A 126,611-nucleotide genomic window follows, 5' to 3' on the forward strand; every position below is an offset into this window, starting at 1 on the left:
TCATGGATTTAGGTTTTATCTTAGTTGGCCAGACATTTTGGACTGAAAGCTTGGTAGAAATGAACTTTATCTTTAAAATGAACAGCATTGCTTTTTCCATAGCTGTCGACTGTATACTCTTTGCCCTGGATCTCCAGGGGCTCTTGTGAGAGTCTTGGTTCCCAATCACCGAGTGTGACCGGCCAAGGACTGAGATCTACGGGTCAGAGTCACTATATCAGTTTTACCTTCTCCTCCAACTTGACTGATTGCCAGGCAGGGTGCAGACATTTTCAGGTATCCCCACTTGTTGATATCAGGACATAATTTTGTACTTTAATGCCTGTGGCATAATTCTCCTTATGCGCTCCAAGTCACTGGTCTAACTTTCTAGGAATCTCAGCATAGTATCAGTGGAGTTTGAAATTGCTAAATCAGTAACCTTCCATGTTTTGTCCTGGAGGGAAAAAAAACCCTATCTTTTTTCTATATATTAAAACAAACAAAAAACCCCCCCACAAAACTGCTTTGATTACAAATGCTACATAAACATTCTGTTTAACATTGTGACAGACAAAGCAGAATAAGTTGTTGCAGTTTGGGGAGTTCATATTTTGTATTCAGCTTGCAGCAGGAATAAGAAATGTGATGGCTGTGCTGACTATTTTGTTGAGGACTGTCACTAACAATGATAAAAATGACAAGATGACAAGACCACATGTGCACTTAAGGGAGGAAAAAAAATAAAAAGCGGGGATAATTCAATCTGTAGATTTAATTTTCATGCTCTTGGAGTCTCTAAGGGCTTTTATGACTGACAACTCTAATAGCAAAAACCTGGATCCGAGGGTCTTCCTCCACTGACCCAGTAAACCTTTGCCAAGTCCTGATGGTTGCCTGATGCACAGCCTGAGTGTCAGCTGAAGAAAGAGAAACACCTGGGATTCAAGAGCTGAAAAAAAGAAATTTAAAAAGGAAATACAAGCTGAAGTGGAAGAAGGTCATGGGCAAAGAGCAAAGACTGGGGTAACTAAAACTAATAGTATGGAGGAGCAGACATCATTGGAGATGAGACTGCTCCTGCCTCGTGGATCATATGGATTTCCAGCCGGGGTTTTGTCACTAGCGATACCATGCTATTGTGATTTTACTGTTTCAAGCCTGGATCTTCTCTAAATGTCCATCATGTAGCAATGCTCTGGGCCATGGGCAGTCCTCTACCTCTGAAAAGAGTACCATCTACACCTGGGTGCCAGCACCAGGCAAGAGGATGCACCAGGGAGCAGTGGCCTGCAAGGAGAAAGGCTCTGCTGCCAACTGGGAATGTCCCAGAGCTGATCTTGCAGAGCTGAGCTCCTATTTAATGTGATTTCCAGCAAATCTTTAATCGAGTTCATGATTATGGCTGACTAGCATTCTTATGTCGCTTTTATCTGGATCTCGCTTGTCTCACCCCATAAAAAGTGCTTTTTATGAAAATGTGGAGTAGCCTACTGCACAAGTGACACATCACCTCCTGAAATCTAATAGAGCTGTCATCCTCGTGTCACAGTTGTATCTGTTAAAGTGATCAGCTGAACATCTGTCCCTCTGTATTTTAGACATTACAATCCACTCTGCCAACTCCCTCCACCCAGCCAGGTTCCCAGAAATGCTGCATTTTAAATGCTTTTAGAGTGGGAGGAAAGAGGGAGTGTTTTTTCATTTTTCAGTCAGCTGCATCTGATAAAACAACAATTTGTAGTGCTGGGTAACCCCAAACATGTAAAAGCTGGTTTGCAAGCCATGCTGCAGTATTATAAAACGGACTGGAGCTCTTCAAAACCCATTTGATGGGAATGACATTGGGCCTGAATTTGGCAAGAAAACCACCTAATTTCAGTGCTGAAATCTGTAACAAACTGGAAGTAATTCTCCATTAGCATAGAGTTCATATAAATCAAGGCTTCTGCTTCCAAAACTGAATTACCCACAACAGCACAAGCTATTGTTGCTTTTAAGAGCAGACATCCAAAACCAAGCATGGTCAGTTCCAGGTGTTCAATGCTGTAATGGGGGCCAGGTTTTTTTGAGACATTTGGGTATGTTAAACAGCATATGGAACTCTTCTGAAAAATCTGGTCCTCTCTTGGCTGCTATGGAAGGGATTTATACTCTTCCAAAAAAAAAACCTGACCCTTTTTTTTTTCTGATTGTGAATATTTTTGGAAAGTCCATTTTCTGACAGGATCTTTGTATTTAGTTTGATGCTGCCCACAGGAAAGAAACAGAAAGAGCTCATGAGTCTGGACTAGCAGCAGAAAGCTGGAGAAAGCAGTGATGAAATGGAGGGAGCAGACTGCAGGGCATGGCCAGAGGAGCTTGCTTATCAAGTCCCTCTTCCCCCACGCACTTGGATAACACAACTTCATCACGTGCACCTCAGACACTTTCATCTCCTTCTAATGAATGAAGAGCTGAGCAGATTGCTATTAAAATCAATCAGATTTCATAGCATTAGCTGTAGGCTTGCAAACACAAAATAGCCAACTGCTTTTTTTTTTGCCCTTCTTTTGATGCTTTTTGCCTAAATGGCAGCAGGTGTTCTGTGCTGCCCTGCCAGCACCTCCATATGGGTCAGAAACCAAATCAGCTACCAAATACTGATGCAAAGTAATTAATTACTTCTGCAGTACTTCTCAACTCTCTCTTTGCAGGTATTGAATTTCTTTTCATTTATGGGCTGTACCTGTCTGTGGGGCAGTTCCCAGATTAGTGTCTCTGCCTTTCTGTTTTCAACTTGGTGTGGGTGAAAAGAGAAGAACATCCTTTACTACCTCGAATTCTAAATTTTACTAGTGTGTTGTGGCGTTGTGTGGGGTTTTTTGGGGGTTTTTTTGTTGTTTTTTTTTTTCCCCTGACACACCTTTTGCTCAGACATGGCTGGAGAGCCAAACCACGTGCAAAGTTGCTGTATGTTTAATACACTGCTATTGGGATTGACGTGGGATATGGAGTATTTGAAAGTTCATCTTGAGGGAAAAGTCACAGTGCAGGTAGTTTATTAGCTGTGATGGCTCTTGATATCTTGAGAAACTCACCCTGTTACACCTGCCAAGAAAGACTGTCTCCTGGAAAAGCTAAGGCAGTTTATCTCAATAAATACTTGGATACAGCATAAAGGACACTTGCTGGCTGTGTACCTGCAATCAAAATGGGTTAGGAATAAACTGTGTGTGTGTGTGTCTGCAGCCTGATTATGTGCTACTGATAAACTCATAATCAAAGAAGTAAAACTTTTGAACATCAAAGGAACTGTTATTCATGTGGATGTGTACAACATATCTGCTTAGAGGCAATGGTCTAGTAGTGTTTTGTAGCAGCAAATACAACCAGGGAAACAAACAGGGCTGGTTGGGATGGATGGGTGGATGGGGCTTTAGAACCCTCTTCTCTGGCCTTGGGCACTGACCCAGCGTTAGGAGTAAAATACATACTGTTGCAGCCAGGATACCTCCAGTTCCTCTTCCAAACTGAGTTTTCAGTCAACTGGAGAGACCTAGGAGGAATAGTGAAACCATCAGAAATATTTTGTTGTGGAAAGCCATCCTGAGTTCTAGAGTGGCAATTAAGCCCCCCCTGCCCCTCGCTCACTCCCCCCTGGTGGGATGGGGGGGAGAATCGGAAGGGTAAAAGTGAGAAAACTTATGAGTTGAGATAAGAACAGTTTAATAGGGAAGGCAAAAGCCGTGTGTGCAGGCAAAGCAAAACAAGGAATTCCTTCACTCCTTCCCATGGGCAGGCAGGTGTTCAGCCATCTCCAGGAAAGCAGGGCTCCAGCATGTGTAACGGTGACTTGGGAAGACAAACGCTATCACTCCAAATGTCCCCCCTTCCTTCTTCTTCCCCCAGCTTTATATGCTGAGCATGACACCATATGGTATGGAATAGCCCTTGGGCCAGTTGGGGTCAGCTGTCCCAGCCGTGTCCCCTCCCAGCTTCTTGTGCACCTGGCAGAGCATGGGAAGCTGGAAAGTCCTTGATTTAGTATAAGCACTACTTAGCAACAACTAAAACATCCCTGCGTTATCAACCCTGTTTTCAGCATAAATCCAAAACATAGCCCCATATTAGCTACTATAAAGAAAATTAACTCTATCCCAGCCAAAACCAGCACAGAAAGGAAAACTGTACTTTCTCCCCGCTTCTCATTTTCCATTGCAGACATGGCCAAGAACCAGGAAAAAAGGTCTTATTCAGCTAAGATGTCTCTCATCCTTACATTTTCAGTGTTATTCATGTTGCATGGTTTAGGCTTTGTCCTAGTCCTAATGTACTTTCTAGTGTAGCAATATAAATACACAATCAAGAGCTCTTGGTGCCCTCCTCTCCTCAGAGCACGTACTCTCAGCTTCTCACCAGGACCATAACCCTGTCTGTCTCCCAAGTTTTGGAGGACAAGGGGAATTTTTGTAGGCTCAGGGCACAGAGTTCAAGGAGTCTCTGAGACAAAAGTAGCTGTGTGCTAAGATCAATGTTGATGGGGTGTGGAGGAGTTTGATTAATATGCTGAAACTTAAGCTGTGTCTGCCAGAGGCTGGTAGCAAAATACCCCAAAAAATCACAACAAGATACACATTTGAGAAATGCTATAGATCGCCTTATGTTGGCTGGGGCACAGTAAGATAAACTTGCCACCTTGTACATCTGTACGGGCCAGACATTATGTTGCTGGTAGATATCAAAAAGCATGAGAAAAAAGATAAATTGGATAATACCTGGCGACAGGTATTTCCCCTGGAGCCACCCCAATAGCAACCACAGAAGAAGTTTTTCAGTCCAAAGCAGGTTGAATGCACTAACATGGGCTGTAACTAATCGTTCCCTCCCACATCTTCCATTCCAGGCAAAATCATCTGTGCCTGTAGCAATCATGGTGTAAAGGGTTTGTATAATGATCCCAGTCTCATCTGGGGTATAAAGTGCTCATGCTGTCTTTCTTCACCCCCCCTCCCACTTTCTCTTCCATATATTCCAGCAATGGATTTCCCAGAGCACTTCTGTCCTATTAATAAGACATGCTGTCACTCTTGCTCGTCTGCCAGAGAAACTGGGTAACACCTGAAAATCTGAAGGGGAAGAAAAGAATTATTTCTTGATAAATGATCAATTATTTCTAAAATAAGAAATTTAGAACAAATGAGTCAAAAATATATCTTGAAGACAAGGGAGGCTCACGCTAAGAGATGGTAAGGTATTGTATATTGCAAATTTCAGCTGCTCTAAGACTTTTCTGTGAAGGATCACGTTGTTTCGAGTCCTGGATCAATGTTGTTTGAGAAATGCCTCGTGAAGAAAAACCATCTCATGATTATAAGAATGTCCTGGTCTTGCTATTTCCTGGGCATGTTGGATTGTGCCTTGCTCTTGCCGAGGTCAAATAGTGTCATTCTGATAAAGTAGAGTGGGAAATGGGGCTGGTAGGCCACTTCCCCCCTATTAGTTTTCACACGCTCCACGTAACCAAAGACTGAAGCATAATCTGTTGGCACAAGGCTGACTGAACTAGGGTATACAGACAAAGCACTTTTTCAAATACTTGAGCACTTGACATTTCAGTTTCAACTACAGTTTAAATCTGAAGTAATTTGGAGGTTTATTTGGATTAGAATCTGAATAGTCATTTTTGATTAGCAGACTGCATAGATCAGAAATGATACTGCAAAGCTGAAGCCATGTAGATTGCCAAAGGTAACACACTATCTTTGCTTACTCAGGTTTTCAGCGCTGAACTTATTTGAAGTTGAGCTGAACCATGGAATATTTGTTTGTTTTGCAACTGTTGTCTACCCATCTGCTTTAGGTTTTGCTTGACTTCAAGAAGGGTTGGATTGTTTTGGCTTTTTGTTTTTTATTAAGGATTTTGGGTGCATTAATCCTCTAAAATATCAAAATGCCTTTAAGATTAATTACAGATATGGGTCAGCTGTTTGTTGCATTCTATGCATATGAAACAGGTGTTTGTGTTGGCAAGTCACCCAGAGGCAAGGGAAGGACTTGGTAGATGAGAAGTGGCACTGTGACTTTTTTTTTTCTTTTTTTTTTTTTTCTTTGACTTTATGGGGGAACTGAGCTTTACATGTTCTTCAGGAGTCAATTACTTCAAATGTTATGTTCTGCAAATGATCCTCACTGGAATGGTTTCGTAGAATCATGGAACGATTGAGGTTGGAAAGAAAAATTGCAGGTCATCTAGACCAATCCCTGCACAAAGCAGGACCAGCTGCCTTTGTCTTCATCATAGCCACCCATGAGGCAGCTGGAGAAAGCAATTAGATGCACCCATCCCCAGCTTTCTATTTTCCAGGCTGAACAAATGCCATTCTCAGTCTGTCCTGTGCTCCAGCCCTTGTCTGCCTTTGCTACAGTATGTTTGTGCCTTTCTTGACTGCAGTACTTCAGAGGTAGCCTTCCTGTGGGAATACAGGGTAATAATCACTTCCCCTGACCTGCTGGCTAAGTTCTTGCGAGTTCAGTGCAGTAGGTGGTTGACCTTCTTCGGTGCACTGCTGGCTCACACTCAATTCCTGTCCACCTAGTCCCCACCTCCTTCTCCGCAAAGCTGCTTTCTATTTAGTTAATCTGCAGCACGTGTGGGGATTATTGCTTCAGGTGCAGGAGTTTCATATTGGACTTTGTTGAATTTCATGAGGTTTCTGTCAGTTGACTTCACCTGCCAGTCAAGGTGTAGCTGAACAGAGCCCTGCCCTCTGGCATATCAGCCATTCCCATCAATTTAGTATCTTATGTGAACATGCTGAAGGTGCACTCCATCCCCTTGGCCAGGTTAATGTGGCTAAACACAGTGAGCCCCAGTGTCAAACTGACGATCAGCCACCAGTTGAGCATCGAGTCAGACCACTACTGTCTGAGCCTGGCAGCCCACCTGTTTGTTCCATACATCTCCATGTGTCCCCCAAAAGGCTGGCGTAGGTAGAGGATAGTGCAGACAAGGTCTGGGGAGATAAAATGGGAAGGTAGTGAATTCACAACTCGAGGACAGGCACCGTTTACTAATGACTTTCAACAGGAGGTGGTGTGCTCATGGTGTTTTCTCTTGGGGAAATCTCCTTCAGTAGCATATTTTAGTGTTCCTGAGACTTGGAACCCAGGTTTGTTTTCCTAAGATCCACTTGGCAAATGAATAATGCTTCCAGCAGCCAACAGTGCTGCAAATTTGATACAGCGGGGAGCCCTCTCATTAGGTAGAAGGGATTCAGACTACAGTGATTGAATCCAAGTGCTGGAGTCCCAGTCCAGTGCTGTGGAAGGCCACTCTTAAGAAGAGCTTGTTTGCCAAATGCTGATGGATGACTGTCTCTTCCTCAATAACTAAACTCTTGTTTAGCTTTATTTCAAATGTTTACTTTTCTGCTGGGATTTCAATAAAAGACCCTTGTCTTGCAGCAACAGCAGCAGCAAGTCATCCAGCACAGGAATGGGGTCTGTAAAACTGTCCTTGTTTTGTGCTTGTAAAGCTCTTTGAGAGTGCACTACCCATCCTGTGTTTTGCTTTTGGAAGGAAGTTAAACATACATTATTTAAGTTATTTGTATTATTGTTAGATCATCAGGACAAAGGGGCTGACTGGTAGCAAGCATAAAATAGTTGAAATATATGCCCCTATGATTCTTTTTCCAAAAAAAACCCAAAACAAAACAAAACCCCAAAACAGGAAAAGAAAAAAAAAAAGTGAAGATCAGTCATTAGGTTTTGAGCTGCTTTGGTTTCTGGGTTGTCTTTTTTTCTTCTGAGCTCCTATTAACCTATTGCACCTCAGGCTATCTCCAGTCCCCAGAAATAAAGCCACTTATTTGGTTTCTCTAATAGAACAATTGCTCTTGAAACAGAAATTCTGCAGATAGATCATTGGTATACCAGGTCCACTGAGGAGGAGTGCATCCAGCACAGTAGTGTGCAATTACTCCTCTTTCCTGGTGGCTTTTCCTTCTGCTACTGCACAGTGATCTTCTCCCCATCACTGAACTAATGCTACAGCAGCTCTGGACAGGAACAGAAACCCCTATTTTAAATCTCTATTTGCCTTTTTCCGTTTCAAGATTTAAATGGTGCTGAGTAGTGAAAAAAGCAAGCTTGGAGGCCAGGCAGGAGCAGCTCTCAAGCCCATGAGATCTGCAGATGCAGCCCCTGGTACCTGTTGGGTGCACTCAGCGTTCATCGTTTCTGCGACTTTTTGGCAGCTCCCACCGCATCCAGCCCAAGTGCAATACTGAAATCATCTCTTCTCCCTGACCTCCGAAGAGGGGGGAGCCACAGAGGCAAAACCTGCGGGTCCTTCTCCCCCACTGGTGTTGACTAAATCATGTGAGAGGGATTAAGGAGACCAGTGAAGCATTTTAACCCTGCTCTCACCACAAGAGCAGGCGTGTTCACTTAATAACCGGGCATGTGTATCAAAGAGGCTGGTGTACGAAAGGGCGAGTGAGGCAGAGTTTAACAAACAGCCCTTAATCCAGTTAGCTCTTGATGCTGATGATGGGGGCACAACTTGGAACTAAAGAGTTTGTGCTCCAGGATTTCCTTTACGGGACCGTAAAGGCGACGTGTTCCCTCCGGATGGCGAGCATTGAGGATCCTTTGCTGCTTTTAGGAGGGCAGCAGTGCTGCAGCAGATTTGTGTGGTGCTCCCACAGCCATTCCCACTCCTCCCTGGAGCTTTCTGAAACCCCTCTGCCTTTTGATAGCGGCCCAGCTCCCCAGTTCAGCGCCTCGTCTTTGTGCAGGCACCACGGAGTCCGCGCTGGAAGGGAGATAATACTTCCTGAAGTGCTCATTTAGCCCAGCGGGAGAGAGGCGGCCAGCAGCATCCACACGGGTTATTAAGCTGCACTGGAAAGAAAGAGCAAACTGCAGAGTTGTATTAGTTTATGTATTATCAGCATTTGTAAGGTACCTGTTGCCTTAGTAACGAGGAACAATGTATATAGCTTTGACCGGGCAAAATCACCCTCTGGTCAGGGAAATAAAAAATTCATGGCCTTTCCTCAGGAGCCACTCCTCCAGCGCTTAGGGAGGGGAGCTTAGGAGGCAGAAGAAACTGAGCTGGTTGTTATGATCTTACAATCCCGGTTTCTGTTCATTCACTGCTCCCGGGAACCCCGTGGAGCTGCTAACAAGCTGTGGGTATATTGAGAGCACGTAGGAATATGTTGGAGGCGGGGGGGACAGAGGGGTGTGCAAGCTCACGTAACCCAAAGCGTGCACAGTGCCTTTCAGTGCAATGGGCTTGGGGTTCTCCTGAGCTGTCCTTTAGGTGTCCCTCCTGCCCTCATCTCCAACGACCTGTGCCTGGCTGGGGAGCACGTTAGTGGTGCTTCTCCTGGCCCCGTCCACCCTGGGAACTGGACTGTTTCCATGTGAGAGGAGTGACAGGCTCTGCTATTTGTGTGGCAGTTGCATGTGTTGCACTGTCCGTACTTCTCTGGGCTTAGCGTTTTATCGTTAAATGGGAATAATAGTATTACCCTACCTGAAAAGCTACCATAGGTCTCACAGTAGCAATTACTCTTCTAATGTGGGCTAAATGAGTGAATGCATTAGATACCACTACTGCTTGTATCCCACGAAGGTCCAAGGACCATCGTGCTGGGCACCAGGAGCTCAGCACTGGCATGGTGGTCCCACTGGGGTACAGCATGGTTGCCCCATCTCTGGAGCAGGGGGTCTGGCCCAAGTATCCAGCCCTCTGGACTTTCAGATGCTTGACACTTGATATTTCCCTTATGGAAAAATAGTCTGCTCTGTAGAAATAGTATAACAAGATAAACATTGCACTCAGCATGACAACCAAGAAAAATACCGCAAGGTCAACTTAAAGGCTGAGATGGGTTCAGAAAACAATGCCGACTTTGTGTCAAAATCGGGGGAGACTCATCGCACAGGTCCCAGCAATAACGGGAGATAAAGCAGCACTTTCTGTCACACGTGAGTCAGCTAGCATGGGCTTGTTCCTTTTATTTATTCTATATGCTGGCTAATGACAATACAGTTATTGTTCTTACACCTGTTTGCAAAGGGAAACGAACTGATGACAGAATTTTAGTGTCTCTCCATGAAGCAAATGGGTCAGGTTTGGGTTTGGGGTTTTTTTTGCCATTTAGTGCGTACATCTGCTCTCACAAATCTGAGCTGCAACCCAAGATATATATAGGCAATTCAGAGCCTTGTTTTATCATCTTCTAAAGGACGATAAAGTAAGTCACGAAAATCTCCACCAGGGTGAAATAAGAGGTGAGATTCTGGTAGTGGTAAACCAGGCAGCCAGCTAAGGTGGATCCAATTATTTGTGGCATTGCAGGTTTTTGCTGCAGGAACATGTCACACATGGTAGCCAGCAGCACAAAACTTACTTCACTTTGGCTTGACACTTGTTTTCACAATTGCTATACAAACAATGAAAATGCATCGTCTATTACTGTCCCACCCTCCTATCACTCTCTTTTCATTGCATCAGAAGAGATTTATCTTCACCCTCTATCAGCCACCGCAGTGGTTGCTGCCACTATTACTTTGACTATCATTTTAATTGCCTATAGATGCTGCACTGATCTTCTTTCTGACACTGAAAGATTTAACAGTGGTGTTAAGCTCCAGAATCAATGTTAACAAGTCTTTATTTGGGACTATTTTATTTAATAGACTCTCATAGCTACTAGGTGTGATTTACAAAACTGACCTTCACTGACTCTCTGGAAAACCAGAGAATCAGCAAATACATTTCTTCAGCAAGTAATAGATCCTTCCTTATTGGGAATCACTCTGGCCCCTAAGTCATGGCCACAGCTTTACCTGCCCCAAAGTATTACTGCTCTAACTTTTAATCAGATGATTTATTGCCCTGTGAAGGGCAAAATAAAACCAAACTTCTTGTTCAATACACTTTAAGATGTGGCAGCAGAGATGGAAGTAGCCAATTACTTGCAGTGCAGAGCCTCTTCCCATGTCTAGCTGAGCTGACGGTATAGTTTCAAATGTCCCAAGTAATAGGACTCTGAACCAAACACTGTAAAATATATGGTATGGAACAGCTAAGCTTTGATGGAGACATGGCTGGCTAAACTAACAGGCATTCCTTGGCTTTAACAACCCTGCTACAATGTGCAATGATTTGTGTGGCTTTGAGTTCAATATGAAGGTTTCTGCTTTAAAAAGTAAAGAGAAAAAAAAAATTGCATTGGCATTCTGTTCCAACAGACAACGTGCCATTGGGACCGTGCTCCCCAGTGAAAATACCATGCAGACAATCTGTCTGCTTCTACCCATCACATTTCTTTCCATGCCAGTGGCTGGCAGGGCACTTCCATCCATACGCAAAATCCAGGCTGCCGACTGCAGTGGTATTTGCAAAGGTGAAATCATGCAGCTGTTACAGAAGCTTGCTTGCTCCCGATCAGAAAAGTCGATGAGCATTTTATGGATGATAGGTTTGGGCAGTTCTTCTGAAGTGACTCCGCTCTGCTTTCTTTTGCCCTGTGATTGGACTGCTGTAGATGCTGTATGGACTTCATAGTAAATGATATAATAAAGGGTTATCAAGTGATACAAGTGTGTTAAGTGCTATCCACAAATCAGTATAAAATATTCCAGGTTATTATAAGACCCTATTACAAGAAAATTGAAGGATTTTGCATCAGTTGATTAACCAGTTATGAAACTGTGCCTCTTATTAAACTCTCGTATGACATATTAAATGTACAGTTGTAAATGAAAGGCGACTAGGCCATTTATTGCAAAACAAATGGATTGATATGATAAAAAGGGGGTTGTGCTTTTGTGTGGGGATACTGCCAAGAGGAATAGGAAGAGCAGTCACAAAAATGAGAATTCCACAATGTGCTTTTACTCCAAAACTGAGTCCTGAATTTTCCCTGTTAGAAAAATCTATTGCGGGGACTTGAGTGAAGTATTATCTAACCATCTGAGACACAGCCCTATAATTCATGGGTCATTGACACGGTAGAGAAGATCAGTTCTGTCTATTGTAGCAGCGGAGGGGCTCTTAATCCATGGATTATTAACATGGAAAATTGAAGGGGCTGTTACAGGCTTGTGGTTTATTAGACTATTGTGGATTTAGGGAGCTTTAATTTGAAGATTATGGACACAATGGAGTGCAACAGATCCCTTGACAATGTCAGTGGCAAGGCTTTTGTACAGGAGAAAGCTTCTGCCTGAATTCTGGCCTTCCCCATCCAACATGATACTGCTTTGAGAAACACTTATTGGGGCTGTAATCACCTTTGAAACTCATTTGACCAAAGCAATGCAGAAACCCACTTCTCTGAAGATAAAGTTCCCTGAGCTCTCCAGTCTGGAAATTATTTTGTTCTAGGCAGGCTTTTCTTTCTAGTGCTTGATCTGCACCCACTGTTGCTGTTTTGCAAACATTTGATGCTCTACATCATTAGGCCCACAGGATGTTTTGCAGTACTAGTGAGCTGAATGTATGTCACATGTTAGGGAAGGACCAAGGAGTGAAACCTTGGACTTCCACTGCCAACTGCTTTAAGAAATATGCTCCTGCCCTGAGGACCACGTCAAAGGAACTGAGTGGGATTACCTCTGCTTCCCATCCACTGTGAAGGTCTGACAGAGATGTGAGGAGTTTGTGGGTATGGAAAGGCACGGTGAGGCTTGAACACAACTTTTGAGATAGTTCAAAAGACAGTTAGCCTGCTCTGTAAAGGCCACCAGGGAGAGTTTCTCCCCTGCCCAAGCATCTTGCACTTTGCATGTTCTCCTTTTATCATCTTCTGTTCCAGAAGCAGGGAAGGGAACCAGAAGCCGTTATAGGAAACACTGCAAGGAGGGTTAGGCTTAAAGTGTGGCGAGGGAGACTCAAAGCTGGCATTGGGGGAAGCTTTGTAACTGCAATGGTATTTGAGAATGGAAATAGTTTGCCTCTGGAGAGCATGAGCCTCTGTCACTGGTAGTGTCTGAGAGCAGGTAAAACGTCTTCTGGGAAGGTCTCAGCGGTAACATGCTCCACCACGGAGCAAAGGCATGAACTGGATGACCTTCCTGCTTGATTCTCTGATTTATGTTTACAATAAAAGATGAGGGAGCTGTGGACAGAACTAACATGAAGTGGCTGGTTGGATTAAGGATCTTGATGTGTCCTCTGAGCACATGCTCTGCTCGGGGTGTCTGTACTTGCATGAGTCAGATTTGTGGCTCTTACATGAATGTCTGCAGGTGTGGGTGGACTGAGGGGGAGCAGGGAGGAAAGCCGAAATGCCATCTGTCCCTGGCATTGTTTGGTTTATTGCGCTGTTGTGCAGAAAAGCACGATTTGGTTGTGGAAATCCTTGCCGCTGGAAGTTGAGGAAGCCAAAGCATGAATGGGATCAAAAGGAACTACACAAATCCATGGGAAATGGCTCATGAATGGCTTTTGAACAATGGCTCAGGCACAATCTTGGGACCAAGATTTCCAGAAACTGGGAGGATGGCAGGAGGAACAGGCCATGCTTGTCCTCCTGCCTAGATTCTTTCCCTAAGATAGGTACTGCCTACTGTTTCTACTCGATTTCATTTTAGGGCCAGACAAAACCTTAAAAGTTTTCCCAATAGAGAAAGGACTGAAGGAAGAATAAAACTATATGAAATAAACTATAGGGTGCATGAATTGGGGAAGGGGAAGAGAAAGGAGGTGGGGAGCTCTTCCCAGGTCAAGAGAGGAGCAGAGAGGTGAACTGAATACTCCCATTTCCATCCCATTGACGTTGGGCAAGGAGTCACAGGCACCATGTGATGGAGTTCACAGCATGAGGACAGGCTTAAGTCAGCAAAGTTCTGTTCCTCATATTTGTCTCTATTTTGCAAGAAGGGGTGCTGGAGCAGAAATCATGTGCAGGACTTCAGAGACTGGCTCGAGAGAGTTTCTAGGAGCAGCCTTTGACACTAGGACAGTCTCTATTCTCTGATGCTCCAATGTGTACCAAAGGCTTGGTTTCTATGCGAAATCCCAGCAGTCGTGCAGAGACTTAATTAAATTGTTGTAAAATTGGTTGAGGTATTTCACTAGCTTGAGCGATTATTTTAATTGAAAAAAATATATCTTTACTTCAAATAAACTCCCATTTCTCAACTATGCTTATGTTACACAGATAGCTTGGTTTATATTTAAATAGAAAATGTTTAATATTCAGCCTGGGAATAGTTGTTTAGCACAAATAACTATTTCTTCAATATTAATTTCCACTTCAAGTATTTACATTTGCTTGCTTTCCCTCCCTTGCCCTCTTCCATTCCCTCCCCTCACCAAAATTTACTTATATTTCCCAGGGAATAGATGTGGTTTAGAGTAACATGAAACAAATGATGGATTGAGTGTATTCTCAATGGCCTTTGAAAACTGTCCCAGTGTCCAAAGACTGCTCAGTTTTATTCCTCTAAGTGTTCTGTGCTTACTGCTGCAACATGTCATCTACACAGCCAGGAAGTTGTACAAGATATACAAGATTCAAGCCAACAGGATAAAATCCAAGTGATCTTTTACCCAGCTTTTGAAATTAATAGAATTTTGACTACTCAGTTAATATTCATTTCTGGAGTTCTGGGTCACAAACACAGATGGTCCATATGAAGTTTTCTGTGTAACTTCTAATTTGACACAGGAAACGTTTTATATCATTTTAAAATATTTTGAGCACAATGTTATTTAAGGAAGCACATATTATTGCAAGGGAATAAGAACTTTCTGAGAAGCTCTTGGTTTTAGAAGATAGCTAGGTTTAAACAGCTTTCAGAATTTGTGTAATACAATTATTGAGTTAATATTCCAGCCTAATCTCTGGATGTACCAGCAGTGAGATATTCAGAAACTGCAGGTTGTAAAATCTGCTCAGTCTGAAGATGTCTTACAAACTTAAAAAATTTTATGTTGGATTTGTGAAGACAGGATATGGCTGCTAATGCTTTTGCAAACTCAGGTCTGTAGTCAGGCATCAAGCTGTTCAACATGAAGCTCGGGATGTGGGCCAGGGCTCTGGCTAGTAACGGTGCTGAATCAATACCAGAAAGTAAACTTGTGTGTACAGACCTCTCCAAAGGGAGGGCTCGTATCACATAGTGCCTGATCCGCTGAGCACACGTGTCTTCTGCTCAAGCTAAAGATGCCTGATTTTTGGCAAGCACTGTACATGCAACTCCATGAAATGGGAGTGCACCTTCTAATGGTGATGCACTGGACACCTGCAAGGCATTCTGAAAACTTTGGTTGCTCTGAAGCCCTAAACTCTAAAGTAGTGGGAACCTGTCCTTTGACTTCAGCAGATGTCTCCCACAAGTATGCAACAAAATGTCTGTCTTAATATTAGCAGTAGTTTTTAGGTTACGAAATAGCCAAAGGTCAGAACTTCATTTTCTCTCAAGCATGGTGCTGAATGAACAATAGCTGAATAACTTTCATTTGGTATTTGCAGTCACTGATTACACTCCCTCAAGATATTCTCACAATCGCTTATTCTTACAGTTCTGCCTAATAACGCAGCTGGGGTTTGGTAAACAGCTAGAGAGAAAGGGGTGTGGGAGGTAAAAACACTGTAAAACTGAGGTAGGTGAGATGTTTTCCTGGTGAGTATATGAAGGAAGGAAAGACACCGAGTTCCTGGAGCTCTGGGCATCACCCTCCCTGTGAGAGGATTGTGAAATAATGCATATTTTGGTCATTTGGTTGCTAACGTCCAGAGCAGAATTATACCCTAGTTGTAAGCTTTTTTGCCAGCAGATGAAGCTTTCTTACTGCAGTCTAGAAAGTGGAATGATCCTGTTTGACACTCGCCTTCAGAGGAGATACCTGGGGCTGTTTGCTGGACAAGGTCTCCCCACTGTGTGTGGTGAACAGGGGCTGTGCTTGCCATTTCGGTGTAAAGCACTGACACTTGTCCCCGGGGGTGCAGGGGAATAACGCTGCCTGGAAAACCTCATCAAATTCCCCCTACTCGGGTTACTGCTCTTCTCTGTCTCATGGCTTTCCGTACAGCAAGGTCAGATGGAGAGCCATCAGGAGACTGCTGACACTAATTCAGAGCAAGCCAAACCATTTTGCCTCCTCAGTTTTGCCAAGACAACCATCTCTGCTGTGGAGAGCCAAGGTGGGAATTTCTTCTTTCTTCACTTGATCAAAGCAGTCAAATTACATCCTTTTGGAGCTTTACATATTAGCATCGCATAATGCTTCTTTTCACTTAACTACTCCAGCCATTAATTATCCATCCAAATGGAACCTGGCAGCGCTTTCTTTATTCAAGTTTTTTTGGATCAGTAGATATATCTGTTGTCAGTCCAGAAAATGTCAGCTTTCATCTGTCCTTTCCTTCACACGGAGCTTTTCCTTTTAAACCGAAATTTTTGTTTAAATATTTAAACATTTATTTATTTAAGTAGCAAACTGATGCATCCTCTGCTCATGTCAGATTTCACTAGACTGCATTTCTCTGGCTTTGCTTATTGCCTTATGGCTCAGCAGATAACATATTAATGGCCTGTAAGAAAACCCAGCAGGATGTATCCTGGGGAGAAAATGGACTATGTGTGGATTTCTTGATGGTCCTTCACTTGGAAATGTTACTCAGAAACATGTTGTGACTCTGATGGAACAAATACAGCTGCTTCTTTGCATGTACTACATCCACAAGGAATGATCTTCCATGGTCGCTTGTCTTGTATCAAAAGTTGCTGGCGTTTCCTACAGGAACCCTAAGCTCTGTGTTTATCAGTCCAATAAATGGCTGTCATTTAATGCTCCAACCAATCCTCCCAGTAACTACAATCAGCAGGGTTCCCATGCTGTGCATCAGTGATGGTTTGTGAACTTCCTTCAGTAACTTCCCATGAGTCATCAGTAGAGTTGACACAGCTGAAGTAGACAAGTCAAACTACCATTAAGTAGTTTTGTTGGGTTTTTTTTTAAGTCTGGTTTCCTAAAGAGATTTCCACCATCATGCTGTAAGTCAGACTACATCTGAATACGTTGCTAAGTTTCATCCAAATTTGACAGACAGCTAGATATGTCAGCAATAGCAAGATAAGCAATTGAGGAAAGGAAAGATTAAATTCATGCCCCCCAATCAGGACCAAAGTTGCCCTGTAATCTCAAGTAAATCTCCAGATCCCACAAACTACTCATAGGAAAAATATTTCTGCTATAGGAGATGTTCTGATTTGATTTTATGCGTTGCTACCCAGAGACTGGCCCAACCCTGAGCCAGGGAGCCAAAGGAAACAAGGCTTTGCAGCTTCTGTTGCTTACAGATTGGCTTCTTGTTAAACACTTTCCTAACTTCACTGTCGGAGATGCATGTCAGCTTTTGGGGTTTTGTTTTAAATATACAAAGGCGGTTTTTCCATTAAATATTGTGCAACTGTCCTGGGAGGTACATTTCCAGTACTTTCTTTACTAATAATTCTTGAGCACAGGAGGGAAATGGAACCTGAGGGCAGAGGGCACAGAAAGCCTTATTGTATTAGATAGGCTGGCAACCTGAGAACATCTGTGGTGTGGGACAGAGGCTTGTGTAAGATGAAAATGCAAACATGACATGGTGCGATGTCTCCATGATCCCAGAACTCTGCCTGGGACATTGACGTTTGGATCATAATGTTTCTCTGATAAATGCTGGTAAAACAGTGAGTTTCTATCAGACATCAGGCTTGTTGCATGGCAGGGAACAAACTGGGGCTGTTTTTCAGCTCTGTGGTTTTGGTAGACCCGCATGACCAACTGCACAGCCTATCGTTGCTCAGAAAAGGTGGTGGAGCTGAACCCCATTTTCAGGTCTGAAGCTTTCCTCCAAGTCTGCACGAGCATTTGTTGCTATGTGTAAAAGAAGGAAAGCAATGTATTGGAAGCAATGATGCCATATAGGCTCTAGGTAGCATTGCCTAACATGAGGACAACGGTTCTGATGATAAATATTTCATAGGTCATTCATGTCTGGTAAAGGTGAGAAGCAATACGTTCAACTTTTCATATTCCTTCCTCTATCTCCTTTTTTCAGCTGACTTGTTTGTTGGAGCACCTTACTCTCCTGATGCTTCCTGATGAGTGAGGAAATCACTATTTTTGCCATTTTCTAAATAGGAAGAGCTGAGGCAGGGAAAACTACATTTCTTGAAGCAAATTAGGAGAGAAAGAGGCAGGCCAAGCAATTCTCAAAATTCTCCCCAGATGTCCAGCTCCCCTTGGCACTAGGCATTAAAGAAATTCCTATAAGTTTTCTGTCTGCATCTTTGCAAACCTAAATCCCTCTGAATGTCTGCCACTAAATCATCTACCCACGGTTACAGAAGGAATCTGAAGTATCACAGGCAACTGATCCTTCTTCAGCAACAAAAATGGTGTTTAATTGCTGCCCTTTCCATCTCATGTGGTGCATTCTAGAGAGTTTGCCAGCTTGAACTGGGCGCCTTTCAGCTGCCAAATTCCTTGCTGAGGGAAACTCCCACGGTGCTTTGCATCAGGAATAAGTGTATATACATAAGTATATATAAGTGTGTGTGTATATATATAAATATATATATAGTGTGTGTATGCATGTGTGTGTGGACAAAATATATTTACATCATCAAGAAAATAAGAAATGATGGAGCTTCTGAGATTCCCAATTCTCTTCCAGAGGAGAATTATGCCTGTTGCTAGTGGCCCATGAAAACATTTGAAGTGCAAGTGCTACGTTGCACTATGCTCCTCCTAAAACTTAGAGGTGGCAAATGAACACTAGTAAATTCTGAGTAGCTTTTTTGTTTTTTTAAACTTGTTTAATTTTTCCAATAAACTCCCTCCCACCAAATGCTCAGCTGGGACTGATTACTTAAATTTATTTTGCTTAAAACAGGAACTGAGCCTTAAAACCATTATTAATAAACAGTTTATTTTTCACTGTGAGGCATCCAATGTAATTCATAAATTATTGTCCATTTAATTAAAGACACTCACCTTTCCAGCTGTTTCTCTAATCAGCCTAATCCAAAGCGAATAAATTCAATGAGTGCTTTGCCGGTAATGTCAGGGACTTTGGTGTAGGCACAAGCACTTTCAGAGCTCCTTCCCTCGTCACCCTGGGTGTTACCGGGTCCTGTTGGAGCTGATCTGCAGAGGCCCTGAGACTTGCTTGAACTTCTGAGGACTCTGCCTCTTCACCAGCAGATTGCCCAAGGTGGGGGCTACCATGCCTGGCCAACACAGTGGGCCCACCTCTCCTCTTTACTTTTTTCCTTATTCTCCTTGAATTCCAAAGCGGATCTGTGAGAAATTAAAGTAACTTAGCCACAGCTATCCTAGAAGAGCAAGTCTGCCATTGATGTAGCCAGCAACTTGCTCACTGACCCTTCAATCTAACCCATGTACAAGAACGTTTCCTATAAAATGGAGTGGGATGTTTCAGGCAGCTGGTTGGAGAGTGGAGCCTGCCTGTGACTATTACCCATAGCCAAAAAAAAAAAAATCTCATTCTCAGCCCTTTCTACAACTGGCTCCCTGTGAGCCTCCTGAGTTCAGGAGTAACCAAATGAGTTCATGGAAAATAATTCTACTGAGGGCTACGAAATACAAATACAAAGACACCACCCTGACTCCAGAAATCACCTGTGAAGTTTGTTAGAGAGGCTTCAGGACAAATGAGATGGGAAACAAGATAAAGGTAGCTGGAAATGGCTGGGTTGGTAAAATTCACCCCACTTTCAGTGACCTGCAAAAGAGGGGAAAGTGGGTTAACCTTTGTTTATAGAGATGTGCCAAAGATGTGCATTTTTCTTCTCTGCATCTCACCTTTAATTGACTTCTATTCCCAGTCCTCGTATGGTCCAGTGGCATCTGTGACATGATTCAGGCAGGGGTGAGAGCCTGTGATGTCTGCAGATAGGAGAAACCAAGACATGTCAATAATTACAGGTAGCTAGGCATTATTATGAAATAATGCAGAATACCACCAGCTGACTCTCTCTGTGATCTGCTCTAACTTTGTCAGGCACCAGAAAGCTGCCTTGATCGTGTGTTTATGTGTGCAGGGCAGACAGAAAAGGGATTAAATGCTCATTCTGCAATGTTTTTTTCAGGCATCTGAGCCATCTCTGCTGACCAAGTAGCTGCACTTTAGTGACTGTATCATCTGCATGGTGACATCAGCAGTGGTTTGCCATTAGATAACACTTCTCAGAAAGGGAAATTTAATCTATTGGATTACATTTCCAAGTAACTGGGGGAAAAAATACAAACAGGGAAGCTTTGCAAGGCCAGAGTATGTTTTTACTTATGACGTCCTTTAAAACAAAGGTTAACTATCTGGTCTGACAAGTCCTTGTAGGGCTAAGGTTCAAAATTGAAAGTAACAGCCCAGCAGAAGTGTGCTAATAGTAGACATGAGTGAGAGTTGTGTAACAAGCCGGGGGCTATGATAAATCTGAATTGTTACGAGAATCCATGAGGGCTTGGGTGTTGGCTATTTTGGGTTATTTTCTCACTTTCTGAATTTTGAATGTTACTTACTATTGCAGTCAGTCCAGTTGAGTGGTTTGTTTATTTATTCTTTATGAAGCCTACAAAGGAAAACCTTTTTAGGTTGGAGAGAGCTGGAAGAGAGAAAAGGATGGAGGCAGCCTGGGAGGCTGTCCCCAGCCCCTCCATCCTCGGAGGTAGATTTCCTCCCTGCCACTTGACCTGGTTTGGGATTTTTTTCCCTCGGCAGCCCTGTCCAGGGGCCATTCCCATGAGGCAGGATCACTTACAAAAGCCTGAAGGACTGTGTTGGGACCAGGGACTTGCTTTGCAGAACAGCCCCTTCATGTACTGCTGCAAAACTGGAGCTGGTGCCACTTGACTGAATTGGGTCCTGCATTTGTGGATTTAACTTCATTTTCTGCTACAGGCTTTCTGGTATGTAAGAAAGCAAATGCAAGCATGCCACTGTGTTCACTGAGGCAGTAAACTGGGGGGGTCGGGGGGGAGAAAATTCCCCTCCTTCTGCAGTTCATAGTGTTCTTCTAAACTATTTATAAATAGGTCTACTGTAGCCAGTGTTTGCATTTGGACGGCTTCACTGTTCTCATTTTCAAGGCTTCTCTCAGATCTGAAAGTAAAGGTCGGGTTGACTCCCCTCATTTGGAATAGAGAGGGGAAGAAAGTTAACCCTGTAGGCAGGTGGCTGTAACGCAATAATTCCCGGGAACACGAGTGAGTCCTCTCTCGTGTGCGGCATGGGCAGAACTCTGAGCCCGCTCTTCCTTTTGCTCCGTTTTTGTTTCCCTGCCCTCTTCATTAGCTGATGATAGTTCTTACTTCCTGCATCCTTCTAAAGAGATCCCCCTGCACGTCATCTGGATTCATGAAATGCAGAGATCTGGTAAGCAGCACAAATCACACACTTCTGGCCTGCACTTGCCAGAAGCCCTGGATAAGTTTTCAGCTGAGTTTATACTTCACCTCCCTCCACTCTACAGAGGAATAATATATGGCTCCATTTGCTCCAGAAAAACTTGCACCAAAAAAACAACCATCTATTTTGTGAAGGATTATATTTTGCTGATTGGGGTTGTTTGGAGATGACAGGCATCTGATCTCATCTTAAGCCTTAAATTGCAGTAAATCCTGTATTTATTTACTTTTTACTTCAACCAAATAGGACATTATCCCGCCTTTGAGTTAACGCTTTCAATGCTTGCCTTAGCTGAGTGCTGCATGCCAAAGGCATTAATATCTACTGTCACTGGACAAGGAACAGCACAGAGCCACCAATTTACGTACGCAACAGCTAAAACACTAAGTAGGATTATGTGGCTCATAAGACGCAGAGAATCAGAACCAGCCTGTTAAGCAGTCTTTAAGTTGTACTACGTATATGTAACAATCATTTTGCTTCTGCGTGGGGCAACTGGAGGACAGGTAAAACACCATGAAACAGCCTGAGATACTGTGTTGTGTGTATGGGCACAGTATGCAATGCCTCATCATCTTCCTGATGTTGGCATCCAAAGGCTGGGGCTAAGAAAGGTCTCAGTGGATATTTTCTTGAGGTCACAACCTATATCCGAATGAAGAAAACATGGCTTTGAGTAAGGGTGTGTAAAAATTCACTTCTGAAATGGAAAACACTTTTTTTCTTTTTTCTTTTCTTTTTTTTCTGTTAAATAATCAAGAGCACCTTACTCTCCTGTATCCACAAGACCTGACTAGCAGCCTTCTTCAGAATAGATAATCTTGGACTTAAATGGTACATTTACTTTGGGATGGGTTACCAATAAATAGAGGTTTCTAGGTGTTCTGAATGTGGGGAATGCGTGTGGTAGGTTGGTACATTATGAACTTAAACAAAGAAGACTTATAAGACCAAATATTATTTTATTGCCTATTTAAGACTTTGAGATGAAATGTTTGTACAAAAGAAGGTGCATTATCCCAAGACAGTGGTTTTATTTCTGCTATTACTAACACAGTGTTACAAAGACCCAAAAGGTCTCTGTAAACTCTCTGCTCCGACTCAGCTATGAATTAAGGCCAAGATGAACTTCCCCCAGATAAGTCCCAGTCACAGAGACAAGGCACTCTCCTTCAAAGAGGTGTCCCGGGCAATAAGGCTAGAGGTGGTCTGATCAATAACAGAGCTAGTTCATATGCATTTTTGCTGATGTATGGGTTTTTTCACCCAACAATAATGTGTGCACGTGTAATTTCTTCTAGCACAGAAGCACTAAAAAATGAATTGTCGCTGTTCTCCTTGGATGTGTTCAGCTGCTCCTTGTTCCGAACATCCCATGGGCTCTGAGGGATGGTTTCTGTGCAGGCAGTAGCTGTTACCCTGGCAAATAAGTGTTCACCCTCTGTTTAGAAATCTAATTTTCCTCCCTCATTTGTTGTGGGAAAAATTGCATGGCATTCTTGACACAGAATTCCTTTTCTAATTTTTCTGTGTTTTGCACTCTCGCCATCTCTGCAATTATCTTTGGCACAGCAATTATTATATTACCAGCTGTAATCCTTGCAATAGGTGATCCCAGTGAAACATTGCTAGCTGTCTTGTGAAATTCCAGCACTGGTGAGGACGGACGCCGCCAGAGCTTTTATTATGGACTTTTGCTAATTTGCTTGGGTATGCACATGAAGGCTTTGATGTGATTTACCTCACGTGCTATAGCCAAGTGAATTGCCAAAATTGTTTACCTCTGAACTGTGATCTTTTATCTAGAAAAGTGCAGTTTATGGCAGGTGTTTAGGGATGAGTTTCTGCACAGTGTCTTTTTCAATTGCTTGGCACCTCAGCTGAATGGTACAGGTTTTAGTTTTATACATCACCGAAAAAAGCAAACTTATAAAGCACTGTTCATGAGAACTACCTCTGTATTTCAACAACTGTTTCGATTATTACAAAATCATTTATTTTAATATATTGTCACTTCAAATTTAATTTTTTCTAGGCCTATTTCATTTATAGAGACTAGTCATATATATATATTTTTTTTTTTCATGGAGACCTTAAAAGTTGAATTTGCTTTTATATTTCTTCCATTTACATTGACTAAATGTCATACACTAAATAATTCCCATAGCCATTAACATATGATTTGCCCACTAGTAATTACTTTGTCATCCTAACTTCCTCAGGTTATTTTCAACTTTAAGCCACTGTTAATCCATGACCTTAGTGCTTTTGTCTCCAGGTCTGAATTATATAAGTATTACGGAACAAGGATTGAGATGAACTACTCTTGGCTTTATTGTACAATTACAGTCAGCTGATTGGCTTTTCTATTTCCACTAACTAGAATAATAGAGTAAATTTAATTCCTTTATGAAAGGATCATAAGAATTTTTTTTTTTTTTTTCAGTGTGGCAAAGCCAAATAAGAAATATTTCTAAGGGGAAAGTAAAAATGGAGGAAAATAGCAACTGTCTGCTTTTCTGGGTGTTCAGGATTGCTGCCAAGTGGACACAAAGACAACTGAAGCAGGAATGCACCCCGCACTCTGCAGTGGCCACTGCAATGGTAATTGAATAAAATCCACTGGGGTGGGGGGGAAGCACTTTGGTCATGGAGCTGAAGTGGAAAAGTAGGTGCCTTTAAAGGACCTTTTTGTAGAGTGTCTCCTCAAACTCTTTCTCCCTCCATGAGACTACCCAAAAAGCAGAACACCTGTTGAATGTCAGGTTTCTTTTTGGATGCAGGAGCGCAGCATCATATAGCACGGTCATGTCTCTAACAAGCTGGGCAGTTCACTATTGCTCCTGCTCCAAGCAAGCCAACTGATTCTCATTTGAAATGCTATCTCTAAGCTGCTTTTGTTCAATTCCTTACTTTCATAAAAGGTTATAATCAAAAGGCCAGACTTCTGGAAGAGTTTGGCTCCCTTATATGATACTGGTTTCCAAGTGGCATGTAAATAAGGGGGTCACGTTTTCCCAAGAGAGTGCACCACCGTCAGTGCTGTGAGAAATCTGCTTTGCAGCTCCATGACTGTGTTTAGGGGGAAACATTGCTGACAGGCTGAGTCAGTGGCCCAAATTCTCCTCCCTTTATCCATATAACCACATGAAAGCTTGTGCCTCCTATCCACAGAGCGTGCATGAATAATTTGCTTGGCATGGGACTGGAGCTAGCTAGTACAATAACTATGCTTTTGTAGGCTCCATATGTCCCTTGCCTTGGAGCTTTTCAAATGATACAAAACTCTGGTACTGTGACTAAAATGAAAAAAGCCTGGGCAATGACTTCAGAAGCAATTGGGAGTGACCTAAAGCTCATGAAAGGACTCTTGGCTTCAATGGATGTTGACCCAAGTCCATAAGAGACTTAAGAGTTACATCCAGACCCTATGGAGATCCTGAAATGACCCTGTAGGCTGCACAGGGATTGTTTTTTCCAATCAGCACAAGGGAGTCCTAATTTCCAAATGCCTCAGAAACACCAGATTCTTTAACTGTACTTCTTGAAATATGCTCAAGAAATACGTGTGCACACATGGCCTATCCCTCTCCTCCTCTATGCACTGAACATTTTTGGTGTAGGAGAGTTCAGTAACGGAAGCGTAAACCTTCTGTTTACATCTATAAACAAGATAAGGTACAAATTGCTGCAATACAAACTTCCTTGCTCTGGCCCTCCACTGACCTCAGCTATAAACGACAAGGAGCCTCCTTTCTCACAGTTGCAGGAGACTCCAGCCTGTAGGACAAAGTTTCAACCAGCAAATGTGCTTGCAAAATCTGTGTGAATTTTTCCAGCTGCTGTGCTATTCATACGCCACCCGGGGCCAGAGGGCTCGTGGCTGTGGCAGAAGGCCAGACACTGCTGTACCCACACTTGCAGGGTACTCCAGACACCTCCAGCTGCAGGGTGAGGCTGTTGCATTTGCACGCATTTCCTGAAATCAAGAAACGAGCTACATGCACTTTTGCCAAAGGGCTGGGATAGAGAAGTGCATGCTTGTACCGCATTTCAGACTAAGTGACAGCAGACGTCCATGTCATTGTATCACACGCTCATGTCTTCTCCTGCAAGCTCTTTGCTGGTCAAATAAATTGGTTGCAAAATATCTAAGATTCTGCCAAGTAAAAGCAAGTATAATTAGATTTAAAAGCTACTCATGCATTTGTTAGAATTTGTTAGAATTTGTTAGAATTTGTCAGAATTTGTTAATCTGGGATTTCCACAGCCTTGTCTGTTCTGGGTGCTTGGTGGAAGCCATCACGCTTGGGATCAATGTCAGACTGTAGGGCAGTGCAGGGTCGAGCTTTTCAACACCAACGCTGCATTTGCAAAAGGGCGAGAGCAATGATGATGTTTGTATCTCCCCAGGCAGGACTCGGGTCCCTCTCCTCCTGGAGGAGCTCAGCAGAGGGGCACAAGGACATCACCTCTGGCACAGGTCACCCAACGGCAGATCCCCGGAAGATGGAGTGGTGCTCAGGTGAGGCACTGCTGTAAACTTACCTCGTTCTTACCCTGCCACCATTGAATGGTCACCATTGGCATGCCCTGGAGATGGCATGAAATGGCCCTAACAGAGCAGCAGTTCTTATATATGTTTAAGCAATGCAGGAGGTCTTCTTTCATTCCTTGCACTGTGCAGGGGGTTGCAGGAGAGTGGCTCAGGGACAGCTGCAAGAGAGAAGGGCCACGGGGACAGTTCTTGGTCAGAGCTGTTACGAGGCTGCCAAAGCAGCAGAGAGGTGGTAACTCTGAATCCCTCCTGGTGCTCTCAGTAGAAGCATGTCAGACCTTGAAAACTGCTGACTCCTGGCCCAGAGGCCTTTTTTCTATTCATAGTGGTGTTCAAAAAAATGTCATGCAGTCAATTAGATACTGCTGCTCTAAACCAGGTGGTTTTATATATACATAACCAGGGCTATAAAATTACATTCTCACTGTTCAGAGGGGTAATTAATTCACGGAATCAAACAGGATAAGCATGCATTTGTTTCAATGAGCCCAGTACTACACATCTGTTCTGGGGGGCTACCCTTTTGGCTCTTGGGGTGCTGGGTTGACTCGTGGGTGCTGGGAGATGCCAGCATGGCTCACAAGCTATGATGGATCTAGGGCTCTCAGCCATGGGCCAGCATCTCCCTGTCCTGGTGTTGCATGAACACAAATATCCACCCTGTTGGTAGATGAAATGGCTCAGATTTGGACCATTCTCTGTTTTGAATATAGGCTTTGAGTTACTAAGAGCTGTGGGCAGGAGCTTGCTATGAAAACAGTATAGAGAAACAATGCTGCTGCTATGTACCAGTTTTCCCCTCTCCCTGGAACAAATGCCACTCTTAGCTGGCTGGCTAGTGTGGAGTAATGCATTAACTGAGTCTGATAAGGCAGGGGAACTCCAATACCAGCTCCATTTTCAGTCCTGTGTTTGTTCTGCAGTTAGCACAAAGGGGTCTTGGTCCCTCAGTAGGCCCTGTCATGTCAAAACAATGTCAGTTAAGTCAACAAATCCATTCATGTCACAGTCATTTCCAAGTCATGCTTCCTCCCTTTAAAAATTCTGGATGGAAATGTTAGGGATATTTAAGAATTAAGCTGATAAAACATGGGGAGAAAACATGGAAACAGCTGGCTCACAAACACGAGCCTGATTCCCATCACCAACATTCAGTAACTTTATTTATATTCTAGTGTATACAGAAAGTAGAGAGGCCTGAAAAATATGATATGTATATCCCAATACACATGCACCGTAGGACAGGAAATTACCTCCTTCGCAGAGCTGCAATACCTTCAGGCATACAAGATGTGCTGTCCACATGCACATCTCCTCGGGTCTGCCATGCACCTGCAGGTGATGAGGAGCTCCAGCGGGGTCATGGCTATCAGGAAGGCCCAAGTGGTCCCAATCCTCTAAATATGTCTAGGTAACACTTCTGGCTGGGAAAGAAATGTCATGCCCTCAAACTGGGTATATGGGAGCAATATTCCTGGTGTCATCAAATTCAGACGCTAATGTTGTAGGTAATAGTGCTATAAACCTTATTGCAAACTGATCACACTTTGTTTTAGAAGTAAGTTGGGTGTATGAAAGCAGCGTCTCTATTACTGGCAGGTTGCTAGCTAACTCTTTCAGCCATACTGCTCATTCCTACTGGCGTCCTTATGGATCCTATCCCAGCTCATCCCTCCTTGCAACCAAAAGACAAAGTAAGGCTTGGTTTAAAAGTCTTGGGAATTTTGAGGACTGATCTATGATTTTGTGTGCTTAGAGTTGACAAAATTAGCTGCTTACTTCATTGACTGAAAACAGATAAAAAGAAATACCTGCTTGCGCAATGAATCAGTGAAAGAAAGTGTTGCAGGATACCATTTGGGATGAAAACTGCTTAATGTTAGTCTCCACGAGTCAGTCGGCTACCCACAAAGTTAAAGGAAGGGATTCCTGCTGGCTGTCCTCTCTTCAGGAAAAAAATGAAGACAAAAAAAACCCCTGCTCCTCTTAACACTGCCTGCATTTAGAAACAGCCTACATTTTAAGTAATTAAAACTGATGATCCTGACAAACATTCGCCTCCAAAGAAATAGTCTATTGTAAACGTAAACTCTCAAGATCCTTCCAGGCATACCAGCACAACTCTCTCCTAAAAATTCTTCCCAAGCCATCTGGTGCCTTATCTTTGCAGCCAAGCCATACAATAACTTTAAAAGAGGATTGTTGCTAGCAGGCTTTAGTCTCAGGACTACAGATTCCCTTGGAAGTATCACAGCTAGCTCTGAACCTGTCAGCCAGGCAGCTCTGGCTGTTTGAATACTCCACTTCTTTCTGTCATGACCCAAAATGTCCAGCTGGGGTTCTTTGGGGAGATCCCTTCCTCATGTGGTTTGCAAAGGGAATGAAGGAGTTACAAGGAGATGCTGTGTGCTTCCAAACAGGGATTTACACTCCATTAATTATTTCTATGGCGGCCCAGCCTGAGTGGCATGACATGAATGCGGTTACGAAGGCTGCAGCCAATTCACATCATTTGGGTAGCTCTCCCTGCACCTGCAAGGGGAAGGTATGGATTCCAGGTTCGCTCCTACACAGCCTTTGCCATCAAAAAAAGGTATTTAGTGAGTGAGAAGGCAGGAAGGCGTGGAGCAGAGATGGCTGATGGAAACAGCTGGCAAGGAGGGGACAACTCTATTTCAGCTTTGCAGATCATCCAGAGTTTGCTCTCCCTTGGTTGCATCCCACTACTTCTGAGCCTGTTCCTTAACATCTCACCTAAACTCCATCATGTAAGAAACACTGAATTCCTACTGTTACGAGCCCTATTTTGGCTGCACAAGCAGAGCTTGACAGTGAAGTTAAGCAACAAAGCCAAGGCTGCGGGCACCTGACAGCAAAGCAATGATCCAGGCACAAACCAGAGCAAGGGATCCTGTGGTAGCTGTGCCCAACTGCTCAGGCGGGGCAATAGCCATCGTGAGAAGCAGGCAGGTTGTTGCAGACTGTATGGCTGAAAATAGAATTTGCTCACCACCAGGGCAAACATGACATAACTGGGGAGAAACTGAATCTCCTTTCTGGACTTTTGTCACACGTTTGTATGCTGACTCTCCACTGCCTAAGCATCCCTAGCCTGTTCCTTATCAATGCTGGTTTCAGAGAAAATGAGGAAACTGGGTGCAAGAGTGTAGGAACACGTGTAGGAGGAGAGCTCCTTCCTCAGCACACCCTGCACTCGGCAAGTTGGAGACTTGCTGGAAGTTGCATCTGCGCTATCACATTTAAGCAGTGTCTCTTATTCCTTTAGCATCCAGGGAGCAATCCCCCATCACTGCTCCGGTCTGGTGCACCTTCTAGCTGTAGTAATGATGTGATGCCAGCAGTGGTACTGAGTAGTGGAGCTACCATTAGATTATCTTCTTCCTCCCTGTGCCGGTCTGTGCTGGCAACCCTCAGCTACCTGGGCAGCATTTTAAAATGCTCGGGTTTTTGGTGATGCACCTTAGGGAGCACAGCCATTTTTCAAAGTTAGAGAGAAATGTTTTTTCAAGCTGTTGCATCTTGCTAATGAAATACTGGGCAGTATATATGCTTGTCAGGTGGATATTAATGAGCATGATGTGATGCTGTAAAATAGCTCCTGGAAATGACAGAGGCCCCGGTTCTGCACTTCTCCAAGTCAGTGGAAGTTTTGTTGATGAATTTTGACAGGAGCTGGATTAGGCCTAAAACATTCACATTTTTTAGCTATTGACAATTTTTTTGATGGTTTTATAACTGGTACAGACTTCCTACACTTTACAAATACAACAACATTGCAAAGACTTTCCCCGGGGAGATGTCTTTGCTTTTAGCTGGCTACCTTGTGACACCCCCAGGGAAATCAAACAGTTTAGGGAAAAAGAACTTGGTATCTCTAAAGCTGCTTAGCTTTTTTCCTACTTTAACAGATATTTATATTTTATTATCTCTGGAGACAATCTACTATTTGGGGAAAGAATGAAAACAACCCTCCTAAAATAGTTTTACGGTTTAATGATCCCTGCACTGAAATATTACATTGTACGCTTACGCTGCATGCAGGCTTGAGTCGGGGGTAGGACTGATCACAGGGTCAGAGCTCCACAACTCCGGGTCCTTTGCCAAATCAACCATCTCAGTCTCCATAAGGTGATGGCAATACCTTGCAGAGCTGTTACAATAATTAGTTTATATGAATAAAAGTACATGGCTCAAGGAGTAAAGTTTTTTGTACCTGCAGAACTTCCAACATTCCCAGGTTGCCTTTTGGTGTGGGATTACAGAACATCTGCTCTGTTTAGTCCTCCTAGTATTGCTGTTAACGTTTTGGCAAAGGCACCTGGAACACAGCATAGATGCACATGTACATAATATCACAAGTCAAAAGGAGTGTCTTCAGGTCCCATTTGATTTATAGCGTGTCAAACACAAAAGATAAACCGATATAATGTTTATCCTGATGGCTTAATTTGCACAAAAATGGGAAGATCCAGAATTAAGTGTTTCTCAGCTATTTTAGGACCTGTCCCAGATTGCTACCTGCAGTGAAAAGGGTAGGGGATAGAGTCCATCAATGCTTGTCAGGCCAAAGGAACTGCCAGGCTGCAGTGAGACCCAGAAGTTGGGCTACTCTGAGCATGCATTTTCCACAAGGCAGATAAGAGGTGTAAGCAAAAGGAGCAGTGTGCGAACAGTCTGTGGCAATGCTGGGAGCAGGGGAGGGGTGAGCTGGAGCCAGCAGCTTTAAGTGGAAAGCCTCAAGGGATCATTATGTCCATCCGTGCTGACCTGAAGCCGAAAATCCCACACATTTGCAGCGTCTACGTGGGCTTTGCTGTTCCTCCCACCCAGTCCCTAGTTCCTACTCATGTATCTGTTTTCCAGGGTCAAAGTTGTTTCTACGGCAAACTGAGAGCCAGTTTCCCTGCATGTGAGCGGAGCAGTATGAGAGACTTGTTTGCTTTTCCTCTTTCACCTTCTGTTCCCAAGTGGTGGTTCCCCACCCAGGCAAGGAGCGAGGATGATATCTGCAAGGACAGGGTTATACTTGCATTTCCACTGCACGCAGCTCGTGCCTCCGTGCAGAGGGATGGCTCCCACAGGACACAGCTCCTGCTGCTATGCACTGGGTGGGAAGACATTTGAGTTGCACAGTTTGACCCAGGACCAAGCTGAAGGACATTTGGATCTTATTTGCTTGGGTGATCTTGGATTAGTCACTTCAACATGCACGTCTCCGTATTCAGGGGACCGGGATGGGACCAAGAGTTGCATTCTGCTCTGCAGCATCCAGGCACATCATTTCGCATCTCTCTCTGCCACCGGCCCTAAAATGGGGACCAGATGCGGGCCCACAGAGGGCAAGCTGTGACAGCAGTGATAGAAGTGCTGTGCTGGTATTGCTGTGAATTGGAGGGACCACTTTCCAGCCCTCTGTGGGTTGGAGGAACAAACTCCAAAGCAACCGAGCAATTCAGACCTTGATGGCAGCAGCATGCTATGCAGGGCACAGCTCAGGGTAAGAACAGAGAGCCCCACGGAGGAAGCAGGAGCTTAAATGGCTACTGTAGATGAGTTAAACTGTATATTTAAACCCTTTTAACCAGGATCAAAAAGAGTTGGCTTGGCACAGATAAAAAGTTTGAAAATTAAGTATACACCAAGAACCTGCAAGTCTCAGCCCCTCCAAACAAATGGGAAAGGCTTAAAACAACTTAAAAATCTAGCCTTGACACAATTGCTGAAAACATTCCTTTAAAGAGAAGCCTTTATGTGAGCAGAACAGCTTCCCAAACTGAGAGAAAGGCAGCACAGAGCAGTATCCTTGTTACGAGCATAGGCAGATGAGCAAGAGGCTGAAATCCAGCCAGCAAGCAGTCATCTGTTTGAAGGGAAAGAAATCTTTCACTTTCTGACCAGACAGATTAGACACGAGGAGAAAATGTTTGCTGTCTTCGGTTATCTTGTGGCACTGAAGAACAACCATCAAAGGGAAACAGTCTGCCTTCTGGGATAATCGTTGGGCAAGCGAGTGGATGCAGCAGATAAAGGAAGATGACGCTTACCCGGAGAGGCCAAGCGGCAAAGAACAAAGATTAGTGACTGGGGATTGCCCTCACCTATGGGGAAAAGGAAATGGTAACGAGGGTGAAAAGCAGTGCAAAAACCTCAGGAAATTAGGGTTCCTTGAGTGTATTCTTGCAGCAGCATGCACTGCCTTAAATTTCCCGCTGAAGTTTTGCTGTTGTGATCAAGTTCTCATTTTGTAGTTTATAGAAGAGGCATTTGCAGCTCAACTTTTGCAGTATTTATGTAGGCAAAATTCCCAGTGTTTTAAGGGGATTTTTCCATGGGTAGGTATTGGCTCCTAGGGGTTACTTTTGACTGGGTGAGGACTTGGAGTCTGCACAATTACCATACCGTAAGTATTAATAGATCCTTCCTAATAGGAAAGTTATTTGAATTTAAGATTGTGGCTTAGTTTCTCTAAACTCCACATAATCTATTTACTTACGCTAGAGCTTTCCTTCTGCACTTCCTAATCTCCAGCTGTAAAGATTCAAAATGCTGCACAATATACAACTTTTCTGTATATCGATGGAAATGGCACTGTAAGTAGGCAATGCCATGCTCCTAGAATGTATTTAGTGCCATTGCAAAGCCAGGATTTGGTCCCGGAAGCACTTCAGTCCACGCTCAGCTCTGCCCCATAATTGAGACCTAATGAGTCCCTGCGTGGGTCAGCTCCCCTCCTCTGAAAGATGGAGGGGTTTTGTTTCTTGCCTGCCCTCATGTCTGTACGTGCCAAGGTTTCAGATCAGTGAGCGAGCCCGGGAGGATGCTCCTCTACAAGACGGCCTCACTCCATTCAGCTCAGTGCCAAAAAGATAAGGGTCCCAACCCACCTGAGTCACAGGTACGTGCTGCCACTTCTCACCCCATGCCAGCTCCTGAGCACCTTTGAACCCCAGCCCAGAGCCAAATGAACTGGTTACTTTGTAGAAAGCTAAGCAAAAAAGCAAAGCTTTGATAGGTTTTCCTGTGTCGGTGAGCTGAAGAGGAGCAAGGCAGCTCCCACCAGCACCAGACCCGGCACAAGGGGATGCTGAGGCTGGGAGCGGTGGGATGCGGGGCGCTTGTGAAACGGGGATGACGGCTGCCCTGGGGCACTCTGCAACCCAGATAAAACAGCAGCAGACCTGTTTCCCAACACCATCCTGATCGGAGGAGGAGAAGATGAGCGAAGGCTGCACCCCTCTCCCCCAGGACACTGGCAGGACTAGCTCCACGTAAGCCTCCTCCCCTCCCCTCTGACTCAGCTCTAATGCTATGCTCAGCTTTTCACTCTCTCCTTCCTCAGGCAACTCAGTTCACTTTTCTTCACTCCCCCTTTGCTGACCGGCAGCTTGATATCGCTCAACACACCCAACTGGCAGCGCCGGCTCGCCCCAGCACTCCTGGGATACGTGTCCGCACCCACCTGAGCACAGGATGCAGCCTCCCCCTCCCCTGCCACGACTTCTGGGGCCGTACCCCAAGCTCAAGCACCCTGTATCCCTCTCCCTGTGAAGTCCAAAAGGTTTGGGGCACATGTGGAAGTTGTGGGAAGGTGCTGGAGGACTGTCAGGGGTTCAGTAACGTACAGGGTGCTCCTGCTAGCCCTGTGGAGCAGCATCACAACTCAGGGAGCAGATATTACTCCTGCTACGAGTTAAGTCATTTATTTGATGATGAGACAGAGAAAGCCTGAAGAAAAGAATCGGAGCAAGAAAACACGCCTGGAGGGAAGCCTGGGCTGCTGTGCGATGATGTTACAAGATTCCTCTTTTTGTTCATCCAGCAGCCCAAGGACCTCGGTGGCTTTTCCGACTCAATCAGGACACAATTCAGTGTGGGACGGGTGGGGATGCCACGCTCTTTCATGCCAAGCCAGGAAAGGCCATGCAAGCCAGGGGTTTGCATGGAAGCCCCAGCAGGCTTTGCAGATTGAAGCTATTTTAGAATAGTTTGGTCTTTCTTCTCTTCTGAGGGTTTCTTTCTTAATGTGTGTGCATGAGCAAGCAATTAGCTGCTAAGATAGGAAGATGTTACTGTGCAGGCCCTTTGCAGTATTAAAAGCAAATTTGGTCCAGGGTTGCTCATAAACAGGTGAGTGCACGGAGATAGGACCACGTTTGGTTATTGGGAAGAGCTGCTCCTGGCAGTAGACGACACCTACCAGAACGGGCACGTCACTGCTCCTCCACGCCCACAATGGAAGCAGGGAGAGACCCCTGCTCCCTAGAACTGGGGGACATCAAGCAGCCGTGGCTGTGCTCATGCCAGCCCTAAGGCTTCTAAGCTTCTAAGGCTGAGAAGACCCAACACCATTGTCGGAGCTGACTGTATGCGAGGCACCTCAAGTCTGGAAGCAGCCCGGCTTTGCCAAGTCCCCAAAGCCAGTATGGGTGAGTTATCTTATTGTAAACATCCTGGACTTAAATTAAACATGGTTTATAAGCATGGGCACAATGCCATGCTGGGAGGTTACGTGCCATTACGCCTTGCCCTAAAGGTGTGCTGACTTGGGTCTCCACCAGCGTGGAGATTCCTGCCCTGTGCTCAGCTGAGGGCCTGCCCAGCAGCCATCGGCCGCAGGGTTAGACACGTGGCTTTGCAGGGGATGCTTTGCTTACTTTGACTTTTATATTCATTGTACAAAATTAGTAATTTACTGCTAATGGTTGAGGTTTGTAAGGTTTCACCAGTTAGTTTAGAAGAGCCAGGAGGTGCTATTCTGCCCAGAAGTGGATCCTGAATTGATTTTTTTTTTTTTAATCTTTCCCTTTCTGCAGAAAATACTAGTATTTCTGGTTTTTGTCCCAAAGTTGAGTGCAGAAAGTACAGAACTTTGAAATTTTCCATGGAAGTGCAAATCTGAACTTCCAACCATCTATTTTCTTTTGCCTTGTCTACAGGCTTTAAATTTCATTGCATCTTTCCCCATTTTGAAAAAAAAAACAAAACCAACATTTTGGTTTTGGTTTGAGGAAGGGTAGAAGACAATGACTGATTACATTTAGCTTTAAAGGATGTCTTAAATTTTTATAGAAAACTTCCAAATTGCAAACCAAAATAAACTCAGATAAGGAAATAATCTTTCTTTTCCCTCAGGGTGCCTGAAAACTTCACAACACAAAAATAACCCTCAACAAAAGTTGCTTTAAGCGCCTCGTATCTGAGAAATGCAGATGAAAACAACTGCTATAAAAAGTGTCACACGGGGGATTCTTCGATTGTTGGTAGGCTTCTTCGAGCTGTCTTTAAAAAAAAGGAAGGAAAAAACATCAATTATGCAAGAAAGCTCGGCTCTCCTCCCGGTGAGTGCCAAAGTGGCTCTTCCCCCCGGGACCTGGCAGCCCGGGCAGCAGCCGGTGCCGCTCTGCCCGGCCACTTTGCGTTTGTAGCACCGCTTTGCCAAGGAGCCGGCGGGGAGCGGCTCGGCCGCCCGGGCCGGGGCTGCGGGGCCGCGGCTCGGGGCCCCCCGCCCGCCCCGTCCAGCCGCAGCGAGGGCTTTTCTTGGCGAAAACCTGCGATTCCGGCGTTCCTCGGGAATGAAAGAAAGTGACATGTTGGGGGGGGTGAAGAGGAGGAAGGGCTGTCCCTGCTCCTGCAGGGCGGGATCTGTTCTCCTGCTTCATCTATGGAGCCCGCCCCCTTAAATTGGCTCCCGGGAGCGCCCCGTCCACCAGCCCGACGGGGGGAGAGGCGGAAAGCGAGGGAGAGCAGGCAGGCGGGCGGGCGGCCGGCTCCCCCGTCCCGGCCCGTCGGTCCCGGCCCGTCCGCCCCCGCGCACCATGCGCGGCCCCCGGCGCCCCGCGCCCCGCCGGCCCGCCCGCCCCTAACGCCGCCCGGCTCCTGCGCCTTCCCCCCGGCAGCGCACCGGGGGGCGGGGAGGGGGGAGAAAGGGGGCGGAAAAAAAGGAAAAAAAGAAGGGGAAAGGGAGGAAAAAGAAGGAGGAAAAGAAGAGCCCGGGGACCGCGGGGAAGGCTGCTCTCCTCTGAGGACAGCGCGCAGCACCATGCAGCTGGCGCCGCTGGCGCTGGCACTCACCACGCTCTTCATCGACGGCTTGAGGACAGGAGCGAGGAGGCAGAAGCTGCACCCCAGGCAAGGTAAGGGGGTGCTCGGGGAGGGCTGGGGGAGCCGGGGGATGCCGGGCTGCCGCACCCCGGGGGTGGGGGCTCGGCCTCCCCCCCCCGCTCAGGGGCATGCGCTTCCCTTCCCTTGCAGCCAAGCTGCTGGAGAAGCTCAGCGAGTACGAGATCGTGACTCCTACCCGGGTGAATGAGTTTGGCGAGCCCTTCCCCACCGATGTCCACTTCAGGCGGCGGCGGCGGAGCACCAGCGCTGCCCCCGACGCCTGGACGGCCGCCGCCGCCGCCGCCTCCCCCAAGGCGCACTACAGGCTCTCCGCCTTCGGGCAGCAGTTCCTCTTCAACCTGACGGCCAGCTCGGCCTTCATCGCCCCGCTCTTCACCGTCAGCCTCCTGGGAGAGCCCGCCGCCGAGCAGCGGCGCCTCTACGCCGAGGCGGCCGACGCCGACGTGAAGCACTGCTTCTACCGGGGGCACGTCAACGCCCGCCCGCGGCACACCGCCGTCATCAGCCTCTGCTCCGGGATGGTGAGACCCGCGTCCACGCTCCCGGCTCCGGCCCCGGCCCCGCCGGGCGCCCAGCGGCGGCGCGCCGGGGCGGAAGCGCGGAGGAGGAGGAGGAGGAGGAGCGGGGCGAGGGAGGGTGGGCAGAGGGCCGGGGACGGCCCCTTCCCCCCGCCCCCCGGCTGCGGGATGGGGCTGGCGGCTCCGGCTCGCCCCGGTCGGGGGTTTCTCCCCCCCTCCCCGCTGTTTTTATTCCGTCGGGTTCCGGCAGCGGGGAGGACCCCTCCTGCTCCGGGGGTTTTGGGGGGAAAAACTGCCACCCAGCGGCACCCCGGGGGGGAGGTCAGCGGGCGCAGACCCCGGGCACGGACACCCTCCTGCCCGCGGGGTGCCGGGGGGGGTGGCTGCGAAGGGATGACTGGGGGCTCCCAGCAGCGCTGGCCCCGGAGCCGTCCTGCAGCCCGGGGCAGGGGCACGGCCCGAGGAGAGATGAAGGCAGGCGTCCTGGCTGCCCTTCCTGCCATCCTGCTGCCCTTCTGTGCAGGGGGATATTGGCAAAGGGACGAGCAGAAGCTCCCAGCAGGGCTGACCCTTCCGTCTGCGCCGGTGCCTTCCTGCACCCCGGGGTGTCTGTCCCAGGTGCTCCCCTGGGAGATCTCTGCTGGCCTCCCTCTGGTCCAGGAGCTCTTCTGGGTGAGCGTGTTCACCTAGGCTAGTGCACGTGTGTGTGGCCAGGCAGGCCTCCCTCCCACTTACTGGTCTTGCTTCGCAGTCTAGGATGGCTGCAGGATGTTTTTTGTCTTGGATATCTTTTATTTACCTGCTAAATCCCTACGTTCATAGTCACGTGCAACTAGGAATGTTGGTGTTTTCTCATAAGCGGGGATTTCACTGGCTGGACACCTCCCTCTGGTCCTTACACATGGGCTTAAAGGTTGTCGCAGGGAGAGCTGCTGTATGAAAACCATCACAACGTGATGGGGTTGCACTGAGGCCTTCAGCACGCTGCAGCACCATCTCCCCTCAGGCAGGGGTGGCTTGGTAACTGTCACTGGCTCAGGGATGGGGTCTGGCAGACGCCCCCCTCTCGTACTCCCTGCCTACAGATTAGGAATTTGCTTTCTGTGCGTTCCAGCGGGGTGGCTGCAGGGAGCAGTGCAGCCCGCTGTGGGTGCAAGCGGTGTGACGGGAGCTGGAGCTCCAGCCCATGCCTTCGCAGGGGTCACTGCAGAACCGGGCACTCGCACACCTCCCTCGTTAGCCACTCATTTTGTTGGGTAGTCCTGCTCCGTGGTTTGTCATCGCCCGAAGCTGACCGCCTGTTCCTCTCTGGTCCCTCTCAGCTAGGCACATTCAAGTCTGACGATGGGGACTATTTTGTAGAGCCGCTGCTATCGCTCGAAGAACAGGAGTATGAAGAAGAGCACAATAAACCACATCTAGTCTACCGACACCGGACACCTCCAACCAACTCTTCAGGGGAAAAGCAGACTTGCGATACTCCAGGTACTCATTTTGTTACTGCCCTTGATGACTTGGCACTTACGAAAGGGAACTGATTTGTAGTAATTAGTAGGTTTGTGTGGGGCAGAAGGGATGTGGAGTTGAGGGACTCCTCTAGAAATGGTACCGCGTGCACTAGGTCGGGGCTCATGGTGGTACTGCTGTCCTCGGAGAGACATGGTGCGCCTGTGCTTTCTAGTAATTGGTTATAAGGAAGTTGTGGTCAGGAAAAAAGTTATGGTTTCCATTTCATCCCTGTTGTAAGGCTGGCAAGAGATCCTTTGGGCTGTCTTGCCTTAAATATCCCACGAACCTTTAAACTTGCTTTCTGTTCTCTCCTACGTGTAACTCCTAACCATCCTAATCTGATTTGCTCTCTGTCTGAAATTCTGTTTCTGTCCTTTAAATGACATCCTTCTCTCTTGGTCTTGCTGTGCTCCTGGTCTTCCCTCCCCAGATCTGGTTGTGAGTTGCAATGTCTTATTTCTTTCTAGTGGAAATGAGAAGGTCCTAACACCAACCCTGACAGTTATTCCCTTATTAATCACTTTTCCATGGTTCATTTTCAAAGGCTTTTTTTCTCTCGTGGCCCTTCCTCCACCAGCACCATCTCCCTGACCTCCTCGCTCCCTCTTTCTAGTCTTTGCACATATGAAAGAGCACAAGCCTTTTTATCTCCCCTTCACGTGCCTTGGTGAGCAATAGCCTTGCTCCTACTGTCCCTATTATCTGCAGTGGCCTCCTGCTGCTCTCTGCTTCGTTGACTTCCCGATTTTCACAACTAATCCTCTCCTTTGGCAGCAAAAGTTCTCTCTGAAGAAGTTTATTCCTTCGGTCTCCTGTTTCACCTGCTGTTTTGCCCTCCTCCTTTGGCCTGCAGCTAGATCTACAGGAGCTTTAAAGCCTAAATAGAGTAGACCTTGATTGGCTTCCCTTGCGCGGGCTGCGAGCCGCTCATGTGCTGCAAAGCAGGTGGAGTTGCTCAGGGAGTAAAGGTACCACTGGAGGAGAAGCGTGGTGCCAAGCTTAGGCTGCATTTAGCACGCGTGACTCATTTGGCACCCATGACTGTGGATCACGGCCGTGCTGTTGAGCTGTTGGTCTGCTCAGCCTGCACTGATCGCGTGCTAAGTCAGAAGATGCTCTGGTGCTCTGTGACCAGCCAGAGCTGATGCACTAGCAACATGCGTTTCTTCTAGAAGACATGTGGATACGTGTCCACATGCAAACGTACATGCTGGGGGACAATGGTACCTCTCACAAGGCTGTCGTTGTTTGTTCTTCCAAGGGTTGCTGCTGGACTATGCCATTCTGGTTTCTCTCTTCCAGCTGTTTCTGCTCCCTTCTTTGAGATCAGATGCAGGAGACTCAGAACAGTTGGAAAGAAACACGGAATCTGGCACATTGCATCAGTAGCCCTTGGAGGAACGGAGCAGCAGATCACAGGACTCATTGAATCAAAGGTAGCTGGGAGGGCTCTGACATTCACTTGTGGACTTTACTCTGTGCAGTTATAACAGTCTGCTGTATTTCATCCCACTTATGTGTATCATAGCTTCTGTTTAGGGTATCATTCTTCTGGATTGTGATTCACAAGAATAATACTCCATCCATGATATTACCTGCGTGGTGTATCTCTCTTTCTCCTCTTTTCCAATATGCTTTGCCGTTTGCTTGTCTTTGTTTCTTTGCTCTTCTCAGTTGCTCCGTGTAGCAGAGGGAGGAGGGATCTCGCCTCTTAAGTACAAGCTTGAGGGTTCCAGATAGGCATGACAGTCTTACTTGTCCTCCTGTCCTCTTCCCCTCCATCTTTCCCTTTTACCTTTGTCCACATTTTTGACAGGGAATGATGCTTTGCTCATATATATGGTGAACAAGTCTTGGTCACTTCATTTAAGGAGCAAGTGCAGGGCAGCTTGGGCAATGCTGAACCTTGGCGTCCCCCCTGAGGTTACGTCTGGTGGAGAGAAGGTGTCTCGTGTCTTTGGAGCAGAGGGGAAAACGCAAAATCTAGCAGCGCTTGCTGTTTTGGATGGGGTGCATCTGTCACTCCTACTAGAGAAGAATGGTTTTGTGAGAGTTTGAGAGTTTGTTATAGCTGTAGGGTGTTGTGCGAATCCAGCCTTTTGTCAGAAGGACATGTGAAAAGGTGCGTTTGCATTGCAGGCTTCTGGCAGGGATTGAAATTTCCTCAAAGAGGAAATTAATGCGAGGGAAATCTTAAGTACCCACCCTGCAGTGAGCATGGGAGCCCACGTTGCCGGGCAGTGGTGCTATTAAGAATGGCTTTCTGATAGTCTTCTTCCTGGAAACAATTAATAAGCAACATACTGGTGTGCCCTTGCCATGATGATGTGATTATAGACTTCTTGCAATGTCCAGAAAAAGTTTCCCTTGTGAGCTGACTGACAGATTGAGTAAAAGCTTTCATTTCCAGCAGTCTCCCTGGTGTTACCTTTAGTTTTCAGAATCCTCAGGTCAGCTTAGAAAAACAGGTATTTGATTTTGTTAAGTTTTAATTAGCAGTTTCTGATAACAGTTTTAGATCCTCTGACACATGAGAATACTCTGCAGATGTTCTGAAAAAAAGATCTTTCTCCTCTGAACGCTGATGGATATCGAATGCAAACTGTGCTCTGCATATGAACTTTCATAGAACAACACCGGGGTCTCCTGGCACTGCACTTCGGCCGTCTGGCGTATAGCTCAACCGCCGCAATAAAAACTTTTGACAAAGTTTTCCTTGGGGTAACGGGTTAATGTAGTTTCAGTCATAGGAAATGGTGCAATTTCTCCTCCTTCCCTTCTTTTAGTTAGTACCGTGAATCAATTTGTCATCTGGTCGAGGATCTGGCAGAATAATTAGTTGTGTTTTACTGAATAGCCCTGACGGGATGAAGACTTGGCCAGGCCGACAGCGTGATGTCACTAGGTGCAGCGCCACTACCACCCATCGCTTCACGATAGTAAGCTCTTCCGATCCAAATGATTAAATGTCCGCTTTTTTGAGGTGGAGGAGGAAGAGAAAAGAAATTCTGATCCTAAAAAAGGAAAAAAAGGAAGTGGCTCATTGCAAAGCTGGAGAGTAGAGCTTTCCTGCGCCCTGTGGAGGAACAATCTGACTCCGATGATAAAAGGCGCGTAGCTGCATCCTGCGGCACCGTGGGGAGCTGCGCCCGCCGTGCCGGCCGGCTCTGGGAGGCCGGCAGCAGCTCTCTGACCCCCCCGTCGAGTCTGACCTCCCATCAGGAGCAGACCAGCGAGCCCTACCCGCTGGTTTCCATGTGAAACCCTGAAGGTTTGGTCTTGCAGAGAGATGTCCAGCTCCAGATGCCAACAGGACACTGCCTCTGGTCGTCACCTAAATAAACTACTTCAGGCCACCTCTTGCTCTGTGTCTTGTGTCCCTTTCTGCTGCCTCTCCTTTCTCTCATGTTTCCCACGTTTTTGTCGTTGATACATTTATCCATATATTTTGGTTGTTGGCTTCTCTGGAGCTCTTCTCTTCCAGTTTTTTTGGGTTTTGTAATAGCTTTAGCCTTTTACTGAATTTTACCCAATCATTCTGCCAGTTGGCCACCCCTTGTTCTGAGACAGACATGGCCTCCACCTGCCTGGTGGCACCGAGCCACAATTGCCCTCTGGCCATGAGTATAAATGCAAGAGTTGGGCTTTCTTGTCTCCCCACTTCTGCTGCGTGCTCAGCTATTTCATTGCTCCAAACTCTGCAAATTCCTTGCAGCTTTTACTGTGACGCTGCTGCAGGACTCCTGAATGAACTCTTTTGGGCAGCTCCTTCTTCGTTCCTACTGTGTTCACTTTTCAGCCTTCCTGATCTGTGCTTTCTGTTTCCTTCCCAGCATCGTTAGTTAAATACCTCCCTGTTTTTGCCTCATTTTTCAAAATTCTTTCATATTCAAGACCCATCTGTGTCTGAGATGAATAAGTTAAGGACTGAATATATAGCGAGCACTAGCTGTTCCCATGACTTATTGCTGGTCAGCTGTGTGCCTGCCCTGAGGCTGGTGTTAGACGTGGGCTCTGGGGCTGCGTATGAGGATCTTGCACAAAGTCCTGGCTCCTTAATGAGAGTGCTTAAAGCGGGAATATCCACCACGGGCAAAACTCCTCATGCAGAAGCAGCAATAACACTCTGATGGTGCCAAACTAGTAGGAAGATGATTAGAGCTTTTTCTGTTTCTGGAGGAGAGCCAAAGGGCCTTAGCCAGCAAAGAGGCCTTCCAGCAATTTGCGCTGCAGTGGTGAGATTTTGGAAGCGAGCTCAGATGAGTGCAGGACAGAGCAGATCTTACCTGTGCAGAGCTGGCTGTGCCCCCACCCGCTGCCGGCAGAGGTGGGAAAGCCCGGTGACTCGGCTGCCAAGGTTGCTTTCTGAAAACCACCAAGTGTTACCAGCACAGATGACCGCTGGGCACAGCCAGGAGGCTTAGCACATCCCAGTACCTGCCAGAAACGGGTGCAAAAGGGTCTCAAATTTGCAACTGAGTATTTAGTTGCAAGGTGTTAAAGCAGTTTGACTACTCGGGAGGCAGCACATGTGCGGCCGGGCACAGCAGCTCCAAAAAGGCAAGGCCCATGTACTCATGGTACTCATGGTACCCAAGGCCCATGTACTCAGGTGAGGAGGAGAAAAGAAGCTCTGTGTGTGTAAGTTGTGTTGAGAATATTGCTATGAAAAGCACAAGACAAATCGGCAGCATGAACCAAGTCTTGCCGCCGAGCTAGCGTGACACCGGCATAATCAGTAATATGTCACTGATTTTTTTCAATTGCATTAATGAGTAATTTGTAATAGATTACCCGTTCACATTAACTTTAACAACCCTTCCCACTGAACGTGACACTGGGGAGCCACCAGAGCAGAGGATCGCTGCCCTGTGTCTTGAGCAAGCAAATGCCTGGTGCTGCCTGCCCAATGATTGCAATCCTGTTCCTGCGTGATAATTGGCACCAGCCCGCTCAGCCCTTACCGATGGTTGTCATCTCTCTCCCAGTGCCGCCCAGCTGCACGGGAAGTCATTGGTGAACCCGTGGCACAAGCAGGAGATGGTCCTGCCACCGCGTTCCCACGTGCTTAGGAAGGGGTGGCCGGGTTGAGGTTGCCGGGGTGTGGATTTGTTAATGTGTTATCAGTGTCATGACCGGGGAGGTGACTTGGGGGGAAGGTGTTGAGGGTCTAGCACCATGGTTAAAGCCTGACTTTGTCCCTTTCTGTGTAATGTGGCCTCTTGTTGGTGGAAGGTGGGTGATGAGTTCTTGCTGCTGCCTGAGCTGTGGTTTGAGGTGTATACCCAGTGTTAGAATTGGCAATGGTGGGGAACGGGGCCAAACAGGCCAGAGATGGACAATATCGTACTTGTTCTGCAGACCATTTATATGTGTTACATTCTTATTTTATAGCGGTTTTGAGGCAGAAACTTTGAATGCCTTTTCCACAGGACTCGATGTTTGATCTTGCGAGTGGTCCATGGTGAAATCCCAGATCCTTTGCAGTCAAGCTGTTGCTTTAGAACCCTTTTGTATTTTTGCTATTTCTTTTGGACTGTTTGTCTTGCTTCCAACTGCAACCTTATTTTGGTTTTCAAGTCCTTCATCCAGCAGTATTTCACATTATAGGTGTCTGGTTTCCGGGCAGGTCTTCAGGCAAATTCTGTAGTGCTGGGTCTCAAGTAGCTGTGGGATTGCAGAAGATCTGCAGGGAGGTTTTCCTAAGCCTTTGCTTCCAGGTTGAGCAATCCTTGAGCTCTTTCAAAAGTCTAAGCTGTCAGCTTTGCTTTTGGCCTCAAGGTAAAACATTGACTTCATTCTTTCCCGCAGAAAAGTTTCTCATTTTAAGGAAGTGAATTGTCATTTATAGTCAGATAGTAATTATTTCAGGTTTCCTTCCCTCCCAAAAACAGCAAACGAGAGAGTTACGTCACAAGTCCCATATGCTAATGTAATTAATTCTATTTCTGGCTTCCTATTGAGGTAATAGCACAGTAACGGCCAACTAGTACTTGGTCAAACGGGCCTGGGATGTCAAACACAAGCTTTTCCCATACTGAGTTGGGAAAGGGATCAGGCTGTAATGTTTATGCTGTCTTGCTGTGGTGTTGGCAAGTGAAATAAGATATTAGACTGACTAAAGTTAAAAAAAAAATGATCGCAGACAATGATACAGATCGCATAATTGTGGTTTTGTGTGAAAATTTCTCAATGTGAGTTATAAGCAAAGTGCATGCATTTTGTTGTTGTTACTCTTAGTATTGAAAATGTATCAAGCATCCATCTGGCAAGAAAGTTTAATTCTCTAATGGTGGAAGATCAATATTGTGTCTAAACAAATTATTATTGATTGGTTATTGTTTTGCAACTTAGGGTAAATGAACAAAGTTAAATTGTTCTCTGAAATCCAAATGGATGTACTTGCAGTTTTGCAACTACTTTTACGTTGCATGGACATCTGCTGAAGAAGGGCAGGCGGGAGAAGCAGGGAGGTATCACTTTGGTACTTTCCATCTGTACACCATGGCATATGCTACTGAAAATAAAGAGGCTGACTATTCTGTGACTTCTCTTCCCCCGTGCCTGTATTGTCATTACCAGCATCCCTGTGGCCAATTGCTGGGTAAAGTTTCTTTATTTCTAATGGGATATTTTTTATCATCTTTTACTAAGCGTGAGTACAAAGATGTGGTGATCTCAGTGTTGTCCTTGCTGATGTGGTACCTCATAGGTATCACTAGATATGAGTGCAGATTATGTGTTGGTGCACTTGCAACTGTTATGCATCGAAAGTTGCATTAAGAGCAAGCAAACAAGCACAGGAGTTTGGGTGCTCAGGTGGCTTGCAAGGCAGAAGTCAGGTCCAGCAAGTGGCAACCTCTAGAGCTCTGCAGGCAAATAGGTTCAGTTGGCCCAGGCAGCACAGCAGGCAGCAGCCCTGGCTGGTTTCCTGATGTGCTGAAATGCCACTGGTGTGTGTCAGTGTGCCGGTGGTATATTCGTGCTGGTTTGACCCACAGCCTGGCTCAGACGTGTGTCTACTCATAGGTGAAACACTGGGATGTACTTTAGCAAACTGCCCAGCCCCTTGCAGTGTCAGGATGGTTTTCAAGGGTATTTTGCCATAGTTTTTTTTAGTCATTCTACAGGGCTAGCTTATTTTTCTTCCTGAACCAGTGGATTATGGTATCAGTGATTTTTCAGCACTGTAACTTTGTCAGCCATGCCTTAAACCAATTTTGTATCAATTCAATGGTGCTTTTGTGCCTTGCAGTTGTGAGATGCAGTTATTTAGTTATTTTGTCTGTAAGATGATTTTGAATCATTTTCCGCCACACACTCAGCTCATGTGTTACTATCTGCTTTCTTAAAGAGGCAATTTATTGTTTTGTTTATTAATCTAGTTTCTGTCTAGTGTGCAAAATTGATAGCTTTCACATACAACTTTTTACCTTAGGCAGAAAAAAATTATTTAAAGCTGGAATGCATTCTCACATACATCATCGGGAAAGAAAACATCTAGAGTATGTGTGGTCTTTGGTGTTTGCATGGTATAAAACCAGAGAGTATTTTCTTACTAAGGGAAGTTGATTGGTGCTAACTGCAAGTCCGTGGTTCTCAAGGACTCTGGTTCAAGCAGCAGGAAGAAAGGCAGGATCACCCCAAAAGACATAGGTGGATTCAGCCTCACCTTGAGCTTTGGCACCTCCAAGGATGGAGTCTCCATAGCCAAAGCCACCACCCTGCTTGCTCTGGTGCACAGGCCGCAGTGGGTGAATGGCGGTGGGACTGCTGATTTTGGTATCCGCGATGCTTTATGCCGGTCTAAACTGCTTGTGACTCTATAGCGTTGCTTGCTGGCCTTAGAGTATTTTCACATATTACAAACACAGATCCCAGGCTCTGTGCTTCAGCTGACTTCAGCAGCAGGTGCTCCTGGACATGGACCTTTCTGAGGATCTGAACATTGCTCCAGTCGGACATCTAGGAAGCTACTTAGTAAAGTGTATGTGCAAAATTCAAAGTGGAGGAAGGCAAGAAAATTAACGAGCAGGTGTGCCTGGGTCATGAGAGCTTACGATCCATTCATGCAAATGTTTCTCTTAGTAGCAAAGAAAACTTTTTTGTAGAAGCCTAGTATTTTGATTCTCCTGGAACAGTTTGGGAGGGAACTCTTTTGAGCCCAGATTGCTTCCTAATTCAAAGGGAAGTATGAACAACATGTGGAAAATTAAGTTTCTCTCCTTCATATTGCTCTAATAGTGGCACCTGTGAAAGGTCTGATATTTTACTGCATATTCAATAGTTCCAATCATGAAAGTTTGATCTACGTAGTTTTGTCCAGCTCTTGCCAATGCAGGTTGAAACTCCAGTTGATCTCTCTGTTAAGTGGGCTCAGATTGATTTGCATTTGAACACTTTCCAGTTTGGAGATTAGATAAATCAAGCAAACTTTCATTTTTACCCTCAGTGCAGAATACCTTTCTCTTTGGATCCTGACTGGCCTGGATCCTTCATTTCCCTTCTGATGTAGGTCATTGATCTCGCCTTTATCAATAAAGACAATTTCCCCTTTCTAGCTATAGCAGCAGCTCCATTTGCCCAGTCAAGGAGCTATCCAGAGAGAAGGCAGGATTGGTCCTGCTCACAGGACTGCTCGTCTCAGTGCGGAGCAGAGCAAGGCAGTCGCTGCTCCCCCATGACGTTACCGTCCCTGGCTGTTGTCCGAGCAGGGTGAGAAGCTGCTGGCAGCGGAGGAGCGTTCAGCCCTGGCTATGCTGGCCACAACAGCACACCCATGGTAACAGAGGTGAGAATTTGCCCTCATGCAAATTCATCTGAGATGCATCTGTGGATATATTGAAAGATAGATAGAGATATAAAACATATTGATATAGAATTAAAACAGACCCAGGGCTAGAAAAATCCTTTGGTCCAGCTTAGGACCTGTTTTGGTCCTAAAGAGGAGCCAGTTTCCATCCCATTTCCTGGCAAGAAGAGACTAAAATGTGGCTTGATTTCAGCCAGCCTGACCTCCGCATGAAGAAAATCCATTTTGCCTCTTGCCTCTCTTTTCTGAGTGACGGCAGCTGCTTCAGTGGCTGCTGTTGTACCAGCTGCAGGCAGCAAATTCAGGCCAGGCAGCTGGAGCCGGAGCTTGTGCTGAACCCTTTGGGCAGGGTTTGCTGCCGTGGCTGCTGCTCGAGTCGAGGGAGGCAGGTCACACACTGACCGCCTGCCTGGAGGGAGCTCAGCTGAATTTTGGTCTGCTTTATGGAGGTGTGCAATAAATAATTAACTTCCAAACGATAGTTTTATCATCTGCGCAGCTGGATCAGAGCAGGTCTAGGAGTGTTATGGGCCAACCGCTGAGCAGCAAACTTTGTGTTAAAAATCCTAGGTCACACATTCAGAAAAGGTATGATAGTAAGTTGGTTTGAAAGGACCATGCTCCTTTTCTAGCAGGAAGAGGTTGTTAATGTTGTTAGCTCGAGAAATAGATTCCCCCCCCCCGCTCTCTCTCTTTTACGTTTGTTTTTTTTATTTTCCCCCTGCTATGTGCAGCTCTCATGAACTTGGAGCTGAACTGGAACTGCTTGCATTGTCACATGTCTTATTTAATTGTGCAAATTACTTTCTATTCCAAGGACAAGTTAATGTAGAAATGGAAAGGATTAGAACTGTTGGGATAAGCGATCGCTCTTTCTTTTAATTTTTGGTTTTAGCATAACAATAGCTACTATTTCAAAAGCAGTCCCTGGTCTGCTCTGTCACCCTTTCATACAAGCAAAGTACTCGCGTAGGGCCTGAGCCTCCCCTGCCCTCTCCCTTGGGATAGATCCAAAGTCCATTAATCAGCAGAAATCATCCATAAATCAGCTCAGTGGGCTCTGCGCTAAGGCTTCTTGCGCAAGCAAAAATAAATGGCATGGGTGGGAAGATGCCATCAGGAAGGAATATCCCTGTCACAAGGTTGGGTCTCCTTTCTAAGTCCCACATAACAAAGAAGAAACCAAGTGGAAAAAAAATGAACGTACACCTCCAGGTCTGTCAAGAGACAGTGCAAACGCCATAGGCTGTCTTAGTAAAGCAAGCAGTAAAATGGACGTTATTCCAGCAGCCTTTTAGCGACCTCTTAAATGAATATTAAGTGTTGAATCAGTGCATAGGTTTGCCTAGTACTTGAATTATTGATCTGTACTTTGTGTGGTTTTAAAGTATTTGTCTACTCATTGGGGTTTTGTTTTTTCTGCAAATTAAAGAAAACGTGCTGTTACTTAAACACATCCAATCACTGCCATGTGTAGGTAGATGTTTTTCAGGTCATTTGCAGAGATTGAGAGCTTGCCAAGCAAACCATTTTCCTTCCTGATTTCTGTTAATATATTAACACAATAGAAAAAAAAGCAAAACCAGGTGGAAAAATATCACACCCTTTTTTGGTGTTGTGTGTGGCAGTAGGAAGCTGTCGCTGTAGAATTGCAGTTTTCTTGTGTAACGTGAGAGATTTTCACTTCTGCTTGATTAAATGGCAGTATGCTGCACCATTCAATAAGAGCATTTTTGTTGTGGCCACCGTAACGGAGCGAGTTATCGACAGCATCAGGCACATGGAGTACTGGCAGTGCCTGTATGCAGCTCCCGTTAGCGCTAGTGGGGGTTTTATGGATGGGTTGAGAGCAGTGCACTGCCATTAGTGTTTAATTTTTTACAGTTGAATGTGCACCATCTCTGAGTGTAGTTATATGCAGGAAAGATGGGTGGAGATAACAGTTCACTACTGTCAAAGTCCAGCTGTGGCTTTACATGCCGTGTATCCCCACTCGCTTGTGCTTGGTTTTACAGTAACTAGGCTGGCAAACACACTATACGTGACTTGTCCAAATAGCGTGCTGTAAGCATTGGAGTGACTTCATACCTGGAAAAAAATATGTTGGTTTTTGAAGGGATGATGTGGCTGACTTGATTTGTGTGCCGGATGGGGGAAGTACACTGATACTGTACCGACACTTGGCACTGTTAGGTTAACGATTGGACTCAAAGATCTTAAGGGTCTTTTCCAACCTAAATGAATCTGTGGTTCTGTGACACCATGCCAGGTCTTTGCAGTAGAAAGAAAGGTAGTTTTTCCTCTGTGTTTTTCCTCTTTTTCCTGTGGCTGTGTTGGGCTCTGGTTCTCCCATGTGGTGGGCCAGGTGGGGGCTCTCAGAACCAGACCTGGCATTTCGTGTGGACCTCTCTGGTTTTTGGGTGGTATTTTTTTTTGAGTGTGTGACAACACTAGCTGCAGGATATCAGTGCAAGCCTGGCGAATGTCAATTAATTTCTTTAAACGTCTCCTGTATAACAGGTGTATCTCCAAAGAATCCTTTGCATTTCCCTCTTCTTTTGCTATCTAACTTCCCTCTGCGAGGCTGGCTGGAGGAGAAGACGCCTGAGCCCCGTGGTCCCATCTGGGGCTCTGCGGAGCCACGGCGGCAGATGGTGCAGAGTCTGCCTTCACACCGCAGCCTTGCCTTCAGCCTCGCTCTAGCCCTTTTGAGCATCTCCCCATCCTTAATGCATTTTTCCTTGAGCGCCTGCTTCTTTTGGAAGTTAGTTATTTAAAAGGGAAATTTAAGTGACTGGCTGAGGGCACAGAGAGGAGGGCAACAGGCTGAAGGGCTGAGGTTAGCACTTTCTCCTCGGTCTGGTCGTCTTCTCACCTTTAAGTTATTTGTATGCATAGTTGGCTTCCTGCACTGATTGGCACTGAATGAGTCGGGATAATGTCACGGTTGCCCACAAAACCGTGCCAGCATGAGAGCACAACCTTGCCAACACAAGGGCATTGATTAGTGCAGAGGAACTAGGGCAATCCAATTATAACCACAAATGCCATTGGCTTTCTCGAATTCTTACTCAAATAACTGCGGACTCTCTGCTGTATTAAGGTGGTCTGGACTATATCGAGAAAGGGGAATTTGTAGGACTTAGTGCAGAGTGAAACAGGATTTAATGCTTAAATACTCTATTGCCTATTTACACATGGGGCAAAAGGGTAGTATTTTTCAGATAGGTAGAGCTGGCTGACCCCCTTTGCCTGCCTTGATATTAGAGAATGTATTTTATATTTCTTTTTTTTGGAAATTATTACAAAATATCCTAAGAGGAAACTACACAGGAAAAATAGCTAAGAAGTTTCCTATCATTTCAATCTTGTTTGAGCATTGAATATTCCTTTGTTCCCTAATATTATGCTTCCTCTAACCTACTCAGTGAGTCAGATAAGGAAATGTGATATTTTTCACCACCACCACGAAATTAAACTAAAGCTACAAAGAGCGTGAGGGTTGTAGCCTGGAGTCTTAGATGAGTAGTTCAGATCTGGCTTTATATTAAATGCAGAAGCGAACAGTCTCTCATGGATGAATCGCATTCAATTAGCTACTTCCTATGATGAACTGATTAAAAATTAAGTGGCATCAAATAAGACTGATTTTGCTCTTACATTTAAATAATGCTATAATTACATACTGATCAGATGGTAAATCTTAATTGTACACGTTCCATATGTTTTATTTGCCTGTTCTCCCTCTTCACTTTGTCGTCTTTGTGTCAGCATGGAGTATATTTTCAGGCTGCTTTTATGTTTGGCCTAATTGAATATCAAAAGCAGTATATGTGAAACTTCCTGAATTCTATTCTTTAGCCAGTGGCAGCTGTGCTATTAGATGACCTTTACCATTCCCGTAGCACAGAATAATAAAGGGAGGGGGGGAATTGAAGCCCAGCCATGTTATTGTTAGAGACAGAAATAAATCATATATAATTGCTTCGCTATGAAGGCCAAGTCCTGCTGTCCTTCATGCCTGAGTTAGAAATACAGGATTTGGACCTTTGTTTCCTGTGGTTTCCTGGCCACCTTGGACGTGCCCAGAATCCTCACGCTGCCGCTGTGGTGGCTAATTACCATCGCCGGGCTCGCGTCACATTAAACTGAACTGCAGCCCAGGCTCCGTCCGTCCTGCGTGGGCAAGGAGATGGCTCTGCTGCAGGAAAGCCTTTACGTGAATGTCCGCCTCTAAATGCCATTGGCTTCCCGAAGATTACTTTAAAAATTAAGAAAAGCCTTAGATGTCAGATTACATGGTGGGCTTCCACAGAGTGCTTCTGTTTTGGTTAGCTGTTTGGAACAAGCCTGGTAACTCTTCGTTGAAGTAAGTAGGTATTTTGACATAACATGCATGTGGTATTAACTTTATTCACTCCAGAATCTACTTTATGTTTATGTTTTTGTCTGCTTTTTAATCATAGATCATGAACACAGTCACAAAAAGAACAAGCGAAAACACTGGAGAAGCCAGTGGGCAGAAAGCAGCATATTATCTGACATGGAGATGTTGAAACACAGCTTGGAAGTGAATTCGTTTTCTGCGGATAGCAACAAGACTGTGAACATCAGTGAAAAGAAGAGCCACAGACGAACAAAGCGGTTTCTCTCCTACCCTCGGTTTGTGGAAGTGATGGTGGTGGCTGACAGCAGGATGGTTGCCTACCATGGAGCTAATCTACAGCACTATGTCTTAACATTAATGTCAATAGTGAGTATTCAACTAGGGGGAGTAGATTCACCCACGGGTCATTTTATAGTGGTCACGGAGCACCCTTTCTGCTGCGTTCATACGCAATACCATCAGTTTGCCTCAGCCAGGCATGGAGATAATGCTGGGATTACAGTAAACTTGGTAAAACTTGGCTGGGGAACACTGGTTGGAGTCTTCTTCCATCCCAGACCCATCACGTTTCCGAACTCTTCCCACACCTCTCCCTTCCACCTTTCTGAACCCTAGGCAGCACAAGAAATATCACTATCCCTTTAGTCCACATACTGTACTCTTCTTTTTATTTAAGCCCATGTGAAATAGCAGCTGAATTAAAAAGGTACTTTGGGGATGGTGCCTTCCAAGGGACCGATGCTAGTAGGTTATGCAGTTGCGTGACTGTTGCAAGGAGAAGGAGCCTGTGGTCACCTTGATCCTTAGCATAGTGCTAGAGTTGGCTTTCCAGGCTGAGTACAAGCATTTTAGTAGCTGCTGGTACAAGGATGCAGTAGTGCAGTCCCCAAACAGGCAGCTCTGTAGATGCAGAGTCACTGGAAGTGACTATCCAGCATAGTTGTGTCACTGAAGGGATTTTCATCCTATTTGAGGGTAGAAGTGCAGTAAATATGTGGTCTAAAACTGTCCATGTCAAAATGAGGCACTTGAGAGAGTAAGTTGCTTTTGACAGTCTTGGTTGGTGGGCATCGTATCTTGGAGCAGAATGATCCTGTAATTTGGTGAAATGTGTGCTAAAGCAAAAGGAAAAGTTGGGTTTGTGCGATACCAGCAGGTTTGTTTCATTCTAAATTTGTGCTTCTGGCAGGAGGTCTTTCCAAGTAGCATTGAAGCACTGAGTGGGGCAGAAGAGCAGCTCAGGAGAAAAACAGTCGCAAAATGGAAAGCATGCATGTGTTGTCTTAATTGTTTGTTTCCTTGAATGTTAGCAATAATTACAAATTTTCTTTTTCAAACAGGTGGCTTCTATCTACAAAGACCCAAGCATTGGAAATTTAATTAATATTGTTATTGTGAAATTGGTCGTGATACATAATGAACAGGTAATACAAGTGATTTTCTTCACCTTCTGTTTGACAGTGGCATTTGTAGTGAGCATTGTGATGAATAATTAAAATACCTGCTTTCTGTGTGTTGCTTATTAGGATGGTCCCGCAATATCTTACAATGCCCAGACAACATTAAAAAACTTTTGCCAATGGCAGCAATCCCAGAACCACCCTGAAGGAAGTCACCTTCAACATGATACAGCCGTGCTTGTTACCAGGTATGGTGAATATTCTCATGAAAACCGTAGCCAGTCGTGTCAGAGGCTGTGGGCATGTAATATATCCAGCTATGGGAAATATTCAGGTTTTGATGTGGGTGTAATGACATTTGCGATTGTGGGAGCAGTGTAACTGTGAGCAGAATTGGGATAATGTGTCCACCATAGCAGTAGATGACCTTGAGGGGTTCAGGACTGTCCAAGGTCTGCCCATGGGTTCAACATAAGATGAAAAACTCTGGCTATGGTAGGGAGTTGGTTCAGACTCTGACTGGACGGGGTGGCAAACCAGCATGAGAAGGTCCGTTGGAGGAGCAAGAATTGCTTTTGGATGTTGTTATTATTGTGCTTGTGCCTTAACTCACTGCTGCATTCAAAATTAATGTGTCAGGTCTGTTCTGCTTTCAGACAGGATATTTGTAGAGCACACGACAAATGTGATACTCTGGGTAAGGAAAAACCTTTTCTTTGTCTTTTAATAACTTTTTTTTGTAGTGACAATGTTAGTTGCCCGTGCTGAACCATGGGCGACATTTATTTCTCTATTGTAAACCTCCTTTTTCTCTCCTAGGTCTGGCAGAGCTGGGCACAGTCTGCGACCCATACAGGAGCTGTTCAATTAGTGAAGATAACGGACTGAGCACTGCTTTCACAATAGCACATGAACTTGGCCATGTGTATGTTTTATGTAAATACATTTACATATAAATAACACAAGATTTATGCTAGCTGGCGCTTGCCAGCCAGGCTAGGACTTGCTACCTACTGAGCCTAATTATTTGAGAGGAGATAAATATACTTGGGGTAGAAGATGCACCACCGAGGAAGGTTAAGCTGTGGTGTGACTCTGGGAGGTGGTGGTGTGCTCCGGAGCCTATCTGAGAGCAGCAAAACCAGCAGACCCACATTTTGGGGAGGATGAGTGACAGGGTACCCCAAGCAGCACCTAAGCAAGGGAGGAGAGCTAACAAAATGTCCATTATTATGGCATCTTCTCACATCTACATGTGGATGTCAGCAGGATCTGCCCCAGCAGCCACGACGTCCTGGCCAAACCACTGGGACTAGCCAGGATTTTTGGCCGGAGCTGGGCGGTGCTGTGGGTGCCTCAGGGAGGACCAGGACAAGGGGCATGGGCACGTCTCACCTGGCCTTCGGGACTGAAGTCTTCTCCGAGAGCAGGTCCTCAGCCTGCCACAGTTCGTCCCACCACCATGCATGGGGCTGCTGAAGGCAGCGCAGCGGCTGTGTGCGAAGGGAGGAATTTACCCAGGGCGTCTGGCAGGTGATCGGGTTGTATAAGTGAGCCTGACCCACCCCCTGAACTATTTAACGAGGGAAAATCTCATGCTGCTGGACATCCCCAGAAGAGATGCTGTCATTCAAGATGCACCTCCTCCAGTGGAAATTTCTTTTAACTGATTCTGACTTTTTTTGAGAGTGGTAGTGAGAAAAATCATCTTAGATTACATAGTCCTTTACCCGCCAGCTACAACTCTTAGGCAGCTGGTTCAGTCCCAAACCACCTCACACCTGGTTTGCAGTGGAGGTCTGTAGGTGTGGGATGGATGAATACTCGGGAACAGATCTCTCATTGTTTTAAACTCCCTTTTTCTTCATGGAGAGCTGGCTGAGATGGTCTATTTTTAACCATAGTAATATTTGTTTAAATGAGACTTCCTGACAGAAAGTCCCCAAAGGTTTGGTGTTCCCCACACCTAACCTGTGGCTAATTCCTTCGCTAATGCTGCCCCAGAGCTGCCGGAGGGGTTAGCGGTGCTCCCGAGCAGGAAATGCCTCTTTGCTCTTTTACGGGGAGCAGAGTGAAAAGGTGGTTCATTGGAGGTAATCTTAATGGGATATAAACTCCCCAGCCTTCGAACGCAGGATCACACCGGGTCATTTCCCCTTCTCCACTTCAAACAGCAAAGCGCTTTAAGCCGTTCTGTCTCCGTTAGCGTATTTGCCACATTCTTCAATATGTCATGTGCTGCAAACTTCGCGTGGGTTTCTGCTGATATTGATGCTTGATGGCATTTTGTAAACCTACCACATAAAGCATAGGAGCCAAGTCTATCCCCGGTGCAACCCCATTAGGCAGCAGCATGAGCGATCAGCGTGGCCCAAGGTATTCAACTACGTTAGAAAACATTTTGCAGCCAACATAGGGTGCTGCCTATGACATGAGGGACTTCAGGCAGCGGTGGTTGGTGGGCTCAAGTCATTCGTCTGCTTCAGAAATGTATTCCCCCAGACCAACTCTTGGCTCTTTGGCTCAATTCCAGAGAACTTGCCATTTTTATGACGGTAGGGCCAAACTCCAGCCTGCCTGCAGGATCGCGACCATCAGCTGAAAAGGAAACTGCAGCTGAAATTGCATCTTACTCCAGACTCCCTCAAGGGCTTGTCTGGCTAAACGTATGCAGTCATGGTGTGGAGAGCTTACTGGGGTCCTGCGTAGCTTTTTGCAGACAAGTGCTAGGAACCCAATTTGAGCAATGCTTGTTGGCACTTATGAATATGTGCGTATCCATACTTTTATTCTGTAATATCTGTCAGCATATCTCAGAAAAATTCTTGGGTTTGCTTACATTTAGTTCTCACTGTTGCTCTTGCTATACTAAATACTTGACATTTGCCACTTAACTGACTGTACTGTTCGCTGCTGTTTTTCTCTTAGATTTAACATGCCACACGATGACAATCATAAGTGCAAAGAAGATGGAGGTAAAAATCAACAGCATGTCATGGCACCAACACTGAACTTCTACACCAACCCCTGGATGTGGTCAAAATGCAGTAGGAAATACATCACTGAATTTCTGGAGTAAGGCCTTGCATATGCATGTGTTAGGCTGTTTTGACATGTGCATGCATCCCATTGGGTTCATCAGTTGATCTGAAATCCTAGTGTGCAGTGTTTGGAGGAAATCAGAGGGATTTGTGTGTGTGCACATCCTTTACATAGAGCAGGAATGCACCCCTGGCATCCAGTCCCCACCAGTTCAGCCTCGTGATAAGCTGGCACAGACCAGCCTGTCTATAGGGAAGAATAAGTCTTCCCCCATGGATATTGCTTTTAAGGAATATGCGTTCTCCTCAAACCTGAAGAGTGAGTTTTCCAGGCCCTGTGGCCCAGATACGGAGCTGTGTTTTAGGAGGCAGATTGAATCTGCCTTTCTGCTCCACAGGTCAAGATAAAGCCCTGGCACTAGTCCATGGTGGGAACACTGCCCCAGGAGCCCACGGGTCAGTTTGATGCACCGTGATCACCCATTTTACCGTGATGCCTTCCCATGTGTTGTGATGGGGAGCAGAACGAGAGCCACGATGGTGTCATGGCAAATCCAGGAGCTTGGTCCCTCGGGCAGTTCTTCTGCTAATCAGTGATTTTCTTTCTAAATATATACTAGAGCATGCTCAGCAACTAAATGCAGGTCGTGCATGCCCAGAAATGCTTTTGACAGGGTAGCTGACTGCACTGTGGTGGACGGTGGTTAGCGCAGCATGGGGGTGGTGGTGAATGGGTCATGCAGCCTCCTACCCTCCTGTGCTTCAGTCTGCAGTAGCTGTTGTATTGCTTGTTAAATATGGTAAAAGCGGTGTGCATCTGCCCTAAGGCTGACTCAGGTAAACACCAATGGGTTCTAGTCTCATTGCTTCCTGTTTAACACCATTTTTCTGCTTTGTGTTGTAGCACTGGTTATGGGGAGTGTTTGCTTGATGAACCTTCATCAAGAACTTACACGTTGCCTCAGCAGCTCCCAGGGCTGATTTATGATGTCAACAAACAATGTGAGTTAATTTTTGGACCCGGATCTCAAGTGTGCCCGTATATGGTAAGTGAAATTCCACGCCTTGGTTTTCCTGGTGTTGCCAGGGCAAAGTAAGGCCTCCTAAGGTTGAAAGAATGGGATGCTCACAAGCCATCAAATTATTGTCAAGCTTGTGAGTTAATGATAAAACTTAGGGGGATAATTTCATAAAGAATCATCTATCTGGTAAGGCATGTAGCACATATTTGTTTAATATTTTGATCTTTTCAATAACTTAAGCAGATGCAGTGTCGGCGACTTTGGTGTATTAACATTGATGGTGCGCACAAGGGATGTCGTACCCAACACACACCGTGGGCTGATGGGACAGAATGTGAGCCTGGAAAGGTCTGTAATACCTGCTGGTTCGTGCCTCATAGCTATGTTTCCCAGGGCTCAGGCTAAGCATATCAGTCAAAATCATCCTATCCCAATGGCCAGTTGTATGGGGCACAGCTTCTGACTGCAAGGGTGGAAGCCCAAAGCAGCTCTGCATGTTTTAAGCCTGCTATGCGTGGGTCAACTCTACGCCAGATAATGTGATTAAAATTGACTGTTTGGCATAACGTTGTTTAAAGCAGGTATTCCTTCTGGAGTGCTTATCTTTTTAAATCAATGCCCTTGAGTGAACTCTTGAGCAAAACTTTTGCAAAGCTTCCTGAGGCTTTTATTAGAAATTTCCTATGTGATGTGAGCAATTAGTAATTTTGTGTAACATAAACTTGCCAACTGGCTTCTCATCTTGACAACTTCAGAGTAAAATATAGAACTGGTTGACATTTTCTGCATGGAACAGTTTTGGCAGTAATTCATAGAAACTTTCAATTTCCATGCGCAATGCTAGTTTCCAGCTAGCATTGTGGTTTCTAGAATAAGTATTTAGTTTTTAGTTGTCCAGATCTGGAGAAAAATAGTTGAGAAGATTTTTCTTTTTATTTTATTGAGATACTGAAGCTTTTGAAGAAAAATGCCAACTAGTTTTCAGAATTTTTGTCTGAACAGAAATATTCTCCATCTAGGTCTAGCAAAAAAAGTGTGATGTTATTCTACAAGGTATAGCTTAAAAATTTGCTTTCTGGCTATTAATGATCAACAGTTAAAGTTTTCTTTAGAAAGAGTCAACATTTTAATTCATAGTCTTTCAAATGTATTTTAATAAAAATATCTGGATGCTATTTTAGATATAAGTTTCCATAAAGGCTTAGTAATTAATCTTTTGTTGCATGTGTCTGAAAAGTCAATTGTTCAACAACACTTGACTGATTTCCTTCAAGACAATGGGCATAATGTATCAATTTACCTTCCTTTCTTAGGGAAAAGCGCAGTCAACACGTTTGCTTTTATTGTTGAGAATGTGCATTAGAGATGTGGTTGGAAATCCTATTCCTGTGCTACTCTTTGGAGCCAGTGGTGCTCCAATATTTAACGTTTTTATGTAAAATCCCCCCTTTTTTGAGACTCAGGATAAAGCTTAGGCATCTGTGGAGTCCCTTTGACTTGAGACCTTGTGTTTTCAACTTCTCCATTTGTGAGCTTGGGGTCTGCTCACTGCTGGAAGCTCAAAAATAACTATTTTCTTGAAATTCCAAAAATCTGGGCTTCAATTTTGTTCCGACAAACCTGCCGTTACCCTTGGATATGGCCAGAGTGATGTGCAAACAACTGCAGTTGAGCAGATTAGCACCTCCTCAGAGTTACCATGTCATCCAAGAGGCAGTGTCCAGCTGCATGGCTCTTAATAAAGACCGTGTAAGCAAAAACATTTCAGTCCACAAATTTAGACAATTTGACAAGTTTAGACAAATTAGACAAGTGTGACCTGAACTTCTCAGCTGAGAGCAGATGGGCTTTTAAGAAAAGCTAATGCAGTCCACTCATGTTCAGGCATTTGAATGTATTCTCACAAAAAGGCTTTACAGAGTAATTCTTGTATCTGTGTGTTGGTTTAATTCAAGCTTAAGGTTTGGATCATCATAAGCTCTCTTCTCCTCAGTGTTTACTTGGGCTTGTGAAGTGCTGAGGTGCGAGTCTGGAGTGCTTTTCATTGGAATAAATCACTATTTTGGTACTCTGCTGTGGCCAGGAGCCCCATCAAACTGCTGCTCGCTGACTAATGCCTTGTCTCAAGTCTGCATGTTTAAAGCCTGTAATATATGGATTGGCAGATGGAGAAAACACTATGCCATTTTTAATGGAGATATCTTTGGAAATGAGGGAGCTAAGAAAAATCTAGTTAAAACTACTGGGATGTAGATTTAACCAGGCTCTAAATTTATTCTTAAATCAAGGACACTAAAACAACATGGGAGTATTAGCTTATGCATATTTTGCATGTGAGGACACTGAATTTGATATCGCTAAATCAAGTAATAAGCCCAGCCCAGAGTTTGGCCTTTGCTGGGTGAGCACCAGTTGTGATGGTTTACAGTGTTTCACAGCACCAGTGCATTGTTGGGTGGAAATAAATCACTGAAAGAAAATAAAGAGGGTCGTAAACTTGGGCCTCTATCTCTTGTGGTTTTCAGGGTTGTTTAAAGAATGGTAAAAGAAGAGTAGACGAATAGTAATCATTTCTGTCTCCTGCCGTATGGCAGCAGGTAGCGTATATGTTATGCATGCATGAAGCTTCACAGCACTTGTCTGCCCCCTGCTAATCTATTCAGCCAAAGTCAGCCCAGGGATGGGAGCTGGATTTGGTGAATTATCTGGGACTCCAGCGGCAAGACAAAGGCAAGGAAAGTCTGTTGTAGTGTCTCCCGTCCCTGCCATTGCTCTCCTGCTCAAGTGTGTGTCTAAGTTATTTTGAACTTGCTCCAGACAAAAACTCTTTTATTCTCTTCATTCTCTGATCTGTAAGCTCATAGGAAAGAGAACCCTGGCAGGCTGTTTAGTTTTTCTGTTGTAACTCAACACAGAAATTATTTTTAAAATACAAAAGGCATGAAGGTTGCACAGCCAGACTATTCACAGTGTGGTTCCAAGAAACACCATTGCGTTTCCATAAGATACTCTTGCTGTTTATTTAAAACAGCTGCTCTTTTTTTCCCCCCTTTGATTTACCATCAACTCCAAACCCCCAATTTTTAATAAAATCAAGGGATGTAGGTGATTTCCTGGTTAATTCTCAACCATCGGATGGGAGACATATAGGTCATGTCACGGTCTGTTAGCTGTGTACATTCACTAGTTAGCTATTCAGTCGTCTTCTCTGGGTCAGTGGTGCCAAGCATGACTCTGGTTATATATTTAGCTGTGAGCATCAACATTGCTGCGAGAAGTTCTCCACCGGGACAGCACTGTTGGATTGGTGTCATGTATTTTTGTACGTTAATGATAGCTGTCGGACCTCTTTGCCCCTGTACAGGACTGGCATAGAGGTCCCCATCCTGCAGTTTTTCCACCCTCTAAATGCCAGGAGGAGCTGTGCATCGTAAGGGTTTGTCCTGCAGCAAAGAAACAGGCATTTCAGCTTATTTTATTCCTGTCCTTTACTGTGGCAGATATTTTTCAGCCAGTTTCTATCTGAGGAATCAAATCTTCAGATGAAAGCAAATCCAGAGCACATTGCAGCCATGCTCATCTCTGAGCAAATGCCACATTTAGGGCCCAAGCTATGAGTTGTTCAGCTGTCCTGCAAACCATGCCCTTTAGGCAAATGCACCTGAGATCAGCGTTCTTCATCAGCAAAGCAACGTGGCAAGCTGGCATCGTGGGCAAAAGGTGTTAAACACGCTGCAGAGCCGCAGTGTCCTATGAGCTGGCTGCACAACCCCCATGATAGTTTGATTTTGCTCTGTTTTCCTAGATAACTTTCTCTAAGGTGATTCATAAGGATGTCTAAAAAGGGGGGTGAGCTTGTGGTGTGTCTTGATACAGCCTTGTTCTGATATTAGTGAAAGGGCTGGAAAAACATGGCACATCAGTAAATTCAACCCCGTTGCCATAAAGATTGTCAGGTGTTTCCCTACCTAAACAGCATCTGGTGCAGAGAAATATTGCAAGGGAATATTTTAATGATGCACTACGTGTTTTCTTCTTTAAGTCTGTAACCTCTTCTAATCTGTGAGCAATCAGCAATGTTTGGGCTTCCTATAATTGCAAAGATTTAGGCATCTGCCAGCAGATGAGCACATCTCTGGGTTTAAATCTGCTTTAGCGAGCACTGATCGGTGAGAGGGAAGCCCTGCTCTCAGAGGTCCTGGGGACACTTTTCCATCACTCTGGTGGGGCCAGAAGGTGACTCTCCCCTAGATTTCCCCTCTCCAGAAGTCTGTGTAGTCGAACTAGCAAACATACCCCAAAGGGACACAATTTATATCATAAAAATGGGGACAGGGGCTTGCCAAGATAATTTAAGCCAGTTTTCCAAACAAAAGAAAACAAGAGTTATAGCTGGAAAACAAAAGTGTAGGCCAGGCCTTGGCAAGTCCCGTGTTATGGCTGAGTGAAAAAAAAAATACTTTGGTTTGAGGAATTCATTTTTCTATTTTATTTGCCCTTTGGATTTGGAAGTTTCCTTTCGTGCTTTGTACAGCTGTGGGGAGGTTTGAGTTTTCCCTGGTGTTTTCCCCGTTGCCTGTCTCCTCCCCTGACACTCTGTGGTTCCTGCTGCTCTCCAGGAAATCAGATAAGCAGCTTTTTGAAAAGCCAGTGCCGCGAGCGTTGCCGTGCTGTTCGGCACCAGTAAACAGGGCATATTCGGTGGTTGCTGTTGTCCTCAGTCCTCTTCCCATAAATCACTCCTGTGGACTCAGCACCTTGCCTGCGCTTCTCCATTTAAGGGTGCAGAGAAAGAAAAATATGGGTGTGACAGACAAAAAGTAAAGTTCAATTTTATTTGATTGCAAAATCTTTGCTGCGTTTTGCATGTGGTTGAGAAATAAGTAAGCCTGAGTTTTGTCGTCCAGGCTGGTCACTGTTTGTCTGCTCAAAATGCAAAAGCAATGCAAACCTTTCCCGTCTCTCTCCTTTGCATGCAGCACTGCCGGTTTGGGATGTGCGTGCCCAAAGAGCGAGAGGCGCCGGTGATAGACGGAGCGTGGGGGACGTGGAGCCCTTTTGGGACCTGCTCGAGAACCTGCGGCGGCGGCATAAAGACGGCAATACGAGAGTGCAACAGGCCCGAGTAAGTGCACGGAGGGGAAGCGCTGGTGGGTGAAATGGGGAAAAGCAGCTGGGTTGCCCAAATGGGCTGAAATCCCCTTCGGCTGTCCCCAGCCCACGTGTGCCCCAGGGACCGGTGGCTTTGCCTGGCACAGACGAGGCAGCGTAGGAACCCAGGAGGAGCCGGTCACAGGTTTGGTTTGTGGGTAAAGTGCACTAAAAAGGGATCCGTTCAACAGAGACAAAAGGAAAAAGCTAATATCTGCACGAGTTTATTGCCTCCTGTTTTCCTTGGGAGGCACAGCTGGGGTCCCACTTCCAAAGGCGTTTTTCTTCCTCCAAAGTTGTGGATCAGAAAGGAGGGAGCAGGGAAGGAGCCATGTGTTTATCCATTTTTCACCATTTTACCCCTGCTTTTGGCTGCTTTTGCAGCTGTTCCTACAGGCCAGATCCTTTACACAGTTTTCTACCATTTTACTCCTGCTTTGTCTGGTTTTGCAGCCTTTGGCTGCTTTTGCAGCTGATCCTTTATACAGTTATATGTCAGCTGGTGCAGACTAGCCAAACCTCAGCAGAAATCTGTACCCCATTAAAAAGCGGCGCTCAGAAATGTTTGCTGTCAGCCTGGAATGCAAAATCCTGCACCCTTTGAAATGGCAGGGAATTTTGCCGTGGGCTTCAAGGAGATGAATGTGTGGCCAGCGAAATATTAGTAATAGGTTGAGCAACTGGTATGAAAACAGCCTGTTTACATAAATTGTGAACTGTGCTGGTTTCTGTTTAACTGCCTCCTTTCAGCCCACGAGAGCAAGAACGGGTGGGCAGGATGCTTTCCAGGCTCTCATTTGGGACTGAGACACGGAGAGGAGAGGGGTCTGCGGAGCTGGTCGGACCTTGGGGTCTTAAAAAGATTGAGCAGGCTCATTCCACTTTCTCGTCATTGGTGTTGGACGGCTTATTGCCAAGGAAATTGCCATTAGTGATGTGCCAGTGACGGTCTCATCACTGCTAATGGGAGAAGGGAGAGCTTGTAGCCGTGGCACCGGTGCTGAAGTGACAGGAGAGGCTGGCTCAGCACGGCTGGGCAAGTGTCGAAAGAGAAGAGAAGGGTTGAGGCTAAGGGAGTCAGACACCAGCACGTTAATTAAAATGATGTTGAGAAACACACAAGCACAAAGCAGTTCTTGTCTCGCTGTGCTGAGTCAGCACACGCCATATGGTCTTCCAGTAGCCATGGAGACAGAAAAATAAAATATCTTTCCACAGGCAAAAATAGCTATGCTGCTGAACCTTCGGATGCTGTCAGTGAGATGTATTCCCATCTTCTGGATAGGGATCTGTTTGGACTGATAGCTTTTTGTGATAGAAAAATCTCCTTTATCCTAAAGGCTAGCCAAGGGATTTTATATTTCATCTTCTCTTATAGCTTGTGTTTTGTATCTTGGTGTTTCATGAGGCATATGACTTTGGCTGGGATTTGCAAAAGCACCTAAATATGCTAGGCACTAAGCTGCCTGTGAAATCCCCAGCGCTTATCTTTAATAGTGGTTATTTTCCAGGCTCCCTTTTGAGAGCCACGTAGCTGGCACTGGCCTCTTCTCCAACCCCTCGCGAAGTCTCCACGCTGAGCCGCCTGTCCTAGCACCGTCCACAGAGCTTTACACCGGCTCTGTTGTTTTGTCCCCGTAATTTGAAATCATGGCATGGGCTCCCACCATCTGCGTCCCCGTTATCAGGGAGGCTGCTGAGACCATGCAAGTGGATGAGACGCTGCCGGGTACTCTCCTGCCTCTCCCGCTTTTCAAAGTACTTCAAAAATATACAGAATAGGTCTAGTCCCCATTTCTCCTCTGTCGTAGAAGGCAGGAAAACCAAGCCAGGTACCTTAAGTAAGGTCTGAAATAGTTTTCAGTAAGTCTTTTACATTCGAAGATGGTTTAGCTTTTTAAAGCTTTTTCTGTACACAAGAATCTGGGGTGGTACCTTGCACGCCAATAAAATATTGTGTTAAATCTGGCATTGAAAATGAACCCCCCTGCCATGGTACAGAAAATAAGGCTGCAGCTCCTGCCTCTGTAATGTGCTCTGACACCTACGTGGACGAGTATCTTGCAGGGCTGTAGGAAGAGCTGTAAGCCTCTGAAATGGCAGCAGACTGTGTTTTGACATACACTGAAGGAATGCATTAGCTAACCAGACCAGACCCTTCCCACCAAGATTGCCCACTTGGGAATTTGAGGCTGGCTGGTACAGACAAAGCCCACGGCTGCAGCCTGTCACGTAGGGGGTCTGTGGTGCAAGCCCTGGTTTGCAAAGCAAGGCGTAGCTGCAGAATTATGGGGAAAAGGCATATTTCATAAGATGTCAATACCAGGAGCCCTGTTTTCAGGAATGGCTTTCTGGATGGGGGAGCGTTATCTCTGGATGCGAGTCTGATCACGTCTGCATTTTAGTCCGTCACAAAAGTATCCACCTGTGCGGAAAGCTGCCTGCACTCGACACGTAAACGCACCTATAGATAACTGTGCTGGCCACTGTACTGCTTCCCGGGATGCTGCGAAGGAGATCTCAAACCGATCTGTGCACACTAGGGCTTCACAGATTTTTCTGTGGTCACTGCATGAGCACAGACACAGGCAGGCGAGCAGATGAGCACACGTGCCCCAGAGTTGGTCTCCAGGTCCTTTCGTTGTGGCAGTCTGAGTGCCCTCAGGCAGAGCTGCTACCCCTGGGGCTGAGCACGTGCAAAGCACCCCCAAAACTGTGCTTCTCAGCAAGGTGCCTCTGCCTGGTGCTCCTGGGGCTCTGAGAGTCGGGTGCTGCCTCGAGGTCTGCGTGTGAAAATGTTCAAGGTTAGTAGTTGCAGGTGATGCATTAAGCATTGCCTATTTAAGACGTGCTGGGAGGAACGCAACGAAGCCGGGGTGTGTGCACGAGCTTGTAGGGGGAATGATGCTAGGTAGAAACTGGGTCCACACCGGCCATTTTTTGGTCAAGTAAGTGATTCAGAGAGAAGGGAAGTCAAGAGAGAACAAGGAGGTTTCTATGCATGCACTGCTTTCCCTTCCGTCTCTGCGGTACATCGTTGATGATTATCCATAAAAATATTATGTAGTGTGAAGTATCCCCTATTTCTTCATGACACTGAAAATCGATGTTATATCAGGCTGACTTATTTTCCAGGGTCAGCTCTTTCTGTTTACTCAGACTCTGTGAAAAGCAATGCTGGTTTAAAAACACCCTACAACTGTCAGGGTGGTTTGGGGCTGTTTTGAAATGTCAGAAGTGTGAGTGTGCTTCAGCCCCGAACGCTGGCTGCGGGGAGATTTACTGCCACAGTTACAAAGCTGACAGTTTGCAACACGATGGCAAGTTTTAGCATCCTTCAGTTTGTGGTGTGTCCATGTGTTCAATGTTATCTCAATCTCACGGGTCATGTCTAGAGAAAAGGAAACTGTACAGTAGCTTGGGATCTTTGGATTTTGCTAGACATACCCTTAAAAAAAAGGCTCCTGCGTGTTGTTCTTAACTAACTTAATATTTAGAAGTCTCATTTTAATTAAATTGATTTATAGTGGAAGCAATGTGTTTACCATAAAAATGTTGTATTTGCAATTTTTGTGAAGAAATGCCTTGCTAGAGGTTTGCATAATTTGCCTTTATCAAACCGCAGCAGTCCTGCTGCACTATAAATGCTTTCGAAGTGAAAATGATGACTCCTGTTAACTGCCCCATGAAAGATTTGGGCTCACCGAGGTCTGGAGTGTGCTGCTGCCACAGCTAAGAAGTTTCCCCATGCGCTGTGTAGTGAGATGGTCAAAATGTCCCGTTGTAGCTGGAGGTAGATAACGTGCCTGCATGGGAATAGTCCGTGGGATGGACTCCGGCAGTGGGAAACCCCCAGCAATCACCACTGAGCCTGCGAGGCAGGAGGAGTCCGGGATGCGTCCGCAGGGGCTGCTGTGCTGGGTTAGCTCTGGAGCGGTCCCAAGTGTAATCAGTTAAATTAATCCAAGTTGTTTGTCATAGCAAGGTGGAGAATAGACTAAATCGGTAGAAACCAGGTTTAGGCTTGGTCCGCTAGGAACTGGTGTGAAATCCGTCTGTAAACTGAAATCTGCACCAGGCGCTGTGCGGTTGGTTGGGCTTTTTAGCACTGTTACTTGCCTAATTGCAAGCACCAGAAGCCTTTGCAAGCGATACACGTTTAGTTTCCAGGTGGCATGTGAGAGTCGCCCTTGGAGCAGGTAGAGCTGATGTTACCAGCTACGGCTCCAGGCTGTGCCTAAAGACAAATCATACCCCTCAGCATTTAGGATAGGATTTGAGGGGTCTGCACCACGGCAGTGCATGTCTCAGCCAGGAGAGGATGCTGGCAGGAAAAATCCCGTGTGTGTAGCTGGTGGTGCTCTGCATCTCACCTGTGGCTGCTAAAGGAGACAACTCCTTCTGCCAGACCTGTGAGCATCCCTAGCATGGTGCGATGGGCTGGTGGGAATTCTGCCTGCCCTTCCCCGCTTTGCAGGTAGTCTTTCAGCAAGTGCAAGCCCCTCTGTGTGCCTCTGTCTCTCCGTTTATTTCATGGGAACTCTGCTACTTGAGTCACAGATAGCTTTCAAACGTAAGAGTGAGGAATTGTTATTTGTGGGAGTAAAGGCACTGGTTTGTTAAAGGGACGAGCCAGGGCTAACCTCAGCCAGTGGAAGCTTTCCCATGCTGATGGCTGGGGTGCATGTTAACTTCATCTCCCCTCAGTGCAGGTCCTAGTTGGTATAATTACTCCCTTTTGGATAATTACAGCTTTGCCCAAGTTGACCCTGCCAACATTTCATCCAGATTGCAATATCTTTCCTTCGGTAACATCAGGGAAAAGCAAAGCTGCTTGGGTGGTAGTGCAGTTTTTATTACGTGTATTAATGGTGGTAGCTTGTAGAAGCCTCCACCAAGCCCGCCCAGTTTCATTTGAAGTTTCAGGAGAGAGCAGCAGAGATGTTGGATTTTTTTGGAACGTTTAAAGCACAGTGCATCCTTTTTAATTTTATTATTACAATTTATTATATGCATAGAAGGCTGCACATAGCGAGGCGTATGAAATCTTACCCGAGTTTCTAGAAGAAGTGTCCTTTGAACAGACAGTAAATAGGATAGCTTCTATCCCAAGGGTACTTTCCTCACAGCATTGCCATAGCTGAAAATAAGTCCTCACCAGAAAAGTGCCTTCTGCTGGGCTCCTCCGATGCCGTCCACGTGTAGCTCGCTCCCGCACCGCTGCTGACAGCAGCTGGAGCAGGAGAGGCTTTTTCGGTCCCCGAAGTGAGCTGTTATCTGGCAAAGGCTCCGTCTACATACGAGGACAAAAATAGCTTTATGACTACAGCCCTGAATCTGGGGTTGGGAAATTCAAAATGACAGTTTCTCCTAGGCTTATCCGCTGGCATTTATGTGGCTTGGATGATATCACTCTCCCCAGTTTATACCAGAGTCATCCTACTATAAAATAGGGGTAAAGTATTTATTGGCCATCTTTGGTGCTTTCTGGAATACATGGAGATAAAGTTGTTTAAAAGTGTCTAGCATTACCATTTCCACTGTTTTGAGATAGAAATCCTGAAGGACTAAGTGCTGCCTGGCCTTTCAGCCTCTTTCTCCTTTCTGTCATGATGTTTAGTTATTTGCAACCCTCTAGATCAGGTGCAAAGTCTCAGCCAGCAAATCCATGGGACCGATGGGTTTATGGAGGGATGGTCTCTCTGGATGGGATCCCTCAGTGTGAAACTAAACCCTCAATGGGGACAAAGATGTTGCTTTTCCTCTCTAGCTTCTCTCACTACCTCTACATTCATCAGAGAGCAAATATTCCCTTTTTCATCCCTTTTTAGCATCACATATATGGTCTTTTTTTATTAGACACCTGCATAATCTTTCTTTCTTGTCCGCCTGGGATATTAATTAAAGACGTGCATAGATGTAGACGGAGCCATCAAAATGGTGCTGCAAATACTGACTGTGCTGAAGAGTTTGCAGAACTGCAATTGCATCTCATTTCCAGCCTGATCCCAGCCAGCTTCTCTTTCTTGTTTCTGCAGGCCTAAAAATGGTGGGAAATACTGCGTGGGTCGTCGCATGAAGTTTAAATCCTGCAACACCGAACCGTGCTCAAAGCTGAAGAAGGATTTCCGGGACGAGCAGTGCGCCGACTTCGATGGGAAGCACTTTAACATCAACGGGCTGCCCACGAACGTGCGCTGGGTTCCCAAATATAGCGGCAGTAAGTGGCAGGGGGGATGCAGGTCCTGCCTCCTGCGTCACCATGTCAGGGTGATGGCATTTGGATAACGTGCTTCTGGTTTTCCTCCCCCTCATCCCCAGTCCTGATGAAGGATCGGTGCAAGTTGTTCTGCCGAGTGGCGGGAAACACAGCGTATTACCAGCTGCGGGATCGCGTCATCGACGGGACGCCCTGCAGCCCCGACACGAATGACATCTGCGTGCAGGGCCTTTGCCGGGTAAGTCTTTTCCCTTCTCTTTAGCGAGGGTGATTGCAGTTTTGCGTGGCAGGACGGCGCTTCTGCACCTTGCTCCACCCGGTTGTTGGCGTGCCCGCTTCACTCGGGGGCTGCTGGCAGCGTCCGCAGGCTCCACGAGCCCTGGCTGGTCTGAAGCTTGTGCCAACCTCCAGATCTGCAGAAGAGCCACGTGTGGAGGATGTCTGTACAGAATCACAGAATCGTATAGGTTGGAAAAGACCTTTAAGATCATCGAGTCCAACCGTAAACCTAACACTACCAAGACATGTAGGAGGATGTCTGTACGGCTGCCCTAAGTTACTGAGGGCTGTGGAGGTCCGAGCCTGAATCCAAATGATGCTTCCTTCTGTGCTCTGCCCCGGTTCTTCCTGGTCAGAGCACTTTACGTTTCCATTCACAATTATTTTTCACGCGTTTCTCTATGGGAACAACCAATGCAAGAAGTTTTCTCTAGCGAAGGCATTGCCTGGTGCAAATGGCAGTTCTGGTTCTCACTTCGTAAAAAAGTCTTTTGTTTGAAAATGGTGTGGGATGGCCACACTGTAAGTCAGTGGAAAAATGTGGGGAAGCCAAACAATTTGTCTCACTGCAGCCTTTTGCATACAAAGCTTTTGTGTGCCTTAATTGGGAGGTTTGTAAATGCTGTTCTAGTCTGTATTTGCTCAATCTAGTTTTTTCAATTTTTCTCTTAAAGCAAGCAGGATGCGATCACGTGCTGAATTCAAAAGCAAGAAGAGATAAATGTGGTGTTTGTGGTGGGGATAATTCTTCATGCAAAACTGTTGCAGGCACATTTAACACGGTGCATTATGGTAAGAATCTGTTGCTAAAAACTTTATAGTGAAAAATGCGGGTCTATAAAAGCCATTACCACACTTAATCTACAAAAGCAGTGATGTAAAATTCAAAATCCTTCTAGCTATAGCGTATTCCATTTTATAACTATTTATGCTATCTCTAAATGAAAAGTATCAGCTTGTGTAATGTGAGGTAATTTTGCTCATTTCCCTTCCCCCATAAAAAGCGAATGAAATGTCTGTGTAATAGCCTTGACTTTCTGTTAAATCTTTTCTAGGCTATAACGTTGTGGTCCGCATCCCAGCTGGTGCAACTAATATTGATGTGCGTCAGCACAGTTACTCAGGGAAACCAGAGGATGACAACTACCTGGGTGAGTTGCAGTCCTTGTTTCAGTCCAGAGATCTGCTTTATTGTCTGGTTGTGGTGATATATCTACTGGCTGCTCTCTGCTAGAGAGGATGAAGAATTCATTTGAGGGAGATGTTTTCTTATCGAGAATTTCTCTCATATGTCTACCAAACCTTCAGCCTTATCTTGTTCCTTCTTTTTGTTCATGCCATCCTTGATGCAAAGTTTGGGAGGTTCACAGATTATGAGAAATATCCCCTTAGGGTGTCTCTGGGTCTGGGAGGGACTATTGAGTCTGGGCTGTGGGGGGCAGCTGAGGCACAAAGCTGGAAACCAAACAAGCTTCTGAGTTCTGCTGGAGTCTCCTCATCGCAACTTAACACGTCTCTGCTGTCACCATGCCTTGGCTGGAGAGTAAATATGCCGTACCCTGAAAGACGGGTATACAAACAAATCCGAAGAGAAATTATTTTCTATTCCTCTGAGAATAATAATTCTGATTTTACTTAGACTGAGCCCTTCTTGTCCCTGCCTGACAGTGATATGTAACTATAAAGAAATACCCTGCACCAAAGATGTTGGTTTGATTTAAACCTAACAATAACTTGGCCTTTGGCTGTTTGGACATTCATAGTCACTGTTTTCTCTAATCTGTGGGTATGTCTCTAGAGGCAGATTAAAATGCTCGTGGTGCTGTGTTAGACCAGACTGCTACATGCACATATGCTTGTAGCATGGCCATGTGTGTCTCTTCCACCATGCTGATCAGTAATTCACCCCATAGAGAGTTCTGTTTGGGTTCAGTAGCGGAGATAACACAAAAGCACGTTAGGACTGATGTTACACCTGCCAGTCGAAGGCTGGTTTTGCCATTAAGTCCTGTTTGGGTCCCTCAGAGTCTGTTCAGGCCGCGGATGGAGCAGGGACTCAGACTGCGGCCCCTTGCAGTCCCAGGGAGATGGCTGCTCTCCTGGCTCTGTTCCTCCTCTTTTGCACGCCCCATGCCTGGCACTGCCAGCTGCACTCCAGTAGCGTGGGGTCCCGTATTTACATCTCTGAGCAGGGCACTGCATCTCGTTTCATCTCGTGAAATCCCTGCGTTGCTATATGGGGCTTAGCCCGAGTGCTTGCTGTAACTGGGTATGGTAAAAACGGGACTAGGCTGGGTGGTTCCTAGCCCATCAAAGGTAAAGGAACTCACTTGAGAAACGAGTAGAGGAGACTATCGTGCAGCAAAGGGAGACGGTGCTGGCAGCTTTGGCTGTTGCTCTGAAATGTCATCCATGTGGCTGGACCGTTCATTCAGGAAAAAGGCTGAGCGAGTCCTCCCTGTCCTCGTCCCCAGACTGGGGTCACACAGGGCTGTCTGTCCCTGCACACACGCGGCCGTTCACTTACAGCCGCCTTGCAGCGTTACTGCACGTTCACAGCAATGAAATGAGATGGTGCAGCACGAATGCACATCAATACCAAGAAAACCTTACTGAGGTGTGATAGTTTTCCATCCTGGGGGAGGGAGATACGTTTCATTTTTCCTCTTTTCCAGAAAAACAGTCCTCCCTGTGTTGTGCCTATTCAAACTGGTTCACCCCAGAAGGAGCCCCAAAGAACTTCTCAGCTCTTCTTGGAGGGCCTTTAATCTTCTTGGGAAGCAATGAAGTCAAATCTTCTTTAATGTTGCTTTAATATTGCTGGGAAAGCATCTCTTCGCATTAGGCCTGACTAGAAGCAAATGAGAAGTGTGCATGTGTCCACTTATTTTGCAGCTCACTGAGTGTGAAATCTTGGGCCCTCAGTACTGTGAACCTTGTAGTTGCTTAACAATTTAGGAGGAATTTGATGTTGTCATCAAGTCCAAGACATGTACCTACTGTTGTAGGAGATACAGCTAACAGGAAGGAATCCTTTAATGAGTTTTACTACTGCCTAATGACATTAAAGCCTGCAAAGTGTGGAGTTTGGTTGAGTATAGCATCTGCTTTGTGAGTTTTTCTCCATCTATGTCTGTTTGCTACCGAGCAGTGTTTTGCTTCATTGTCTCTCCTCATTCAGTGTAAAAACCTTCCCTTTGGTGTTTTGGTGTTAAGTTTAGATTTTTCAGTACAGAGGCTTTGTAGTAACGTAGCTGTGATGGGTGAAATGGTGGGGAAACTAACTTAGGAAATTAGCTACATAATCGCATTAGTGTGAAGTTGTGCAGCAGACTGCTGTTTTCAGGAAACTGTTCCTTTTATAAAGCATTTAGGCTTTTAAGCCTTCAGTGCTTTCACATACCTTAAGATTTGGAATAATAAAAAGTACGGGGGGAGGAGGGAGAGGGAGAGAAAGGGAGAGAAGGGAAGATAGTGACCAAACTCCCTGTAATTATCTACTAGAAAATGACGTTGGGCAATTAGGGTAGATACATTTACCCTAAGAACGCACCTGGAAACAACAGGGAAACCACCCTATCCGCACGGCTAGCACAAAGATTTGGGCAGGATTATTTCTGCGGTATACGAGGGGATACAGACTGTGTGTTCTGCGTACAGCAGCCGGCCCGGCACGCCTTTTGGGTATCTCTCTGCCCCGGGTTATGGGTGAACTATTTAGCAACAACTTCAGGCATTCAGCCTCCGTTTTAATGAGGCTCTCTGGTGGAAAAAGGAGAAGGCACAATGTCTGTAAGAGCTCTGCTGCTCCCTTCACATCCTTTCTGATTGAGAGTGCCAGTGAGCTTTTCCTCCCACCCCAATGAAAAAGAGCACTGAGAGCGCATGACCCACATTATTATGTACATATGAGTTAATTCTGCGTCTTTAGTTCTTGTTTTTTGCACCTATGCAGCCTTATCTAACAGTCAAGGAGACTTTATATTAAATGGAGACTTTGTCGTCAGTATGTTTAAAAGGGAAATCAAAGTTGGGAATGCTGTGATCGAATACAGCGGATCGGATAATACTATTGAAAGGATTAATTCTACAGATCGGATTGAGCAAGAAATAACGCTTCAGGTGAAGTATATGTTGTGCGTGCGGAAAAGTCTGCCCAGCATTATTGGACTGAAAGCAGTGGGCAGCAAAGTCTGTTGGTTTACTCTGCTTCATCTTTTTTTCTCCCAGGTTTTATCAGTGGGCAATTTGTACAATCCCGACGTTCGTTACACATTTAATATCCCCATTGAGGACAAACCTCAGCAGTTTTACTGGAATGCGTATGGCCCGTGGCAGCCCTGCAGTAAGCTCTGCCAAGGTGGGTGCTTGGGAAGGCTTAGTTTTGTCCTGGATTCATCTGGGATCTGAGCAGTGCTGCCAAATCCCTCTCCGTTTGATTTCTTTGAGATTCTGACATTACGGGCATGGTTGTTTCCCTGGGCTGTAGTAGCAGATAACGTCGTACGAGGTGTAGCACTGCTCTGCTGCTGCTGGGTTTCAGGGCAGGGCAGCTTTACAGCCCCTCTGAGCCAGGTCAGCCTTGCAACCTGGTTTGCAGGTGAGGAAGCTCAAGCGCAGAAAAGGTTATGTGGCATTTCCTAAGGCTGCAAAAGGTATCTGTGTCTGGTTTGGGGTCTGACGTCCAGTCGTTCCCACCTGCGAAATACACAGAGCCCGTCCTTGCAGGCGTGCTGCAGCTCTCTGCCTGCGTCCATCTCGTCTGCGTGAAACCCCTTCTGCTCTTCTTAGAGAGTCTTAACCCCCTCCCTCTTTCTGAAAGATATTTAAAAGCATAATTAAATGTCTCTTAATTGCTACTAAAAGAGGAGTAAAATAAATAACTGATTTGATCAGTTTCCTGTATGATTCAAACAACGCATTTCTTTTCCATGTAGGAGAACGAAAAAGGAAACCCGTGTGTACGAGAGAGTCGGATCAACTCACGGTGTCGGACCAAAGATGTGATCGAATTCCCCAGCCTGACCCCATCACTGAGCCTTGTAGCACAGAATGTGAATTAAGGTGCACTCTACTCGGCCGTGTATATACATTACATCATATATTTATTGTTTACTCCTCTTTCCTTTCACCTCTCACCGTAATTCCTTTTCTCACCAGCCTGTATTAGATTTTAAAAAAGAAAAGGATTAGCAGTTGCCTCTTTGTCAGCCAAGAGAGATTGACATCCACCAGCTGTGTTTTGAGAGACACTTTTCTACATTTCCACATATCTCTTGTTGGATTAAATTAGTGCTAACTATAAAAAAAGTTCACCTAATGTCGAAAAATCTCCCTGTGCCATACAGCGCCTGAAATTCGCATCTGCCTGGATCAGAAATGCTCAGCACCATCCTACAAACAGCCTGCAAAGAGGGAAAAACATATGCTCAAAACAAAAGAGTAACTAAGACTTGGATTTATCATCAATTGCTTAAAGCGAAGAATAGGCTTAAGTGTAGAGCGGGTTTGGGGCTGTCCCCAGACAACTCCTGGCGAGCTGGAATTGATGGAGCATGGCCTAAATCATTACAACCAATTTTCCTTTAAAAAGCAATCTGTTTTCCTTTCTGGAGCTTAAATATGGTAGCGTTAAACGGCTGCTGGTGAAGCAATTCAGATGGCCGTGTTTCCCAAGGGGTTCCTCTGGCTGTGTTAGACCCGGGGCTGTATAGGGGCTGTGTAGGGGCTGTAGGTCGGGTTGTCGCGGTAACAGCTGTTGCCATTGCAACAGGTTGGAAACCTGAGAAGGGCAAATGCAGGAGTCTGAAAAGCAGGCAGGGATGTGAGGGCTCCCGCCATTCAGGAGCTATTGACTCCAGATCCCCTTGATCTTGCTCTCCTCCTCGCTGCGCTGAAGGCTGCTGCGCTGAAGGCTGCGCTCTCGGCAGAGGAGCGGGGCTCTGCGCGCCCCGCACAGGCGCTCGGACCAGCCCGGGGGTCTCCCGGACCCGCAGGGGCTGTCCCTGCCTCTGTCCCCGGGCAATCGGCTCCTGTTGACTCCAGGGTCTCCGACGTCTCCCTGGGTCAGGCCTGGTGTCCAGCTTCTCTTGCCAGAGCTGGGGCCGGTGTAAAGCAGGGGTGTATCTCCAGATGGGTCCTTGAGGGCCACCGGCACCCGCCCTTGCTGCCCTTCCCAGGAAGGAGGCAGCAGGGTGGGAGTCCATCCATCCAGAGGGAACACCCCTAATCCCCGCTGACACCTCTGGGGCTCGTATATCTTGAAGCAAGTAATTCGCTCACACTTCAGAGAGCTGAAACTGTTTTGCAGGCATCCTGCCTTGTGGAATGCCTTCTCACACCTTTCAAGCCTGTGCAGATCATTTTCTGACGCTGTATTGTTCAGCTTTTCATTTTTAGAGGCCGAGGTGGCACTCCTGGAGGGGAACATGGGGTGGAAACCCTTCAAAGCACTGCTCCTGGCTCGGCCACGGACTCCCCCGCCACCTCGCGTGGTCCCGCAGGGTCGCAGCGTGGCTTTGCTGCCTGTAAGAGACCTGGTGACATTCCTTCCCCACAAGGAGCAATGCCAGAGTTAATTGCCTCAGGTTTTTGGAAGCCACAACACATTGGGAAGTGTTGTAAAGAGCCAAAACTTCCAGTTCGAGAGTGTATATTCCTTATTTGTGTCAAATACCCCTGAGCATGTTACCTGCAGAGTCCCAGAGCCCCACAGCTCCTTCTGCCTCTTCTGATCCTCTCCAAGGCAGGTGCCTTCACGAGGGGTCGTGGGTTTTTGCTGCACCGGGGCTGACGTTTGCTTTCCTCGGCTCAGGTGGCACATCGCGAGGAAGAGCGAGTGCACGGCCCAGTGCGGGCTGGGGTACCGCACCCTGGAGATCTACTGCTCCAAGTACAGCAGGCTGGAGGGGAAGATAGAGAAGGTCGACGACCGCTTCTGCAGCAGCCAGCCCAAGCCGAGCACGAGGGAGAAGTGCACTGGGGACTGTAACGTGGGAGGGTGGCGGTACTCGGCCTGGACCGAGGTAAGGGATGCTCCGCGGTACGGCAGGCACTCTCTCCTCCTCGCATGGGGCTGTCAGGCTGTTTTGGTTGCATACAGCTTATAAAAGTTGGCCACAGTGATTCTGCTTCCGTTGCTTTTTCTGGAGGACACTGTAGTCCAGATCAGCCTGGTGCTCCTCATTTTCCACTGCAATGAATTTGCACTTTTAAGCATCCCGAGGTCTCTCTTCGTTAGGCTGAGCCCTGCTGGCTGTCTTCTCCCATCACAGCCAGCCCTGCTGGCAGGAGCCAGGAGGACATGTTACCATCAGTGGAGGACTTCTGAAATTTGTTTCCTTTACACTTTTTAGGAGAATACTTTTCCGTGGCCAAGAATATTCCTGAATGCAGACCTAGCACCGAGAGAATGCCGAGCCTGGGGCTTTCCAGGGAGGGCACGGTGAAGGGGGGCTGGCTGGTTAGAGAGAATTAATCTCTCCTAAAACGAGAACAAGCAACAGCCATTTGGGAGAACTGAAAGGCAACACTTGTAAAAGTAATAATGGGGTTATAACCCGAAATGAATTTGTGAAACTCCTTGCCGTGAGATTTTATTAAGCTTAGCGAGATTGGATTTTTAAAGGAATATATAAAGTAACAGCCTGTTACTTAAAGTACAAATTGTTCTTCCAGAGCTTTTCTGCAGTCTCTTCACAGTCCTGACTGCAAGGAGGGAGAAGGCAATAAATGGGTTCTTGGCCTGTAATAGAGTGGCAGAAAGTATTTACTCGGTGTCTCTCCTTCCCAGTGCTCCAAGAGCTGCGGCGGGGGCACGCGGCGGCGGCGAGCCATGTGCGTGAACACCTACAACGATGTCCTGGACGACAGCAAGTGCAGTCAGCAGGAGAAGCTGACGGTGCAGCGATGCAGCGACTTCTCGTGCCCCCAGTGGAAAACTGGCGACTGGTCCGAGGTAGGTGCTGGTCACCGCGGTGGGCTCACCCTGCTGGTCCCCCGCCCTGAGGGGCTGGTGCCTGCAAAGAGATATCTCTGTCCCTGCTCATCCCTCGCGTTTTGTATGCGTAGCCTGCGGGTGCCGTGCCCCGGGGAGTGGCGGCACTGTCCCCCTGCAGAAGGTGTCCCCAAGCCTGTGCACAGGGAGGCTTGAGACAGGCAGCAAAGTCACTGCCCTTGTCACCGCTGGTCGAGTGGCTGGTTTCCTCTCTGCAGAGCCACAGGGGGTTAATTCCTCTCCAACCCTGCAGTAATTTCTCCCCAGTTTTTCCACGGTTACTCTGCAGCTTTGGGAAGAAAAATACTTTCTGCCCTCATTTTCCCTTGAGATCGTCCTCATGAGCCCCGGCAGCTCTGGCTGTCGCTGGAGGGCAGGATTTCACCCTAATAATATCTTGCTCAGCCCTCTCCCTGCTGTTTATTACTACCGTTACCTCTTCCACTGCTGCTGGTGTCCTTCTCAATGCAACAAAACCATATCTTGATAGCCTTTTCCCTGCAGCAGAACCAGAGATGCTGGAGAACAGTCTTCAAAGGCTGCTCGTCACCTTTGTGGCCAAATAGCTCTCATTTCTGTGAATCACATTCTTTTAGGAAATAATGAAAGCAATTAAATGGGAACAGGGATTGTTCTCTGCAAAATATCTGTCTTCTGGGTAGCCGCTGCCAGCCTGAGCCATGCCGGGGCAGTGGAAGAGGCGCTTACAGCCCGTGGGAGCCAAGACCCTTATTGTACACGCTCAGAGCTGAGCAAGTTTTTCTGCAAGCCTTTGGCACCCCGTTGTGCACAGCTAAAGCCCCGTCGGGCAGGGCTGTGGCTTTGCCCTATGTCTCACAGCTGCTGGAAGTAAAGAGCCTTCGTGGTCTTGCTTTGCCCATGCTGAAGGGTCCCAGCCTGGCTGTGCTCTCCACACTCCAGCGTCTGCTCTGGACCAGCTCCTGCGAGCAATCCTATCTCATTGCCAGGCACTCGTGTGTTTTCCAGCGCACATGGTCATTAGCTAAATAGCCGCCTCTCGGCACCAGTTTTTAAGCAGTGATTTGCAGCAGGTCTCCAGGTTTCTTTTTCAGCGCCGGGGCAGGTGCTGAGCTGGCAGCGCATCCCCGGCACCACCTGAGCTTGTGCTTTACTCCTCGCAGTGCCTGGTCACCTGTGGAAAAGGGCATAAACACCGCCAGACCTGGTGCCAGTTTGGAGAAGATCGATTAAACGACAGGTTTTGTGATCCCGAAACGAAGCCGGAGTCAGTGCAGACGTGCCAGCAGCAAGAGTGTGCTTCGTGGCAAGTGGGGCCGTGGGGCCAGGTACCGCAGAGCCGCCGCGGGGCTCCCAGCCGGTGGGACCTGGGTGCTGGTGGCCGAGGCTGGGCGCTCCCCTTTCATCCGAATTCAGCGGCATAACTGTGTTAATTGATTTGCACACCAAAGGAGCCCTCTGTTCGCTTGGGTTCAGTGGATGGGCAGCAATAACAGTACCTGCCTTTTGTGCTAAATTTAATCTGTGTCATGCTAAATTGGCCGTGATTTTCAAAAAAGGGGTTTCCAAGGTTACGCTCCTAAATCCATATTTAGGCATGTAAATACATGGCCTAATTTTCACAGAAAAGCTACTCCCATTGAATAGCTTTTGTTGCTTTTAATGTTTTCCAGTTTCTAGGTTGGTGAGGTTTTTTTCCTGTTAAAATACAAGTTGCTCATTTCTCCCGGAGTGTTCTGGCATCTCCTTTTCTACAAAGCTGTTAGCTCTTGACCTAAAAAAAAAAAAGCAACAAACCCAGACCAGTTGTCCCAGTCAGACTTATTCCCATCAGCAAAATTATTCATTAGCTGCTTGTGCTACCATGGGGCTGAACAACGAGTTTTAAAGGAGGATATGATGCAGGTTCTACCAGACTATGATTTACTGTGTGCAGCAAAGTAAATCATTTAAATGCTCGCACCTTCATTCCCAAGGAAGCAAGTGAAGCGTGCGAGGCTCTGGTGGGCGCAGTGAATTACAACTTTGACCTAATTTAAAGCCGAAATGCATGAAGTGGAGAGAAACCAGAAGGGAAGCTGGGGTTTATTTTTGCTGCTCATGCTATGTGCCTAAACCCAGGCTGGGCTGATTAATACTTTCTAACCGAAGCAGCTACTCAGACCCAGCATTTCTTTCTCCCATCTGTCCTCTCCCAGTGCACAACGACCTGTGGCCAAGGCTACCAGATGAGAGCGGTGAAATGTGTCGTGGGCACCTACGTGTCAGTGGTGGATGATAACGAGTGTAATGCTGCAACCAGGCCAACAGACACCCAGGTAAATCCTGCTGTCCTGTCTCCATCTTTTGCCAGCGTGCATACAGAGGCATCCCGGCTGTAGCTTCGGGGGATGTCTTGCTGCAGCAAAGGCTTGTCCTGAACGTCAGCCCATGCAGAGCAGTATCTTGGTCTGCTATATGGCCGTTGGAGAGCTGCCACACAGCATCCCGTTTTGGTAGAGGTGGGACAGAGAAGCTGTATTCAGGGAGTTCCCATCCAGACCCTCTCCGTGTGGTTAACCTTAGGCTCTGAAGCACCAGATTGACAAAAAGGCAATGGACAGCTCTCTGTGAGGGCATCAAGACTTCGTGGGGTAAAGATTACCTTTGCTTATGGTTTGTATCCATGGAGCTCTAGTCATAGGGTGGGATGTGCGAGGGGCTGTCCAGATTCGGAGCTAAAGCTGGTCTCTAAGAGCTCGTGAGCTAAAGAAGTGGCAGTAGATGAATATGGGAAGACAACCAGAGAGTAGAAGGGTACACCTCCTTTGGCTTGCACAGGGTCTGGGATGCCTGGCTGCAGTCTGGGCTCACTTGGCTGCAGGACCATTGCAGTGTGGAACTAATGATGACCAGGGGCCATCATTTCTTGCCTGCTGCACGTGACAATATCGTGTATGTGCCAGCTACAACTCCAGATGCATCCCCCCCGGATGGATACATTGAGAAATGTTGCACACCCTTTGCAAATTTGCTGAAGAGGCTTTCCATGCTGTGTTCAGTGGTACTTGGAAGCAAACATGTAAATTCCCATTTCAAGCAGAGGATGTGCTCGTGGTGTCTGAAGGAACTGAATAAAGCAGAACATTACCATCTATCTGTCATCTAGGGAAGTCGTAGTGCTGATGCCCTGCCCAGCTTTAGTCTTGCATGACTTCACAGAGTTTAACTAAGGCCACAACATTTAGGAAAGGGCTGTTTTTTCCATGTATGGAAACCAATTGCACTGCAGTCAAGGGGTAGCAAATCCACTCACTTGTCATCAGCCATCGCTTGGCATGCACATCTCCAGTGTAAGTAAAATCACAGCAATGCGGAAATCATTTATGCCATTTGTCAAGAGCCGCTCTCTCCCTTGCAGTGACGATCAGTATTAATTTCCTTTTTGGCAATGACTACTCGTAGGCTCATGGCGTAAAGTCATGGCTATTCATCATTTCTCTTGCCAGACCTCCCAGGAGGTCCAGACAGGACCAGAGCCCTCCTCTTAGGCACGGTACCAAGACTGAGCAGAATGACATGCCTGTCCCTACAACCTTGCATGCTTAGTGTATGGTGAAGGTCAGCACGTGGATATAGGTGGGCTGCAGGGAATCAAAGGGCTGCAATCAGCTCAGCAATGTAACCTTTGTTAAGTGGGCTGCAGGTCTCATGCTGAAGGAAGGGAGCTTTGAAGGGAGATAAAGTTGCTGCTTTGCAGATGTGTGTTCATACCAGAACTCTCTTAATGAACTTTCATCTTTTGCCTCAAAAACATCTGGTTTTAATGCATGGAGATGGCACATGGTTATGGGGTGAAGAAGTCAAAAATCCACTGAGTTTCTGCATATGAAGCCCTCGGGGTATTGATACCAAATTTTGCTGATTCACCAAGAGGATGCAAGGAGAAAGCCTGCCAACACACAAGCATGCAGGTCACAGATTTTCAAGACACTGTGTGTTGATAATTATATTGGAGAGGAGGTGGTTTAACCAAAATATCTGCAAATTCTTTATTTCCCTCTTTTCCCTCATGTATTTCACGTACAGGACTGTGAAATAGCAGCATGTCCTCCCCATCCAAATAGTCCTGAAGCCAAGAGATCTATATCAGGCGTTCACAGGACGCAGTGGAGATTTGGATCCTGGACACCGGTAAGCATGTATCGTAATACTTTCAGGATTATTTTACAGTAGACAATGTGATATTTTTAAGTGCATTTGACCAACTTTTCATTCCAAATCCCTTGTAATATATATCGGGAAACTTTCTAGTGGAGTGCTTGTTCCTCTTCCCTAGTGCTCCGCAACGTGTGGGAAGGGTACCCGGATGAGATACGTCAGCTGTCGGGATGACCAGGGCTCGGTGGCCGACGAGTCAGCTTGTTTCCACCTCCCAAAGCCGTCAGCCACGGAAATGTGCAGCGTGATGCCGTGTGGGCAGTGGAAGGCCTTGGAGTGGAGCTCTGTAAGCATCACACTGTCTCTTGCAGGAGAGCCTTATAGACCTCGTTGCTGGAAACGTGTTTCATTAATCTGTCACGCTTGCCCTTTTATAACTGGGGAGATGAAGGTTTTCTGCTGTTCGTTATTAACAATAGCTGTCTGCCTGATTTTCAAAGCTGGAAATGTGACTGTGTCTCCTTTTCCCACTGTAATGCAGTGCTCGGTGACTTGTGGTCAAGGTAAGGCAACGCGACAAGTGATCTGCATCAATTACAGTGACCAGCTGGTGGATAGGAGTGAGTGTGATCCAGACGACCTCCCTGCCACCGAGCAAGACTGCTCCATGTCTCCTTGTCATCCAAACAGCCATGACTACGGCAGGCCCATCCACCCTTTCCTCTATCCGGATCATCGCCTGAAGCTGCACCCTGGAGGCAGCCCAAACCGAAACCGTGCACATATACCGGGAGGCAATCAGTGGAGGATTGGCCCTTGGGGTGCTGTAAGTGCCCTGATTTTCTCATTGCTGATTTTGGTTTGTTTTTTTTTTTCCCTGGGCTAATCCAGGCTTTTCTTAACATCACCACACAGGGAAAAGAGGGACCCTTCTCCCCGCATTCTGCTCTCTGCTCACACGAGCAAGTGTTGCAGCAGGGTGCAGGCATCCCTTCTCAGCCTCTCACACCTCATACCTCCAAGGATCTCCAAGCAGAAAGCCGACGGCATCATTTTCCATGATGCAAAGGCCAACCTCTGCTTCTTGGCCGTCTCCCGGGACATTTACAGCTGTGCAGAGCTGTTGCCAAAGCACAGCAGAGCCTTAATGCCAGCTCCTCTCACTCCAACCAGTTTGCAACACTTTATCATGGAAGTCCCTAAAGGGAATTAAGCACAAATGGGATGTCAAACACTGCATTAAAGGCAGTGGGGTTACTCACCTGCTTAAAACTAGGCTCGTGTTTATTTTCTTTGCTTAATCAGCACCTAAGTCATTGCACTGCTATTAGTAATAGTTGGGTTTTGAAGTTAATAATGCCTGTTAGCTGTATTAAATTTCTAGCGATGCATTCCCACGGTGCAAGGCACTGGAAAGGAGGTGGGAATGCAAAATTATTCCTGGACTCAACGAAGCCATGGGCAATTGTGTCTTCCAGTGCTCCAGCACGTGTGCAGGGGGGTTCCAGCGGCGGGTCGTGGTGTGCCAGGATGAAAACGGATACACCGCAAATAACTGCGATGAGAAAAGCAAACCCTTGGAGCAGAGATCGTGCGAATCTGGCCCCTGTCCTCAGTGGGCTTATGGCAACTGGGGAGAGGTGAGTGCTCCATTCATCCTGGGCTCCCTGCGCAGGGGAAGGCTTTCATTAGCAGGTGGATGAAAAATGCGAGAAGAGGGGGATATTGCGGTGACATTTATTAGAAAGATTGGAGCACAAAAGGCAGCCTCTGATAAATGAGTGCACCCTAGCAGCTGCTTGGTGGTATTTTCCATTCCATTTGTCATGGGAAAATTTTCTTCCAAGGCAAAAGCAAATTCTACAAAAATTGAGATTGTTTTTTTTTTTTCCTTTTTAAGAGAAATCTAGTTTAAGTGAAGGCCTTTTTTCTTAATAAGAACACTGCTCCCCTCTGAAAACTTGTCTGAGACAAGCAATTAGAGACGCTAACCTCCAGTATCTCGTTGGGTCTGGCAGTATCATTGTGGAGCAGCACAAACAGCTTTGGGAAGCAAGAAGCTGAAGGGGCTGATGCCCCACCTGAGGCTCATACAGCATTTGGGGGGATCTGGCCGGAGTGGGTTGGTTGGGAAGAGAGGCAACTGTTGGGTCTTGAGAGGTGCTAGTGCTTCAAGCGACCAGTCGGCAGTATTTTTGCTGCCCAGACGGTGACTGCTCTGTCCTCTGCTGACTTCCAGTGCACAAAGCCATGTGGGGCAGGGACAAGAACACGGCTGGTGGTGTGCCAGCGCCCTAATGGAGAAAGGTTTACGGATCTGAGCTGTGAAATCCTTGACAAGCCACCGGACAGAGAGCAGTGCAATGTGCAGGACTGTCCTAGAGATGCTGCCTGGAGCGCTGGTCCTTGGAGCTCGGTACGACCATAAACTCTTTCTCTTTGTGAACCGTTTTGTGGATATCCCCTAACAACAGATTTAATTTGCTTCAAACCAAGGTGCTAATGCTTCGTGTCTTAAAACTGCACTTAAAGAGGATTATTGATGATATATTCAGAATAACACCTGTTCAGGAAGGGCTTACATTAGGGGAGCTCAAGTCCTTTAATTTAAAAGGCACTTTCTGCTAAGTAGCCACCTTTGTCCGTTTTATTACACTCTGCGAGCGCTGTGCATTGTGAGTCTTGGTTCTGACTGAGTTCTTTGCATATGGATTTAAACCTGGCATTTAAGCAGTACATTTCCATTGAAGTTAAATTGTTCTGATATTTAATGGTAGTACTGCACTGTGCACCTACTGGTTTACCAGTCGCGTGTTCTCTGCCAAAAGCAAGATGACAGGGGAAAATGTGTACTGAATTGCATCGGCTCCCAAGCATGTACAAGTGTGTATAGATGTGTGTGCGTGTCCCTGCCTGCCCCCACACACAGCTATATAGAAACACGTGTGCGTTCACACTTGTGCTTGATTCCTGTTCCCGTGTATATACAATATGAGTGTGATGGACTGTGCAAAGGCACCTGTAAGCTATTCTCATGCATCTCTCTGATTCTGGAGAGTTATTGTCTGGCCTGATCTCCAGCTGCTGCTCTAGATATCATTAAGTCAGCAAGGGATCAACAAGGTGATGGAAGGGTTAAAACCCTGGGAGTTTCCTAATAACAAAATAGCGTTTGGAGCAGAGGTGTCTTACACTGCTCCTTTGCCGCTGGAGGAGTCTGCTACAGAGATGCTCTTTGTGAGGGCAGAGCAGCCCTGAACCGGGGGGCTGGGATGCTATTTTGGGTCCTACAGCTTTGAAATTCTCCCTGCCCAGAGCAGCACCTTCTGCTGGGCGCGGAGCCCCGGTGCGCAGCACGGGCTGAGCCCTGCGCCAAGGCGAGTGCCCTGGGGCGCGTCTGGCGCGCTGGAAACCACGGACCTGCCGGTTTTGGAGTGGCCTTCAAACAAATGTCAACCTTTATTGTGTATTTCGTTATAAAAGCATCTGAAGAAGATTTAAAAAAAAAAAAAAATTAATTTGGCTCAAAAGCACTTTATAGGAAAAAAAAAAGGCCTGTTTGTAATGTATTGGACTTCCTTAATTGTCATGGTTGGGAAAGTCATCTTGCTAAAACATAACCACACTCTGGTTTCTGTGGGTGCTTTCAGTAGCGCGGATGCCTTCAGTAATGCTCCTCAATATTTTTATCATACCTCAGAGAGTTATGCAATAGCCATAAAACTGCTGAACTGGTGTTTATACGGTGCTTCACCAGTACAAGGGACAGTGATATGAAATATTTCATTTGAGGTGCTAATGTATCACTTGTACACTGATATAGTTGGTGCTAAAGTGAGTGAGGTGAGCTGAGCAGAGCTAGCAACCCGTGCGGTGGCTTCCCCGCAGAATTACCGGCTGGGAGTTGCTGCCAACCTTTGTTGCCCGTGCTGGACCATTTGCAAGAACCAAAGGTGTGGACAGAGTTGTGTTGCATTTTGGTGTCACTCAGCATTCAGCCTCTTCACAGCTGTTCAGGAGCGGGCTCCAGGGCTGCGTCTGCTCTTCTGTGTTGGAAATGCAGGATGCAGTCCTGTGTTTTGGGTTTGGGTTGGTTTTTTTTTCACCCAGGAAAAATTCCCTTGACTCTACTAAGTCGTATTAACTTTGGTGGGTTGTCCCTTGCTCGGTCTCCTGGGAGCAGGCGGGATGTCGGGCAAACAGGCAGAGGGCAGGGGCATCCTGCCCTGCCTGCAGCATCTCCTCCCGGCTGCCTGCGGGGCTCACAGGTGAAGGGGCTGCGGAGCTGAGCCCCAGTCGTTGCCACGAAGTGACTTGGTTTTTCAGGTCTTATTACCGAGGTGTCATTTGGCTCTGACGTAGGGGACCCCAGAGCTGTTTGAAGACTGAATTGTATCTATGGGGTCAACAGGGCTTCGTGTCCCTCCTGCAAAATACTCCCCATATATGTCTACCTCGTGCTACTACTGTAGGTAGTAACACCCACATTTTTTTTCTTTAGTGTGGTATCACCTGGATTTGCTTTAGCTCTGTCATCGGTTGCAAACACCATTCTGTAGCTGTACATACTTCATCTGTTGGGATGGAGTGTCACTACCATATTTTTTTGGTCACTTTTGAAACAAGAGTATAGTATTAGCTGAAACTTTTCAGCAGTATGGATTTATGTATTTATGTAAAAGTGTATTTATTTTTCCAATATTGTTATTTAATTTTATATAAATATTGCATACATTTACGATGTTTAATGTTAATGTTGAACAGTGAAAATTAAAGACAAGTAGAATGTAATCATAAATGAATTTGTATAATGATTTCTTGAGTCTTTTGCTAAAGTAAGATCATATACTTAGTTTGGGTAACTTTTACTAAATTTTCTGAAATGGTACTGCAATGTTCCATCTTTTGACTCGCTTTTATTTTGCTTGCTTTGTTCTCCAACAGAAACTGTCATTCTCAATAATTAAACAAACACAGTTAAAAGTGTATGAATTACGAAGTTTGGATAACTAATTTCTTGCAAGCATCTGATTGGCTTAGCTTCACTCAAGTGAAATTAGTACTATAAAATACATACAAATTAAAGCAGAGAGAGTCTGAAGAGTCCAACCCTCATTCCTCAGGCAAAATTCCACTGGGATTTTATACAGTAAACAAGTGATTTTTATCTGTCTGGTTAAATCCAGGTATTAAAGAGATAATTAAATGAATAAACAGATTCTGTATGTAAATTATAATTTTATAACAGGAGACTGGTGAGATGCCTTGTTATAATGTATGGTCAAAGAGGACTAAGAGGGAGGTGACACTTTTATTTCCTTGTTGATTTAAGAACATGTATTTAAACACTACAGAATTGTACGCCATGTGATAGACCTGACCTCTTTATTAAAACAATGCTTTAGAAAACATGCAGAGAGTGTCACCAGGATACAGAGAGTGTTTTTTCTCCTCTGAATGCCTTATGATATGAATGCAGATCTCCATACACGCTCTCGAATACCGAGAGGAAATCTCGGCATGTTCTCCAAGAACAAGGGAGATGCTCACAAGGAGTATTTATTATCCATCGCTTCACTGAAAACCCCAGGCTGAACCCGCTTCTCTCGGAGCAGATGTGCTCCTTGCAATAATCTCTGTGAAACTTCGGTGCTGTAGAGTTTACCGTAACATACAGCTGTATCCTGATACAAGTTATGAATAATGCTGAATTCACTTGTGATGGGCTTCTCATTCTTTCTGAGTTAGGAAACAGGCACAGATAAGGTAAAACAATTATATCTCCCAGCCCCCTGTCCTGGTTCACTCGGGTGAGTCATTTGGGCTTCACTGCCCTGGGACAGTAACCGTTTGAATTTAACCTGTGGAAAATGGATGGGTGGGGTTTGGGGTTTGGTTTTTTTTTCCCTAAAGAATATTATAGTTTTAAAAGTAATCTACTTTGTCAAGTACGTATCGCTCTTGGGTATCAAAAGTTCTAGCTCTAATGCAATGGTTGTGTAGCTCTTAGTGCCTGCAAAATGGCGGTGTGTGCTTCCCAGCTCTTTATCAAATGGGCAGAAATGCTGATACCTTAGTCTTCGAAGACCTTTTGATCTAACAATGAAGAACTGGAAGCTTAGCATAAAATAATTAGAATATTAACTGTCTAAATGCCAAACTCTGTTATGTCGATGTGAGTTCAGTTTTGGGTTAGGACAATGATGCTGTATCCCCTTAGCCAGAGCTGGAAGCTGCTGGCGTTGATGGCTTTGCAGGGCTCTTGGGCTGCAGGCAGGGACGTAGGTAGCGGCGAAGGGGCTCTGGGCTTGGTGGGAAGTGGGAGGACTGCCTGGCCAGCATCCATGCCAGGGAGCTGCCGCTCAGGAATTTTAATCTTAAAATCGTTGTCAATGGAAAGTTCAGGTTATTTGTATTTAATTCTGTCAAAGCCCCAACACATTGTTTACAAGATGCCTTCCCCATGAAGCTGGCTGAAAATAGGCTGTTCAACAGCAATATTCTCCATGTCGTTGTTCTGATAATATTCTTAGCAGGCAGGATGTCAGCTCTTGCTAAGGCAGAAGTGATAACCAGGGGCAGATTTGGTTGCAAGTGTATATAGCTGCTGTTCTCTTCCTGTCTTCTGCAGAAAATTAATTTGCTGTGACAGCAGCATTACTGAGCTTCTGTATGATTCTTTACATGTGTTTTTGCAATAACAAAGCCATCCTTGAAAATGAAGTGATAGGCACGCTGAACTCTCCAGTCACTCAATGATTCACGTTGCTTTTTCTGTCCTTCATTCATATGATGTTGGTTCAGGCTCTGAGACTGCGACAGCAAGTCTGTGTTTCTCTGTAGTGCCAGGTATTATCAGAAAACTAATAAAAACACTCCTACCCCGAGAGCCTGGGGGGGAAGGACAAATGTTGCTGCAGCAGAGGAAGGCTGCACGTATGGTCCCAGCACCCATAACCCAGGCAGAGGGATGCACTGGGTGGCTTGCATGCCTTTAGAAAAACAGATAGAAATAGATGCCTTGGTAAAGATTGAATAAAGCTGATCCAGAACAAAATGAGAACTTGGTAGCCTATGGATATCCCTAGCCATCTGTCTGAAGCTGTCTCCATCTCAGAGCTGTTTACTGTACACTTAGGCTGGCCCACCAAGGCTCTTGTGCCTCTTGGGTTCCTGGCTGTCTCCCCTCTAGGATCCCTCAGACCAACTGACTCCAGGGACTGCCAGTTTGGTGTGCTGATGAAAGGCAAGAAGTTGTCTGCTTTGGTTCCCCAGTCAGAAAAAGGCCTTTGACAGTGCAAACTTCTTTGCTTTTGCAAAAAAAGCAAACCAGACCCATTTCAGCCCTTACCTATACTCCCTGCTGTGTGTCACCCATCCAGAGCATCCCGCCACCGGCGCCCAGCTTCAGCCACCCTCCAAAACTGCACGTCCCTGGGTGATAGCTGGGATGGGCAGAGCCGTGCCAGCTGCCTTACCATCCACCTATTCGCTGTCTCGTGCCCTTCTTGGAGCTCATCCCAGAGGGTAAATGCAATGGGGATTTTGTTTGTAGAGTTTCAGCCCATTGCTTCTCCGGAGCAGCAATGATGGATGCTTCTGTGGCTCTTTCCTCAGCTCAATGCCCACCATCCCTGCTGAGACTCAGAGCCACAGCTGGTGGCTCTAAGCCGGTTACAGGTGGGTGAAGCCAGTGGTGCCCAGTTGCCTGGCAGAGGAACATCACTTTATTCCTCTCTTGCTACTCTAAAATCTCCGATTTTTATTTTCCTTTCCATTTTTGTTGTTTGCCTGTCATCACTGGACATCTTTCATTGCCACTTCTGTTTCTCCTTAAATAAGGAGAACTATATAAGTATACTTTTGCTATCAGTTCTGCTGTCTCCTGTTTGCTAGTGTTGATGCTCCACGAGCAGGAAAACAACCGTCGAAGCTCATCTGCTACACTGCAGGTGAGGGACCACCCTGCGGCACTGCGTGCTTAACACTATGCCTGCCCTCGAGTGCTTTGCTGGATCAACTCCTCGCAGGACTGATTTCCTGCAACTTAATGCTCAGCTGTCGCAATCCATGCTCCTCCCTTGCAGGCACCCGTTAGTCTTTGCACCCGTTGGGATCTGACCTGGTGGTTCAATCTAGTGTCTTTTAGTCTGATGGAGAAGTAAAAGGAGTGTCCTCTCTACCCTCCCTTAATCCAGTGACGGAATGCTGGGGAAGTGCCAGGGTAACGAGCTGCAGAGAACGGCCAGTTTCGTCCGCTCTCCTGCCACTGTGAGCTGGACCAGGGGCTGGACTCAAGACGGTTATTTTCTTGTATCTTGAAACTTTTCTTTTTCCCCTGCCGCCAGATGTTGCATCTTTTCCCAAGTTCCTCAGTGCACTTTCCCAGTCAGAGCAGGTAACTCCATTAGTATTCACTGATGTTTCCTACCATGTATAGTCCAACCCATGTTTCTGTCCTAACTTACTGTAAAATACTTGCCTTTCTCCTCCCAAAGAAGTACAGTGGCTGTTTGGCTGCATTTGGTGTGCCTCTGTGGTTGCCTTTTTGCACCTCCCCTCTTACCCATTTTCTCAATGAGATGGTCCTTTTCTAGGCTGCGCACAGCTGGCCTGAACTTGAACAACAAGTGGCAGGACTGCTGTTGAGTGATGACTGGCTTCAGTCGTGGCTGGCCCATCCATGGCTGCTGGCTTCGTAAAGTCTGCAGACCTATACATGCACATATGCACACACTCACACACGCAGGAGAAATAAAGCAATAAATAAAAGGGCAATTGCTGGGAACATTTGTCTCCCAAAGCACTGGCTTTGAGTGCAGTAATTGAAATATGCGTTATGAATATGCATATGAAATGAAATATGCATATGAAATATGCAGGAGACACGTTAGAGCAGTAACATGCTTTCAAGGTTGAGCTGTGAAGTTCAGCATCTTCAAGCAGACCCCTGAGCAGGGTGTTGGGAGGTCTGTGTGCGTTTTTGCCTACGTTCCACGTTCACGCTGCGTACCCCAAACTGCAATAATTGCTGTTGCTCAGATCCTAGGGATTGCACACTTAGAAACAAGGATGTGTGATGATGAGGGACACTAAGCACAAAGACATTTACTGTGTTTCTAACTTTCCTGGTGACTGATTTGTGCAGTCGTTAAGGAAAAAACAATGTAGTCAATCTTGTTATCTTGTTCCAAAGGCGCTTAATGCTCTATTCATGTTTTAGTTTTCACTCGCTCACAGGGAAGGCGAGTGAGCCAGCAGCATGGATGAAAACCTGTCTGAGGCCCTAGACCGTATGCAGGCTGACAAACAGTATTTGATCCCTAGTGCATTAAGCCAAGATTTTTCTTTATAAAACCGGGGAGCAAGAAGCAGCCCAGCGCTCCTACAAACCCCCAGAGTGATGCATACCTGTGCAATAGGGCTGACGTTCCTTGGAGAGCTCTCTCCTTTGTGTTTCGCTCCATCCGACACGGAGAAATCCTATTCTTGAATGGGACTTCTAAATGGCATTATAATACAACTGCTCACTAAAAATATGAAGCATCAGTTAGCCTAGGCTGCTTGCTGCTTCAGTTGCTACTTTCTCAAAAGTGCCACAGCATGGAAAATAGGCTTCATCAGTGCCTTCCACATCCCATTATACTGGTGTCCTTGGGTAGCTCACGCATCTCCTTCTAACTTGAGGAAATGCCATCTAACCCCTGGAGAGACCTGCAGTGGCTGTTTGGGGGCTTTTGCTTGTTTGTTGTTCAAGTTAAATAGCGTAGAGCAAGGCAGGGATGCAGCTTTTAAGGCAGCTTTGTGTGTTCGCAGCCCTGCTGATTTCTGCACTTGGTGAAGTCTTTGTATGGTGTGTAACAACAGGGGAGGGGAAAGAAGCGGAGAAGGTGCTACTTACTAGGTGGACACCACAGAAGAGGAGATGTATGGCTTACCTGCAGTTACCTGCTTTTCTCACGTATATCCTGTGAGGTTTCCCAGCTCGGGGAAATTATTGTATTGACTTCAGCGCTCAGAGCCTTAAATCTTGCAGGAGTTAGAGCCCAAGAGCATCCTTTCCTCTGGGGCAGTCTGTTCTGCTGGATGAACGGGCTCCAGACACACCAGTCTCTTCTTTCTGCTGCAGCAACAAGTCAAGTTGTACCCTGCTCTTTGAGAAATCTCTCCCCCACACCCCTTTTTTTCTTTTTTTTTTAACCTGTTATGAGACATCATCCCAGGTCCCTGGCCAGTCTCTGCAGGTTGGTTTGTCAGCAGGAAGGTAAAGGTTTAGTGGATTGATTTATCTCCCTTTTGCAAATAATCACTTGGGAAACTCTCTGCCTCTGCCACGGAGCTGAGAGCAGAGCAGCTGGAGGACAGAGACCCCGCGTGCGCTGCCCCGTGAGCCAGCATGGGTGTTCCCTCTCGCCCGTGCCCGGGGCAAGGAACGCTCCTCGGGGACACTGGGGCAAAGCCTGCTCTTGTGCATGCCAAGGGCTGCCCTCTGGCTCCAGCAGGGCTCCCTGGGACGTTTCCACAGGGGGTTCTGGACAATGTTCACAGGCATACTTGGACCATACACTCCAAAATCCCTAATGTTCATGTCTTTTTTTCAATCCTCCCATTTCTCTGGGAAGTCAGCACAGATTAAGCGTTTCTAAAGCCTCTTCCAAACTCCAGTGCAACGCTTTGGTTTGTTTTGCTCAGGTCTCTGGTCCAGTTGCCCTCCCTTGAATGTAGAGACCACTTCCCTTTTAAATGTGCAAAAGTCAGATATATTTTCTGGCCTCGTACCAGCTAAAATCACCATGACCATGCGCTCTCAGCAGCTGTATGTGTCAAGGTATGGCTGCCTCTTACAGTTTTGCAGGAAAGGAAAGCCTCGAAGGCTCAGGCATTTTAAGATTTCTAGTAAAGGTTCAGCTGGTGAGGAACGATCCAGGCTTTCCTTGGTAGTGTGTCTTCTGATGTCCTTCATGCTCGAGAGACTTCAGAGGTACAGACGTCATACGGCTGTGATTTCAGCATCTGATAGCAGCAGTGTAAGTTATAGTAAGAGCTGGTGTATACTAATAGGATGCTGAAGTGTAACTGTGAGGGTGCGTGGTTGGGCTCTGCGTGCAGCTTGGAGAAGTTTGCTGATGCCCAGGCACACAGCCCCTCGTGGAACGGGGGTGTAAAGTGTTGTAGGGCTCTGTCATTTTTCTGCTTTATTTCATCCAGCACATGCTTCAACTCAGATTGTTGGAAAGGGTGAACGAGGGCTTACTTACGAGCACTTACTTTCCATATAATCCTTAATGTGTGGAAATCTAAACCTACAAGGATTGATTTTAATTTCCTCCAAAAAGTTGCTCCTGGCAGAATCTGATAAAGCCGTTTTTAGTCTAATTCTTCCCAGCCCTGCCTTTGGTGAGCTATCGGAGCATACCTATCGTTGGGAATTCATTTGGTGATCACCGCAGTTTGCATTCATTATCTCAAATACCTCCCAGATCATCGGCTGAAGCACAGGGGCCTGGAAAAGTGGTCTGACAGCATTTTCTGAAACTTTTCACTTTTGGGGAAGAATGTCCCGAGGTTCTTGCTGGTGGTTTGCTTTTCTGCTCCGTGTTGAGTTTGCCTGTTCAGTGCCAAAAATTCAGGAGAAGCAGAGCCGCTCCATAGCTCTGAATTGCTCTGTGCTGCCTCTTTCCTTTCACCAAGATTTGCTCATTTGTGCCCAGGGTTGTTGTGTCCTTTCGGTGCCAGACCGACCTCGCTCCCAGCCCTCAGCCTGGCAGCAGCACGGCCGCAGCACGAGCTCCCTGTGCAGAAGAGCAGGTCACGGGCTCTTGCAGGAGGGTCAGAACCTGGGCCCAACCAGCCAGAAATTTTGTACAAATTTTTAAGAGCTTTTGGGGTACATATTCTGTTTTTTTCCTGCTACCAGCCCAGTGAATCGAGTAGCAGCCTTCCTATGTTAGAGAGGTCTTAATGAACAAGAGGTACCCTCATCTTCCAAAATATCAGAACGGGCAATGCAGCAAGGGTTAGTTTAAAGCAATTTGCATGTACTTGGTAAAACAGAATAATCTTTGTCATTCCCGAACTCTGAAACAGAAAATACATTTCTGTGGAAACAAAAACACAGGCTTGCTGCTGCGCTGGAGCAGAGCGATGCATTGCAGGAGAGATTTAGCATCGTGTTCTGACCTTTCTGGAAATAGTTGATACGGAAATATTTTTGTCATATTTATTTAAACTTTTTTCTTGCATTTATTTAAACTGGGCAGTATATTTATTTGAAAAAATCAGCAGCATGCCAATCCCCAATTCTTGGCATGTTAACAAAACTAATCACGCAATGAACGTAATACCCTTACATCTGTGCTCAAATGCTTTGATCCTAATGCTCTTAGGAAAGTCCTTTTGTTCTTATTCTCCATGTAAAGCACCAGGTGTGACTGTGGTGGTTTAGGAGATAATAAAGATAATAAGAGGAAGGTTTACTAGAGTCTTTCGTGTAATGGCTATAGCTGATTTTTTAAATAGTACTTCTCTACTATTTTATGTGCCACAATCGTCTTGGTTTTTTTAAGAAACAACACAATGTGTTGTTTTCGCACCATCCTCCATGCCTGGCTATCCTCCCACGTTCACCCAGGGGTTCTATTTGTTGCCGTGCCTCTACCACAGGCTGGAAACAGCATTTTGGAGACATGTTTTCAAGCACTTGAGGGCAGGCAGAGGCGGGTTGACAATGGGCATGCCCAAGCGCATGTGATTTTCGACTCTAGGAAGCTGGTGAGTGAAAAAAGTCAATACAATACCTTGGCTACACCTTCAGGGCTGGATCCAGAGGCGATTAAATGAGTGGAAGTCTTTCTGTTGACTTCAAAGAGCCTTGGATGAGGCAGCTATTCCTCAGAGAGCCACCCGTCCATCCCCAGTACTTTGGAAGTATTTTTGGGGGGGGGCGGGGGATAGGGAAGAAATCAAGAAAAAGAAAGAGAAATATGAAAGGAGTGATTTTGTTGGTGCTATTTGAATGTTTTAAAGAAGGCAAGGTCAAAGCTTACCTCATGATGGCACTGTTATTGATAGATACGATAAGCAGGCAGCACCGTTTGCAGTGATGAAGAGTCCTTCTAATGAAATGCAAAGTTTCTCCAGGGTCTGAAATAAATGACGGGGCTGATGGCACTAGGTAGGTCTATTGCTTCCCTAAGTCACGTGGCGTTCAGATGAAGCCCACTATTAAATTATTTCTGCATGTGGCTCACATATGCTTAAAATCTACATGCCAAATAAAAATTGGAAATACCTGAGACGAATTAGAGGGCAGTTATGAAGTAGACTCTTTGCAAAGGAATTTTCAGTCTCTGATACTTTGTTACATTAGATTATTCAATCTCTCTTTTCTGTCAGTGCAAATGAGATCATAACTCATATGTGCACAAAAGCAAATGGGTGGTTTAGATCTAAAAGTGCACAGCTGCCTAACTTTGATTTATATTAAAGGCAGACATAGAAATTATTAATTCCAGTGTCTTGGGAAATACATTCAGGTATTAACAAAATTAGGCAAATTATGCCTCAGCCTCTGAGTGCACCAAGGTATGCATGCAGTCTTGTTTGATGGTGGGATGGCGAGATAAATGTCAGAATCGGGCTCCGCGCCAAAGTTAAGCATTTTGTAGAAGAGGGATAACAATTTTGGAAGTGACTAGCACCATATTATTCGTGAGATCAAATATTTAAACATACTCTTGTTTAATGTCGACTGTTAAAAAAGATCCCCAGAAACGTCCTTGCATTGTTGCACAATGTGGTTATTCCTCCTTTAGAATAAGTAGTGGATCCAAAGTATTTTTTTAAATTAGAGAAAAGATGCACTCAGCTGTACCAGCTCGGGATGTGGGACAAGAGAGTCCTGATCAGATGTGTGAATTTACTTTTTAGCTTTGGCTGTCACAGTAAAGTAGCATCAACCTGAATGGAGAGCGCTTACTGAGGAACACTTGAGTTTTTGCTAAAGTATGAGTGTTGGCCTTTAGTCCAAAGGTAGTAAATGGATCAAAGTACTAGAAGTTTACAACTGGGTTTGGTAGGATTTGACATATCCTTCTTGCTGCTGATGTTCATTGCCTGGGTAGTGCTGTGATTTAAAATAATCACAGCTGTCAATACATATGCTAATTTCTGTTCCAATGGATCTTCCAGAGCTGCTACGTATATAAATTGTAGTTTTTTAGGTTTCAAATGTATTCATAGGCTGGGAAGAGCTTGGGCTGTAATTTATTTCTTAGGAAATATACTGATGGAGTGGCTCCAAAATGAAGGAAGAAGCCTCATCTCTGCAAAGAAAGCAGAACATTTTATATTGAGAGATGGTTGAAACACTGTATTTGTGCTCAAAGATTAAACCAGGATGCTTGTGACATAGCATGTAATGACTTGCATAACATGTAATGAAGAAATTGAAACTGAGTCTCTGGGTGCATCATGCTGAGTAAGAGGCTTGTTCTACACGAAACTGTCATATTAAATTCTTGTCGTGATTCCAGACCCCTTTGATTCCTAAATCTTTTGGAGGAGACTAATCTGAAATCAAAGTGAAGTTGCTTGGGCTTTGCATGCCAGAAGTGGTCACATTTGAAAAAGTTCAGTGAACCTGCAGAGGGAGGTTGAAATTAGTTGCTTCACTACAAAGCTTACAGCTAACGTACCTGCTGGTTTGCTTTTTGCTTTGATTCTTCAGGCTCTGCCTTCTTGCCACCTTCTGAGTTGTTTTCAAAATGCATAAATCTTAAGGATGAGCATGTCCTGGTTTCAGTCTGTTTAGTTAAAAAAAAAAAAAGAAAGTAAATCAGCCTATGCTGGTAAAACAAACATCAGCTTTAATACCAAGGGCATGGAAAGACTGCATTTTCCTCTTCTGCCTTGTCCTTTGTGCAGTTCCTTCCCTCTGTGAAGGTGTATACCGCGCTTTACTCTCCTGATTTACCAACACTTGACCTCCCTTTGTACCAAGGTAAATGGAAATGGTTCCTTTCAAGCTCTTCTAAGTAGATACTGAGGGGTCCTGCCTTGATGCCTGTAAGATGACTCTGCTCCTTTGAAACCACTGGAGCAATGCCAGGAATCCAGCCTGTTATCCCTGCTGAATGTCAGCTGCTTTCTCTATTTTGATATTGGCATTTTGGGGGGCTTTGACCAAGAATATCACGCAATATTAAGTGCAAGTGGGAGCATTTCCAGCAGTTAAATTCTGCCCTTCCCTATCCCCCTCAAGCTTTGTGTAGGCTGCTGGGGACCTGGGGATGTGCTTTTTGGTCCAGTTAAAAGAAAATGCCCTGGGTAGCCACGGCCCGTGTATAACCGTGTAGATGGCCCTGCGTGGAAGCTGATCTGTTGTTACTTTATATTTACAGTGTTCTGTCTCCTGTGGAAGGGGCCAAAAGCACCGCAATGTGTACTGTTTGTCAAAGGAAGGGAGGCATGTAGAAGAAGATTATTGCAAGCACCTTGCTAAGCCCAATGTGCAAAAGAAATGCAGAGGGGGCAGATGTCCGAAGTGGAAAGCAGGAGATTGGGGACAGGTGAGATGTGTTGTATACCCTTTTGCACCCTTTGATGTTCTTCCTCCATCCAATTGGTTAGAAGCTCTTTTTCCCATCACTTCTGTCCTCTTGAATTTTTCAAGGGTAAAAGTTTTGGGCCAGATCCTCAGGTGGCATAAAACAGTGTAGCTTCATGGATAGCAGTGGAGCAGCACTGATTTGTACCAGCAGAAAACACGGCAACTTGCTTTTAGTATCTAACTGAAAGCAAATTCCTTAGTATATAATATTAAAGAGAACCTACTGTTTATTCATTTTTTAATATCGTTATTATTTAACTATGTCACATCCCAAGCAAAGTCTTCCTTAGTTTTGAGAAATCTGAAATTAATTTTATTATCAGCTTCCTGGAAAAGCCTAAAGAACAATCTGAGCTGTTGATTAAAAATGCTTTTCACTACCTTTTGTTTCTTAATAAGCTCATCAGTTAATTTTGCTTCATTAAAAAGTCAGACACTGATGCACAGAGCAGAGGCTTCTGGAAATGTGAAAGTGCTTGGAGTTATTAAGCAACTTGTTTGCTGAAAGCATAGCTTGAATCCTTGTTTTCCTGAAAATTATGTCTTTGTCATCACCTTGAATCTGCTGCATCACATTTTTGTCTCTGAACCTCACTTTTCCCCCTACCTCATTAGTGTGCTAATCAGCAGAATTATTGAAAATCCCAGACTAAATGAACTGTTACTTGTAAAACATCATGTTCTCTTGCGGTCTGTCTTCCAAATTAAGGTACAAAACACCAATTCTCACCGTATGCGAGTTCCCTGAAAGATTAACTATTAACATCGCTACAGGCACCCATGCAAATGTTAGGACTAGGGCAGCATACTCTTGTTTAATGTCGGCTATTAAAAAGGACAATAAACCCATTGATGTTCTATGATTGTTTTCAGACTTGTATTTTTTTTTAATGCTTATCTTTGCATTTATAGGATAGCAGTATTTGCCGTTATGTGTGTAAAGGGCTAAGCGTGCATTCACCATGGAGGTTCAGTTACTGAGGTCTGGGTCCTTTACCTGAGAGATGGCTGGGAGCACCCAGGTAGCCCTGCGTAGCCCTGTGAAATGCACAGTACTGCTCCCATACTGAACATTAAGTCAATATTATTACCTTTATTACCTGCAGGACTTAAACCTCAATTTTATACAGGAAGCTAGACTGAAAAGAAACGCGAGGCTATTAGATAGTCTTGTCATATCTGATTTGCACCTTATTTAAAGTGACTGCTCCTGAAAGCAATTTTTTACAGCTAATAATTGTAAACATAATAAAGTAATGGTCTGTCGATTGCGTTAAAATACGCTAATGTTAATTGATAAAAGTAAGTGTTTTAAAATTCCCAGCATTCCACCGCATGAACAGAGTTAATTTTATGCAAGTGGAGAAAGAAACCCAAGTTAACAGGAGGATGCGGTGATTTATGGCCTGAGGTAATCTCTTGTGACTAGGCAATTAAGGAATATTTGTATGCTAATGATAGGACTAAGAATAGGCAGCGCATTTCCAGCGTGCGGGGTAGCTCCTCAGCCCAGGTCCCTGATGCGGTATGGGCTCAGCCAGCCGGCATCTCGCTTGGGGAAAAAATAAAGGGGTAGAAACACCCATTCAGCAATATCAAACTGGGCTTTGTAAAGCCACATGAAATGCTCTGACATGGCTTCCTGATCCTCACTCGTGCTGGCAGCATTGCTTTGCCTGCACAGATGAAAAGCGGGGCTGTCAGAAGCTTGGAGCACCGCCGTGGCCCTCCCTGCCAGAGGTGTGCAGGGCTCGCACGGCTTTGCAAAAGATTTAATACCTCAGAGCCGAGGTGGATTTAGGTGCCGAACTCCTCATTAGGACTATGAAACAGGCAGGGGTTTGGAGCTCTGGATACCCAGTAGGTCAGGATCTCAACGGGCACGGAAACTCCGTGTCACCTTCCCTGTCACCGGTGACACTGTTGAAAGTAGGGAGCCATGATCAGTTTGCACTTAGATACTATCAAAAAAGCTTTCTGAAGGTCTAATTGCCTCCGAAAGATAATCCTAAAGCTGAGCTGCTGTGAGCTGACTGCCTTTTGTCCTGGGTAAACCAGCAAGAGTCTGTGTGAGAAATAAGGCAAGGTTTTCCCATAAAAGTGCATCTTCCTTGTCACCATATATGCACAGGACCTGTTGCATGTGCCTTTAGGTTTTTTTCTTTTCCTTTTGGAAAAAGGAATGATTAAAAAAATCAGGATTAAAAAATACAGGAATGGTTTAAAAATGAATCCCAGCCGGCTGAGCCAAGTGCTCTGCTCTCACGTCTGTTTCTCTGTGGTTGGTTTGTGTTCAGAGGCTGGGTAATTCTTTTCTAGATTGTTATGAATCCACTGTCCCGCAGCAAAGAATTTGTAATATATCTGTAATAATCAGGAGGAAAGAAAAAAGGCTTTTTCTCCAGGTTTTAAATGTGCTTGTGTCTGCACTGAAATGTCAGATTTAATATGTTTGCATCTCCTAAGTAGTATCAATTATGGCCATTTACCTTTCACTTAGCAAAAATACCAATATTTATTCTGCAATATTATTCTCTCTGTTATTCTATGACTATAGACTATGACTATGCTATTCTCTCTGACTATATGAGATATATATAGTCATATATATCTCAGCTACAGCCTGAAATCCAGCCCTGTCTAAAAACACAGGTAGAGCATCAGGTAGTGCTTCTCCGTAGCCAAGCTGGCGCTCGGCAGTCTGGCAATTGACTTTCTCAGTGGAGAAATGAGCACTCCTGGGAAAACGTATAGACTCCATAGAAAGGACAAACAGGCTGCCTGGCTCCTGGCATCCCATCGGGGAATATATAAGTACAGCACAAGTTGGCTGCCCTCAAACTGACTGTCTTCTGGCAGTGTCAGCCAGCTGTATTTCCCCAAGCTAGACACAGGTTGGCTGACAGGTATTCTGGATTAAAATAGCCAGGATGACAATGGTGTTAATACCCACCTTTCCTTGCCTCTGTAATAGAGCATAATGGTGTTATTCTGAAGCCAGCCATAAATCCAGACAGAGCCATAGCAATACTGCTGCTGCGGCACAGGCAGCAGGAGGAAGCACCCCGCAGAAGGAGACGCCTCGATCCGCTGGGAAAACTCCGTGGCCCCAACTCGCCAACTTTCCCCCAAGGCGGGTGCAGCCGTTGCCCCCTCCTCAGCAGGGCTCCTGGCTCCCGCAGCAATATGCCAGCGTGGCCGGGCCAGCCCCACGGCAGCCCTCCGGTGGCCCCGGGGCCAGGCTCACCTGCAGCTTCACCTTCTCGGGCCGCGGCCGCGCTGGTGTTTCTTTCTCCCGTGCTGTGGCTTGATGGCACTGTGGCTGCCCTGGGTGCCTGGCCACCGAGTGCGCTTAGGAAGCCTGTTCAGCTAGGAAGAGCCTCCCCTCCATACGCTCTTGCAATTAGCCCAAGGAAAAGCTCTTTGCTCACTTGCTCACAGGAGGGGGGTTCAGATCTCTTCCAAGGGATGGTCCAGGACATGGCAGTCCTGGCCTGGGGTCCTGGGGGGGCTCGCTCCCCTACTCTGAGTCCTCCCACCGATTCGGTCAGGGTGCAGCATTTATCCTTGTGGGCTTCAGCAGGGGCAAAGCTTCACCCAGGCAGGCAGTGAAATGAGTCTACGGCTTTGGCCGGTGCCCTGCTTTGCCCGGCACAGCCAGGGACCAGCCTCCCTCTCCCCAAACCCGCTCTGCCCAGGTGGCACACACAGCACAGCCCCCCGTGAAAGAGCCACGGCGTGACTTGCTCTCCCTTATCATAACATAGCCGGGCATGTGCTTTTTAGGTGGGTGATAAATGCAAACCAAAAGGCATTTTAGAGCGTGGTATGCATCCTGGTGTATATGTTTCTCCAAGTTTGTGGCCATTATTCAGTTTAACTGTCATCTATGGAATGCGTAGGACAAACAGCACTGTTAATCACAGGGAGGCAGCGCAGCATATGGGAAGCATTTGCATCACCAGTGACAGAAATCTCAGTGCTACTTTCAAAAGTCACACAAAAAAACTCCCACCCTCTTACAAATACCTGAGGCCGGGCGAATATTCACAGTCAGCTTTTCTTTGGTCCTCTTGGCTTTATGGGACGTTTGGATTGTAAAGCAAACGGAGCATTACGGAGGAATACTCTGCAGAAGAGAGAATTGCTTCCCCGCTAGGCACCGTTTAATTCCCTGCCTTAAGAAGGCTCGCTTTTATGGGTATTGCAATAATAGGCTGTAAATTTGTTGTCTTAGTTCCTGATGTATTAATAAGGTCGCTTATATTAATTGTTAATTCAGCAAATGGTTAATCTTAATAGCTGTGTTTTAAATGCATACCTTTGATTTTTACATGCTTTCTTCTATAAATGCAAATTCTTTTTATTCCAAATCTATATCATATACTTTAAAATCTAGCCAGGAAGAATCCATACCAGCAAGAAGTTAAGTACTGCTAAACATATTACAGTGTGCAGTCACAACAATAAGAAATGTTGTGTGAAAGAAAAAACAAGCTGTTAAAAGCATTGTAGTGTAGATAATAATTTGAAGATGTCTGAGAAGCGGAGAAATTCAGGCTTTTCTTGCTGTGCCTAGGAGTGGGGAGAAATGTGCCCACAGTGTAATGAAGGAAACATGAAATGCAGTTAATTTAAAAAAAAAAAAAAAAGACATTTATTTTCACAAACTAACAATATGCCCTGGCTTGTGTGCATGTGCATGTTTCGATGCACGCTGGAAGAAATCCCAGCCGTATCATACCTTTACCTCTCTATTGCTCTAGACTTTCTTCTGTATAATTCAAGTTTACTTTTCATTGAAGTCCACTCCGGTGACACTTGTGGCATTTGATATATTTTGAACTATTACTTTTTTGAGCCAAGTGCCTGAGAAGTAACACACAGAGCCTTGCTGCCTCTGGCGTGTTGCGATGGTTTAGCAGTGCCGCTATCTCCAGAGGTTTTTGCAATATAAATCCTGTCCGGGAAATCCTGACCCCACTGAAGCCAATGGCAAAAATTCCCGCTGGCTTGAGCGGAGCAGGGTTTTCAGCCTGTCTGCTCTGCCCTTGCAAAATTTTTCCCTTGAGCAATGAAGAGCCTTACCTGGAAGTTGAAACGCCGGCATTAGAGCGTTGCTATCGCTGCCGTTGAGCACAGAGCAGAGGGTGAACCCTGGGAACTTACCGTGACGGCTGTGACGGGGACCGCCACTCACCTTTTGTCCCTTCCTCCAGTGCTCGGTGTCCTGCGGCCGGGGCGTCCAGCGGCGCGCCGTGCACTGCCACAGCGGCACCCCAAACACGGCCGAGGAGGCAGAGTGTGACCCGGCCAGCCGGCCCCCTCCACAGCAGGACTGCCACCTCCCCGAGTGCCCCACGCACCGCTGGGCAGCCGGCGAATGGCAAGCGGTAAGCGGGGTCCCCTCCTCCGCCCGTCCCTGGGGTCACATCGCTTGTGCTCTCAAGCGTGCAGCATGGGATGATGCTGGAGATCGCTGCTGGAGGACCGGGGTTTTGGGGTTGCAACCCGGGCTTGCCAAAAAAAAAGCAGAGGAAACGCTCGCGCGTGCTGGCTGGAAGGGGAAGCTGAGAAATACCTCCGTAGGGTTAATTTATTGCTTTGTGCTGCCCTGTGTTTGGCTGGGACCTATGCAAATATTGAGCAGGTTTTGGGTAGGGCGGATTTGGGTCTGTTCCCAGAGGCTGAGCGGTAACCCCTCTCGGACCGAGCCCTGCTGGCTGCTCTGGCAGTGAGCCCTGTGCGTGAGGGTTTGAAGAAATTGGGGAACATAGGTAATTCCCACTTTTCTGCCCCGTTACCCTGGCTCCTCCTGACAGCTCTCTCCTTTCGCTGAGCTCCCAGTCCATGCTTTTTGCCAAGCCGTGAGCAGCGCTGAGATGAGGTCTCCCATGGGAGACGGTGCTTTTCTGAGTGACCGGGATCAGTCCCGAGCAAAACCAGTCCCTTAGGCTAGAGCAGGGGATAGGGCTGCTGCTCCAGTGGTTCAGGCAGCGACTCCGACTCGCCTGCACCGTGGGCCATGGGTCGGCCTGAGGCTGGTGGGTGGCAGGAGGAAGGGGTCCAGGAGGAGCCATCCCAGGGTGCCGTGGCAGGCTTCGAGCGCACAACAGGTTATGGCAGAGAGAGTTCAGACCAGGCACCAAAATTATTATTTTCATTCTGGTTTCGTTTCATTTTCAGCCATCCCTGGGTGAAAGAGTCCTGCCCCAGTTCTCCTCCATCCCTGCCCCGCTGTTCCAGGCTCTTCCCTGCCATGCAGGGACTGCCAGCCTTGGAAATGGGGAAGGCAATGGAGCTGCCAGCTCAAGGGAGCTGGCTCCTGTGTCACGCAGCCCACAGAAGAGGCCACCACTCCTGTGGAGAGGATGTCCTTGTCACATAGGGAGAAGGGGATTGCCCATCGTGGGCCCTCCATGGGGATGCAGGGGATGGAGGGGGGCAGATGGCCCCCCCCACCAGGTGCATCAGTCTCCCTGCAAAACCATTTCTGGCCCCAGTGGCAGGGCAGCAGGGGCCCGATCCTGCACCCTTTGAACAGCAACGATCCCCCTGACTTTGGAGGTGCATGATCAGAGCCTGATCCTGATCACCCCGACGCCTGCAGTGTACAGCTCTGGGAAGCAGGAGAAATATTAATGAAACGGGGGCCCGGCTGTCACTGGCAGTCAGGCTGCTTTTGTATTGCTCCTGCATGGCCCAGCGGGGCTTGAAGGGGGATAAAATTGGTCGAGGTGCCTTCCCCTGCCAAGACAGTGTAAAGAGGCTGCGGTGTAAATGCAAAGCAGGGTGAGAGGAGTTTTTTTATTGTTCCTTTTTGTTGTTGTTGTTGTTTAGAAAAAAGTTGGTCTTGCCAATGAAAAGGAATAGGGAACTTCTTGGAAAACGTTTCTTGCTGTGTTGGTGTATCACCATTAATCAGCCGTTCTCAGTGCCCACACCAGGGAGAAGAAACTCAGTAGAAAGGGCCTTGCTTATGTCAAAGTAAAACCCAGACCAGGGTCACAAAGAAAAAGAGAAAATTGGGAGAGAGAAGGGTTTTTTTTAATATGAAGCTTCTTTGAAGGACAACGTGCAGCTCTGGAAGCTGCAATGTAATTCTTGAATCTTCAGCATTTGCTGTTTGGGGGAAAATCATGCCATCCTTGCCTGATTTGGATAGCAGAGTTACCCAAGGCATGTTTGAAGTGTTCGTGGCATGGGGTTTCAATTCATCTCTGTTTCAGACTCTGATTTAGAAAAAAAAAAAAAGAAAACAATGAATGCTTTCGCAAAGCAATGCCTTTGGGGTTTTTATTATTATTATTATTATTACTCTTCTAAAACAGTTGCAGAAGTGCTTCAAATGGTTCTTAATTTGAACTGCCAGGAAAATAGTTCAAAATTTGGGAAATGAGGCAAAAGAGACACATATTGTCAAATGCCTGACCTGTTTTGCAGCTCTTGCTATCAATGGCTGTTATCCCCTGGCCCTGCTGTTTCATGTGAGATTTAGATCAGTCATGAACATGAGATTTCATACGAAATCTATCACCGTATTAAAAGGAAAAATAGCCTTTTCATGCTAGCTGAACTGTCCTCTTTCTATGTGAATAATGTTTTATAACCTTGGGGTGGCTGATTGGAACCTCTGCAGTGTTTCTCTTTGATTTGTTTTGTGATGGTCTCACTGTCTTTGAGCCATATTTAATATCTCAGTGGGATTATTTTAATTGACAGTTATCCCTAAAAATACAGATAATCAAACTTTAATTTACTGATGATGACAAAATGCACAGAGCTGGCTCAGGTTTATTTGGCCGTACAACCGTTATTTGCAGAGAAACCCAAAGCAGGCTGGCTTGTGTTTGAGAGTATCAATCTCTCAGCAGCTAATGATTTTAAGTGAGGATGGGCTTTTGATACAATAGCTCTTCATGGCCGATGGCAGAAGACCCATTGATGGCACAGAGATTATTCACCCTCCTAAAATTAAGCGTGAGCCAATGTACTTTGCAAATTTAGGCTTAAATGTACATTAAGGGGAGGAGACGAAATCAGCCTTGTTTCTTCCCACTCCTTGTGAGGTGCCTCGTTTGGCTGTGAGCTGGAACGATTCACCCTGCGCTGGTGACCACGTGCTGGGCTGGTGTATGCCAAACCAGAGACAAGGGGAGCTCTGAGCACCCCGTAGCCCCGCTCCCACTGCGCTGGAGAGTCCCGCGCTAGGAGGGAGCAGGAAGGTCGGGGTTCGCGCTGCCCCTGGAAGGTGCCGCTCAGGGAAGCTACGTGACGATGGAGCGCTCGTGATGCCTTATTCATGTGCAGTAACCCCCTTTCAGATTTTACTTATATAATAGGGAGGCGTCAGAGAAGGGCAAATATAGCACAGTTTGTTTTCTTTCTGGGGATATCACACTCCAGCAAATTCCTCCAGCCCCTGTAGGATCGCTGTGTTTCGGCACAGACCTAGAAGGAGCTTCCACTCCAAGGACTTAAAGCAAGAGAGTAAATAAGGTTGAAAGCACAAGAAGCCCTTGGGGCCTTTTGGCGGACTGCGGATTTTGCAATGTTGACTGTTGCCTAAGAGCTCCTAAGTTATTCCTTCGGAATAAACTCTGCTTTGTGGGGCTGCCTCTCCTTCCCCGTTCCCCTCCGCTTTGCATGGTTACTAAATATTTACGACCAACATGACGTTGTGCTTGCCGTGGCTCTCCTGGTTTGCAGCTCCTGCCACGGATTGATCTGATTTTTCAAAGTTCTCACATAATTTGCAATCTTGGTTCTGACAGCTAATTACAGAAACGGGGGCCTGACAGTGCCTGCGTTTTGCAATTAGGTGAGCCCACTAAGATCTTGCTAATTGTGGGCAAGCCAGGAGAGCAGGAGCTGCGTCTGGGAGGCTGGAAATGATGTTCGGAGGGTGAGACTCTAACTAGATTAAACTGGCACGGTCCTCTGAGCCTAGGTGACTTCAAACAGGGTTTCTCTACAGATAGGGATGCTCTGATTGAATGTTTTATCCTTTTCCTTAGGGGAAGACGTTTCCTGCACATTATATAAAATGATTATTTTCATGCATTTTTTCTCCCTGTTAATCCAGTTAGTTGAAAGTGTTAGAAGTCCATTACAGGCGATAACTTTAAGAAAATACGGTTTTATCCAGACAGCTGCTCTTACGCTGATTTATTTTGTTTTATGTGTGTGTTTTGTAAGATGCACTGTGAGCACAGACTCGCTCCCAGGAGCACAGCCTCACGGCCAGGCTGTTTTTTTCCAAGACGAGCAGAGAAAGAACCAAGTCCCTGGAGTCTCCAGAAGCCCCCCCAGGAGCAGTTGTGCTCGGCTAGCAGGGGCTGCTCTTAATATCAGGCAGGGCAGCGTTTAAAAGAGAATAAATCCGTAGGGTCCCCCGCGCTGCAGCGGTTGCAGAGATGTGCCCCCACATCACGCTGGCAGAGTGCTGCTGCTCGCCCGCTGGCAGGGACCGGGCAAGGGGGTCCCCCCACACCAGCCACAGCCAAGGGTGCGACGGCATGTATTTTGGAAGGGGGACGGCTGGGTTGTCGTTCTCCAAGCAGCTGTATTTACTAGGGGCTGAAATGACGGGGGTTGGCCCCTTTCCTTCCCCTTTGCCCCATCTCCTGACCCCGTATGCCCACCCCTGCATCCCTTGGTCCCATCACAGCTGGACCCCACATCCACTCCATCCCAATACCTGCTGCCTCGGTTTCTCCTCTCTCCCTACACTTGGGATTTGGCTTGGTACCTCCAGAGGATGGGAGCAGTTTGTCACTGGATGCCCCGGCAGCTCCTGGCAGAGCGGGGCCCTGGTATTAAATCTGCCCCCAGGTGATACCAATGAGAGATGCCAGCATGGGGCACGAAGCCATCTGCTCACTCGGGCTGCTGGGAGGAGGGCTCGCTCACTTTGCGGATGCGGATTAATTTGCTGAAGTCCCTCGTGGATTGCATGAGCCGTTGTTTCTTGCAAACAGTGCATGAAGACATGCGGGGAGGCATCCCGGTACCGCAAGGTGGTCTGCGTGGATGAGAACAAGCGAGTGCAGAACAGTGGCTACTGCGACGCCAGCAAACGCCCCGCCGAAATCGAGAGCTGCAGGCTGCCGCCCTGCGAGTACGTCTGGATCACCGGGGAGTGGTCGGAGGTGAGTCCCCATCCCCACACAGGGACCTGGCCGCAGCATGCCATTCGGCACCAGGCCACGCTCTCCTCTCGCCGCCAGCCTCACTGAGATATTGCAACCCAAATCAACAGTGGCAGGGCAGTGCTGCGTGGTTTAATTATTATTTTTTGGTTTGTTTCTGTGTGCAATTTCCCTGCTGGAGAGAAAGGAGCAGGGCTGTGGGAGAAGACCAGGATATTAAAGAGTGAACGCCAGCATGCTCAGAGTCCTAGCTAATATCTAGAGGCAATTTTCTTCCGAAGCGCATCGTATCCATCAGACACCCTCCTTGGTTTTGTGCCATTTTATTTCATTTATTTATTTATGTATTTGGCTTTATTCCCATTCCCTCCCGGGGAGCTCTGGGGCCTCAGGAGCTGTGCGAGGGTCCGGGTGAGCATCCTGGGGAAAGGCGAGCCTGGACGTGGCCATGGGGACACGTCCTCCTCAGTGCTGTCTTTGGCAGAAGCGAGGACCCGACGTGAGCAAAGGCAGCAGGTTTGCCCTCGCGGCTGGGAGAGGGCTCGGAAAGGAAAATAGATGAGTTTTCTTTGCAGCAGGCGCTGCATGCGGGAGGACTCGGGCTAATCTCAGCCTGTTTCCTTCTTCAGCGAGTGAAGGATTACTTTCCACTTGGAGGAACAGCAGAGGGAAATGACAAGGCAGCTGCTGACACAGCACTGATTAAAAAGAAAGAACAAGAAAAGGGAAAAAAGAAAACATGCCGGCACTGAGGGGGAGGAGATACAAGCCACCCAAGATAGCGCAGGAGGGAGAAACGTGGAGAGTTGAGAATTTCTCGGAGCAGCCTGGTCTGCTGGGTAGTTTCCTAAGAGAAATATTAGGGTGCCTGTGAGGCTGGAGCCCTGGCCTCCCCTTGCCCAGACACCCTCTACCTGCTCCCACTGCCTGTGAGCCCCTGGGAGCACCCAGGCCCATGAAGACAGAGAGGTGGGCGAGGGCTTGCGGAGCTGGAGCTCAGCTCGCCCCAGCTCCCGCTCAGCCTTTTGGTGAGGAGGGCAGAAGCACTGTTTGTCCTCTAATTAGAAGGAAAACCTTCCCTTTCTTCCAGTTGCAGCCAAGTACCTGCAATTCAGGGTCAATCTTGACCATTTTCTTTCTCTGTGTATCCCATGGTCAAAAAAAAAAATTATTAAAAAGAAAGGAAAAAAAGAAAACAAACAAACAAAAAAGAAATCTCAAATAATAGAGGCATTCCTGAGTTCCCAAGGATCTTCTGCTCCTTTCTTTGCCCTTTGGGAGAGATAACTTGTGCTGAGGAGCCAGCCTGGAGTAGGGGGTCCTGGAGCAGCTGTAGGAGCAGCACAGGGAGGAACTGGGTGCTCAAAGGCAGTGTCGGGTGCCAGCCCACTCATAGCCACTCACAATACTCATGGCTGACTTAAATAGTTACTAGTGATCCCTCGGAGCAGCTTGCAGTGTTAAAAGCTGGCAAGCCTGCTTTTCCTTCCTGTTTCCGGCAGCTTTCCCAAAGCATGTGGTGCTAACAGGCGCTTCCTCTGCCCGCAGTGCTCCGTCACGTGCGGGAAGGGATACAGGCAGCGCCTGGTGTCCTGCAGCGAGATTTACACCGGGAAGGACCACTACGAGTACGGGTACCAGAACACGGTCAACTGTCCTGGCACACAGCCGCCCAACATCCAGCCCTGCTACCTTGGGGAGTGCCCTGTCTCGGCGTCCTGGCGCGTCGGCAACTGGGGAAGCGTAAGTTTGGCAAACTTCTTTTAAGTGAAAAAATTGAAACAGACTTATTTTTCTTTACACCGGGGACACAGCCTGAAGGTTTGGCAGGGGAATGTTTAAGAGCTGCATAAATTAATGCAATCAATACCCTCGTGCAGCAGCAGCCCCAGTGTGTGTAGGGCTCCATGCTCCAGACTGAACCCCATCGTGTGGGGGAGTCCCAGCAGCCACAAGTAGAGTCATGATCTCCATGAAAATTTGGATGTAGCCAAAATTTGTGGCAATGTTGATGGTCATGCTGAATGCTTGGTCAGAAAGTTGGTCATTGCTAGAAAACAAGGGTTTGAAAGACTTGTGCTAGAGGGATTGATGGATAGCTGGCAACTGGGGTTGATCCCACTTGGCCACGTGTAAGAGCAAGACTTGGGAACCACCAATAGGCCAAAACACTGGTAATTTGAGCCTTAAAAGGCTTTTTCTTTTTTTTTTTTTCCCCTTCCTTCTTACAAATGCTGGGACAGGGCAGGGGAAAGAACTTAGCCTTTCTGCTAAAGTTATTTGTGTTGAGCCTCTTCTGGGGCCTGAACTACAAGATCAAATTTTAGTTAAGGTGATAACATTTCACTTCTTTGGGCTTCTGACATTCTTTGAGATGTGGTGTTTCTCCCATAAATTTGATTTATTAACCCAACTCACGCATTTGTAGGAATTTGTCAAACCTTTACGAGGCAACAAGGGTCAAGTCAAGCAAAACGTAGTGGAAGTTGTCACAGTAAATGGCAGAGCTGTTTGAAACCTAAGTTCCTCCTGCCCCATAGGAAGCTTCAGATCCTCCCTTCGAGCCAGGACAGAGGAGGTACAGCAAAGAGCTCAGCCTCAATTAATTGGTATTTTCCCCCAGAATTTCAGTGGAAAATGTCCAACTCGTTAATACAACTTAATTGCGACGAGTATCCATACCAGAGGGCAAAACCTTTCTCCTCTTTGAGCTGCTGAACATCCCAGTGACTACCAAGTGCCACGACCCTTCTCATCTCTGATTTTCAAAGGGCTTTAATGTAAAATACCATCAACTTTGATAGACAAAGAGAGTCCTGCTCAGCTCAGTTAAGTTTCATGGACTTGGACTTGATAAAGAGTAAATGCCAAGTTGCAAATACTGTGAGCCGTTGAAGACAGTCTCCTTCATGGTGTGCTCCTTTAGACTAATAGTTTCTAAATAGATGAGCAGCATCATTTTCTTGGCAGCCTAACCTGGTACCTGTAGAAAGAGCTAATTTTCAGTTCTCAAGTACTGAAAGAACAAGTTGCGGAGGGGGAGCAAGATGCTCCCACCTCCCATCGCCCATGCTTAGTGGCAGCCAGCACGGACAAGCTGCCGCTCAGTAGCTCCAGTAACTTGTGTAATTTCAGCCTTAAGATTGGCCTTGATTTGGGCTGTTTGAGGATGACCCAGTGTTTGCGCAGGTTTAGCCGTTTTTCCAGAGGGTGAGGGGAGAGAGAGTTTGGAGGCTGTGGGGTTTTTGGTGCAATTTGGATAGAAAACAACAAACCACGTCATGTTTGTTCAGAGGCCCCTGTCAGTCCCAAGCAATGTCTCCCAGCCACCAGGAGAGGATTTCTACCATTCAGGCCTTCTGGTGAACGTTTCTCTCTTGTATGACCTTCCTAGTGTGAAAAAGAAACAATTTAATGTGAGTGCATGGTTCACCTTAACCAATACTGCCTCATCCTGTCAAGTGTTTAAGTGCTAAGCGAAGTTCAGTAGTCTTCTTGAAATAATTAGTGACAATGATAATAATGAAGGGATTAATAATAAAAGGGATTACTTGTCTGATTAAAATTAAGCCTGTGTTTGAACACTTTGCAGGACTGGGGCCTTTGCTGCCGTCTCTTCATGCAAGGGAAACGGGCTGTCTCTGTTCTTCTGGAGCCCGGAAACCCTTGAGATAAAATACGAATCTCTGTCTTCTTCTGACTTGCAGTGCTCCGTCACCTGTGGAGTTGGAGTCATGCACCGCTCCGTGCAGTGTTTGACGAACAATGACCAGGTCAGCAGCTTGTGCCATGCAGAGCTGAAACCCGAAGAGAGGAGGACATGCCACAACGTCCATGACTGTAAGTCTGCAGATTTGTACCTTCCTTTGCCTTTCTCATGGCTTGAGCATCTGTTCCCATCAAACTTCTAGAGATGTGCAGTATTTCCAGGCATTGGGAGCCATCCAACTAAGCACTAAGGCACTTCAGGGAGACCTCTTAAAAATAAACTAGGTGTTTTGATGCTTTTGATCCCTCACAGTGTTACAAAAGAAATTTTGATGTACAGTTGCTCAGTGACTACAAGTATTTCTGTTTTGTTTCAGGTGAATTACCAAGGAGTTGCAAAGATGTTAAAAATCTCAAAGGTGTCACTGAAGATGGCGAATATTTCCTTCAAGTCAAAGGAAAGATGTTAAAGGTGCGTTTCAGCAACAGACTGATAGTTAATGCATTTCCCAAAGGTGAAGAGGACCCCGTGTGTGCTCTTCACTTCCACTCTTGGATTTTCTACCTTCAGTTTTCTCGGCCGTCCCTTTGCACATGATACCTGACAAAATTCTGGCTTCTCTCTCTCAGGTGTATTGCTCTGGGATGCAGACTGACAGCCCAAAGGAGTACGTGACCCTTGTAAATGGGGATGCAGAGAATTTTTCAGAAGTGTATGGATACAGGTAAGAAATCCCTTAATACTGAGCTTCACAATATTTTTGTTTTCCATGGCAATATTTCCCAGTCATGAGTAGAAAGGGTTTTCTTTTGATTTAGATTGCATAACCCGACTGAGTGTCCGTATAACGGGAGCAGACGAGAAGACTGCCAGTGTAGGAAAGATTACACAGCAGCTGGTTTTTCCACCTTCAGCAAAGTAAGGCTGGACCTGAACACTATGCAAATAATAAGTGAGTAAAAACAGGGCCTTGCCATTAAAAAAAAAATGTTTATTTTACACAAATATAGCTGTAACTACAAACAAGCAGTAGTACTCGAGTGGGCAATATTCCTGAGCTCTCCTGTTAAAAGCTGCTTTTAAACTTGGTCACCTGTTTGCTGCTTTACACGTAGAGACTGCGACTTGAGTATATCAGAGATGCTCATGCTATTTCTCTGTAATATGGGAAAATATTAAGACAGTTGCTCGTGCATCTGCTATACAGAATGGATATTTGCGTGCTCCCAGCAGGCCAGTGTATTTTTGGAAGGATTTTATTTCATTTGGTCTCCTATTTTCAGACTGGACTCGGGCAGAAAGCTTAACCAGGGAGCAGCTGGCCCCCCGTTTTACACACAGAAGTGTCAGGAAATCCCAGAGCAGGGGTCGGACGCTGCTCCCTCCGGGCCAGGGCGGAGATGGCTCTTGGCAGAGCCAGACCATGGGGAAATAACTTGTGTGGAGGGTGATGGAGCTGGGGCTGTGGACTTGCAGGGGAGGAGGGGACTGTAGCCTTGCAAGTGGTACCCTGTCTCTCTTGTCATTGATGGGAGCTGGGAGCCATCCCGCCGCCCCAGAGCCCGCAGCATCGCATAGGGTTGGGGTGTCAGTCCCCCCGGCTCCAGGGAAGCTATCAGTTTCCAGCAAATGTTTTAAAAATACAACATATTGTTGGGGGTTCATTCAGTAAATAGCGGAGATTTTTTAGCAAATCAAAATCCTTCCTTGTAAAATGACTCTTTATCTGATAAGGCTTTTTTATCACTTAATTTTCAAGCCATGAGACCTCCCAGTCTATCAATCTGTAAAAAGCTGCTAATAGTCTGTAAAAGCTCCCAGGTAAAGGTCTCAAAGGAACCACCCTCAGGGAATTTGATACCAGCTCCCTTTGAATTTCAAAAGGAGCTGGGCACCTACCTCTGTCAGGCAGGAGCTATCTCACATCCCCATCTAAATGAGTCTCGGTTACTTGAGATCTCTCCAGAGCAAAATACCCCAATTCCCTTTGAAACCCCGACCCCTGGGCTGGGGCAGCCAGGGGAGCACAGAGATGGTTGGATGCCTTTGTTTAAAAGGGAGATTTAGGAGGTCCCATGGCCTTCTTGAAAGCGGGGAATTTTCTGATAGAGAAATAAAACCCATGTCATGGGTTCGAGTTTTGTTGTTATTTATACCTAGGCCCTAAATTACCAATGTACTTAAACTGAGCTGTAAATATTGAGCGTGTAAGTGTCCTGTTGAATTCAGGGCTCACGTGCTGGGAGTCACATGTGGGATGAATTGGGAGATTTAATGTTAAAGATTCAGCAGTCTTGACTCTCAAGATTAATGTATGAAACCAGCTTTAGTGAATTTAAACATTAGCGAAGAGCATGTTTACATTTATTTTGTCTCTCCCTGCATCTTTCTTTCCGTGTTATTCACCAACTGTTCTCCACAGCGACTGATTTACAGTTTGCACGGACACATGATGGACGACCCGTTCCTTATGCCACTGCTGGGGACTGCTACAGTGCAGCCAAATGCCCGCAGGTATTTGACAATAGCATTTCGTAGGAATTGGTGCCATTTGTTTTGTTCAGGCCCTCTATTAATTACTGCTGATCGCATCAGCCCAACACCAGTGAGTGTCACGTTCTCATCTCAGTGGTCGGAAGCTTTTCCCTTTGTCCGTGCAGAAAGCACTCTCCATTTTCCATATGGGAAAAGGTCAGGTTATTATCAGACCATCATCAGGGCTGGCTAGGGGACATTCCCCAGGGCTCCCGCAGTCCCCTGCGGGTGCACAAACAGTCGACAGTAAAGGAGAAAAAGAAGAAGAAATAAGCTGTGGGAGAAGGGCTGGACTTTGCACGTATAGTTGAAGGTAGGGGGATCAGTCTGTGGCAGAGCTTGGTGGAAATGCTGGGCAGGGAGAGCAGTAGTGAATCAGGCCATCGGGGTGCCCTGGGTCCCTGCCTCTGCATTCCGCAGCCTCGTATCTGCTGAAACTGCTGTTTGCAGGGGTGCGGGAAGATGGGCGAGATAACCCCTCTGGATGGAGAAGGCAGCAGACAGTCAGCAGGACTCCTGCCAAGCCAGCTCAGGGGCGGGATGCCCGAGAAGCAGGAACATTTGCAGGGCAGGAACAGGTCGGGTTTCTGCTGCTGGACCGATGGACTCCGTCGGTCAGAGACTGCAATGGTGCTCGCCAGCCGCTCTCCCACCATCCCCACGCCCTGCTGCTTATTTTCACAGCAGCCAGGTGGGATGACCACTAGCTCTGCTTCGGGGCTGGGAAAACACTGACAAAGTGAAGGCAGTGCCTGCACATGAGGGCAAATCCAGCCTGTCCCAGCACCACGGGGTGCCCGGCCACAAAAGCACAGAGCTGGGCACAGGCTAAGTCGCATCCTCAATAGCTTCAGGAGGCGACACAGGACATCCAGCCCAGTCGCTTGGAAGAAACAGGCTTTCTTGAAAGTCTTTAGGAGACTAATTAACACTGTGCTACAGGTGGCTTGTTCCGTGTCCCCAGCACACCTAGTTTCTGTGGAGCTGGGGGATGATAAGTGGCATGTTTGGATAGTCCGAGGTATTGGGTAGACCATATGTGCAAAGGGCATTAAGTAGGGAGTTGCAGCAACAGACGGCAGAGGGCAAACCATCTCCTTCCCTCCCTACTTTTGGAGCTGACACTTTTCTGCACAGCTCAGCAGCTTAGGGATTGACTTCTTACCTCGGGAAGGCTCATGAATGTTAATATCCACCCACCTGACCCAGACAGTTTGCTCCTTGCAGAAAATCAACATTCCCAGGGCAGCAAGTGCAGGGAGTGAAGCTAACAGCCATCTGGTACCGCACGGCCATGCTGGGCTGAGGGTCAGCCTGGGGATGTGGCCACAGGATCCCTCCTTGGGTCCAAAACAGGCAGGGCTGGGGTCTGCCATGGGGGTAAAGGGAAGGCCGGGGAGATCTGCGTTGGATGCAGACATAGCCCTTAATTTTCCCCCTTTTTGTGCATTTTGAGACAGGGTGGAATGAAGTGAAGGACATTTTTAAGAAATAAACAAATGGAAGAGTTTTGATTTTACTGAAGTCTGGGGCGGGGAGGGAGGGAAAGCCCAGTGGAAAAAAAGGAAAATAAGGACAAGTGTGCCCTCTCCAGTTGAGGAAGGAGCAGCGAGAGCGGCTGCAGCGCATCCCTGGGGTACCTTTCCCATCACTGCTGGAGCACGTCAGGCTCCGCAGTTTGCCATGGAAAAGCCAAGAATGCCCTCAGCCGGCAAACTGCGAAAAAGCAGTGAAAAACCAAGATAAAGCCCCTCCTTCCCTGCAGCCACCAACGAGAAGGAAATTCCTAGCCTGAGACATGCTGTGATTTGTACGATATGTGCTAATCACTATCAGAGCGATAGAAAAAATTGAAAACGTTGCCAGCAAGATCCTGGTAGAAAAGTGACACCGTGGCAAAAGCACGGAATTTTGAGATAACCAGCCTCATCTGCTTGTTTTTTAGGGTCGCTTCAGCATAGACCTTTACGGGACAGGCCTGTCCTTAATGGGAACGGCAAAGTGGCTCTCACAAGGGAATTATGCAGTGTCGGAAATTCAAAAATCGCCAGTAAGTTGTAATTTTAATTATGGTTATACCTGCTCATGAGAAGTTTCTAATTGTTGTCTTTCGTGGCAACATCTTCCAAGTAGAGGCTAACAAAAATCTAACGTCCGACATCAGAAGTGAAGTGTTGCCCGTAATTGTATGTGAGGTGGGGGGGCCCTCGTGGGTTTAAGTTGATTTGAGTTATTGCAATTAATTAGTGAGCCTGCTTAACCGTGAAGCTGAAAATGCTGAGTGCTGTGGGGCAGACATATCCTTAATTAGTTGTCTGAGATGTCCGGCATGGAGCGTGCATCGCACGGAGTGTGTGTCACACGGCAGGCAGGAGCAGGGCACACAGGGTCAGGGCTGCAGAGCGGGGCTTGACCTGCCGGAGAGGGTCCGGGTGCCAGGTGAGTGCCCTGAGTAGGAATTGTTCCCAAAACATTGCTAATAAAGTGTGGCGGACGTGGACCTTCCCAATGGGCTGGTCTGGGTTTGTCTCCTTGGGAGAGACCCGAGTCACCCGAGCTCCGGTGAGCTGGGGCTGCCCCACAGCACACTGCACGCCAGGGCACCGTCCCCTGCGGCTGCCTGAGGCTCTGCTGACCCTGAGGCCTCCGGGTAAGCCAGGCAGGCCTTCAGAATCACTCCACAGCCAAATTTGAACTTATACGGCTTAGTTTGCCTGCCCATTAACCCCTCCGCTGCTGTGTGCCTTTGCACCGTTGCTCCTGTGTCATGTTCTGAAATTGGAGAAACCCGGGATCGCTTTTTTGGCTGTTACTTCATGTGAGTCATCCTGATTGCCCCTGTTAGAACTCTCCTAAGGAGGTCACCATAGTCATTTAACAAAAAGCAATTTGCAAAATATCCTCTCCTGTACTGCTTTCAATCTCCCTGGCTCTGGGAAGCCCCTTGAGCCCATAAGCCTCGTCAGTGATGGGGCTCTTAAAGGAGCATTAAACGCTACTGGTCCAACCATGCTGCAGCAAAATATCCTCCTGTACAGGTAGAAGAGGACCAGCACAGACCCCATGAGTTAGTTCTGGCAGGTGCTTTGCTATTCTCCTCCTCTTCCAAAAGGAGAAACCCGGGCAGCCGACTGGGGTTGTGGAGAGCAGCCACAATCACGGTGTCATGGTTTAACCCCAGCCAGCATCTAAGCCCACCCAGCCGCTCGCTCACTCCCCCCCGGTGGGATGGGGGAGAGAATCAGAAGGGTAAAAGTGAGAAAACTCATGGGTTGAGATAAAGACAGTTTAATAGGGAAAACAAAAGCCATGTATGCAGGCAAAGCAAAACAAGGAATCCCTTCACTCCTTCCCATGGGCAGGCAGGTGTTCAGCCATCTCCAGGAAAGCAGGGCTCCAGCATGCGTAATGGTGACTTGGGAAGACAAACACCATCACTCCGAACATCCCCCCTTCCTTCTTCTTCCCCAGCTTTATACACTGAGCATGACACCATATGGTATGGAATAGCCCTTGGGCCAGTTGGGGTCAGCTGTCCCAGCCGTGTCCCCTCCCAGCTTCTTGTGCGCCTGGCAGAGCATGGGAAGCTGAAAAGTCCTTGATTTAGTATAAGCACTGCTTAGCAACAACTAAAACATCCCTGTGTTATCAACCCTGTTTTCAGCACAAATCCAAAACATAGCCCCATACTATAAAGAAAATTAACTCTATCTCACCTGAAACCAGGACACACGGCTGGCAGAATTAAAACAAACTTTAAGGGACAGGGGTCTAAGAGACAACTCTTACCTCTATCACCCAGTGGCATCTGTCAAACGCTGTTCCAGGGGTGTAATTGCCCACAGGAGCAGAAGAAAGGCATAGCGAGAAGAGATGATAGCAGCCTGCTGCAATCACAGAACAATAGTGTCAAGGGCAGGATGGAGCTCATTTAAAATAAATGCTTTGTGCCAGCTTGTCCTGCACTGAAGTCCAATTTTCTGGTAATTGAGGGTTGAATTCCCCTCAAGGACTCTCTGTCCATTGTAATGACCAAGAGGCAAAGGACTCTGCAGAGGTGCGATAAGGAAGGCCAGATGGAGATACGAATCTCCTGACTCAAGACCGGAGTGGCATCACGCTTGTTGGGCTCTCCTGGAGACCGGGCCAACCTCAGGACCACTCCACATCTTCCTTTGTCTTTTCTGGCTGTGGAAATGCAGAGCTGAGGGGGGACGGCACCTTAGCAAGTGGCATAGCCTCACCCCATCACTTTCCCTCTCGTCTTGGCTCTGGAGCCACTCCAGGCCTTTCCCTTCCAAATGGATGATTCTTGGTATTGATATCCTTCCTGTGCCCTTCATGTGCTCAGGCACAACTGAGGTGCTGTTGTTGTCTAGATGCGGTTTTTCTCTTGCGTGATCCAAGTTTTCCACTCATTACAGTTATTCACTCTGGGCAAACTGGAGAAAGCAGATACCCTTGAGATATCCCTCCAAATGGCCTTCTCCTTGGGCATCTCTCAATGTAATAAATCAAAACTACCCTTTCTTATTTGTGTTCACCATCTGACCTGGTAGCACTACAGGGAATTACATTTGCATATTTTTAAATATAACAGTGATTTTTGTAGATTGATTTAGGCATAATTTATTTTCCTTCCAAGACTTCCATTTCCTTCCATTTTCTATTAAAAAGCCTGGCTAGAATAACCTGGATCTGGCCCTTTCACAGCATGGAATTCCTGAGCCCTTACGTGAGATGTTATTTCTGATTTTGCCTGCAGGATGGTACCAAAGTAGTAGGAAAATGTGGCGGTTACTGTGGGAAATGTACTCCATCATCTGGAACAGGCCTCGATGTTCAGGTGTTATAGCGATGGTGAGTTCCCAGCTGCTTCTGCACAAAGGGGAATCTTCCCAAAAGCGTCCTGAAGGAGCAGATCAGGCCACGCTTGCAAAAGCACTCATGCACCGAGTGCATCGGTGACAGCCACCCACCCCATGCAGCATCCGGGGAGCAATGGGATCCGGTGCTCCCAGTCCTCGCTTCCCCCAGTAACGCCCGTGGGTCTAACGCTCAGCTGGAAACGCACTTCCCGCCTCGCTGGCATCCGCTTTGGCTCCGCTCTCGTGCTGATGTCTCTAGTTACAGGTTTCAGAGGCGAAGCTGATGATCTGACTCTAATGTGCACCTTGTCGGTATTTTCCAGGTTCTCCAAGAGCAGCCAGCAGAGATGAGACGGATGAAGGATAGCGATGCAATACCTCTGCCTTCCACTTTTTTGTCTGTTTATGTGTGTATATAGATCGCATATTCTTAATGTACAGTATAATATTTATGTTTGGAATTATTTATTTTGATTTAATATTTTTGTACGTAAAATCATTATATTAAGGCTGCTTTTACTATTTTTATTTTTTATTGTTAAATCCTGCAGTCAAACCACTGCATTTTGCATACTCTACATTATATGTAGCATTATGACAAGTGATACTTTATTGTCACTGTATTCAGTTGTTTACTTTCAATCAGTAATTTTCCTTCAGTTACGGGCTGCTTTGGCCCTCTACGGTGCTACACAATCTGCATAGGGGTATTTTTGGCATTTCAATCTGTCTTTATGTAAGGAAAATAGACAAGATGTGCTTAAATTTTATTTTTAGGGATTAGGCCAACAGCACTCAAGGAAAACATGACAATGAATACAGTGCTAGTTGCATTAGCAATCTTTATCTTTAAGGTATGTTTTGAATTTCACATGACCTCTGTGGCCAGTGCTAAAAGCACTGGTTTGGTGCTAACATGATATTTATTAATGCTCTGTAGTTTTAGTTAATCCAGTGCCTTTATCAGTGAAAAAAGGAAGAAAGCAGAAAAAATTGTGCGGCACTTCAAATAAATTAAGATCTACCCCAGGTTTAGGAAAATTCCTGCAGATGGATCTTCAGCTCAAGCCCCTTTTTCGGAGGGCTCCGAAGGGAACTCGCTTTTTAAAAAAACATCTATTTGTCTCCTAATTGCATGTGCCACTGTGCTTCCTGGCTCCATCTGGAAGCGGGGTATTAACTCATCCCAGCCAGGCTGATCAGGCCATATGTTTCCCTGGGCTGTGTGCTGAGAAGCGCTGCAGTTTCTTGTGGACGTTGTCACAAAATCCTAACGTGAAGCCAAAAGCACCCCTGCCATGTTATCTCCCTGCGGGGCCGGTGAGGAGCATGGGCTCTGCGGCAGGGGGTGGGGGACAGCGTGCCCAGCCAAGCCGTCCCTTCCTTTTGGCGGGGGGACTCCATTGCAGGCACCTGCAGCGTTTCCCCAGCTTCCTACTCACTCACAGACCATCTGCAAAGGGAGGCTTCAGCACTGGCTCTGCCTCGTTTCAACAAGATCACTCTGTACTTACAGATAACTCTGCCCCCCCCCTTCAAAAACAGGCTGCTTTACGCCTACTTCTGTGTTGCTTCGGATCTTCCTGGTAAGGCATCTGCGCTCCTTGCCTATCCGCCATCCTGTGTACAACCAGACCTTTAGCGTTGGCTTTTTTTTATTTTAAATTGAGGAGACAGCTCCCATCGGCGCAGGACGCGGCTGTGTGATGGCTCCCGCCTGTACATAGCCCGCCGCCTGTGGCACGCCACGTTTTTGCAGAGCTTCGTAGCACGTTGAACGGGGGTGATGTGACCAGATTATTTTTGTAGTCTATGACTATGTCCCTTATCTCTTTCTCCACAATTTTACTTAGCGATAGGAAGATGCTGCCCCATCGCCTTGTATGTCGGGGCAGCCAGGAGCACAAAGTACACGGAAAGGAAGCTTTTCAGCGCAAAATTGCCAGCAGTTTGGAAAACTAAAGAGGCTTCTCTGCTACTTCAGATAAGTCTTGCAATTTTGGATGCAAATAGTGAACAAACCCAACCTCGGGATCTCGTGTGAGTCTTTTGCAGAGCTCCCCAAAGGATGTGTAATCGGTCTGTTACAAAACGGTCGGATCGATAGTGATAAACGATCCGATCCCTGGATTCGTAGCCCATGTGTGTGCGGGGCTGTGTTCAGCCTGCAGAGTGAAACCTGTCGGCTGGACAGTCGGGGATCGACGCATTCGCATCAGCTGGGAGACATCTCGCAGGCGAGCAGGGCTGTGTTCCTGCACAGCAGCTGAAGAACTGGTGCTCCACGCTTATTTTGTGTGTGCCTCTGCCGCTCTTACTAATATTCAGACTCAGAGGAAAGAATGAGACTCTTACCCATAATTTGGGTTTTTTAGCTTAATAGCACATAAGTAGATATGATCATAGAAAGACTGATATTTCACCTACGTTGTATGTCTATGCATAACAATAATAAATTCTACCTTTCTGAGAAAAATGCCAAAAATACCATTTCAAAGGTGAAAGAAAAGGGAAAAAGGGAAAGGGAAAGGGGAAAAGGGAAAGAGAAAGAGGAAAAATGGAAAGGGGAAAGGAGTAGCAATGGAATAGTGATTTTTTTAATGATAATTGCTTATGTATAACTTCTGTAGGGGAAAAGGGAAAATTGCACTATGAACTTTAGAAAGAAACAGTGGTGCTTAGAAAGTACAGGCTTATTATATTTTCTCTAATGAAGTGAATGGCTATTTATAAAAAGAAATATTATTTTGACCTGTACGTGTTCATTTCTACCATTTAGTTTCATAGCAGCTATTAACAGAGCAAGAGAAACCTAAAAAAATATTAAATAAACTATAAGGGAAAAAGATGATAGAGCACTGATCCTGTGGTTCATTAATGGGCTTCATTAAATAGGAAGAGACTTTGAGGACCAGCGACATTAGACATTTCTTGTTCAGGAAACAACTCTGGGTTTTGTATATCAATGCCATTATTTTTCTACAAACTGGGGGTTTTTTTGCAAGCACTTTCCTGTACAGTGTTTCTTTTCTTTCTGCTTATGCTCAAAAGGAAATGAAAAGACCCGCAAGACGTGTCCGTATGGTCTTTCTGCATTTGCCATCGTATTTCAATACCTGTGTGCTATTATAGAGGCAACATACTTTGTACACAAGGAAATAATACATTGAATGGTAAACATTCCTTTCTGTGCTGGTGTTTATTTCCAAGCTTTGGGTTCCTTGTTTGATTGTCCCGTGCAACAGGAACGAGGGAAGGCAATAATGTTGTTTATATGGAGCCCTGCCCCAAGCCCGCATTGGAGTCTGTGGTCCAGGGACCATCCTGGAGAATGGCCATGGCCATCCACCCGAGCCCTGCCGGTCGGATAGACTGATGCTTCCCTATTTCTGTCCGGAGGAGGAATGGCCCGAGGTACAGAACGTACACGAGCGTATCGGAGAGGTGCCCCGTGCGCTACTCGGAGGTGCCTGGTGACCAGCTGGTGCTGCCATCCACGCACCAGGGACATCCCTTGCCATGGGACGATAAGGGAACCAAACAGTTCATTTTGCAAATGTTTTTGAAGAATGAGTTGGGATACTGGACCTGGTCCACACCACTAGCAGTGCTGTTTAAAGAAATCTGCAAAAAAAAAATCAACTTTTCTAAGTTTGAAAAGATAGTATCAAATATTCGCACCTCGAATGCTGTGTTCAGTTTTGGGCCCCCCACTACAAGAGAGACATTGAGGTGCTGGAGCGTGTCCAGAGAAGGGCAACGAAGCTGGTGAAGGGTCTGGAGCACAAGGCTGATGGGGAGCGGCTGAGGGAACTGGGGTTGTTCAGCCTGGAGAAAAGGAGGCTGAGGGGAGATCTTATTGCTCTCTACAACTGCCTGAAAGGAGGTTGTAGAGAGGAGGGGTCGGTCTCTTCTCCCAGGTAACAAGTGATAGGACGAGAGGAAATGGCCTCAAGTTGCGCCAGGGGAGGTTTAGATTGGGTATTAGGAAAAATTTCTTCCCTGAAAGGGTTATCAAGCATTGGAACAGGCTGCCCAGGGAAGTGGTTGAGTCCCCATCCCTGGAGGTATTTAAAAGACGTTTGGATGAGGTGCTTAGGGACGTGGTGTAGTGGTGGACTTGGTAGTGTTAGGTTAACGGTTGGACTCGATGATCTTAAAGATCTTCTCCAACCTATACAATTCTGTGATTCTGTGAAATACACAAGAAAATTCAGGTAGAATAAATTTGGGTTAAAAGGAAGCAAACGTGGGGACGGGCTCCCAGGAGGGCAACCAAGTGACAAGCTGCAGCCAGAGTCTGGCATCACCTCTGCCCCAGAGGCTGCAAGTAAGAGTGAAGAAGTTGCATTTTTCTGTCCTCCCTTGTATGTTCCTCTTGCTTTGTCTCAGAAAATGCAGCAGATCTCTTAGCACTGGCAGCTCCAGCCTTTTTCAGCTTCTATGTTTTTAATCCAAAAGGAGAGAGGATACCTTTCTCATGCTGTCTAAAACAGTCAGATGCAGAAAACAGAACACGCGGTATTTCAAAAGCTTGACTCAGTTTAAATGACCAGTGTCTTAAAGGTGTCTTCCATCATTTATCTTTAATAAATGATTACAAAGGCTTTAAACGTGGGCTGCTGTGGAATTAAGCCAACAGAGGGTCTGTGCACAGCCCCTGAATCATATTTAACTTTCCAGCCCTGTATAATGAAAGGGTCATTTTAACACTTTTGATGCTTACGTCCAGTTATTCTATGAAAATTACAGTGCTCTTCTTCAGCCTCATTGTATGGCCTTAGGACTAATTGCTCCAGAGACAGAGGAGATTGCTTCATCTCTTCAATGTTCCCTTCTGCCCCAATAATGGGCATTTTTTCCCTCTATAGGAAAAAAAAAAGCATTTTATTGAAGGCTTTTGGAAACGCACATCTCGAGGAGCTAGTCTTAAATCAGGACATTTGCTAGAAAACCTTCTTCTCCTGCATAGCTGTGCTTTGAAAATCGTATTGAAAAATGGGGAGAGGCAGAAAAGACCAAGGCAGGCAGTCTGGGCTTGAAAGACAATGTTCCACTGAGGGACTTCCAGACCTGGTCTGTTGGCTCCTTCTGACACGACTCCTCTTCCCAAAAAGACGATTGAGGGCTGACTTAGAGAAAGCATTTCTGCCGGGGGAATGGCATTGAGGCGAGACAGTTCTCCTATCTACCAGGCACAGAAATTCAACCAAAGCCAAGAGTCATTACGAGCTGAAGCAGCTCAGCCCATGTGGTAGGTTCTCCCATCGCTTGAACTCTTCAAATCGAGAACTCTTCAAATCAAGTCTTTTTAACAAATACATTTGAGTTCATCCAGAAGTTGCTAATCTTAGTAGCTGTTGGTCATTTAGTGGGAGGAGATGAGTCCCTATGCGGTACAGATTCCTGGAGGCAGGTCTCCAGCTTGCATCGTGCAGGAGGAAGGAGCCGATGGCCAAGAGTGGTGCCTGTTGGTCTCACTCCAGGATTTTCCAAGTATTTTTGCCTGCACTGGAATAATCCAGGCAATCGGAATTGTAGCCTTCCAGAAGCAGATTTAGTTGACAAGTTTCTGACCTCTCTTTGCAATAGCTGAATGAAGAATGCTAAGAAGTTATTTTTGGCCTTCACAGAAGAGTCTGAGTTTCCACTTCAAAGTTGGCTTAATTTTTCAGCTATTTTATATTACCAAACATAAGGCACAGTTTTTGAAAAATCAAAACGAGAAGAGAATAGTGTTTTGACCTAACCCATATGCTTTTTATACTTTATTTCCTGGTGGTTTTTTGGTTTGTTTGTTCCAATTAAAAAAAAAAACCAAACAACCTGTGAAATTTTCCACGAAATGACTTCTGCTTCTCTCTAGTTATAAATATTAATTCTGAAATGTTTGGAGACATGATCTGTTGACTGCAAGTACAAGGAGATCTGATGTGGGTACCATTTTAAGCCGAGAGACGGTAGAAATACATTTCTCCTTTGTGAAGCTGATTCAGGTCCTTCAAGGCAGCGGCTGGATATGATGTGCAGAGGCTGAGGCCACGCACATCAATCCATTTCCACCAGGAAAACCTCAGTTCTGGGAGCGTAAGAGCCCAAATCTCCACGTTACATCTCCTCGCAGGCTCGGGCACGTACCGAGCTTTAATGCTGCTGCTCAGTCTGAGCTCAGTCTGAGATTAGTGTTAGCTTTGCAGTTGGACTCGATGACCTTAAAGGTCTTTTCCAACCTGTGCGATTCTTTGATTCTGTGCTTCTGTGAGCTGCCAGCAGTGATATCAAGCTGCAGCTACTTAAACATTTGTTGGTAGTTGGTGTCTCCATCTCTGAGAAGACAGCATGAGGACAAGAGCCAGAAGTCTGGAATAATCGCTGAATACAAACCCCTTTGGATGCAGGGCAGAGGGTGCAGGGGGAGGCAGGGCTCTCTATTTTCTCCCTTAAAATGATTACTTGGCTCCATTCATATGCTTATAATTTCTTCATCCTTCTTTAATCTGTGACTACGTTTCAGATAAGCAATTAAATTAATCAGGTCTTTGCTGCATTGTCCTTTACTAATCCATCCTCGCTGGCTTGCTGACCTTTCTCTTTGAAGCTATTCACTGCTTACTGCCTGCCTTCCCCCACTCCCACGCAGAAAGGAGTATTTGCTGTGAAATGCTTTAATTGCTCCCGCTCACGGTAGCAGGGAAGCGGGGATGGCTCCCTGCAAACTGGCAAGAACAAACGTGTCCAGGTTAGCCGCTGTGCAGGCAGACCTGCGGTAAAGATCTTAGTGACGGGCAAATATGAGCAGGGGCTTATTTGCTCCCATGCCTCCCTAATTCCCCCGGCAGGCATGAGTGAAGCCGCCTGCAGCAAAGGATGCAAGCAGGTACCAGATGCTGCCAGGGGCTGGAGCTCTGGCCTCATGCATGGCTTGGGCTCCCTGGATGAAGTCGTCTCAACTTCAGGTCTCGGGTTTGACCAGCCCTTTGAAGCAGGGGCCAGATTTGTGGTGTTGGGAGCATGCAACTGTGCACTTGCCCCTGAGGCTGGCGCCTTGCCGGAGCTTAGCTAGAACAAACACGTACCCACTGGTGGCAATCTAGCCCTGCTTGAGAAAATGCAGCTATAGATAAAACGCACCCGCATTAGCTGAACCGGCAAATAACTGAGCTCTGAAATAATAAACCGCATATGGCGCGGGCCAAGCTGCTGGAAGGAGGCGTAGTTCAGCAGTTGCCACGAAGGTTTGCTTCCTGGCAGCAGCAGGGAAATAACACCGTGAGTCTAAGCCTTGCCTTAGAGCAGAAGCCAGCGGCCTTTCTTCCCGCCTGCGCTGGGGCTTGGCTGCTGAAAGACTTTGCTGTCTTCCTCTCTCCTTCCCTGCCCTCTTCCCGGGGGATCCCTCAGCATACCAGGTCTCTCCAAATCCAGGTGTCTCGGGGGACAATGCACCCGGACCAGTGGCACAGATGATCTAAGGAAACCTCAGCCAAGGGCATCACAGCAGACTGCTCTGCTGTCTCTCGCTTGAGCTGCTGTCCCCATCCAGCTGGGGCAAATGGAGAGATGCTGCCCTTCAGATACATTTTTTAGAGATGTTCCTAAATTCAGCTGACTGAATTGCATTAAGTGAGGTGTCCTAAAGTCCTTCCAACAGCTCTTGTCAACATTTACAGCTTCATCCCACTCTATGTGGAAAACGCAGGGGGTGTGCCTTGTGCTGGTGCGTAGCTCACCTGGAATAACCCCGGAGAGCTGCATGCCCGCCCCAGGAGAGGCTGCCTTCCTTAGGTGCCTGCGATAATCTGATTATATCCTCTTCTTCATCACCTTTCCTCCACGTTGTGCAAGTGGTATGTGAAGCTTTCCAGATACGACTTGCATTCAGATTTCACTAATGGCATTTTCCCATTTGATCATTCCTAATGGCCTGGGCCTTTCAAGAGCCTAAATGTATGGAAGCATTTAACTTGGGAGTATCGGAAGTTTTAGACAGCAGGTAGGTCCTGGGCTGTTTGCCTTGGCCAAAGAACTGGTATCTCCAGCAGGTAAAAATAGCACAAATGTAAAACCTGACAACATTGGTGGCCAGAAAAGAAACCATTTCTGGCATCTCAGGGACCACAGATGTAGTTTTCTGAATTTTCCCTTAGAGCAGCTACCTAACTTCTGCCTGATTTGAGCTACCGCCCCGCCACAACCACTGGCAGTCTGGTTTTGTCGGGTATCTCGCTCCCCTATTTATCAGTAGGTTTCAATCCTGTGAAACAGGAAGAAAAAGGCTATTTTCTTTTTCCCCAATGAGAAGAGACAACAAAGCAGCTTTAAAAAAAAACAAATAAAAGGACCTTTCCAGCTGTGGGATGGCAAATGCATGATTAACGTGAGGGACTGAACAACATCTGTGGTGCTTCCAGTGCCGCTGCAAGCGAGGAGCAGGACGGCTTCACTCCAGATAGCTCACCTCCTGCCTTGGCTGCTGACACTTGCCCCTCTGTGAGTCACCCCAAATAGGTTTGTTTTTTCTCATCTTCAGGAAGAGTCCTGAAAAGTAAAAGCAGCATGGAAGGAGTGTGAATTTACAGCGTAAAGCAAATAATTCTGCTAGATTGCAAGAGAGCTCCAGGGATTGAGAGGGGGATAGTAGAAAATTACTTGTTGCTATAGCGCAAGGAGTTTTAGTGCAAATTGGCGGAGCCCCACTTGATTGCTTTGTTTAGCCTCAAATTCAGAAGCATTAAGGAACTGCATGAACCAGGGCCATCTACCACCCACCTCTCCTCAAAGAGAGGCGAGGCAGAGCTGCGCCTGGGGAGTCTTGAGCTTGACGGCAAAGAGACCCAGCCCTGGGAAAAGCTGCAGTGCTGTCATTTCGGGGAGAGAGTAACAGCCTGCGAGGATGAGGAGAGGGCTGGAAGAGGAGCAGGAGGGAGAGGAGCGGGGCAGCAGCCGCCGTGTGCTCAGCGCCCGGCACAGCCACACCCCAGCGCCGACGCTTCGACGCGCCCGCACCAGAGGCCGGGGAGCCCGGGGTCCCTCAGCACCCCGGCGGTGTGCAGCCCGCCCGGTGTGAGAGGGGCCGGGCCCTTTTTTGGGGGGAGGCAAGCTTTATGTATCCCCTGGCTCCGTGTTTCACAGCAGGTGCTCCTCTCCACAGAGTGGGACTGGGCTGCAAGTTT

General features: G+C 46.5%; 1 protein-coding gene across 8 annotated transcripts; it reads left to right on the plus strand.

Moving 5' to 3' along the window:
- Nucleotides 1-35,716: 35,716 nt before the first annotated feature.
- Nucleotides 35,717-120,591, plus strand: ADAMTS9 (ADAM metallopeptidase with thrombospondin type 1 motif 9). Of its 8 annotated transcripts, XR_012044554.1 has the most exons (41): nucleotides 35,717-36,125; nucleotides 36,244-36,635; nucleotides 37,955-38,117; nucleotides 51,420-51,706; nucleotides 52,681-52,764; nucleotides 52,867-52,988; nucleotides 53,397-53,437; nucleotides 53,560-53,665; nucleotides 55,669-55,815; nucleotides 56,686-56,827; nucleotides 57,044-57,151; nucleotides 61,783-61,928; nucleotides 67,993-68,174; nucleotides 68,276-68,412; nucleotides 69,128-69,245; nucleotides 69,509-69,604; nucleotides 72,409-72,575; nucleotides 72,684-72,813; nucleotides 73,391-73,517; nucleotides 75,268-75,478; nucleotides 76,246-76,410; nucleotides 77,592-77,756; nucleotides 78,627-78,746; nucleotides 80,497-80,601; nucleotides 80,747-80,914; nucleotides 81,110-81,394; nucleotides 82,047-82,208; nucleotides 82,808-82,984; nucleotides 95,970-96,137; nucleotides 101,398-101,571; nucleotides 106,159-106,329; nucleotides 107,878-108,072; nucleotides 110,037-110,169; nucleotides 110,415-110,509; nucleotides 110,668-110,762; nucleotides 110,857-110,990; nucleotides 112,461-112,552; nucleotides 114,519-114,623; nucleotides 117,339-117,433; nucleotides 117,765-117,848; nucleotides 119,295-120,591. XR_012044554.1 is itself a non-coding variant. In XM_072875739.1 (40 exons), the coding sequence occupies exons 1-39, from the start codon at nucleotides 36,032-36,034 to the stop codon at nucleotides 117,426-117,428; spliced, it is 5,799 nt and encodes a 1,932-aa protein (XP_072731840.1). In that variant the 5' UTR covers nucleotides 35,717-36,031; the 3' UTR covers nucleotides 117,429-117,433; nucleotides 117,765-120,591. The 8 variants fall into 8 exon arrangements, 6 of the variants coding, with proteins under 6 accessions (XP_072731840.1, XP_072731841.1, XP_072731842.1 ...); XM_072875739.1 differs by having other exon boundaries at nucleotides 117,765-120,591; XM_072875740.1 differs by having other exon boundaries at nucleotides 57,047-57,151; nucleotides 117,765-120,591.
- The last annotated feature ends 6,020 nt before the right edge of the window (nucleotides 120,592-126,611 follow it).

The sequence above is a fragment of the Ciconia boyciana genome, chromosome 11 (assembly GCF_034638445.1).
Source record: "Ciconia boyciana chromosome 11, ASM3463844v1, whole genome shotgun sequence".
Lineage (NCBI taxonomy): Eukaryota > Metazoa > Chordata > Aves > Ciconiiformes > Ciconiidae > Ciconia > Ciconia boyciana.

Coding starts and splice junctions, on each gene's coding strand:
- ADAMTS9 (XM_072875739.1), top strand. CDS start 36,032: ATGCAGCTGGCGCCGCTGGCGCTGGCACTCACCACGCTCTTCATCGAC. Junction 76,411..77,591: donor AAACTGGCGACTGGTCCGAG/GTAGGTGCTGGT, acceptor TACTCCTCGCAG/TGCCTGGTCACCTGTGGAAA. Junction 110,170..110,414: donor ATGCCACAACGTCCATGACT/GTAAGTCTGCAG, acceptor GTTTTGTTTCAG/GTGAATTACCAAGGAGTTGC.